The sequence below is a fragment of the Sus scrofa genome, chromosome 5 (genome assembly GCF_000003025.6).
Source record: "Sus scrofa isolate TJ Tabasco breed Duroc chromosome 5, Sscrofa11.1, whole genome shotgun sequence".
Classification (NCBI taxonomy): domain Eukaryota; kingdom Metazoa; phylum Chordata; class Mammalia; order Artiodactyla; family Suidae; genus Sus; species Sus scrofa.
The window spans coordinates 9,712,205-9,851,337 of record NC_010447.5 but is presented as its reverse complement, the minus strand read 5'-3'; the positions used below and the strand labels follow the sequence as shown (position 1 = coordinate 9,851,337).

Genomic DNA, 139,133 nt, shown 5'->3' with positions numbered 1-139,133 from the left:
CAGCATATGGAAGTTCCCAGGCTAGGAGTTGAATTGGAGCTGCAGCTGCTGGCCTACACCACAGCCACAGCCACAGCCACGTGGGATCTGAGCCGCGTCTGTGACCTACACCACAGCTCACGGCAACACCGGATCCTCAACCCACTGAGTGAGGCCAGGATCAAACCCACATCCTCATGGATACTAGTCAGGTTTGCTACTGCTGGGCCATGCTGGGAACTCTTGCATTGGGCTTTGAAGGCTGAAGAGGAGTTCAAAAAGCTGAACAGGGAATGAGGGAATTAGTTCCCAGGTAACCTGGGTGGTTTAAGTTGAGTCCTGCTTTTGCCACCTGTGAGGGCTACGGCCAGTCCCTCCTCCATAACACCCGGGTCCCTTGGAGGCACAAACAGGCTGGAGATGGCAGGAGGATTTGGCTGTGTTTCTGTCTGAGGCAGGGGGCTGGATTCAGGCTCAGCCAGGACTCCAGTTCAGTCTTGGTTGCAGAGGCTTCAATTCAACCCCTTTCTAGTCAGTCGAAGAATATTTATTGAACACCAATTATGAATAAATCCTACAGAGTAGGGAGATTTCAAGAGGCAGAGATGAGGGAAGGACATTCCGAGAGAAGGGAACAGCAGGAGCAAAGGCCTATTCAGCAAGTGTCACCTGGTTTTGGGGGTAACTGGAGCACAGGGTCAGGAAGGGAGCAGTTCAAGATGCAGCAGGAAAGATGGGCTGATGCTGGGACTGGACAGCCCAGGGGAGGGGTTTGGGCTTTAATCTGTGGCAAGCATGAGATGCTAATGGATTTAGCTCAAGAGCAATGCCCCCAAGTGCCCAAGACTGAGCTGGGAACTTGACGGAATCCAGAAACCTCCAGGGGAGCCGGGGGGGGTGGGGCTCCTGGACAGTGGTGTGTGCGGCTAGGTGCTTAGTAACCAGCTCTGTCAGGGAGAGGTGGCCATAGACGGATGGATTCTGTTGTTCACGATGGAAAAATTCCCAGCGGGGCCCATTTCAAGCTTCCAAGGTGACATCAACAGGCTTGGAAAATTCCAGAAAATGTAGCAGCTGGCTCTCACAAGCTGGTTTGAGCTGACATGAGCGGGCTACGGCACCCTGAGTTGTAAGCCGTAGTTCTGCTGCTCTGCCTTCCTTCTCTCCTGGGTCACTCCCAGGGTGACCGCAGATGGGAGGCCAAGGATGAAGTGCGGAGGGGGACTGCCCTGTGCTTTGTCCAAGCTCAGAGGGCTCTGCCATGGTCTGAGACCCCAGTGCCCGTGGGCTGGAGCCTTAGCTCAGCTGCTCCCGGGCTGGGTGACTCAGGCCAACTCCTCCCTCCGGGAATGAGAAGATGGCTCAGTGGGGAAGAGGGGGTGGGGCAGGACTGGGCTGTGAAGGCCTCGGGAGCATGGGCAAAGGTTCCCCGGGGAGAGGGGACAGCCCCCACCCCCCAGCCCCAGCTCACTGGCCTGATAAATCCATCAGATCACCACCTAGGGCGGGTGGGGTCCTGTGAAGTGAGGGGCTTGTGGACAGGTTGGGGGGCAGGGTAGGAGCCCTGGGCAGGTGGTACGAAGGTGGGCTATAGACTAACACCTCCAGTCTTGCCAGGGGAAGTGTGGGCTTCTGGGCCTTGATACATGTGAGTCCCTCTGCCTGATGCCACCCTCCCTGTCACTTGGGAAACTCCCAGTCATCCACCAGGCCTCAGTTCCAGCACATCTCATCTCTTCCAGAAGTGGAGCTTCAAAACACGAGCCTAGGCATCACCAGACCGGGGAGGCCTGGCCAGTCTGCGTAGTTTTTCTCCGCCTCATCTGTAACGCGGGGGCAACGATGCCACGGAGTTTGTAGGGTGTTTGCAAGGATTCCCTGAGAGGCACTTGGCACGGGGCCCCCTCTTGTGATACCTGTGATATTATTATTCTTTGGTTCCCCCCCTTCCCCCATGTTCCCCTAAGGTAGGCTTGGTCCTCTGCGTCCCCACATAGCCTTGCGGGGACCACTTTGATCAGGTTGTGATTCTGGCCATGTCTGTCTCTCCCACGGAACAGTGAACCCCTGAGGGCGGGGACTGGGGCTGATCTGCCTCCGGCACTGACTCTGGCCAGGTCCCCCGCCTTGGCCGTGACACCGACCCACGCGGTATCCCGGCCAAGCGGCTGCTCATGCCGGAGCCTCTGTCTCCTCACATGTGACCTGGATGATCTCTGAGGCTGCTTCCAGCCCCAACTGCTGCGAGTCTGTGTCCCAAACCCGAGTCACCATCCTGCCCCCAAACCAGCCCCCACCCCACTTCTCCGCCCCATCAATGGCTCCACTGTTCTCCAGCGACCCGGGCGTGAAACTTCAGAGTCATTTTTGACTCATCCGCCCCTTTATCCCCCTGCAGCTAATCATCAGCCACGACAGTTTTTCCTTCAAAACGCTGCTCACATCCGTTGTCCCCTCCCTGGTAGTCTAGTCCCCTCTGTCTGAAGCCTGGATGCTTTTGTCCACTTTCTAACTGGCCAGTGTCCCCTCACCTCCCACCACGCCCAGCTGAGCTCCTGCCATTCCACCAGTATGCTCCTCCTGTTACCTGGCAGGACATCAGCTGCCCGTGACTGTTGGCAAGGAGCCAAACTGCTCCCTCGAGCTGAGCAGGCCTGGGGAGGTGGGGGGCTTGGTCTTGGGGTAAGAGGGGGGCCCTGAGTGGAGGAGTCACACAGTAAACTTTGACCCTTCCCGTCATCTCCCGAGCAGGCCACCTCCCCAGCCACCGCTCCTGGCGCTCACGTGCTCGTCCACGCCCACGTCCACCCCTGGTGACCCTGCTCTCTGTCTGGCCCAGTGCTAGGCATGGGGGAGGGCCTCCAGGATGGGTAAGACACGGGCTCCGCCCCCTCGGAGCTCACACACTTGCTGGGGACACCAAGATGCAAAGGCCACACATGGCACCCTTATCCTGTAGGACGTACCAGGGGCAGTGGGTGCTGCTGGTTCCCAGGAATCAGGATGCTTCCAAGAGGGGGGACTGTTGAGATGGGTCTTGGAGGACGAGGGGTTCCGTGGAGGAAGGATGCTTCAGGCGGGGCAAGCGGCCTGTCCATGGAGCTGGTGGAGGGGCGGGGAAGTACTTGGAGTGGCCGGTGCAGAGAGGGAGCGGGTGGGCCAGGGAAGAGGTGAGCAGTGGCAGGGACCGCTTATCACCATCTGTAATTCCTGACCCCTGGAGGGGGCGGACTCCCCCAGCCCGGGAGGCAATGCCTCTCTGTGAAAATTCAAAGTGACAAGCTGCGGTCCGGCCCGTTTCAGTTTACATAGTGCCATGCTTCCCTAGGTCCCTGTCTTTTTTTCTAGCCTGTGAGGTGGGACCGGGCGGGGCTTGTTGCTCCCATTTTACAGGTGAGGAAGCTGAGGCCCATGGAGGGGAAGGGGCTCTCCCAGGGGGGCCAGCGGGTCCCAGGCAGAGCCAGGCCTGGAATCTCCCCCACCCTGGATCCCAGAGTCTAAGGTGGCTGTGAGGAGAGAGAGGGAAGGGGAAGGGGCTCAGGCTCGGGTGCCCCAGGTCCTTTGGGGGAGGGGCTGGCTCTGTGGGACTAGATGGGGCGACAGGCCTGGCTGCTGGGAGCTGGGATTGAGGATCGCGCCCCCCCGGGGTCTTGCCAAGGCACACCGTGCTGGGCCTGCGTGGCCTCTGCGGCTGAGCCCCCTCCCGAGGGGCGCTGGGGGCCGGGGTCTGGCCTGAGGGAACTGGAGGGACTGGGTGGCGGATTTGTGTTTCCACTTGATTTCCTCTGTTTTCCAAGAGCGGTGGCAGGATCCCCAGGGGCGGGGCGGAGGCAGGGAGGCCACCGGAAGGCGCCACGGCCCCGCCACCCACCACCCATGTGACTCCCCCGACTGACGACAGTGCCGCGTGGAAGGGCCTCGAGGCTTCCGTCCTGGCGAGGGTGTGACGTGGGCCAGGGCACCGGGCCCGTGCTGGGTGACTACCCGCGTGACCTGCACCCTCTCCAGGGCTCTTTCCACTGGGCCCAGCCTTTCGACTGCAAGTGCCCGTGACCACCACCCGACCCCACTTCCAGCACCACCCCAGTGCCAGGCACCTAGGACCCTGGTTCTTCCAGTTCTGCTCCGACCTCTCCAGCTGCCCCTCTTAGTGCCCTGGCCAGCTTCCCGTCCCCCTGCTGCTCTGCCAGGGGCCATCCGTCCCCACCTGCCCCAGCCTGGCCACACCGAGCTCATGTCCCCACTGATTGTCATTCCTGCTTTCCAGGGCTGCCCGCTCTCCAGCCACTGGTTGCAGGCCTGGCCTCTCCCCTTTCACTCACTCCTGCGTCCTGGGCCTGTTTGTAACTTCTCAGACCGGTGTGGGACCTGGCTTCAGGATCTGTTCCGCCACCTCCTGGCTCTGGGGCAGCAGTTGAATTTCAGCCGTTCTCTGGGCTTCCGTGCTGGATCGAAGGGGAAAGAGGTGCTGGGCATTGGGTGCGGTGGGGGCAGTGACATAAGCGCTCAAAGGAGCCAGGCCTCTCTCAGAGTTAGAATCCCAGCTCTGATGCCAGCTGTGCACGCCTGGACGATGACGATGTCTCTCCGAGCCTCAGTTTCCTCCTCTGTAAAATGGGTATAACTAACGATAGTTCCTTCCCATTGGGATGGAATAAACTACTCCCAGGGGAGGGAGTCTCAACCTGGCTTGGGGCTCAGGGAAGTCTTCCTAGAGGGCACCGTGCCTTATAACCCTGAACGGTAGGTCAGAATCCCCCAGGGAGACACACAGGGACAGTCCTCCCCAGGGAGGGCGGGGCTTGAGCAGAGGCTGCAGGTGGAAGCCGGGGGCTTTAAGTCCGAGGCTGGTAGGAGTGGAGGTGAGACTCGGAGCTCTGGCCTAGGAGGAGCTGGGGCTTTCAGGGATCCCACCTCGCCAGCCAGGGTGCTGCTGCCATCGTTCCTGCTCTCCCTCCTCCGCGCCTTTACTTGTGCTGGTTCTTCTGCCTACACGCCCTCGTGCGCCTCTCCAGCTCACTTCCTCCAGGCAGCCTTCCCGGGGGGCCTACCGTGGCCATCCCCCTCTCCCCCCTACCCCCTCTTTCCTGCTGTGGTTTTTCTCTCCCCTGCAGCCCTGCCTGTGGCCCCATCCATCGTGTTAGATCATCTCATGAGTGGCGCACAGGCCTGGGGCCCAGCCGGAGCCCCAAGACCGTTCACCACCACCAATGTGCCGACTTGGACTCACCTCATCTGGTGCTCACCACCACCCCCTGGGGCCCATTTGACAAATGAAGAAGCAGAGGCTCGAGAGGCCGAGGCTCCAGCCTACAGCAAGTCGGTCGGGGCAGAGGAATCACGATGGTCTCTTACCCGCCCCCCAGCGTGAAGCCCAGGGCTGGAGTCCAGTAGGGGCACTGTTCCTTTCTGCTCAGTTAGAACCCCCCAGTCTGTCCTGCTTTGTCTCTCGAGGCCTTGTAGTCTCCCCCTCCTGCCCACTGTCCCTTCTGCTGTCTGATATGCCACTGATTCTGTCCCCACGTTCTGTGGCAACTGCCGCCCCCCCCCCTTATAGCTCGGGGCACTTGAGCTGAGGCCCCCGCAGGTGCCTAGGGAACACGCAGAAGTGCAAGGCAGGCCCCACCCGGCTGGTACCCAGAAGCCATTATCACCTCTCAGAGCCTCTGTTTCCACCTCCCCGAGGATTAAGCTGGACCCTCCAAACCTCCACGTGCACCTGCTGTTAGAGATGAGGAAACGGAGGCTCTGGGAGGCCAGGGGCCCGCCTGAGATGGGAGGCCTGGCGCTGATCCCTGCTGATGTCATAGCCCCATGGGGCCGCAGGGGGAGGGCTGTCCTGAGAACCTTTTGTGAAGCTTTAAAAGTTACACAAAGAGGCTTCGTGGTGCCTCGGGTAAAGGATCGGGTGTTGTCGTTGCAGCAGCTGGAGTCACTGCGGTGGTGCAGGTTCAGTCCCCGGCCTGGGAATTTCCACATGGCATGGTGCGCCTTCCCCCACCTCCAAGAAAAAGAAGAGACTTTGTCCTTCGATCAGGGTGACCGAAGGCAAGGCTCGTCCTCCAGTGGGTCCCCTTTGGGTGCCTGGGACCCCACCGTCCATGAACTGTCCCCAGGGGCAGTCTTGCTCTCTTTAGGGTCCTGCCTGGCCCAAGGACTGAGGGCCCCATTCTTAGCAACTGGAAGGTGCTGAGCCTTCTACTCAGAGAATGGCTGTACCTATGACTGGAGGGGGGCAAGCTGAGGAGGAGGGGCATGAAGGATGGGAGCGCCCTGGACACCTGCAGTTCATTTCCCACATGGCGGCCAGAGAGTCTTTGCTGAAATGGAACTCAGACCACAAGGGCTCTGCCTGCTCTGGGCTCTCGGGGGGGCCCCTCGCGCCTGGGCTCCTCTAGGCTTTCCCTTGATCTGACTGCCTTTCTTGAGCTGGTGGTCCAGCCACTCTGGCCTCCCGGCTGTTCCGAGACTCCCCGGCATGATCCCTCTCAGGGCTTTTGCATGTGCCATGCCCACTGTCTGGAATATTCTCCATCCAGATCCTCTCCCCACTCAGATCTTACAGGGGCTTCCCCGCTCCCCATTGCTAGTGTCACCTTCCTGTCACTCTGTCCCTTTACCTTGCTTTGGCACCGTCAAGCGTATGACCATCGGCTTGTGTGTTTATTCGTTTACTGTCTGCTACCTGAGGGCAGGGGTTCCATTTGGTCCACGGCTGAGCCCCCAGAGACAGGTCCGTGGGGGGCATACGGCTCCGCCCAAATTTGTGGAAAGAGGAAGGAAGGACCTGTTTCTTCTGCTCGTTCATGGGGTGCCTCCCATGTGTGGCCCTGTGTTAGATGATTTTAGAACAAGAGGGGACTGCAGCCAGGCTGGCCCGAGGGGAGTACACGGGAACTGCTCAACACAGTGGCTTCTTCTGGAATCCTTTGCCTTCCTACCTGATGTGGTCTCTAGGAGCCCGAGAACCAGGGCTGGGGGGCAGAGGTGGGAAGGGGAGAAAACTGAGAGGGGCTCAAAGAGATTGCATTAAATTTTAGGAAAAAAGGCACAACCAGGCAAAGATGGAAGGGCGGATGTCCTCAGGAGGCCGTCCGCTCCCTCTTTGCAAAGGGAGGCTCTGGAGGGTGGGAGGTCCTGGACCTGCAACTAGAGCGTCAGGACTCGGGGTGGGCCCGGCCCTGGAGCTGGGGGCTGACAGGGGTCGCAGGTCTGGCCAGGCCCAGGCAGCAGAAGCCAGGCCTCCAGTCCCCCCTCCAAAGCGCCATGTTGGTGCTCTGGTCCCTCGGCCGCAGCGCAGGCCTGGGAGACAGGAAAGCGCGGGCTCAGGGCCCAAAGGCCCCCCGGAGCGGTGCCCTGGCTCCCTCCGGCCTCCCACAGTGGCCTCGGGCCCCTGCGCCCCGCGCCCATGGGGTTAAGTCTCTCCCGGCCTCTCTTTGCTCCAAGTTGTTTTCCAAGCGAGGCAGAGAATGGTTCTCTTGTTACCAACATGGCTTCTGGGCATTGGGTAATGCGCTCCTCTTCTCCCGCGCGCCACAAAGGGACCTTTTGTTCCCCTCCCTGCCCCTCGCGCTGGCTCTTCCCCGGGCCCCCCACCCACCGACTCCCTCCTGCCCGCGCCTCCCGCCCCGCGCGGCACCCCCGGGGCCGCCAGGACGGACCGAGGCCTGGCCGAGGCGCCCTCCCGGCGCCCTGCCAGCCGGCGCGGGGCCTGGGGACCCGGCGGCCATGTTGCGGGCGGCCAGGTGGCCTTGGGGAGGCCACGCGGGGCGGCGGGGGGCGCAGTGTGAGGGCCCATGGCGCCCCCCTGGTCTCCAGGGAGGGGGACCCGCCACCCCGCAGCCCCGGGCCTCCTTCCTGCGCCGAAACAAGCCGCCTTCCCCGTCCACCATGCCGTTGCATCCGCACAGCGGCCTGCGGGGGCAGAAGGGACGGCCCCATCTTCCGGAGGTGGAGACTGAGGCTCGGCGGGTGAGTGTCCCAACCAGGTGCTGCAGCTGGACCCAGCCCTGCGCCTCTTCCCCCCAAAACCTCCCGGAGGAAGAGCCCTCAGGGTGCAGCCGGATCCATGGGAGACACCGAGCTGGGTCTGGGCCTCCAGAGAAAGCCTAAAATCAAGTTTCCTGGAATTTTTTTTTTGGAAAATGAAACAGAATGTGTTTGAGATGGGAGTGTCAGGAAGCCAGTTGGGAATTGAAGTGTCCGCTCTCAGGGAAGACAGTCTCTGCCCACCTGCCCCCTCCCCCGCACCCTCCTGACAGCCCTGCAAGGCAGGCAAGGGTGGGCTGTTCCCAGGCTAGGGGTTGAATCAGGACCTGTAGCCGCCGGCCTACACCACAGCAGTGCCAGATCCGAGCATGTCTGTGACCTACACCATCGCTCATGGCAACGCCAGATCCTTAGCCCACTGAGCGAGGCCAGGGATCAAGTCTGCATCCTCATGGATGCTGATCAGATTCACTTCCACTGAGCCATGATGGGAACTCCTGACAATGCTGTTTTTTAGGGGAGGAAACTGAGGCGGAGAGAGGCCCCAGAGCCAGGACTTGGGACTCACCCAGGTGACTCCAGCCTTGGTCCCCTCTCTCCAGGGCCACTGCCCACTCACCCACTTGAGAGGCCTGGGGGCTAAGCAGATCCCAGCAAACTCAGTCGCCTAGTCTGGGATCACAGAAGTTAGAGCCTCAAGGAGGTTGTGCTCAGCCGCTCTAAACATTCACCAATTCCTCCATCTCACGCTCTCCCCTCATTTACAGTGACGTGACACAGAACGGTGACCGCTCAGGAGCACCCCCACGTGCCAGCAGTGCACACTCACCTGCAACCACAGTGCCGGGGTAGGGGTGGGGGCTTAGAGCTGTGGAGGGAAGAGGTAAAGTCAGCTGATCTGCGGAGGATGGGATGGGGGCGGGGAAGAGTGAGGGGCAGGAAAGCCCCCCCGGGCTTGCCCTCAAGGAGCCGCGGTCCAGGAAGAGACACAGCAGTAAAGAGGCAGCGTGTTGCAAGACAGGCAGCTTGGAGGCCTGGAGTTCTCTTGCAGCTCAGCATGTTAAGGATCTGGCGTTGTCACTATAGCAGTTTGGGTTGTTGCTCTGGTGTAGGTTCAATCGCTTCCATACGTCCCAGGTGTGGCAAAAAGAAAAGGAAAAAAAAGGCAGGCAGCCTGGGAGCTCATCTCCTGGCTGGGAGGTTGGAGAAGGAAGGCTTCCTGGAGGAGGTGACTGAGGATGGAGCCCCAAAAGAGGAATAAAAGCCCACCAGGCAGAAGCACACTGAGAGGGAAGGTAGGAAAGGAGCTGGCACTGGGGGTGAGGCTGGGATGAAGGTAAGTGATGAGTGTCGGTGTGGGGAGGCTGGAGCCCTGGAGCCAAGTGGAGGCAGTGAAGGTTCGAGAGCTGGGCCGAGGAGGGGAGCGATGTGGGCTGCCGAGGACAGAGAGGGAGGGCTCCTGAGACCCAGGGTGCCTTGAAAAGGCATACGGACTGGGTCCTGAGGGCAAGGGGTGGTCACTGAAGTATTTTAGAGGAGTCAGATTCACATTCTAGAAAGACCATGGGGGCCAGATCTATGCCAGTCTGGTTTACGACTGTTTGCCCAGCATCCAGCTCAGTGACGGGTACACAGTAGGGGCTCCACAAATATCTTCAATCAGGAATTCCCGTCATGGTGCGGCGGAAACGAATCCGACTAGGAACCATGAGGTTGAGGGTTCGAACCCTGGCCTCACTCTACATGAGCTGTGCTGTAGAACACAGACGTGGCTCGGATCCTGTGTTGCTGTGGCTGTGGTGTAGGCCAGCAGCAACAGCTCCAAATGGACCCCTAACCTGGGAACCTCCATATGCTGCAGGTGTGGCCCTAAAAGGATAAAAGACAAAAGACAAAAAAAAAAAAAATTCAATCAATATACAAACACCAACCATATACCTGGAGGCAGTGGTCACTGCAGCTGTGGGACCTTGGGCCTCAGTTTCCTTGTGTGTAACGAGGGCAACGACATTGGCCTCTTGGGAGTGTTGCGAAGGTTAAAGGGAGTAGCAGGTGCAAGGCTTCCCCGGGCCTCCTGCGTGGCTCAGCAGAGAGGTATCAATGACAGAGTCATGTTTACCAAGGCCTTAAGCTCTTCAGTTATTTTATTCACATGATCCTCAAAATAAGCTGATGGAGAAGGCACTGTTTTGTTGGTCACCCCTATTTTATGGCCCAGGAAGCTGAGGCTCAGAGAAGTGAGATGACTTGCCCAAGGCCTCGAGGCCGGTGCGTGGTGGACAGAACGGCGCTGGACACCAGAGCCCGGCTCGTGACCATTGATCGGGAGATGGAGACAAGTCAGGGATGCCACCAGAGGAGGGAGAGGGGAGGGAACACGGTCAGACTGATGGACCAGATGGTGGGGGTGGACATGGGGGAGGGTGCCCCTAGCTTCTAGCCTGGTGACCAAGTGGAAGGTCATTGCATTTCCTGAGTGAGGGACACAGTGGGACAGGCAGGCTTGGGGAGGAAGGACGTGCTGTCGGGGTGTCTGGGTCAGGGAGGCCAGGAGGTCTGGAGTCTAGGCTGGGGATCTGTCTGGAAAGGGCGGACTGAGCTCATGGGGTGAGTGGAGGGCATGTGGGCGGGTGCAGGAGCCCCAGCCCTGAGATGAGGTCGATAGCAGGCACTGTGCTTCCTTTACTCTGTGCCAGACACGATCCGAAGCCCTCGTTTTATTTAAATTCTCCCAACGAACCCTATGAGGCAGCACCATTACCATCCATCCCCATTTTATGGATGGGGAAATTGAGGCCAGAGAAGTTCAGGCAGGTCCAGAATAGGCGCATCTGTAGGACAGAAGGTAGACTGGTGGTTGCCCAGGGCTGGGGGGATGGGGATGATGGCTAAAGGGTTTGATTTGGGGGGCGATGGTTGCACAACTCTATAAATATCCTAAAGACATTGAATTGTGCACTTTATTGTTATTATTTCTGGCTTTGCCCTTAGCATGTGGAAGTTCCTGGCCCAGGGATCGAACCCTTGCCATAGTAGTGATCTGAGCTGCAGCAGTGACAATGTCCGGTCCTTTACCTGCTGAGCCACAGAGGATCTCCTGAACTGTGTACTTTTTAAAGAATTTTAGGGGAGTTCCTGTTGTGGCACAGTGGAAACAAATCCACCTAGTATCCATGAGGATGCGGGTTCAATCCCTGGCCTCGCTCAGTGGGTTAAGGATCTGGCATTATCATGGCTGTGGTGTAGATCACATATGCAGCTTGGATCCTGCGTTGCTCTGGCTGTGGTGTAGGCCAGCAGCCGTAGCTCTGATTCAACCCCTAGCCTGGGAACCTCCATATGCTGCAGGTTTGGCCCTAAAAAAAAGCACAGACTTTTTTTTATTATTATTTTTGACCGCCCTGAGGCATATGGAGTTCCCAGGCCAGGGTTCAGATCTAAGCCGCAGTTGTGACCTGCGCTGCAGCTGCTGCAACTCCAGATCTTTAACCCACTGTGCTGGGCCAGGGATCGAACCTGCATCCCAGTGTTCCCACCCACCAGAAACACCACTGATCCTATTGTGCCACAGCAGGAACTCCCCGAATCGCATACTTTACTTTTAAATTTTTAAAAAATTGTTCGTCTTTTTGTCCTTTTTTTTTTTTTTTTTTTTTTAGGGCTGCACTCACGGCATATGGAGGTTCCCAGGCTAGGGGTATAATCAGAGCTGTAGCTGCTGGCCTATGCCACAGCCACAGAAACGTCAGATCCAAGCCAAGTCTTCAGCCTATACCACAGCTCACGCCAACGCCGGATCCTTAACCCACTGAGCAAGGACAGGGATTGAACCTTCAACCTCATGGTTCCTAGTCGGATTTGTTTCCGCTGCGCCACAACAGGAACTCCGCGAATTGCATACTTTAAATGTGTCGATTGTATAAAATGTGAAATACACGTTAATAAAGCTGAGAGAGGAGTTCCTTAGTGTCTCAGCAGGTTAAGAACCCGACATAGTGTCCCTGAGGATGCAGACTCGACCCTGGCCCCACTTAGTGGGTTAAGGATCCAGCGTTGCCACAAGCTGTGGTGTAGGTCACAGATGGGGCGCGGATCTGGCATTGCTGTGGCTGTGGCATAGGCTGGCAGCCGAAGCTCTGATTCAACCCCTAGCCTGGGAAGCTCCAGATGCTGCGGGTGTGGCCCTAAAAAGAAAAAAAGAAAGCTGAGAGAGAGCGAGAGCCGCCCAGCCAGCAGGGCTTGGAGAGAAGGGGCCTCGGGGGCAGGGAGGAGGGCAGAGGTACAGGGAAGCCCGGGCGGGTCGGGTGTGGGGCAGAGGCAGTTTGGGGGAGAAGCTGGGGGAGGATGTGTTTGCAGCGTCAGCTGCTCCCAACTGGCCCAGGGAGCGAGACCTTGGGGTTTGTCAGGCCAGGTCCCCCGGTGACCTGGCCCACAGTGGTGGGGGGCCCGGCCCTGCGGCGGAGGGGCCCTTCTGGGGGTGGAGGTGTTCAAGGAGCACGTCATCCTTTCGGATGCAGACATCCTTGCCCCTGGGTGGAGGTTTCTCCCCCTTGGGAAGCAGGAACCCCCCTCCCCCAACCCCAGCACTTGGAGGCTTTTGCTGCATGTGACTTGAGGGGTGGAGGTTGGGGGCGAACCCCTCAGCGGTTCTTCCTGAAGGAGCAAGACCCCCGGTCAACCGCTCACCCAGAAGCTTCGTACCGCAGCCTCTTCCACGAGAGGGTCCCCGGGCTGCTGGGAGGGCACTAAGTGAAGCCCGGGGACAGCGGTGCCACTCCCACCCGACAGAGAGGGCGGTCGCCATCGGGATGGCAGCCAGGCTTCCCAACTGAGAATGGGAGGCCAAGCTGCCCTGGTGTCCAGGTCAGGGATGCGGACACATGGAGAGGCTCCAGGGGCCCCTTGGCAGCTGTGGGCAGCAGCCTCCTCTCCAGGCCTTCCGTGGCCACCACTGCCACAGCCCTGCTGCCGGTCGTTTATTCAGTAGCTGTCCCCCCCATGCCTCCAGCCTTGGGTCTGCGATGCAGGAGGGAGACTAGCCCAGGGCCAGGCTCCCGCGAGGGGGTGGAGCACATGTAATTCTCTCGGGAGGGGTCTTGCTGGAGTCCCCCCATCCCCATCAGGCACTTCTCCCCCAGGGAACCCCTCACAGGCCCACTTAGAGCCCGCTTCTCCTTTTTGACACAGTCATGATACCTTGGTGCTCTGATTTCCTAGACCAGAGCGGCGTAAAAGATCATTAGAAACGTGCACGGAGAGAAGGAAGGTCCAAAAAGAGGGAAACAGTTGCTAAAACTCAAATATTTGTTAAAGAGTTCTGTCTTATATTAAGTGTTCTTCTCCTAAAACAAGACCCACAATTGGCCTTATTGGAAACAACCTTTGCAGCCCACTCTAACTGAGCACCTAGAGCCACTGTGTAACCAGGGCCACCTGTGGGCACTGCCACTCATCACAGGACCTGTGGGTGCTGTCCTGGCTGTTACTGCAGAATGCCTTGGTACAAGGGACAAGAATGCATTTGCAGGACACTTTGTTAAACCAACTAGGTGTGAAAGACAGGCCTGGGGGTCCCCGCTGTGGCACGGCGGAAAGGAATCCAACAAGTATCCATGAGGATTCGGGTTCAATCCCTGGCCTTGCTCAGTGGGTCAGGGAGCTGGTATGGCTGTGAGCTGTGGTGTAGGTTGCAGGAGTAGCTTGGATCCTGTATTGCTGTGGTTGTGGTGTAGGCCAGCAGCTGCAGCTCGGATTCAACCCCTAGCCTGGGACCTTCCATATGCTGCCGGTGTGGCCCCAAACAGCCAGGAGAAAAAAAAAAAAAAAAAAAAAAAAAAAAAAAAGAAAGAAAGACAGATCCAAAGACGTCTATTGCAACTTTCAGAATAGTGAATAGTGAGAACCTGGCCACTGCCTCGGTGCTCAGTGGTGGGGGATGGTGGAACTAATCACGGCACCTTCCTATGACAGAATATGCTGCAGACACTAGAAATGATATTATGAAAAACTTTATGACATTGGAAATGTTATTGGCATAATCTTAAACAAAAATCACGATATAAAATATGTGCACATGTATTACTCCAAAAAAAGGGAAAAGGAAAAATTAAATGCTGTGAGCTTGATTTAATTTAAAAACATATAAGGAAAACACTGGAAAACACACACACACACAACAACATTAATCTTATTTATTTCTAGGTGGTGGCGGGATTTTGAGTGATTTTTAAATTTTAGTGCTTTGTCTTTTAGTGTATTTCCAAATATTTACAATAAACACGTTCAAGTTTTAGAATTATCTGTTGTGGTACAAATGAACCTGTCTACGGAGCAGAAACAGGCTCACAAACATCGAGAATAGACTTGTGGTTGCCGGGGGTGGGGGGGTGGGGAGGGAGGGAGTGAGGTGGACTGGGAGTTTGGGCTTAGTAGATGCAAACTATTACATTTAGAATGGGTAAGCTGTATACCCAGGGAGGTCCTGCTGTATACACAGGGAACTATATCCAATCTCTAGGGATAGAACATGATGGAAGATAATATCAGAAAAAGAATGTGTCTATATGTATGACCTGGTCGCCTTGCTGTAGAGCGGAAATTGACAAAACATTGTAGATGTTAATTTAAAAATTTTCTTAAAATTATTTGAAATAAAGGCAAGGAATGTATCCTGTGCTTAAAAAAAGTCTCATTTCTCTAGAACATCTTCTTATGTGGACATGTAAGATCTTGGAGTGTATTTAATACTCTGATTTTCAGCTTGAGGTAAGGAGCTGGAATCAGTTAGGAATGCAAGTAACAGCAAATCCCACCAACATAGAGGGGGTTGCTTTTTGCCTGTAACAGGGAGTCTCCGTTAGGCCAGTCAGGGCTGCTGTGGATGAAGAAGACCTCCTGGGATCCACCCTGAAACCATCTCTTTTAAGTGTCTGTCCCCCACGCCATTTTTTTTTTTTTTTTCAGTATTCTGGGACTGAGAAGCGCATGCACTGCCCCGCCCCAGCCTGGTGATGATGGGTTGTTGGAGAACCGCATATGGAGGTGTGTCCACTAAGGGCAGGGACCAGGCAGCCAGGGCAAGGTGCGCTTGTGGGAGGCTGTTCCTGAGGAAGTGACCTGCCCAAGGTCACATTGCTATTCAGTGAGCTGATTGCCTAAAGGATGGATGGTGGCATGGAGGTGGGATTAGAACCTGGCTCTTAACTCTTCCCCAAACTGCCAAGTCTCATCATCTGACATGGCACGTGAAGCCCTGGAGAACCTGGCCCTGCCAGTTGGCACTGAACTGCTGTGGCTCACAAGTACCACACCAGTTTTACTCTGTACCTTTGCTTATGCTGTTCCTTCTGCCCAGAATGCCTATCCCTCCTTGGCCTAACTTCTACTCACCTATTTTATTTTTATTTTTTCCTTTTTAGGGCCACACCCGTAGTATATGGAGGTTCCCAGGCTAGGGGCCGAATTAGAGCTGCAGCTGCTGGCCTATGCCACAGCCACAGAAATACTGGATCTGAGACATGTCTGTGACCTACACCACAGCTCACGGTAATGCCAGATCCCTGACCCAGGCGAGGCCGGGGATTGAACCCACATCCTCATGGATACCAGTCAGATTCATTTCTGCTGCACTGCAACAGGAACTGCTTCTCGCCTTTTTATTTTTATTTGTCTTTTTTTGCCTTTTCTAGGGCCACACTTGCAGCATATGGAGTTTCTCAAGCTAGGGGTCTAATCAGAGCTGTAGCCACCGGCCTATGCCAGAGCCACAGCAATGTGGGATGCAAGCCGTGTCTTCGACCTACACCACAGCTCACGGCAACTCAGATCATTAACCCACTGAGCGAGGCCAGGGATCGAACCCGCAACTTCATGGTTCCTAGTCGGATTCGTTAACCAGTGAGCCACGATGGGAACGCCTCACATTTTTAAAATCAGCCCAGCATCATTTCCTCCTGGAAACCTTCCTGACTCCTGGCTCGGCTAGCGGTCCCTCTTCTGACAGCATAGTCCTCTCTGCTTGCTGAACTCACCACACTGAGTGAGGTTTTCTGCTCACGTGCTGACTCCCTGTCCCCCGATCCTCGGAGCCCCTTGAGGGAGGACAGTGTCTGATTCATCTCAGCATTGGCCACTGGCCCCAGTCTGGGCACACTGGAGCAGGAAGTCATGGGCCTGACTGGCTGTTCCCCTATTCCTGCAGGACAAGTTACAGTCCCCTTTCCCTGTCCCAAATGTGGCAGAGTTGGGCTTCACCACATTCCTTCTGAGACCCAGTGGTCCTCAAGACAGGCCAGGGCTGGCGTGCGACGGTCTGTGTTGGGTGCCCCTGAGATCCTCTTGTCCCTGATGGGACAAGGGGCCCTCGGTCAGGACACCCACTGCGGCCACCTGCAGCTCCTGGTGGTAGGGGCGGGGTGGGGGTGGAGGGTTGCCTTCTGGGCCTCAGAGGACCAGACCCCAACAAAGAAGCTGGCTCAGCGTCTCCCCGGGGGAGGGTGGCCCCCAGTGGTTATCAAAGGCCAGCGGGCCCCTGCTGCAGAGGATGACTGAGTGGGGGTGGGGGTGGGGGTTGTCCCTGGGGCTGCTAAGGCTGGGCCACTGCCACTGACAAGCCGGCCATCCGTCAGCCCTGAGCACAATGCGGCCATTAACCCCTGCCCCCTGCCCCTTTTAGCTGCTTCCTCTGGAGGGTTCCCCTCCCGCCGGAGAGGGGAGGGGAGACCTCGGCTAAGCTTCCCTCTTCAGTGAGGGGCCCAGGAGGGACAGTCCTTTGGCTAGACTAGGGAGTCACAGCTCCGGGTCCCTCCCAAGGCGTGAGAAGGCGTGAGGTCCCAGCGTTCTCCAGCTCCATCTTCTGAGGCTGCCTTGAGGATCAGATGGTGCCTCAGGTCTCTGCCACTCGCAGGAGCATCCCTCGAGCCAAAGCAACGAGTATGGGGAGGGTCAGAGTGGGACCCTGAGAGAGAGAGAGACAGGGATGGGACAGAGAGATTCTGAGAAAGGCACTTAAGACTCAGGAATATCTCCTCTCCTTATGCAGAATATTCAAAGAGACATTACAGCCCAGTCCCACTTGTGAAATTCAATGCAAGAACCCTAAATAAGGTAGCAGACAAAAACACCTAGCAATGAATAAAAAGGATATATATATATTTCAGGAGGGACCTGGATTTATCCTAGAAAAGAGAGGCTCGTTTCACATTCGAAAATCTGTGATGCCATTTATCATGTTAATAAATTAAGGGAGGAAAGTCATATGATCATCTTAGCACCTACAATACATCTCAACATCTACTTCTGATTGAAATGGTTTAGCAAACTTGGAGTTCCCGTCGTGGTGCAGTGGTTAATGAATCAGACTAGGAACCATGAGGTTGAGGGTTCGGTCCCTGGCCTTGCTCAGTGGGTTGATGATCCGGTGTTGCCGTGAGCTGTGGTGTAGGTTGCAGACGCGGCTCAGATCTGATGTTGCTGTGGCTGTGGTGTAGGCCGGTGGCTACGGCTCCAATTAGACCCTTAGCCTGGGAATCTCCATATGCCGTGGGAGGGGCCCTAGAAAAGTCAAAAAGACAAAAAAAAAAAAAAAGAAATGTTTTAGCAAACTTGGAATACAAAGAAACTCCCTTAAAAACTGATAAAGATAGGAGTTCCCGTCGTGGCCCAGTGGTTAACGAATCCGACTAGAAACCATGAGGTTGCGGGTTCAGTCCCTGCCCTTGCTCAGTGGGTTGACGATCCGGCGTTGCCGTGAGCTGTGGGGTAGGTTGCAGACACGGCTCGGGTCCCAAGTTGCTGTGGCTCTGGCGTAGGCTGGCAGCTACAGCTCCAATTTGACCCCTAGCCTGGGAACCTCCATATGTCATGGGAGCGGCCCAAAAATAGCAAAAAGACAAAAAAAAAAAAAAAAAAAAAAAAAAAAAAACTGATAAAGATTATCTATGAGGAGTCCGGTTGTGGCACAGAGGAAATGAACCCCACTAGATTCCAAGAGGAGTCAGGTTCGATCCCTGGCCTCACTCAGTGGGTTAAGGATCCAGTGCTGCTGTGAGCTGCGGTGTAGGTCGCAGATGCAGCTCGGATCTGGCGTTGCTGTGGCTGTGATGTAGGCCAGCAACTACAGCTCTGATCAGACCTCTAGCCTGGGAACTTCTATATGCTGTGGGCGCGGCCCTAAAAAGACGAAAAAGAAAAGAAGGGAAAAATAACCTAATTTTAAAAATAAAACAAAACAAAAAACAACCAAGAAAAGTTGGAAACCACGGAAACGCCTTTCAGAGAGTGAATGGTTAAACCAGCTGGTACCTCCAGGCCACAGACTACTACCGGGGGATAAAAAGGTATTAACTATTGGTCCATGTGATTGGCCGGATGGAGCTCCAGGGAATTATGCTGGGTGAAAAGAGCCTATTGGAAAGGTTGCCTTAATGTGACATTCTCACAATGACAACACTGTAGAGATGGGCACAGGTTAAGCGGCTGCAGGAGTTGGGGAGGGGAGGGGGCACATGGGTGCTGCTTTAAATGGGAAGCACTGGCCCGGGCCGGGGCAGGGGTGGGCCTCTTGTGGGACAGCTTTGCCCCCTGATTGTGATGGTGATTATAGGGGTCCACACAGGTGATGCAATTGCATGGACCCCCCCCCCCCCCGCCTTCCAACACACACACACACCCGTGTACACATGTAAAACTAGTGAAATCGGAACAAGGTCTGCGGATTGTCGATTTCCCGGTGTTGGTAAAGTGCTACGGTTATGTAAGATGTCACTGCTGGGGAAAACTGTTCTATTTTTGCAACTTCCTGTCAATCTAAAATTATTTGAAAACAAAAGTAAGACGGGAACCATCACTGGAAGACATTCACGAGGACCCCAAAGACTGGCTTGAACGCAGTGAATGCTGGGGCTGGGCAGACGGGACCATGGCTGAAGATGCAGCGGCCACGAGGGGTCGTCCGTAAAGCTTGGTGCTGGGTTAAAAAAAGGACTTCGTTATCCTCTTTTCTCTAATCTCGTACATTTGAAATTTTAATCAAAAGAAAAAGACTGAAATGAATGCAGAGACACAGCCATTAACTTGCACCAGGAGATTCAGTATCATAAAAATGTCAGCTCTTCCCAAACGAACGTCTGGATTCAATTCAGTCCTGATCAAACCCCCACAGGGCTTTGGTGGAGCTTGTCAAGCTGATTCTTTTTTTTTTCTTTCAATTTTTATTTTAAAAAGCTGATTCTGAAAGCCGTCAGAAAGGGCAAAGAACTAAGAATAGCTGAGATCCTCCTGAAGACTAAGGTAGGGGCTTCTGTCAACCAGCAAGCTTTATTCCAAAGTCTAGCCATTTGGCCAGCATGGTATTTATTGGTGCAAGATGAACAGCTAGGCTGATGGATAGAACAGAGAGCCTGACACAGACCTGACGCGTAGGATATTGTGGACAGGGGGCGGGTGGGTGCAGGTCAGAGGGGACAGGAGGGAGAAGACAGAGTCACAGCTGTGTCACATGCCATCCCCACAGCTTCCCATGGGGCTGGCTTAGCTCTGAGCATCCCCAGATGCACCTCACACTTGGAGCTCAAAGATCCAGTGAGGCCCCAGGTCTCCAGGCTCCAGTCCCAGGCTCTTTTCCAAAGTGGGGTCCTGCCGGGCCTCTGCACCCCGTGGCCGAACCATGGGTTCCTGTGCCTGGCCTGCTGATTCCCAGGCTCTGGGGGGTGTCCCAGGGTCAGCGTGGGTGTTAACGTCCCACCAATTTTCCATCAAGACTCAAGGTCTGAGAATCCGTGACCTGGAGAAGAGAAAAAGAGAATGACAGCGAGAAAGAGAAGGGGAGAGAAAGAGCGAGTGAGCAGAAGTCAGTCCCCCGCAGCCAGCAGCCAGTGTGGCCGTGCTGCCAGGGGTGGGAACAATCAGGCACTGTCCGCCTGCCTCCACCCCCCCCAGGCTCCCACCGGCTTTCATCACTGACCTAACCCGGGGGGCAGAGCACTAGGCGGGGGAGTGGGGGAAGGTCAGGGGTCAGCCCATTACATGCCAAGCAGAGCCAGGAATAGAGCTGCTTTGCGGGTGGCTGGGGGAGTCTGAGAAAGGCCACATCCCACCTCTGGCCAGAGGCGGCTGCCTAGAGGAGGCAGTTGAGACAAGAGGAGAGTGCTGCCCATGTAACGGGGGCTGTGGCTCCATCAAAGCTAGGAAGGGGCTTCTGGAAGGATGCAAATGCCTTGGAGCCATGCTAACACTCCCCCTCTCTCCTCCGCCACACTGCTGCCCTAGTGGGAGAGGCTTCCCTGTGCCCAAGGGGATCTGGCTCCCACCAGACCAGGGCTCCCTTCTGCTTCCCCAGCCTGGCAGCCCCTGCTCCCCATTTCCCCACCTCGCTTAGGACTCGGGGGAGGGGGAGGCAACGCCCCCCACCTCTCTGGCTCCCTCACTCTCTTCTAGTCTCCTGAGCTTTCCAGCGCCAGGATGGTCGACTCTGGCCTCCTGCTTCTGAAATCAGAGGCCTCCACTGACTCTGACCACTGCCTGGTCTCTGGGCTTCTGCTCTCAGAGTCAGTTATTCATTCCCTCATCAGGTTATGTGTTGAAGGTACCATGTGCCAGGCGATGTGCTAGGTATTGGTGATAGAGATTCCACCTGAACAGGCCAGGTTTCTGCTCTCAGGGAACTTGCAGTTTACAGAGACAAGCAAACAAATGTGTAACCGAAACTGTGCCGCGTGTCAGGCTGGAGATGAGCAAATGTCCTGAAATCGACCATCCAAGCACTGTGCTTTAGCTGGCAATCACGGAGGGCTTCCTGGAGAAGGTAACAGGGCAGAAGAGATGTGGATGACGTAAGGGAGTGGGCATACCTGGGGGAAGAATGTTCCAGACAGAGGGAACTACAAGAGCGAAGGCCCTGAGATGGAAAACTTCCAGCCCATTCCAGGAACAGCAAGCCGCCAGAGGCCCTGGAACAGGATGTGAACAGGAGGAAGGGTGGGCCCTGGGCTGGAGGAGCAGCCAGTCCCAGATCTCTGGGTCAGAGAGGAGTTATTCTGCATGTGACAGGAGATGTCGGGTGGCTTTGGGCAGAGAGTGTCACGGTCTGACTTAAATTAAATCCCAGCACTCAGGGGAGTTCCCATTGTGGCGCAGTGGTAACAAGACCAATTGGTATCCATGAGGATTCGGGTTCGATTGCTGGCTCTGCTCAGCTCACGGTGTTGCCGTGGGCTGTGGAACTTCCATATGTAGCTGGTACGATCCTAAAAAGCAAATAAAATTGTAAAAATAAAACCAACACTCAGGCTCTTTTAATACCGATTTTTTCCATGGAGTCTAAGGCTCAGAGAGGTCAAGGTACGTTTCCAGAGTCACACAACTGCCATGAAACCAATGCTCTGTCCAGCTCACCCCCCCAGCTCCCACCTGCCATATCCCTTCCCACTGGGCTCCCCCCGCCTTTTTTTTAGTGCCACACCCTCGGCCTATGGAAGTTTCCAGGCTAGGGGTTGAATCAGAGCTGCAGCTGCCAGCCTATGCCTCAGCCACAGGCACGCGGGATCCAAGCCTTGTCTGTGACCTACACCACAGCTCACTGCAAGTCCAGATCCTTAACCCACTGAGCAAGGCCAGGGATCGAACTCGAGGCCTCATAGATACTAGTCGGGTTCATTACCACTGAGCCATGACAGGAAATCCTGGGCTCCCCTTCTGCTGTGGGGCCTTGCTCAGCGCTCCGAGATGGGAGATATTACCTGGGTGGATGGCTGCCCTTCCCTCTCGTGTGAGCTCTGGCAGGGCAGGACCTTGCTTTTCTTGTTCCCTGACCAGAGAGGCCCAATACCTGTTAGCTGCTAGTATTACTGCTCCTATCTGTTCGCTTTTAGAACCTATGCTTTTAGTCTCCATGCTGCTGACGAATCGAACTGAATTCCACCCACCCACCCCTGGTTCCCTGACTTTCATAGGGGCCTGTGATGCTAGTGGTGAGTCAGTGAGGAGTCAGGCCTTATGCCGGGGCCATGACAGCACTGAGGGATGGGCAGGTCAGGCTCAGCTCTCCATGTACGTAAGCAGCCTCACCCATCACCCACAGACCACAAAGACTTGTGGTTGCTCTAGCCAGCCATGACCTGGGGAGGGGCAGTGACTGATGGGAAGAGAAAGATTGGGGGAGCTCTGGTGCCCCAGTAGGTTTTTCTCCCAATGGCCACTGGATGGCAGCACTTCCCCAGAAATATGGCGTTGTAGGGGGCAAGCTTCTCCTGATGGAATCAGGCTCAGAACCTGAGGGTTGGAATCTTGAAGGAGACCTAGGCCCAGAAAGGGGTTGGGACTTGGCCTGGGCTCACACAGCCTTCAGTGGCCAGGCTGAGCCAGAGGTCATCTGCCTGCCTGGATGGACTCTGGAGCAGTAGGAGATGGGGGTGGGGGATGCAATTCTCCCTGTGGACTGGTTAGGACTTGGTGGTGGCCTTTCACCGCCCTCACTGTCTGTCTCCTGCCACACTGTGATTCTCTGTGGAGAGGGGACTATGCCTTGTATGCACCATCGCCTACACCAGCTATATCCCCTGCCTGGGTCACCATGCCCCTCTTCTAGGCCGGAGACCCACCAGCACCTCCTTCAGGACCCAGCTGAGATGTTGCTTCCTCCAGGAAGCCTTCCCTGGCCTTTGGTCTGGGCAGAAGCCCCTCCTCGGGGCTCACAAAACATGCTGGTTTCCTCCTGGATGGTGAGGCCCCCGGGGCAGGGATGGTTGGTGTAGCCGAACAGGCCCACCCTGAGGATGCTCAGATACTGTACCTTCCGAGCCTGCGACGCAGTGGTCCTCAAACTGCAGGAGGCCCTGAAGTCACCCACAGAGCTTCGGGGAAATGCAGCCTCCAAGATCTCCCCTTCCCGGACTCTGACCGATAGGTCTGAGACAGAGCCAGGAGCCTGCGTGTGAGGTACTTCCCAGGCGAGTCGGATGCAGGGGCCGAAGCAGCCTAAGGCCTTTGAAGTGTGCCACTGGCCCTGCCCTCTGAATTGGCCAAATGGTTATAGTGAGAAGTGACAACAGAAACCTCTGATGTCTCTGCCAAGTGAATCACTCTCAAGCCACTTTCACCCTCGTTTCTCTCTTTTATCTTCATCGTTACAGCTTCTATCTTGGGAGGGATCACCATGCCTGGTCCACAGCCACCAACCTCGGAGGCAAAGGCTGATGTGCCCAAGAACCCCCCCAGCTCTGAAACAGCAGAGCTTGGGTTTGAGCTGGGGCCATCCTGTGTTTAACAGTCTGTGTTAAAGCCTCTAGGTTTGGAGATCACTGTTTGTTGAAAAAGCAAATTTCAAATTCAGGACCTAAACGCGTCTGGTGATTCCAGCCTAGTGGAGGAAAGCTGGGCCACGGCCACTGTTCAGGTCCCCACCCTCAGCAGCTCTTTCCGTCTCTTCCCATCCTAGTTCCCTCCTCCGGGGCCCAGAACATCTCATCCTGTACAAAAACCACAGCTATTATTATGGCACTTCAGCCACAGCCAGGTCCTGTGCCAGGCTCTGTGGCAGATATAGAAAAGGACAAGACCTGCCCCCAGGGGCTTCCAGTCCAGCTGGAAAGACAAGTGCTTAGTGGTGGTAGAACGATGCACTCGAACTTTCGTTCCCTTCAAATGAATTCATGGTCCCAACCCAACCCCCTGAATTGTCTGGAACAGGTTGCCATGCTGTGTGGGCTGACCCAGGAGAACCGTCCACTGACAAACATAAAGTGAGTCACAGTATTTTATCACTAACACACATCTGGCACCTGGATTTTCTTTTTCTTGTTGGTCACAGTGATGCCTGTTGATGGATTCCTTGCATCTTATGGTAGGGGTTATAGAGTCAGTACAGAAAGGGAACCCAGGAAGAGGAGAAACAGGAAGAAGCTGTTTATGGTTTGTGGAGACATAAGCCCTAAGCCCCAATTAATTTTATGTATTTATTTAGGGCCGTGCCCAAGGCATGTGGAAATTCCTTGGCTAGGGATTGAACCTGCATCATAGCAGCAAGCCTGGTTGCTGCAGTGAGAATGTCGGATCCTTAACCCATTGCACCATGAGAGAACTTCCCTGAGCCCCAATTTTAGAGCAGGGAAACTTTCCCAGACAAAAAAAGTGATCCACTAGCTCAGGGAAGCCATGAAGGAGTTTCACAAGACAATACATAAATAATTGCCAGATGTCATGATCCAAATAACAACTGTTTCAGGAACTCAGAAAAAGAGGCAAGATCTGGGAACCAGGATGGTCTGGTAGGGCTGCATGTGAGAGGTGGATCCAAGCTGGGCCTGGAAGATGAGGACGACAAGGAAGAGGAGTCTGGGCATCTCACCCTCACCTGGGAAGAGGGACTGAAGTGGGTTGGGGGGTCAGGGGGCTTGAGTGACATCTGCGTCATGCAAATGGTTTGTTTACACCTGTTGTTCCTTTTTATCTTGACCTTCACAAGTATCTTTGGGAGAATCGCTGTGCACAGGCTACGTTTACCTGATGCTCAGAGTCAGGTAGTGACTTGCCCAAGATCCCCCAGCTACGCAATGGCAGAGTCTGGGCTTGAGTTGGGGCTACTGTGAGGTGAAAAAACTATAGTCCCTGTTAAATTATCTGGGTTTGGAGACCACTGATTTTTAAAATTGAAAATCTGGCCTGCAAACAGCCCTAGTTCTGTGCTGACCCCCTGGGAGACAAGCGGAAGTGCCTCTCTGAATCTCAGTTCCCTCACCTGCACAATGGGACTGACAGTACTTGTTCTTCTCTCACAGGGCCAAGGTGAACTCTGAAATCCTGTGAAAGTGATCTGAACCACAGAGAAGTGGGTACATGAGAAAGTCATTGCTGTGCATGCTATGTGGCATTCTGCACAGCTGCTGAGACTCAGATGAGCTCTCCAAGGAGGGGGTGGGATGGGATTCCCATCAGGCCATCGGATATGCGGATAAGCATCCTTCTGCATCTCTTCTTCCTCCGCCGCTCCTGGGAGGAAGCTGGACAGGCCTGAGCCCACGCTGTCTGGATGAGGTGGATGCTAGGGCTGGGGCCCTGGAAGCACTAACCCCAACCAGGGAACCTACTTTACACAATACCTATGGCAGCAAAGGTTGGTGGGGAGATGGGATTTGGACTTCTTGGAGGGGAGCACTGATGGCGTTTCCTAAACTTCAGATACACAGGGCTGTGACCTAAGTGGGACCCCACGGGAGCTGCTTCTCAGGACTAAGGAAGGAGATGGGGGTGAGGAGGCTTTCACTAAATGCCACAGAAAGCATCTGCCCCAGTGCTCTTAGTTTGTGTTTGGGGAAAGAAGGCATGTAAAGGGAAGGGAAGGGAGTCCAATCTGTCATCAACGGCATAGCTGCGGAACACAGGTGTGCAGGTGTTAGAAGTGCACTAGACTAGATGGTAGGACTCTCAGGGTCGAAATCTGTATATTATACCCACTTTGGGCGGCTCTGGACAAAATCTCTTCCCTCTCCTGCACTTAGTTTCCTGGACTGCAAAACTCCGATTAGGCTGGCATCTCCAAGGATCCTTCCAGCTCGGACACTGTCATTCTAGTAGAGGAGTCACAGCACCCTAGGTCTGAAAATGTGAAAGGGAAAGTGCTGCAGTTTGTAGTCCACTAAATTTCGCCGGAGGTCTCCCCACCTAAGGATGCTTCCGTTGCCACGGCAACCAGCCAGGCGGCTCGGTCCCCTGTGGTCCCGCTGAGGAAGCTGGGAAGAATCCTGCCCTTACCAAGATGGCGGCGGCCAGAGGGCAAGGGGCGGGGTTGAGCGCCGTCGGCCTGTCCAGACCTTTCCTCTGTTTCCGCTTTTTCATGCTAACGGGGAGCTTCCGTCAATACTTGTTCTCTTTCCTGGTTCTGGGAGCCCTAGGAACCAGGGACGGAAGGGTTGCCTGTAGAGCTCGGGGCAAACACCCAGGGCAGGAAGGCGGGATTTCCGCGTCCCACCGGAAGTGACGCGACAGTCGCGGCCGCCGACAGGTGGAACGGCAGGTGGGTTCAGGTGCCAGCCTGGCCCGGCCCCAGCTGTGGGACCGACGCTTCCGGTGAGCGACAGAGGCAGCTCCCAAGGGCCTGGAGACCCGTGGGGCGGGCTCTGGGATCTGAGCACCCCGCCGTGGCCTGGAGTCCCCGTCTGTACCTAGTAAGAGCCACCTAACCACCCCCAACCCCGGGGACTACCCCCGTCATCCGGAGGTGGGGGGCGCCCAGCCCTCCTAGATCGCCTGGGTTGGGATCGGCATTTAGGTACTTTGGTTCCCTAAACTATGCGCTCTTTTCTCTCCAGTTCCCCATTCCCCCTGCCCTGCCGAGCTGGGCAGTTAGCCAGCCTACTGAAACTCTCGGAACCATGTTTGCAGACTTGGATTATGACATCGAAGAGGATAAACTGTGAGTATTTTGTTATCCCAAGTCCCACCATTGCTGGAGGCCCTGTTCTTACGGTCCTGGACTTCCTAGTTCCTCAGACCCTTGCTTTTCAGTGGGGCTTGTACTGTGGCAGAAATGAATCCTGCCTTCCAGGAGCTCATCCTCCGTAGAGGGCTGTGGACCCATGGACGGATACTACACTTCAGGGCCATAAGGGCGCTAATGGAGAATGACTTGGTTACCAGGAGAGCAGAGCAGTGCCTCCTCTGGGGTGTTCAGGGAAGGCTTCGTGCAGGAGGTGGCAATTGAACCAGGTTTTGAAGGGTGAATAGGATATCATAAACATAGCTTCCTTCCTAGCATAGATGTGCAGTGGGCAAATTTTCACAAATTAAGTTAGTTTCCTAATTTGAATATGCCCTCCCTCAGAGCAAGGAATGGATCCAGTCCCTTTCTGTGTCCTCAGCACTTTGCATGGTGCTCAGCATCAGGAGGTTGTTAGTAAATGTTTGTTGAATGAATAAGAGAATAAAAGAGTATTTACTACAAAAACATAAAGAAGTGCTAATTTATAGTGAAAACTGAGAGGTAATTGAGTACAGCAATTGAGAGGTGGGTGATGGATTGTTTAGTAGGAGAAGGCTTCCTGGAGGAGGCGGCCGTAATAGTCCATAAGTGCCTGAGAAGGTGATGAGGACAGAGTCCAAGTGAAAATCTCAAAGGGAGAATGAAGGAGAAGGAAGGAACCTATTTTTGTGGAGTGGCTTCTCTGGCTTGGGTGGGTGTTAAGTGCCTATGGAAGGTTCTTTCTTACAGGAACTTTGACAATGTGGCCGGTTTTTATCGATACTGTTTTGTGGGTGAGGAAACTGAGATGCAGAGAGGGTGACTTACCTACCCAAGTTCCACAGCTGATAGGTGGCAGGATTGGGATTTGATGCCCCATCGACATGACTCCAAGAGCGCTACAACGTTCCAACAACAAAATGCTGTCAGTTGGCCAATTGAGAAAGAGAAAAGGCTGACTCGGGGGGGTTTTGGAGGGCCTGGCCCTGGCCCCATCCCCTCCAGTCATCCTTCTTCTAGGAGACTCAGCCTCACGTGCTTTTCTCTAGCGGAATCCCTACTGTGCCTGGGAAGGTGACCTTGCAGAAGGATGCTCAGAACCTGATTGGGATCAGCATTGGAGGAGGAGCCCAGTACTGTCCCTGCCTGTATATAGTCCAGGTATTGGAGTGCTTTGGAGGCGGGAGGGAGATGCTGGAGAGGGCGAGCCGCCGCCCCATGTGGCATGACAAAGTTTCGTTTCTCCACTCTGCACAGCTGGCTCCTTCTTATTCTGGAGGTCTGACCTCTTCAGAGAGGCCTCCCTGACCACCCCTCTTTCAGTAGGTCCACCCATGTTTTTCTCTGTCATTTCAGTCTTCTCTTTTCCTTCTCAGCACTCGTCACCATCTGTACTTGTGGATTTGCTTATCAATTCTGTACCTACCTGCTTTTCCAGATTCTTTGCACCACGAGGGCAGGATCCCAGTTTGCTCTTTCACTGCAGTCAGCACCTAGTACAATGCCTGGCACATAGTGGACCTTCAGTAAAAACATCTTCAATGAATCAACAAAACCCTCAGCCTTCGGTATTAGCACAAGCGAAGTGTAGTAGAAAGACTAAAACGCTCTGAAATAATAATGGCCTGAGTTCAAGTGCCTGCTTCCTTGCTCATTAACATGTTACTTAACCTCTCTGGGCCTCAGTTTCCTCACCTGGAAAGTGGGGATATAAAAATATGTAGATCTGAGTTTCTTTGGGTTGTTACGAAGATTAAACAAAATGACATAACACCATGTCTGGCCCTTAAGCAGCGCTCCCTCAATAGCAGGTGCTGTTATTTTTACGGCAGTTCACTTTCCCAAGTGATCTGCCTGTGGTCCTGAACAATTTTGTGGTCCTTCCTTGCAGAGGACGCTGCCCTGGTGATAGCTGTGACTCAGGAGTGGAGACAGGCCTCCTGCTGTGTGGCTGGTGGTTGGTCAGAGTCAGTGACCTTTCTGTAGCCTTGGAAGGAAGTTTGCCACCTCAGACATAAACTGGACCGGGACTCTACCTTGTTCTAACCTTCCCAGCTAAGTAGCCATTGGTGGCAAGTGGGAAGCTGCAGTCTCTCCGAGGAGCTTATAAAAGAGTCACTCTCAAGGCCTCAGAGACAGAGATTCCCCAGCTCTGGTCTTGCCCGCTTTGAGTGTGGCCTTTAGGAGGGCTTTGACCTCCTCTGGTCCAGGAAGTGGTAAAGGAGGCCTCCCCCAGGCCTGGCCTCCTTGCCACCTGCCTCCCAGCCTCTCTGGCCACCTCCCCCTTGCCACCTGCTGGGGGCCAGGTTTGCTCTTGATAAGAACAATTATAAAGTAATAGAATTGATTTTTTAAAATTCAGTTCTGCTTTTATCAAAGGCTGTCTGACTTGCTTTGCACAAGTCAAGAGGTCTAAAAGGCCAGGGTCAAATAAGCAACCCTTGCTCTACCCCTTCACACCACCCTCCCCCCACCCCATCCCACCCCCACCCCACGCCCAGCGGCAACACCCCTTCCCACCCTTTTAGCTGTTGATGCTCATCCAGTTGTTTCTTGATCTGTCACTTGTAAACCATCTGTCAGTTTCCCGTAGTCCGGCAGATGAGAATTTAGCTTTCTTCCAAAACCTCTTTGCTTCCTCTGACTGCATCTTCCCAACACAGTTATCTTGTAAATTTTGGTTAAATCAGTAACACTGTTGCAGGTATTATGTTTGGGAAGTATTTCCTGAGAGCCTGGCTAGGCTTCTTTTGTAGCCACTAGGGACAGGAAGGCGAGAAAACAGAGACCCCCACCCTCAAAGAGCTGGGAGAACGGGAATGTGCTGTTTATATCCTCAGCTTACCAGTCTTCCGTGGTTGTGCTTGAAAAAAACTACTTTGGAATTCCCATCATGGCTCAGCAGAAACAAATCTGACTAGTATCCATGAGGATGCAGGTTTGATCCCTGGCCTTGCTCAGTGGGTTAAGGATCCGACGTTGCTGCGAGCAGTGGTGTAGGTCGCAGATGCAGCTCAGATCCCGCGTGGCTGGGGCTGAGGCTGTGGCGTAGGCTGGCAGCGACAGCTCCAATTGGACCCCTAGCCTGGGAATGTCCATACACTGTGGGTTCAGCCCTAAAAAGACAAAAAAAATTTTTTTTTGATTGTGGTGACACTCACACGACCTACAATTAATGGTCATAAAGAATGCAGTCCGGTGGCATCTAGTGCCTTCACTACATGCAGCCTCCGCCTCTCCAGTTTCAGAACCTTCTCATCAAACCCGGCAAGAAGCCTCTGCCCTCAGAGTAATCATTCCTCCTCAAGGTTCATTCACGCCGTAGCCTGTTTCCGTGCTTCCTTCTTTTTATGGCTGAAGGAGCATCTCACTGTATGGCTAGACCCCCGTTTGTTTATCTGCTCGTCTGCTGTAGACGTAGGGTGGTTTGCACCTTTCGGCTGTTATGAATTAAACTGCCATCAGCATTCGCGTCCAGTTCCTGTGTGGACAGAGGCTTTCATTTCTTGGGGATATAAATCGAGTAGAATTGTTGGGTGCTCTGGTAACTCTGTGTTTTATTTTTTGAGGAACCTGTGTTTCTTTTCTTAACTCAGTCTTTTCTTCCTCTCTTTTTTAAAAAACATAATTTCTTTTTTTTTCCCCCCTTTGCACCCTCCCTTATATTCAGTACATTTTCCTCGGTCAAACATTTCCTATCATCCCCCCACCAGTCTTTCCTCTTTGCCACCCCCGCTCTGTTGGATTGGATCCCCCTCCAGGATCCCTTTTTCTTAGCTCACTTCTGCTTCTTGGTGGAGCACGTCTCCTGTATTTCTGAGGAAGGCTGCATGGGAGGTAAATTTTTTGAGACTTCGTGCCTCTGAAAATGCATTATTCTGTCTCTTTTGGTTGTTGTTATTCTCATATTTCTTTCGGTTGACACTTGCATGGATCAGATTCAAGAACGAATGTCAAGTTTGAAAATTATTTTTACTTAGAAATTCAGTGATCATTTCATTGTCTTGTGCCATCTGTGTTGTTGCCATGTCTCCCGACGCCAATCGTGTTGGTGATTCCTTATTTGTAATGTGTTTTATTTGTGGTCTGTCAAGACTCTTAGGCACTTCTTTTGTCCCTGGCATTCTGAAGTGTCGTGGTGATGGCTCTTGACACAGGCCGTTCTGTGACTGCTGTGCTGGAGCCTCCAGGGGCAGGTTCATCCGGGAGCCCCATGTCTTTCTCTTCTGGGAATGAATGAACCTTAAGGTTCATTCACGTCTAATCTCCGATGACCTCCTGCTGTCCGGGTTTTGTGTCTCCTCTTTGGAACTCCCCTCGGTTAAACGCTGCACTTCCTCAATTGACCTTCTAATACTCTTTTCCCTTTTTTCTGATTGTCCGCCTTTTGTTCACTTTCCTCCGCTTGATTTCCAAAGTTCCTTTTTAAAAAAAATTTTTTTTTTCTTTTTATGCGCCACACCTTCGGCATATGGAGGTTCCCAGGCTAGGGGTCAAATGGGAGCTGCAGCTGCTGGACGACACCACAGTTCATGGCAATGCTGGATTGTCGACCCCCTGAGCGAGGCCAGGGATTGAACCCGCATCCTCGCGGATACTAAGTGGATTCGTTATCGCTGCGCCACAACGGGAACTCCCAATAATTGCTATATTTTAAGTGTGATCCTGGAAGGCAGCAAAAAGAAACATCTTCAGTATTTCATTACTCCCCTCACAAAATTACATACATGAAACATTATAAAATATTCTTTCTACAGGCATTGCACAGAAAATTTAGAAACTAGGGAGTCCCCTTTGCAGCTCAGCAGTAACAAACCCAACTCGTATTCATGAGGACTCAGGTTTGATCCCTGGCCTCGCTCAGTGGGTTAAGGATCCACTGTTGCTGTGGCTGCGGTGGAGGCTGGCAGCTGTAGCTCCTATTGGACCCCTAGCCTGGGAACCTGCATATGCTGCAGGTGCAGCCCTAAGAAGAGGGGAAAAGAAGGGGAGAGGGAGGAGGGTGGCGACAGGACAGAGCCGGGTGCTGGTTGGGGTGGAGGGAATGACTATCTCCCCCGCCCCAGGTTTCTTCTCAGTTTTCCTTTTCTCCCCCCCCCCTGCCCCCCACCCACCTGCCCCCCCCCAGGTGTTTGACAACACCCCGGCCGCGCTGGACGGCACCGTGGCAGCCGGCGATGAGATCACTGGGGTCAATGGCAGGTCCATCAAAGGAAAAACGAAGGTGGAGGTGGCCAAGATGATTCAGGAGGTGAAGGTAAGGGCTGCTGCGGGCGGGGGGACCCAGAGGTGCCCTGGAGATGAGTAGAGGTGGGGGTGCGGGGGCTCCAGAAGGGGCACACGCAGCCCAGTTCTGTGCCAGAATGAAACACAGCCCCCAACTTCCACGATGCCCCACAGGGAACCTCCACCCGCCGACCAGAGGCGCCGGCAGCTGCCCCGCACGTCGGTCTGGGTTACAGCCCAGCCTCCCTCGTGTCTCCCCTTTCATTCAGTAAATACTGACGGGGCTGCAGGTCTGGTGCTGGGCCTTGACGAGGGAGTGGGCGCCGAGACTGAACGGTCCCTGTCCTTGAGCTCTCAGGACCACGCCTCAGGGCGAGCTAGCGGGTCCCCATTCAGCCAAAGCTAGGAGTGCATGGTGAAGCCACCTGGGTGGTCAGGGGACACCCAGTAAATGTCCACCCAGTCAATGTCCAGTGTAAGGGGAAAGAGGGTCCCCATCCTGTCCTGTAGGGTCTTGCAGTCCCGTGGGTCCTCCTGGGCTCACACCCGCCCAGGGTGCCTTCTGGACCCCAGGGCAGCTCCCGGTCCAACTGCTGGTTTCAGTTGCGCAGACCGCACTGCACGCTGCCTGTTCCCTGCTTCCAGCCAAGGCCGCCCCCCCCAGGGCCACGCTCCCCCTGGACGGCAGGCAGCATCCCGGCCACTCCCGGCAGCGTGCAGCCCTCTGCCGTCTCCTAGAGATTTTGCTGCTCATCACTCTTGAGAAACCAAAACACTGAAGGGGGCGCAGACCGCAGGCTGATTGAGTCTCCAAGTCAGGAGTCCCCGCCACACGTCGAGCTTGGCCGAGTGCTTTAGCTCCCCCACGCCGCCCGCCCTCTCCTCTCCTCCCACCCGGCCGCTGTCTTAAGGGCCTGGGACCGGCTTCCTGGACAGTCCCTCTTACCTCAGCCCAAGGCCAGCGGCTTCCACCTTCTCCCCTTTATTCGCCTCTTCTGCTCCACCGGCTCTGGCGTTACTGTCTCAGCCATTCCCTGTGGGGCATCGTGGAAGTTGGGGGCTGTGTTTCATTCTGGCACAGAACTGGGCTGCGTGTGCCCCTTCTGGAGCCCCTGCACCGCCCCCTCTACTCATCGGAGCCCTTCTCGTCCTCCGAGACCCGTCTCGTTGCGGCCCCTCACGTTGCCCATGAGAACCAGAGCCTTCAGGTGCACGGGCAGCCTTGCTGTTACGCAGAGGTCCCCCCAGCTCCCACATGTGGGTGCCGGGCAGGGATTACTGCCCTGCCCCCATTTTACCAGTGCCTGGAGTTGGGGGGGGTTTGCTTGTGGTCACACAGCTGGACCAGAGCCCAGCCGACCCCACATCTCTTTACCCCTGTGGCTCTGTGCCTTGGCCCGAACGCACTTGCTGCAGCCCGCAAGCCTTTAGTGTCTGACTCACTGCACTGGGTCACTTTGGCCTCCCTTTGGGCCTCCATCTGAAATACTGTTTGGTATTTGAGTGGATTCGGTCCCCAGTTCAAGGGTCTTAGGATTTCAAGAACGAGAGTGACCGTGGCGGCCTCACGTGGTCGGGGAGTTACCCCTCTTCCAGTCACCCGTCTGCAGTGTGTAGTTCCCTCGGCCTCCCTGCTGGCTGGGGCTGCCCCTGCACCAGGCACAGAGCAAGCGCTGGGACACGTCCGTGGGGTGAATGGGGGCCTCCGGGGGCTGGAGATGGTTTAGTGCACAGGAGAAGGTACTCTGTGGGGCAGGAAGAGTGACGCAGCAGAGGCGTGGAGCGTGGTCGTGGCGTGGGGAGAAGGCAGGGGCACAGGACATTGGAGGCCACCGGTCTGTGAGCTCGGTGACAGCGGGGACCATGTCTGCCCTTGTCTCTGTTGATCCCCCAGGGCCTGACGTTCAGTGAGAGGAGGGACCAGGGAGCAGCCCAGTCACCAGGCAGGGCCCTGTGCCGGCAGGGCTGACTCCAAGGCTGCTCTGGCCCTTTTCCGAGTTCGGGATGCTCGTGACCACAGACTCCAGGGCAGACAGGCCTCCCCAGGGAAGGGGCTTGGGGTCCAGAGGGCGCCGTCACAACTCTGCTTGTCCTGCTCTTCCAGGGGGAGGTGACCATCCACTACAACAAGCTGCAGGCGGACCCCAAGCAGGGCATGTCCCTGGACATCGGTAAGCTGGGCCGGGGCAGGGAGCCCCTGTCCTGCCTCCTGATGCCAGTGCCTCGGTAGTCACATGGCCGTGCTCGCCGACTCTTCGGACCAAGCTGACCCAAAGGGCCTGGGAAGCCCCGTGGGTGCTCCTCAGCAGCTGGTCCCAGGAACCTCTCCTTGGTTTCTCCCTGCCCCGTGTTTCACCCCCTCCCCTGGTCACCTCCTCTGGGACCTGGCTGCCCTAGGGTTGTCCTTTGTAGGCCAGCCCTCCAGCTCCCCGGGCCCAGTCCCTTACCCTTCTAAAAGGGAGGGCAGCCTGGCCCTGGCCTGGTACCTCATGTCCACCCACACACTCCCACTGAGCCCTGGCCTCTTCCTCTTACCTGCTGCCAGGAAGCCTCCGGGTCTGACCTGGACCTCACGTTTTGGGCAGAGGGTCACAGATCAGCCCTTCTGCCCACAGCCTGCCCTGGGCCATGGTGCCTCTGGCTAGGGAGGCTGGGCCTTGGTTCTCTAGAAGCTTCGAGACTCAAGAGCTGGATGGTAGCGTCGAGGTCCTCTGGACCAGCCGCTTCATTCCAGATCAAGGCCTGAGGCCCAGGGAAGCTCTGTGTCCCCCGGGTGAAGGCACCCCCACATCTCCTGGCTCTGGGGTCCAGCATCCTTTTCCTCTGCCCTTGGGCCAGAGCCTCCTCCTGGTTTTTACGGGAGGAGGCTGAGGGCAGATGAGTCTGTCCTAGAGGTTCTTCCTTTAAGACCCTTTGGTCCCATCCTCGTCCCCCTCCAGGGGCTGAGTATGCGACCACGTGTGCCGGAGCCGAGTCCGGAGCCAAGGCCAGTTGTCACTGATGATGCCTCTGCTCGGGGATGTGGAAGAGAGACAGGGGATTCTTCCTGGTTGGCCTGCCAGCCGCCATCAGCCCTGGGCAGCTCTGGGCTCTCGGTGGTAGCCAGTAGCCACTTTGAGTGCCGGGCCCTGGTTAAGCGCTTCCGGGTTCCCAACGCCTCCCTCAAGTAGAGTGAACAGGGCAGGGGGCGCCCAGAAACCCACCCGGGACACTCCCCACTTCATAGCCACCCCCACACCAAACCCCAGCTCAGCCCCTTCTGCCCCTGGCGTGGCTCCCAGGGAGTTGCGGTGGGGCGGGGACGGCCTGGGGGCCCAGACCGCACCTCCCTGAGTCCTTTCTCACCCGGTCCCAGTGTTGAAGAAGGTGAAGCATCGGCTGGTGGAGAACATGAGTTCGGGGACCGCCGATGCCCTGGGCCTGAGCCGGGCCATCCTGTGCAATGGTGAGTCCCCCGCTTCCTCCCACCCACCTCTGGCCCTGAGGGGACTCAGACCCAGGCCCGAGGGGGAGGGGCACCATGGCTGCCCAGCAAGCCGACCGGGGTCCTGCCGGCCTGGGCCTGGCCTCTGCTTGTGGGGCTGACATTTACCATCTCTTTGCATCCTTGGAGGCCTCTCCAGCTCCCAGAGAGCGTCCACCACGGTCAGGTCAGAGGAGGCATCTTCCAGCCAGTGTCCCTCACTCCCGAGCAAGGGTCCACAGGTCACAGATGAGGAGACAGACTCACCGTGGGGCTGGGCCTCCTTCCGGCTCCCTGAGCTGGGCTCTCACCCCCGCCCCCAGCTGCTCGCCCACAGCCAGGCCTCAGCCCTCACCCGTGCCCCAGCATGCTGCCTCCACACTGCCCACTCGGCCCCGCCTCTCTCCAGGAGGTGGCGCTGCTGCCCTTGTCCCAGCAGTCCCTGCCCAGGGCTGGAGGTGGCTGTCTGCCTGGGACAGAGGGAAAAGTGCGTCCACGCATATTCACACCCATGCCTGCCTGTGCACACACGCGCTCTCCCTGGGGCGGGGGCAGCGAAACAGTCCTGCTCCTGCCGTCACCAGCCTGGGTTTATAAATAGCAGCAGCTCTGCTGTGGACGTGTGGGGACAGATATAAATACCTATATAAATTGTAGGCTCAGCTGGGCACACTGGGCTTTATTGGCCGGGACGTGGGGGTGGGGTCTGAGCTTGTTCCAAATGGTGCACAAAAGTGGCGGCTGCTATTTCCAGCTCCTCAGTGTCTATAAATCCCTGTTACTGTAGTTACCATGCGTTGCGATGAAATTAGAACTGGTTGTTGTGTTTTTTCCCCCCAAACCTTGCAATTTCCCCAGCCTTAAATAGGGTTTCTAAAATTGAAGCTGTCATGATGTCCCATGACCCAGCTAAAAACAACAGCACGGCGCTTACGTGGCTCCTTCCCTGCCAGGCTGGCCAGGTGCCAAGGCTCTGGGGAGCCAGGGCCTGGAGGCCAGCCGGGTGGCCGAAGCCTCCTGAAGACCTCCAAGGGGCTCCCGTCCAGCCCCTAGCCCCAGCCTTCCTCCCTGACAGCCCGACCGACACACAGAGCCGCCTCTGCCCAGATCCGGCTCCTGTTATTGCCCCCTCTCCCCCCACAGAAAACCCTGGCCCAGGTCAGCACAGGAGACCGGCGGGGGGCGGGAGCAGAGGGCACCCTGGCCTGGTTAGCCCTTGCTGTGTGCCTTTGGACAAGTTGCTTTGCCTCTCTGTCCCTGGTTTTCTCTCTAAGTTGAGGGAAGTAGTCTCTGCCCCAAAGGCTCGTATGGAGGGAGGACCGAGCTGTGTGAGGGCACTCAGTAAGGCCAGGCCCTGCCCTAGGAGGTGCCAGGCCAGGAAGCACCAACATGGGCCTGCCGCGCAGTTGCTGCCGGTGTTCCTGGTGGGGGCGGTGTGGACCTCAGCCCCCTGGGAATGGAGGAGGGCGGGGCTCACTGCAGGTGGGAGCCCCGCCCCATCCTGACAGGAACGCTGGCCCTTCCCTGGCAGTCTGCCTGCCCCCTGTTTGGAGCCCTTGAGGGGAGGCAGCTGCCCCCGCCCCTCACCTTGCAGCCCTTATTGTCCTGGTCCTGGCCTGGCCACTGTCACTGCTGGACTGTGAGCCTTGAAGGCACAGCTGAGACTTCATTCAGCACAGCCCTTCCTGGGCCTCATACGGGGGCTGGCACCCAGTGGGAGCTTGCTAAACGCTGTTAGGCAGATCCCCAAGGCCCGCTCCAGTGCAGGCCCCTCCTGGATTCCTCCCTACCCAGATTGTTCTCCCTTCTGAGCTGGCGGGTGGTGACGGGCGCTGCCTTGAGCCTGCCTTAGAGTCATTGTTGATGCATCCTGTCTCTTGCTCATCTCTGCCTTGCTCCTTGGTGTTGGCAGGGAGGGAGTTAGAAGCACAGGGGCCTTGATGGCTAGGCCTAGGCCTGCCTTCTGCTGGCCGTGGGGAGCCGGCCGTGGGTTTGGCCTTAGGGGAGGCCCAGCGGGTTTCCACCCATGACTTTTGGAAGTACCTGCACCCTCATTGCCTTCCTGCCCCTTTGGTGTGCCCCAGCCTGCCAGGGTGGCGCTTCACTCGGGCGTCCTGAGGGCAGCCCTGCCACCCCAACGTGTCTGGATGTGCTGGGCTCTCTGCAAAACACCAGTGAGCCCGGCTGACCCCGAGGCGCCCAATCCTCTCCCTGGGACCCTGTTCTGTGCCATTCCTGGTCCTCCACCAGGACCACCTTGCCCCTCACAAGCCTGGCGCAGGTGACCCCGGAGCTCTCCCCTCACCCTGGCTCTCTGACCCCTACAGATGGGCTTGTCAAGAGGCTCGAGGAGCTGGAACGGACGGCAGAGCTGTATAAAGGTGGGCAGGCGCAGCCCCGCCGTGGGTGGGGTGTCCCCGTCCAGGAAGCGCCCGGTACTGGCTCTGCCCCGGGTTGGGGGGAGCTCCAGAACCCTGCTCTAAAGATGATGGCAGTGGGGCGGGCATGCCAGCCTAGACGATTCCAGGGCCATGGCTATTAAAAACTCTTAAGGAGGGAGTTCCCGTCGTGGCGCAGCAGAAACAAGTCTGACTAGGAGCGGTGAGGTTGCGGGTTCGATCCGTGGCCTCGCTCAGTGGGTTAAGGATCTGGCGTTGCCGTGAGTGGTGGTGTAGGTCACAGATGCGGCTTGGATCTGGCGTTGCTGTGGCTCTGGCATAGGCTGGCAGCAGCAGCTCCAGTTGGACCCCTAGCTTGGGAACCTCCATATGGCACGGGTGTGGCCCTAAAAAGACAAAAGACAAAAAAAACAAAAACCCTCTTAAGGAAAAAAAATCTTAAGATATACTTTTTCTGATTATAAAAGTAACACGCGTTCATTAAAATCAAATAATGGCACAATAGAAACATAGAAAAATCTGAACATCAGGAACAGTGAGGGGTTTGGAGGCTGTGTCCTGGGCCGTTGCGGTTCCCGCCATGTGTCCCTGTCCCTCTTGGCTGGGTCTCTCGCACAGGGATGACGGAACACACCAAGAACCTCCTACGGGCCTTCTATGAGCTGTCACAGACGCACCGGGGTAAGGGCCCCGCACCTGCTCCGTGACCCCAGAGGAACCCCTGTCCCCGTCTGGGTTCAGCATTTCTCCCACCCCTGTACATGAGGGGGCAGCCAAGCTCCTGGCTGGGAACTTTCTCCTGACACCACAGCCTGTGACCTCAGGCCGGGCTTGGGCTGGGCATCGTCTAGGTGCTGGGATGTAGCAGTGGTGGGCACAGTTGCTCACCCTGGGCCCGGTCCTGTCTCTGTCCGAGGCCTTGCTAGTCCCGGTCTTGTTTCCTCCAAGTCAGTTAGCCAGCAGGGCTGCTGCAGTTACAGTTTTACTCTCGGGAAAACTGAAAAAGCGGTCTCGCAGCTCCTTAGGGCAGCGTTGGCCTCAGGACCAGGTTCCCCGACCAGTGCTCTGTCCTCAGACAGACTCACCTCCTCCAGCCTTGACCCAGCCTCCTCCCGTGGTCTGGTCCCTGGAGAGTGGGGCCAGCTCCTTTGGGTGTAGACTTAGCTTCCTTGGGGCTGCAGGTTCAACTCTTAGAGGTACAGGCCCACTTTCTCAAGGTGTAGACCCCCCTCCCTTGGGGTGTAGACCTAGGACGGCCCTGGGCCTCCAGCCCGCCGTGCCCCCCGCCTTGCTTCTCCCCAACAAATCCCTGGCTTCTCCATTAAGGGGTCAAATAGGGGCAGCCTTCAGGACAAACTTGTCACGCAGCCTTTGGGGACGTATTCTCCGTGATCGGGGTGCGGGAGCCCCAGCCAGCTGCGAGTGAGGCTTTTGTGAAGTTCGCCGACGCCCACCGCAGCATTGAGAAGTTTGGCATCCGGCTGCTGAAAACCATCAAGCCGGTAGGTTGTGGGGAGAGTGTGTGTGTGTCGCACGTGAGGGTAGAGAGGGGACAGTGTCGCGGGCAGAAAGGGTTCTCGTACCAGAGGTGGAGCACCTAGGGGCAGGGTCTGGTTTGGTCACCTGTACAGCGGGCCGTGGGTAAGTCACTGCCTCCTTGGCCTCCGCATCGACCCCTCCAGGTTGGTTTCTGGCCCTGGCTCCCCCGGAGCCACAGCCTGCCCTCGGCCTGGCCTGTCTTCTTGTCCCTGAAACACACAAGGCCGTCAGGGTGTGCTCTCTGGCTCCGGCACCAGGTCCACTAGAAGGATGGACACGGGGCCATTCCTTGTCGCCCCGGCCAGCCTGACACCACCCCCCCCCCCCACCCACGGAGGCCCAGGCACCTGCCACATCCTTCCCTTCCAGATGCTGACGGACCTGAACACGTACCTCAACAAAGCCATCCCGGACACGCGCCTCACCATCAAGAAGTACCTGGACGTGAAGTTTGAATACCTGGTGAGTGGTCTGCAGCCTGTGGTGGGGTCAGAGCCCCCCTGGAGATTTGCCCCTCCTCAGTCAGCCACAGGATGGTCAGCAGAACAGGGCCAGAACCTCGGTCCCATCAGACTGAGGATGTGGGACCAGGGGCCGGGGAGGTGCTGGGGAATCAGGCAGCAGCCCGCCGCGACGCTTCAGAGGAGCCCCTGGGAGCCCGGGAGCCGGGGGTGGGTGGAGCCCTCACTGGGGACGCTCTGACCCCACGGGGATTTTCTGGTCACTTTCAACAATGGGCAGGGTCTGGGTGAGTGGTTATAAAGTGGGTGCCAGGAGATGTTCCTAAGGTGTGTGTTCAAAGGACAGTTCTGTGGTCAAAAGGGTTGAGGAACAGAGTTCCCATCGTGTGGCTCAGTGGTTAACGAATCCGACTAGGAACCATGAGCTTGCGGGTTTGATCCCTGGCCCTGCTCAGTGGGTTAAGGATCCGGCGTTGCCGTGAGCTGTGGTGTAGGTCGCAGACGTGGCTGGGGTCCCTCGTTGCTGTGGCTGTGGTGTAGGTCGGCGGCTACAGCTCCGATTCGACCCCTAGCCTGGGAACCTCCATATGCCGCGGGAGCGGCCCTAGAAATGGCAAAAAGACAAAAAAAAAAAAAAAAAAAAAAAAAAAAAAAAAAAAAAAGTTGAGGAAAAATATCCCACCGAGCGAGCCAAGGTCTTTTTCCTCAGGACTTGTCAGAGCCTTTGATAGGCCTGTGAGCAACACGGGTCTTGAAGGGCCTTCCCGACTCCTTGGACCACAGAACCTTTCTTTCCTAGAGCATCTCTTGGGACTTGTTTGTGGTAAATGCTGGAGCGTCTCTTAGGCCCTTTCCAGGCCCCTAGAGGAGTGCCCTTGGGGCCGCCCCGCCGCCCTGAGCTTCCTGAACAAGGGCCAGTCTGAGTGAGGGGCCAGCCTCTCCCTGATGCGTCACAGTGTGCCCCAGCTGAGGGTACACAGGCCTGGCACAGCTGTTCCTCTGGGTGGCCGAGGGGCACAGTGAGAGCTGGGAGGCACTGGGGACGTCAGGGTGGGCACCCGGGCGGTGTGGCCCCTCTGACAGCCTGGCCTCCCCCGTCCCACAGTCGTACTGCCTGAAGGTGAAGGAGATGGATGACGAGGAATACAGCTGCATCGTGAGTGCCGCGGGGAGGGCCCGGCCCTGCTCCTGGGAAGGCTGGGGGCACAGGCCTTCCCCCGCCTGCTGCAGAGCCCCAAGAACAGCCTGGGTCTGCCAGGGACACCGGGCACGTCAGGCCAACCCGGGAGAGGCCTGGTTGGGGGGTGGCCAGGCTCCTGTTTCTAGAGAAGCGGGGCCGACCGCCCCCACCCCAGCCCCTCCAGGCCTTGGCGCGCTGGCCAGCTCGCAGTGGGACTCCTCCCAGTGACAGCTCCGACGGCTCCCAGGCCAGCTGCCCCCGCAGACTGTGTGAGGCTCTTGTGGGGAAAAATGGACTTTTCAGATTCCTCAGAGGCCTTTTTTTACTTTTTAGTGTCTTTCTTTTCTTTTTTTCCCCCTTTTTTGGCTGCTCTGTGGCATATGAAGTTCCTGGGCCAGGGATCAGATCTGAGCTGTGGTTGCAACTTATGCAGCTGCAGTGATGCCAGATCCTTTAAGCCACCGTGCCAGGCCGGGGATCGAACCTGTGTCCTGGTGCTGCCGTCGCCGCCAGTCCTGTTGCAGATGCTGCCAATTCTGTTGCACCACAACGGGGACTGCCTTTTTAGTGTTTTTGATTTCAAGGTCCCTCTATGACTAAATGTTCATTTATTTAATGTGGCAAGGGTGCGGGTTTGGGGTTTTTTTTCCCCCATGAAGCTATCTCTGAGTGCTAGCAATTGCTGGCATCTCAGAACAGGGAACTGTCGTAGCTTTGAAAAGTGCCACGCAGTACAGGGGTGCAAGCTGGTGGGCAGCTCTGCAGCCGTTCTGCCCCCCGCCCCGCTCTGTCCCAGAGCAGCTTCCCTGATGCGCCCCTCCCCGCCCCAGGCCCTAGGGGAGCCCCTGTACCGCGTGAGCACAGGCAACTACGAGTACCGGCTGATCCTGCGCTGCCGCCAGGAGGCCCGCGCCCGCTTCTCCCAGATGCGCAAGGACGTGCTGGAGAAGATGGAGCTGCTGGACCAGAAGCACGGTGAGGCGCGTGGGTGGGCGCCAGCGTCTGCAGGCCACACCCTGCCTCAGGCAGGCAGGCCTTGGTATCACCCAGGAGGTACCACCTTCTCCCCACTTCAGAGCTGGGGAAACTGTGGCCCAGAGGTACAGTATTTCCCTGCGGCCCCAGGGCCAGCGCATGGCAGAGCTTTGGGTCAGAGCCAAGATGGAAAGTCTGGCCCGGGTGGGCTTGGCCACGACCCCTGTGCTCCTGGGGGCGCAGCGTCCCCCAACCCTGGCGGGGCTCCTCCGTCCCTGGACTAGGAGCTGGGAGGCCTGGGGTCTGTGTAGGGCGGGGCAGGACGGGTCAGTGAGGCGCATGACGGGAAGGCCCACTGGCGCCTGTCTGCCCGCCCTCCTGCCCCCAGTCCAGGACATCGTGTTCCAGCTGCAACGCTTCGTGTCCACCATGTCCAAGTACTACAACGACTGCTACGCGGTGCTGCGGGACGCCGACGTCTTCCCCATCGAGGTGGACCTGGCCCACACCACGCTGGCCTACGGCCCCGGCCAGGACGAGTTCACCGACGGGGAGGACGAGGAGGAGGAGGACGAGGAGGACACGGCCGCCGGGGAGCCGTCCAGGGACGCGCAAGGGGCGGCGGGGCCTCTGGACAAGGGCGGAAGCTGGTGTGACTCCTGAGTGCCCCCTCGGGGTGCGGATCCGGGGGGTAGGGTGAGTGGGCGGTCGGCAGCATGGGAGCGGGGCGGGGGCCGCCGCACAGCAGGGTGGCGCATAAAGGCCTGCTGGCTTGGGGCGCCTGCGTCCCTGCTCCTCTGTCCTAGCACAGTGCACCCGGGCTCCCGCGCAGGAAAGGCCCCAGAGCTGCGGCCTGGGACCTGGACACTGGCCCCCTCCCCCTTCCCTCCCCACCTCCCCAGCCAGCTGGAGAGCCTGGTCTCTGGAGCTGCCGCAGGAAGGAGAAAGAGGGCAGAAAGGAAGAGGGGTGGAGGTGGCGGGAAGTCCAGGACCTGCTCCTCGTGGGCACCTCACTGGCCCCCTGGAGCCTGCCGGGTGGGGGGCCGCAGGCGGACAGCCGAGGTGGGGGCCCGTGTTTTACGTGCGCCCTCGCCTCGCCCGGGCCGGCCCCTCCCCAGTGCACACTCACCTCGGCGGCCTTTATTTATTCTGTTCCCCTCGCTCAGCCACTTCCAGGGGAGGGCTGGGTGCTGGGCCTGTACCGAATAAACGCAAACCCAGATGGAGCCGGGCTCTTTGCGGTGGCCTCAGACCCTCTCTCCCCTCGGCGCCTCCTCTTCTGCCTCCCTGAGCAGGGGAGGGGGCAGCAAGGCTTCCGACGTTTCCTGTGATAGCACTGACGCCTCGCAGCAGCTCTGGATTCACCCCGCGGTCCCCACGTACAGGTGGGAAGCTGAGGCGCAGAAGGGCCTCGCTCAAGGCCACGTGGTGTAGGAGCGGGATTTGGACTCTGACCCGTCCAGTCTGGAAGACTCCACTCTGCCCCGGCCTCCCAGGCTCTGCTCAGTGGGGCCTCTCCCCCACCTCCCTCGTCTTCCATCCTCCAGTGCTTCTGGCCACAAACCAAGCCTTTATCTGGGGAAGGGCAGGACAGATTCTGGGTCGGGAGGACTCGAGGCCCCAAACTGGGGAGAGAGTGCAAAGGGTGTCGCGGCCACTGCAGGCCGCCTGTTCTGCCAGGGCCGAGGGGAGGAGCCCGGTGGACGGTGTGACGGTAAGATTCCGTGTCTTTGCAAGTGGTAGAGACGGGGCGGCCGTGAGTCTGGCTTCGCCTGGACAGTCCCAGTCCACACCTGTGGCCTAGGGCAATTAGCAACAGTGGCTCTTTTCCCTCTGAGTGTCCCTGTTTGGACAGTACGTGGTCATCCTGAGAACAGGAGGCATGCAAGAGGGTGTGAGGTGGGGGGCAGGGTCCAGGTTGGAGGGGGCTAGTTTCCTGCTTAGCAGCTTTGAGTGTGCAGGTCCCAGGCAGGACCGGGAGCCTGGAGAGAGGGATGGGCTGTCACCACGAGGGTCCCTTAGAGCAGTTAGCCTGCACCTCCTCTCTGAAGTGACAGCCGGGGTGGAGGCCAAGGGCACAGACAGCCTGGGTTCCAATCACAGCCTCTGTGACCCTGCGCTGCTTCCTCACGGCCTGTGCCTCAGTCTCTCTTTCTGTGAAGGTGGCGAATAGGAGAACCTACCTCATTAGGTCGCCAGGAAGCCTGGGTGAATTCACATTTGTGAAGGGCTCGGAATGGTGCCTGCATAGTCAGTGCTCCAGGAGCACTTGTTAAATAAGATGCAGTCATTGCTCTGGTGGCTCAGGGGCAGGTGTAGACGTGGTGCGAACTGGCCAGGCCTCTGCAGGGCTCCCACACCTTCCTGGGGCACGGAAGGAAAAGGAGACCAGCGGGGCCAGGGGGCTGCCATGGGCCGGCTCTCCTGAGGAGTGGGGATGAATGGAGTCGGGGTCTGCGGTGCGAAGGCCACGTCCCCCACTGGGCCCTGGTCACCATGTTCATGATTGAAAGAAAGGGGTGTCCAGTTTGTGGGGAGAGAATAAATAGACCAGATTGCCCCCCCCCCCCGGCTTCCCAGCCAGGGTGAGCCCTGGAGCTCCCTGCACTTGGTGCAAAGTGCCACTGAGGCAATAGCCCGGGGCGCCCCTCGAGGGCGTGGAAGCAGATGTCAAGGACAGTGGTGGCGTCCACAGGGACACATGTCCAGAGCAAAGCCCAGGACACCCCCGTGTGTTCTCTGGGGAGAGGAGACCCAGTACTCCGCTGGGAAAGGCTCCCTCTCAGGATGGTGACTGCCACCCCCCTGCTCTCCCAGGGCCGCAGGATGGAGTCATGGAGCCATTTGCTCTCAACCAAAGGAGCCTGGGGATTCAGCGCCAGCCCAAGACTCTGGGACCTGTGCGCTCCCTGCTCTGGGTCCCTCCAGAAGCAGGTGCTGGCAGCGGGGCTTCAGTGCTTGGCTCTGAGCGCATGGCTGGAACCGGGACACCCCCTGCCCGCCCCCCGCCTTCCTTCTCCATCTCTGCCACTTCCCCCCCGCAACACCCGCTGCGTCAGGGCCTCAGACTCCCTCCTGACCGCCACCCAGGTGGCAGCCAGAGCCAGAGCTGCAGGGACGGAACCTGTCTTTCAGCTCAGCTTTATGAACTTTGGATTCACACCCAGACCCTGCCGTGTACAGCAGCTTCACCGGCAGGACCAGGGCCTGGCCACCGCCCGCTGGGCAGATGAGGGAAGCAGCTCCCCACGTGGGCCCCGGGGAGTGTGCCAGGCCCTCTCGGGGCAGCCGGGACTCTCAGAAGGAACTGCCAGATCCCGAAGCCCCTGGTCTCGCCCACGTGGTGCCTCCGAGCTACACAGACTCCGAGTCCAGCCCTGGCTCTGCCTCCCCCTCGAGTTCCGAGGGCGCAGTCCCCGGGCTCAGCACCTCCAGGGCCTCGAGGTCACCAGGCTTCTCAGTGCTGGTGGGCAGGGGCTCAGAGTCCACTTCGGCCTCAGCGTCCTCTGTGTCGCTGGCCCCGCCCTCGGCGCCTGGGCTGGCTGGGGCATCCTGAGAGCAACGCTGGCAACACTTGGTGGCGACAGCCATGAAGACACCAGCCAGGGCCACCTCAGAGCCCGCCAGGTAGAAGATGATCTCATAGTTCTTCAGCGCATCCACCAGGCGGCCTGGGGAGGGCAGAGGGGCGGTAAGGGCCTGCGGGGACCCCATCCTCCACGCACACACCCCGCACCCTCAGATAAAGGGCAGTGCTCTTGCTGGGGCTCACTGGGGACACACCTAGTCATTAATCCCATTTTACAGATCAAAACCCTTGAGGGCTGAACCTTAACACCCTCACTTCACCTCAGTTAAATGACACAGGGCCCTTGGTGGGGCAGCACTTCACAGTTTACAAGGGACCTCCTGTCCCCCGGATTCAAACCCCACATGTACCCTGTGACTCGCCCTGGGGGAGATATTTGACCTGGGAGTAGCGAGAGGGCTCTGGACTCGGCCCTGCGCTCCTGGGAGCCCCAAACCCTTGCTCTTTCTGCTAAATTTCCCTGGGGGCTGGCCAAGTCTCCCCCCACCCAGGAGACCCCAGACTGAACTACCATTAGCACGGGCTGGGGGCAGGCCTTGCGGGTTGGTGACTCCTATTCCCTTCTCTCCATTTTCCAAGTTTTCTATCACAGGTACATGGTACTTTCATACTCGGGACAATCTTTTCATTGCAAATATTTCCCCCAAAGTGTGGTTCCTCTGTGGGCTCCTCCCTCTCTCGAGGGCACCCTTGTGCAGTCCACACCCGGCTGTGACCCTTCAGTCTGCATCTCCGTGTCCTCGGGGAGGTGCCCCAGTGTCCCCTTGGCCAGCTGCCTGCCCGAGTCCCTCTAAGCAGGACCCCAGACCTGCCTTCCTGGCCAGGCCCCTGCCCAGCCAGCCAGACCCATCCCCATCCACCACCCCCCCCCAAACACACACAGCCTGGTAGAGTCCTTCACCTTCTCACCCTGCGTCTTCTCTGCCTATTAGACCCACCCTAGGGTCACATAATAGAAGATGGGAAGATGGGTCCCTGAGCCTCTGGCTGGTTTGGGAGCTTTAGGGGGTGGGCTTGAGGGCCACCCATACAGGGGTTCAGGGTCTTTGTGGTTCCCACTGGGCCAGGTGAGATGACAGAGCTTGGTGAGGGTGCTCAGCGAGCCTAGCCCTGGAAGGATGGGCCACTCATCCCATCTCAGGTGCCGCCTGGGCCCCAGCAAAGGTGGCCCCTGTCACCACTCCTCCTGCAGCCTGGCCTCAGCTCTCTCCTGCTCACAGGCAGGTTCCTGCCATTTCAGGGATAACCTGAGAGCCCAGGAAGACCCTAACGTCCCCCACCCCTGCTTTACTTGTTTAGGAACAGGATCCCCCAAATGCCCCCACCCCATGCTGTCTCCTGTGGGGTCTACCCCGCCCTGTGAGGCTGCAGCCTGTGCTGGAGCCTCCCCTTCCACTTTCCCCAGGAGGACTTCTAAGACGTGATGAGTACAGAGTGCCCACCAGGCAGTGCGCGCGGTGGAAGACCCCAGCGCCTCTCCTCCCTGTGAGCGCAATGAGCACCCTCTCTGCTCCTGATTCCCTAAAGGCACAGTCCCTATCTCGGTCACCCTCAGGGCCACTCAGTTTAGTGTTTCAAAGATATGGGCACTGAGCACAGTGCAGGGCTTGGCTCTGATTCTGGGGCTGCACCTCGCCCTGGGCCTCTCTGCCTCAGCTGCCCACCGGCAAAAGGAAAATAAGCATCTATCTGCACATCCCAAGGCCTTCATGCCATCTGCTGGAGATGAGCCAGCAGGCCAGCTGCTCTCCACTGGCACATTTCTGGCACATTTCCTGGCTTTTCCATCCCCACCCAGAACTGGTGGTATCGCTTGGAGAAGAGGCTAACTGGCCATGGGAAGCGGCGTCCACCCCACCGGGCTGTCTCCCCGGATGGGTCCCTTCCTCTCATCTCTGGATGTTCCATCTGGGCCAGGAAGGGGGCTTCCCTCGAACTTAGGGGCACGAGGCCGCGCCACCCCCTCCTCCTGCGGAGCGCACCGGCAGAGGGCGGTCCGATGAGCACAGCCACGGCCTCGAGGAGTAGCACCAGGCCCAGGGCACTGGGGAATCGGGGCGCACCCACGGCCGCCATGAGCACCTCGAACTGCAGCGCACCCACCATGCCGTAGGAGAGGCCGAAGGCGATGCAGAATGCGACAAGGGCGCTGTAGGACCGCGCGCGCGCGCTGCTCAAGTCCGTGAGCCCGTTGGCCATCAAGGCCAGGCTGAAGAGGTAGGCGACGTGCGGTCGCAGGCGCGCCAGGCCGGCCAGAGCGCCGCACGCCGGCCGCGCCACGATGTCTACGAAGCCCACGATGGAGAGCAGGAAGGCAGCCTCGGAGTCAGGCACGCCCGCGTCCTTGGCGTAGTTCACCAGCAGGATGGCGGGCACGAAGAGCCCGAGCGCCATCAGGAACTTGGTGACGGCGTACACCGCGAAGGCGCGGTCGGTGCACACGGCCACGTCCAGCAGGCGCCGGCGGGCCCGGCCGCCAGAGGGCGCCTCTTCGCGCAGGCGCAGTCCCTCGCAGTCCGCCTCCGCCTCCCCGGGAGCGTCGCCCGCGCTGTCCCTGCGCGGTCGCGGGTCGGACCCTGGCGGCGGCCGCATGACAGCCCCGCACGCGCAGCAGTGCAGCAGGAGGCCGCCGAGCAACAGGAAGCCGCCGCGCCAGCCGAAGCGCTCGAGCAGCAGCTGGCCGAGCGGCGACAGCGCGGACAGGAACACCGGGCTGCCCGCCGCCGCCAGCCCGTTGGCCAGAGGCCGCCGCCGCTCGAAGTACAGCCCCAGCATGATGAGCGACGGCTGGAAGTTGAGGGCCAGGCCCAAGCCTGCGGGCGAGGAGGCGCTGTGCTGGGCTCCCTGAGGGCGCCCCACCCCAGTCCCCAGCGTGAGGGAAGGACGAGGCCCCGACAGGCCGGCAGACCCAGGACAACTGAGCCGAGGGACGAGGACAGCCTCTCGTGGGGAAACTGAGGATGGAGGTCTTGCAACAAGAACTCCGGACCCCCACCTGCACCCCCACCCCCGCCCCCAAAAGGGAGGAGGGCAGTGGGTGCCCTCACCTGTGAGCACCCCAGCCGTGAGATATAGCTCCAGGAGGCGCGTGGCGAAGGATGCTAGGATCATGCCTGCCGAGGCCAACAGCCCACCCACCAGCATCACCGGCCGACACCCAAAGCGGGTCACGAGGATGCTGGACACTGGACCTGTGGGCAGGGCAGGGTCACCACTCAGGCTGGAAACAATCTCCTCTCTGGTGGACATTCCAGGTGTTTTGTACCTCCCAGCCTTGAGACAGCTCAAAGGGATAAAGCCACCCCTGGTTCAGAGAGCGCTTGCTTGTCTGGCCAAGGTCACATAGCGTGACTGGGACCCACTGAAGGACACCCTAGGGGGAATGCAGGGGAGGGACCTGTACTGGTCCCCAGCCCTCCTAAGAATATGGAAACCAAAACAGAAGGGGCGGACCCACTTTTTTTTTTTTTTTTTTTTTTTTTTTTGCTTTTTTTTAGGGCCTCACTCAGGGCATAAGGGTAGGTTCCCAGGCTTGGGGTTGAGTGGGAGCTGCAGCCACTGGCCTACACCACAGCTCACAGCAACGCCGGATCCTTAACCCACTGAGCAAGGCCAGGGTTCAAACCCGCAACCTCATGGTTCCTAGTTGGATTCGTTTCCGCTGTGCCTTGAAGGGAACTCCCAGAGGGAACTTCCCAGAGGGAACCGCAGCCTGAGCTGCCTTCCTCCCCAGGCTTCCCCACCCCTCACCTCCAGCCCTTCCCCCTGCTTGGCCAGGATAACTCCAGCATCTCCCCCACCCCACGATGGTTAGGGCTTCTGGGATGGGAAATCTTAGTTTCTCCACCTGTAACATAGGCAGATGTGGGTCTTTTGACGGAAATGGAGGGCCCCTTCCAGCTGGCTAAGCTTGCCAGGTCAGCCACTTGGCTGCTGTCCCCATGCCCTCTCCTCCATCTCCCGTGCCAAGGTTTACACAGGAAGCAAGGGGTTTCCATGCCCGTCCCGAGGGGCCTGGGGGATGCTCAAAGGGTCAGTGTCTCCTGGTCCCTGATCCTGACCCTCAGTTCTGGGCCTGGGGGGAGCGAGAAGGGACCCGCGAGGGGGCGCTGACCGGTGCCGTAGAGCATGGCCAGCATGATGGAGGACACCCAGGCTGTGTCACTGTAGCCCGCGCCGAAGTCGCGCATAAGCGCCCGGAAGAAAACGCTCACTGCCTTGGGGAAGCCATAGGCGAAACCGGTGATCACGAAGCAGGCGCCCAGCACCGCCCAGCCCCAGCCGCCGTCTGGGGGGCCGGGGCCCCGCCGGGGGACGCTAGCGCCCATCGCCGCCGCCTCTGCTGGGGGAGAGGGGACAAGAGGGAGCAGCGAGGGTCTGTAGCCCAGATGAGAAAGGGGGATGGGGAGCCAGCGTGGGGAAACTGAGGCAGGGAGCTACCCACGAGAGCCCTGCTTGGAAAGGAGCCAGCAGGAGGAACCGAGTATCTCTGAAAATCTCACCCAAAAGCCCCCTCCTCTAACGGGACGTGAAGCTGAGGGGAGGAGAATAGAGCCGTTCCCACCTGATTCGCGACTTTAGGAAGACGCCCTTGGAGGACACGCCTTGCCCCTCAGGATCTAGTAGCGGCAGGAGAGGGGGTCTGGGTGAGGGGGAGAACCCTGCAGCCAGGGTGTCCCTGGAAGTGTGTGTGAGGACCGACAAGTCCCCAGTGCGCACACGTGAGGGTCTCAGGACAAACGACCAGCACGGGTGTGGGGTGGGGGATGGGTGGGAGACAAACAACTGCTGCAACATGGGTGACTGTTCATTTTCCTCCTTGGCCCTGGGCTATGTTCCTAATTTTTCTGTGCTCAGGAATATCTATTGTCGTTTAGAACATTATGGAAGAAGAAAACCAAACACGTGGTAACAGCATTAGCCGTGTCTCAGGCCAAGGGAGCCGAGTTCCGCTTCACCCCAGCTTAGCCACGGATTTACTCTGACTTGGGCAGCTCCCCTCCCCTGACTGAGCCTCAGTTTTCCCACCTGTAAGATGGGTGACTGATCACCCCAGGCCAGCTGGGAATCTTGGGGGTTGGGGTAGTTAGAACCTCGGGTTCCACTGGACAGATGGGGACCTTTGAGGGGGCGCTGAGAGACCCTCTGCCCTTCAGACCCTTAGCAGCCCCCCAACCCCTTCACACTCCCAGAGCTCCACCCAGGGGTTCATGCAGCCACCCCAAGTGTCCCATAACAGACCGAGGTTGGGGGGGCTCCCTCACAGGCAAGATGGACCACGGGCAGGGCAGGAGCCTCCCTCCCTCTCACAAACCCTCTGTGCCAGGGCCTCCCGCCTGGAATTGGGCAATGCCAAGGGCCCCGTGGGTATCTGGGACTCTGCCCTTCTCCCACCAAGACCAAGTTCTGGCTTCTCCTGTGTTGCCCCTCACCACAGCTGCGTCCCTGGGCTTGAGGACCAGGGCAGTGGGTGGTCCCTGGCAGCCCTGGCCCCATGCTTACCTGAGCCGCCCTGTGGGTTGGGTGTCCAGCCTCACATCTCTTGAGGTCTGCAAGGAGAGGCCGCCTCACTGGCTCTCCCTTGAAAGCCTAGCCTGATGGGAGCGCAGCTGAAGACACCCAGGCTTCCTGCAGATCAGCTGCTGGCTCCTGCAAGCCTGGGGCTTAATGTTCCCCCACCCCCACCCCCTCTAAGAGGCTTGCACCTGGGAGGGGAGAAGGGACAGAGCAGCCACCATAGCACTGAGCCAGGTCGGGCCCCCTGGTGGGCTCCCTGTCCCAGGCCTGTCTCAGGAGAGCTGGAGATAAGGGAGGTCCCTTCACCTCCTGGAGCCTCAGGGCAGAGGACACACAAAGTCCTGCCCTGATGGGGGGGGGTGTCCTAGTGGTACAAGGGGCACAGGAGGGACCCCAGGAGCCCTGATCGGTTCAGTTCCCTGCCCGCCCCACACTCCCAGGCCACATTCCAGGAGGGGCCTCTGCAGCTTTCCTCTGGATAAGGCTAATCCAGGCCGGAGAGCCTGGGACTGAGGGGGCAGGGAGGGGACAGAACAAAGGGTGCTGTGTCCCAGGGTGCCAGAGGGTGACTTGCTGGTGGTCCCTGACCTCAGCCACTGCTACCCCTCCCCCTCTGGAGAGGCCCCTGTTTCCCGGGGAACCCAGAGAAGAAATGAGCCTGGGTCAGAGGTGGGGACGTGCGGCTTGTGGGGTTAGGGCAGACCTGAGGACTTAAAATGAGGGGCGTGAGGGGCTGGGAGAGAGTGAGGCCTCCCAGGGGACCGCCACTCTAGTGGGACCTCCTGACTCCCTTCTCCGGGGGAGGTCTCCATCCCCAGCCTGTCCCACCCTGTCCCTCAAATCAGACTCCGCCAGTCCTGCCGCCGCCGTCATATCTCACTTGCTTTATTTCTCACTGTTTACAAAAATTAAACAGGGGGACGTGTGCGGGGCAGGGGAGGGGGCGTGTAAGGGACTCCTCCCCACTGGGACACAGAAGGAGGAAAGAGGGTGGGGGACACGAGGTGGGCCCCCCAGGGAGAGTCTGGGGCTCCTTGGAGTGGGGAGAAATGGCTCTGTCCCCCAATTCCACCTGCTTTATTTGGAAGGCCCCAGACCCCAGGCCAGCGCCCTTGGAACTTCTCAGGCCGGGGCGTGGTTTGTGGAAGGGCAGCCACCTCCCGGATCGGGGCCCTGGCTTCTTGGATCCACTGCTGCTGCTTCTGCTGCCGCCAGCTCTGGGCAGCCCTTGGGCAGGTGTGCAGGAGACGACCTCAGACCCCTGGTGGAGGATGGCGCCTCAGCGGATAAGGGGCGCTGAGCGGTCGTTGGTGACAGTGGGACGCAGCTTTACGGTGGCGAAGGGGTTCGTGCCCCTGTGGGGAGAGAGGTGCGGGTGAGGAGGTCCGGGTTCACAGCTGCCTGTGGACCCAGGGAAGGCAGCTGGGCATCCGGGTCAGGTGTCCAACCCTACCTCCTGCCCCCATCGGGTCATCTCCCCTCACACCTAATTGTCCCCCCCACCCCCAGCCCTCTGTTGCCCCCTCTGACCCTCGCTGGAGGACTCACCGAGGGAAGAGCTCTGGGGGTTGCTGCTCCCAGGACGTAAGTTTCTGCAGTGAGGATGGATGGAGGGCCAGGTTTAGGGGGGAAGAAGCAAGTGAGCCCCCACCCCTCCCACTTCCCATTCCAGCGGGGCAGAGGACTGGACCAGAGGTCCCCGCAGTGGCTTCTGGGAAATGAAGTCCAGTGTTCCGAAACCCAAAATGGGTTTTGGGTTTCAGACTTGAGGAGCCTCTGGGCCAGAGAAGCATCTCCCTGTGCTAACACCGCCCCACCCCCGGGGAGGCCTTTCCCAGTGTTCCCAGCAGGGCTCCCAGGCTCCCCCAGCAGAAGGCTTTCTCTCCATCCTCCACCCCAGACTCGGAAGCCCATCCTGCCCCTCTGTGAACAGGCAGGGAAGGTTACCTGGTCTCCGGTCCCCCTGCCCACTGGACCACCCCAGGGGTGAGGGCGGGCTGGGGGAGGGGCTCACCTTGCCATCACTGGCCGCCCCCATGCTGCCCATGCTACCTCGGCGGCTGCCAGGCAGGGGTGTAGGTACGGGGCTGGGGGTGCGGCTCGGGACCCCGCTGGGGGTTCGGGAGCGGGACTGGCCATCCCAGTACTCGGAGGGTGCTGTGGAGTTACCCGGCCGGTCCAGGAGGTCATCAAGGCTTTGGCTGCCCCGGAGCGGGTAGGACCTGATTCCAGAGAAAGGAGGAAAGCAGGTCAGGGGGCAGGCCCCGCTGCATCCGACCCCATCTGCTGCCCAGAGCATCCTACATCCTTCTCCCCTGCCCCTGGGTGAAAGGAGACTGCTGGCTTGAAGGCAGTCTTGAGACTCAGAGGCAGAGGAATGGACACAGTGACCTTCACATGTAGAGAGGTGGGAGCGCCCTTTTTCCAGGGGCCTAAGGGTGCTGGGCTCACTCAGGACGGCAGCTCACAGATGCCCTCCCTGGTGGGTGGGACCACCCCCCACTGGTGTCCCCACCCCTGCCCCACCTCTGACCGCAGCGGTACCTGGAAGGCAGCGCATTCATAGGGCTCACGGGGTTCGTGGAGGCAACGGGGTTCACAGCGTTCATGGGCTTCATGGAGGTCACGGGGTTCAAAGGTTTCATGGGATTCATGGGCAGTTCTTCCAGAGGCTTCACATAGGCCTCGGGGAACCAGCCGCTCCTGGGGGGTGGAAAGAGAGGGTCCCATGAACAAGAGGCCCAACAACACTGGTGGTCAAAGTAACACCAGTAGGAGGAGGAGACGATTACTGGGCACTGCTGTGTGCCAGGCCTGCCTTGCAGGGTAACTCATTTCATCCTCTGAAGAAGGTCTTTCTCGACCTTCAAAGCCACCTGTCTAGCCTCAGGTCCCACCAGGGGCTGGGGCACCTTAGGAGGAATTGGAGATGCTGACTGTAAGGAGGTGAGCACACTCAGCCTGCAAGGTCCCGGGGCCACCTCCTTCCTGGCCATTCCCTCCAGCAGAGCTTGGCTCTTTTTTTTTTTAAGGGCTGCACCCACGGCATATGGAAGTTCCCGTGCCAGGGGGTCGAATTAGAGCTGCATCTGCAACCTACACCACAGCTGACGGCAATGCCAGATCCTTAACCACTGAGCAAAGCCAGGGATGCATCCTCATGGATCCTAGTTGGGTTCATTACCACTAAGCCACGACGGGAACTCCAGAGCTTGGCTGACTCTTTCAGGGTAGAGAGGAAGCTGCCTCCTCCCTCGGTGTAAGGCACACAGTAGGTGCTCAAGCCATAGGGTTTCTGTGATGCTCCCACTTGTGAGAGAAGCTTCCCAGTCCCCACCCTCTGCCACCCTCTCAAGGGTCCCTACCCTGAACTTAATAAACAGGCTCTTTCTGCCCTAGCTGAATGGATGAGGAAACGGGGGTGGGACGAGGAGGGGGATAGTAAAGGGGGAGAGTTGTCCGAGGCCCCAAGGGCAGCCTCCGTCCTGGGAGACTCTGTCGGAGCTGGAACCCCGGGTCTGCCCACCTTCCTTGCAACCCACCCTGCGCCCCGAGGCTCCCACTCACGTGGATGAGCCCTCCAGCTTGCCATAGAGCCAGCCGTTCTGGGCCTCCGGCACCAGCACCTCCACCACGTCTCCGGCCGAGAAGCGCAGCAGCGTGTGGTTGGCACCCTCCGAGTGGGAGACCAGGGCGCGGACCCTCCGGGCGCCGCCGCCGCCGCCCCCGCCGCCCGGGCGCTCGCCAAAAGAGTTGGAGCGCGAGCGCTGGGTGCTGCTGCCGTAGAGCGAGGCTGCCGAAGGGCGGGAGAGCGGCGCGGCACGTGGGTGGGAAGTTCTCCCTCGCGTCTACCCTCGATCCCTCCTGCTGCAGCGCAACCTCGGTTCCTCTTTCCGGCCCTGGGTCCCCAGCCTGGGTCCCGGGCCCTCCCCCTGCGCTCCGGGGGCCAAGGGTACTCACAGGCGGACGGCGTCCGCGGCAGGGACCTCGCCTCGGTGGGCTCGGGGCCGTAGGAGCCGGAGCCGTGCCGGCTGCGGGGGGAGCCGAACTCTCCCAGGGGCCGCTGGGGCTGCGGGGGGAGACGGGCAGGGGAGGGTGGGGCGGGGAGGGGCGGGGCCGCGGCGCCCTAGTCCCGCCCCCACCCCCAGTCCCAGGCGTCGGCGTAGGGGTTCTCGGGTCGCCGGCCGAGCCACCACGGGGGCGCCGAGGCCGCTCGGGGGCGGGAGGGCCGGCCGAGGGGCGCCGGGTAGCACGGGAGCCTCGGGGGGAGGAGGCTCCAGACCGAGGGCCTCAAGCCCCAGGGCCCCGCGGAGGGTCCCGGGGGCGGTGGGGGCGCGAACGGCGGCGGGGGCACGAACGGCGGCGGGGCCGCCCAGGGCCTCACCATGTCCAGGCGGGTGGGCGTCAGGCGGCCCGAGGGGTAGGGCGGCCCCAGCACGGGGCCCAGCAGGCCCGGGGAGTGGGCACGCGACGGGCTGCGGCTGGCCTCCGACTGCTCCTTCCACAGCAGCACCCGGTTCTGGAGCATCCCCCGCGCCTGGACGGATGGGGACGCAGGGGTCAGGCAGATCCGAGCAGCCCCTAGAATCCTAGATGCTCTAAAGTGGCACCCTAGACCTGGGAACTCCAGCCCTGTAAGCTGAGGATGACCGGAGTTTCTAGCTGGAAGCAACCAGTGAACGCTGTGGTCACTTTGGGTTCACCCACGGTCCAACCCTACCCCCTCTTTTGCCAAAGGCCCCTCCCTCGTTTTCCGGGAGGAGCTTCCCTGACCCCTCTCTCAGTCTGCATGCTTTGAACAGGGCTGAGGCACTGTCTGATACAGGGGCAGCAGTACAATCCAGGTCTGGCCACACTGGTTACTCCATCCTCCTGGCTACAGAGATGGAGTTAGGGATGGCTGGGCTCCTACTTGAAAACTGTGACCGAAGAACCCAACCCCAATATCTACCCTGGAATATTCTGGAATATATATATTCTTTCACCTCATGGGGTTTGCTAAGTAGAGAGAGTGAAGCCAACACTGGAAACTACAACTAAGCAACAGACAGTGACAGACTTTGGATGACATCTTGTGTGCTCCTGGATCCAACTGTACCTGAAACCCATGAACTTTCCAGTGACTAAAATAATAAATACCTTTTCTGCTTCAGCCAGTCTGAGTAGTTTTCTAAAAGAAGCACTGCAAATGGTTTTTCCAGTCTTTCCCTTTGGTCTATCTAAGCATTCCTTTTCTAGTACCCCCGTGCATGGGCATCTAACTCTGCTTGAATACTTTCAAGGTCAGGAAACACCGACCACATGATCCATAACCACTTGGAGTGGGAGGGCTTTAAGTCTTAGATCTGCTGTGTGTATTACCAAGTTTTAAATTTTTTGTATTTTATGATGCTTTGACATCCTGGGGCCTCAGTAATTCTGAAAAGACTGACCCTCTCAGGGCTAGAGGATTCCTAGAGATAGTAAACAGTTTGCCCCCAGCACACTGTTCACATGCAAACCAACCAATCCAAAACCCATATCGCCAACCTCTTCCATCTAACTCACACACCAAGCTGCTATTTCCTCTGCCCTAAATCACCCGAGCCAAGTTCAAGATGACTAGAGACAACGCCTATAGCCCAGAGTCCACTGAAAGTATTTAAACCATTCAGTCTTAGACTTGCTTAAACTTGCCTACACGGCTTTGCCAGTCCCTTCCCATGGAAACCATAAAGAAGGTTCTGGGCCGGGCTCTCCCCTGGCTCCTTCTGCCTCTTGACCAACCGCTGGTGCTACCCTCATGTGACCCTGCATGGCACGGTGTGACCGTTTCTCTTGGGACCTGTGAGATGGAATAAAACTTCTTTCAGTGTCATTGACCTCTCCGTGTTGTCACTCAGGTCATCGCAGGGACAATCAGAACACTCTGCTCTCCAACCATAAACGTCTCTCCATTCAAACATCGGCTCCGTCAAGGCCAAGTCCAGGACTTTGACTTTAGGAATAATATAAGCTTCCTTTTTTGAGCATTTACTCTGTTCCAGGCCTAGTGTTAAAGGCTTTACTTGCATTATCTCCCCAATAGTCCCAGGAAGTAGGTGCGACTATTATTTCTATTTTATAGAAGATGCTGCTGAGGGTCAGAGCAGTGAATGACTGGCTCAAGGTCTCACGTCCAGGAAGTAAGCAGCGGAGTGGCCTGTACCAGTCGATTCTGAAGAAGCCTCCTGGGATTGTACTTTTTTTTTTTTGTCTTTTTGCTATTTCTTTGGGCCGCTCCCACGGCATATGGAGGTTCCCAGGCTAGGGGTCGAAACAGAGCTGTAGCCACTGGCCTACGCCAGAGCCACAGCAACTCGGGATCCGAGCCACGTCTGCAACCTACACCACAGCTCACGGCAACGCCAGATCGTTAACCCACTGAGCAAGGGCAGGGACCGAACCCGCAACCTCATGGTTCCTAGTCGGATTCGTTAACCACTGCGCCACGACGGGAACTCCGGGATTGTACTTTTTGATGGTTTTTCCTTTCACTCTGCTGCAAATGTCATCATGCTCTCAGGCAGCGACACTGAAAGGCTCAGAGCTGCAAGTCACAAGAGCGACTCGTCCAGCTGGTCACCAGGTGGACACCTCCTCTGGTCCCGTGCATCATTAATTAGCAAAACAGAGACAAAACTCCAGAGGCAGTAAGCAAAGTGAGACCATTAGGTTTGGCTTACCATATTTTAAAAAAGAGTTTTTGTCCAGTTTGAGAGCACTGCCAGGGTGCTGGGGGTTCTCGGAGGAATGGCCTCCACACAGAGTCCCAGCCTGGGTGGCAGTCAGCTTCGCTAGCTCCCCTCAGCCCTGTATTTCGGTGGTATAGCCAGTGGTTGGGGAAAACATCAGACGGGAATTCAAAACCATGCAGGAGACTATGGGAGGATTCAGAAAAATATTTATGGAGTGAAAAGCCATTCTAAGGATGATGCAACCCCCTAAGCTATCAAAAAAGGATACATTTGACTAAACAAAAATTATTTTTGGAGTTCCTGTCATGGCTCAGTGGATACTAATCTGACTAGTATCCAGGAGGTGGCAGGTTCGATCCCTGGCATCGCTCAGTGGGTTAAGGATCTGGTGTTGCCTTGAGCTGTGGTGTAGGTCACAGATACAGCTCAGATCTGGCATTGCTGTGGTTGTGGCGTAGGCCCGCGGCTACAGCTTCAATTCGACCCATAGCCTGGGACCCTCCATATGCCACAGGTGTGGCCCTAAAAAGACAAAAAAAAAAATTATTTTTTGGCCATGTCTGTGGCATGTGCAAGTCCCTGGGTCAGCAATCAAACCCACATCACAGCTGTAACCAGAGCTACAGCATCAATGACACTGGATCCTCAACTCCCCGGGCCACGAGGGAACTCCAAAAGTAATTTTTTTTTTTAGGGCCACCCCCAAGGCACATACAGCTTCCAAGGCTAGGGGTTGAATCAGAGCTACAGCTGCCAGCCTACACCACAGCCATAGCAACTCGGGATCCGAGAGAGTCTGCAACCTAAACCACAGCTCATGGCAATGTTGGCTCCCCAACCCACTGAGCGAGGCCAGGGATTGAACCCTTATCCTCATGGATACTAGCTAGATTCATTTCCACTGCACCACAACGGGAACTCCCCAAAGAGAAAATTTTTTTAACATGTTAACACTTATGGTCAAAACACACAAGAAAAGATGTGTAGCATCACTAATAATTAGGGAATTGCAAATCAAACTATAATGAGGTATCACTTCATACCAGTCAGAATGGCCATCATCAAAAAGCCTACAAACAGTTAATGCTGGAAAGGGTGCAGAGCAAAGGGAACCCTCCTACACTCTTGGTGAGAATGTAAACTGGTACAGCTACTATGGAAAACAGTACGGAAGTGCCTTAAAAAACTAAAAACAGAACTACCATAGATCCAGCAATCCCACTCCTGGGCATCTATCTGGAGAAAACCATAATTGGAAAAGATACATGCACCCCAATGTTCAGTGCAGCACTATTTGCAGTAGTCAAGACATGGAAGCCACCTAAATGTCCATGAACAGATGAATGGATAAAGAAGATGTGGTACATATGTACAATGGAATAGTACTTAGGCATAAAAAAGAAAGAAGTAATGCTATTTGCAATGACATGGATTGACCTAGAGATTACCATACTAAGTGAAGTCAGAGAAAGACAAACATCATATGGTATCACTTATATGTGGAATCTTTTTTTTTTTTTTTTTTTTTTTTGCTTTTTAGGGCTGCACTCGCGGCATATGGAGGTTCCCAGGCGATGGGTCAAATTGGAGCTGTAGCCACCAGCCTAGGCCACAGCTGCAGCAACACTAGATCCGAACCACATCTGTGACCTACGCCACAGCTCACGGCAATGCCAGATCCTTAACCCATTGAGTGAGGCCAGGGATTGAACCTGCAACCTCATGGTTCCTAGTCGGATTCGTTTCCACTGCGCCACAACAGGAACTCCCTATATGTGGGATCTTTTAAAAAATGATACAAATGAACTCATTTACAAAACAGAAATAGACATAGACTTCAAAAGCAAACTTATGGTTACCCAAGGGGGAAGGTGGCGTGGGAGGGATGGATTGGCAGTTCAGGACTGGCATATGCACACTATTGTATGTGGAAGAGATGGTTGACAGGGACCTGCTGTCTAGCACAGAGAACTCTACTCAACATTCCCGGCCCATTATATGGGAAAAGAATCTGAAAGAGAATGGATATGCGTACGTCTAACTGAATCACTTTGCTGTACAAGAGAAATTATTACAACATTATAAATCAACTATTCTTCAAGAAAACTTTAAAAAAAATGGAAAAAATGTCAAAACTTACAATAAGCAAGATCAAATGACAAAAGCCAAACTGGGAAAATAGTCTCAACTCATCCCCAAGAAAGGGCTAATTTCAGTAACATATACAGAGGTTCTACAAATGCATAAGCAAAATGGAGGAAAAGATTCTGGAAAGGAAATTGAATGGCTCTGAAACACGAAAAGATGTCAATCTCACAAGACAAGTGTAAAAACTACACTGAGATACCATTTTTTACCTCCTCCCTCCACCCCCGCTTTTTAGGGCTGCACTCTCAGCATATGGAAGTTCCCTGGCTAGGGGTCAAATCAGAGCTATAGCTGCCAGCCTACACTGCAGCCAGAGCAATACCAGATCCGAGCCACATCTGTGACCTACACCGCAGCTCACAGCAAAGCTGGATCCTTAACCCACTGAGCGGGGCCAGGAATCGAACACTCAACCTTGCGGACATTAGTCGGGTTCATTACCACCGAGCCACAACGGGAACTCCTCTTTTTTACCTTTCTGATTAGCAAAGATGAAAAAGTTTCCTCACACACTGTTGTCAAGGAAACACGGGAATCTCTGCTATTGCCGATGGAAGTGTGCATTGCTGCAAGCAGTGCTTATCTCCCTGGACTCTCCAGTCCCATTTCTCGAGACTTATCCTAGAGATACACTTGCACAACTTGCAAAACCCAGAGAAGCTGACGGTGAGGTAGACCCCTCCATTCTCCTGTGCCCCTACATGTGCCAGCAACACTGCCTGAGCCCCTGCAATTCAACTCAACCCAGAGTGGGAACAGAACCACGAGGAGACAAAGGAAAGAAACGAGACATCCTAGAGGACCCAGTGGATACTGAGGAGAACCCAGCAAACCACCCGGACAACTGAGAGAAGGGGGTGACAAGCTTCACGGGAGTTGATAAAGGTACTTACTGCCAAAGAGCTTCTTACCCAGACAAAGCATGCTATTTTTTGGGGGGGGGGCGCTGCTGTGGTGTGCAGCAGGTTGATGTGGGATCTCAGTTCCCAGACCAGGGATTGAACCTGGGATGCAGCAGTGAATACACTGAGTCCTAACCACTAGACCACCAGGGAACTCCCCAAGCACGACTGTCAGATTTAAAATTGAAAAACGAACTAGAGAGAGGACAGTTCTCTTGCAAACAGAATCAGCAGCCTGTAGGTCAAAGGGGGAGAAATATCTCAAAATACAGAGCAAGAATAAATGAATGGTGAGGGAGAAGGTGGTTATAAATGTGAAGGTTCAAATGACTGGAGTTCCAGGAGAAAAAGAAATGATGGCAGAGAGAGAACAACTGAAGAAACAGAAGAGGAAAGAGCTCCCCGGATCTGAAGAAAGATTTGAACCCGCAAGCTGAAGGGGCATCGACCCAGAGCTCAGTTAGGTGGTTCCCGGACAAGTTCCTGAGTTCCAAGGACGCAAAGAAAATCTCCAAGCATCCACAGAGAAAGAGCCAGTTATTTCAAAGGGAAAGGAGACAGGCCAGCACCTGACTTAGCATTGACAACACACAGCACTAGAAATCAGGGGCAAATCCTCTTGAACCACAAGAGAAAAGAGCCTGAAGCTCTGGAGTCCTTCGACCGGCCACTACACCCCTCCTCACCAGTGAGGGTTAAAGTGAGACATTCGCAGAGATGCAAGGACTCAGATAGTGTATCTGCAGAAAATACTTATGCAAGTTCTCCAGCCACACCAATGAATCAAAACAGAAACGTCAAGATAGTGGGAGGTGAAAAGGATTGAAAATAGTGGTAAGCAGTGGATCTGATCATATGTGCAGTGAAATGTTCGTGGAGGATCGTGGAGCACCGGCGATGGTCATATATGTAATCTAAGCACAAATTCTTGAAATAGAAGGGCTATCCTGCCAAAAATGACTACTGAAGGTCTGGAACTAAAAAATCCCCAAGTTTCTTAGCAAAACCAAGAAGCAGGGGTTAGGAAGGATGAGAGGAGGCGTAAAGACTTTGCAAGCCTCATCTTAGAGTACCAGGGAGGGCAGGAATAGCTTCAATATTATGGAGAGACGGGAGCCATGGACCAAGGCGGGGGGCGGTATTTTTTGAAAAAGATAGTAGACAAACATATGTGATTTTGAAGGTCACAGAGTGAGGCTATCCTGAGCTGAGATGAAAAGAACAGTAGAATTTCCGAATTAATACAGTGGAGATGGATGTGGAATTAATTAAACAAATCTCAACTAAAATTGGAGCAGGGACAGGCCCCTAGGGGGAGCTCTCATGCCCTGCCAGGCATCTTTGACTATTCCAAGGAGAAAGAGACGCAAGGCTTCATTTCTTACGGGAGGGTGTTGCCTACTTTACCATCCGGCAGCCGCGGACTATTTCTCCCTCCAACCCCCATCCCTGTGAAAGCCCAGCCAATCAGACTGCCCCAGCTCAACCAATGAGAAACCTCCATATTTTGGACTTCCGGCTTCCTCCAATGGACTTTTTGGTTATTACAGCCCCTCCCCACTACCCTCTCTTCCCCATAAAAGGAAGCCCTCCAACTTTGTTCTCTGGGTTTGCCCATGGTCTGAGACGGTTAGCATATTCTGAATTGCAATTCCTTTGCCTTTTCCTGAATAAACTTGCTTTTGTTGGTAAAATTACTGGCTATTGTATTATTAAAGTTGACCGGGAAATGCACAGTTCAGCTGACAAGAACAATAATGGGAGAAAAAGAGATGATAAAGTAAATATAGTTAATCAAGTTATTCAGAAAGAATAAAGAAGGTATATTAGTTATTACGTTAAACGAGAATGGACTGAATTCTTTTACTGGTAGACGCAGATTGTCAGACGGGTCAAAAATAAAAACTGAGCTATATCTTTGTAACAAAACATTTAAAAGATACGAAAAGAGCAAGTAGGAAGCGCAATATTAATGTCAGATAATGTGGAATTAAAAATATCAGACTGCTGTAAACCAACTATAATGGAGAAGATAAAAATCATTAAAAAATCAGACTGGTTTTTGAGCGATATTAAATAAGTAAATCCAATATTTACAGAGAAGGTATAATAGTCCAGGCACAAACCCCATAGCAGCTAAAGGCAGAAAGTGAAATCCATTATAAACACGATTGTCTAGCGGACTGAACAAAGCAAGAGCATAGAAGATTTAAATAATATAAAATTAATAGACAATAATTGAGTAAACCTACGAGTTAATCATTTCGTGAATCGGGACTGTATGTAAAGAATGAAAAAGTAAATGGTTCACACTTAAATGAATAAATGCATGAGCTAGTTAATGAATGTGAGAATTAAAAAAATCATAGCTCAACAAATGAATGACTATCTGATGACACAAATAAACACAGAAACCAATTAAGAAAGAAATCGATGGAGAGAGAAAATAAATACCTACATAGTGGAAGAAGGGAAAAGGGAGGCCGGGAGGGGCGTTCCTGGGCGCAGCCCCTAGAGGGCGCCATCAGCCGCCCCCCATCCCCAGCCCCAGCTCACCCGGCCAAAAAACTGCAGGAAGGTGTTGGAAAGCAGCAGGTGCTTCTCGGCCAGGAAGCGATAGCGCCGCTTCTCTTCCAGTTCAGCTGCCCGCTGACTCTCAGACACGAAGGCCTGCATCTGCGCATGCAGCCGGTTCACGCTCTCCTGGAGGAAAAGGGATTCTGGCTGGAGGCAGAGGGTGGGTCCCTCACCCCGCCCCCCGTCAGTGCCAGCTGTCTGAAGTCTCTCTCCTTCCTGAACCAGCCGCCTCCCTCTGGAGGCCTTCCCTGAGCGCCCAGCCCCTGCACCTTCATCTCCCGTGCGTTCTTGTCTCTCTTGCGCTCCATACGCCATAGCTCTGACATGCACTTCTCCAGGTTGGCGGCTCGGTGGCGGTACTCCATCTCGTAGTGCTGGCGGCTGTCCTTGGATGGGGTGAAGAGAGGACAAAGAGCTCAAGGCACGCGGCCCATGGGCCAGAGGGCTGCATGGGGGCAGGGAGCTCAGCTGGGAATATATATAACCTGGGGCCACCTAATGCCCAGCGCTGGCATCAGTGTGCCAGTGCATCACATGGGGAGAGACGGTCCTGCTAGTGATGGGCTTGGGGGGCCAGGATGGGTGGCCACACTCACTTTGATGAACTGCATGTCCAGCTTGGTGTTCTTCTCCATGTGCTGCAGCAGGTCTCCATGGAATGTCTGCACCTGTGTGGAGTGCAGGGTGGGGGTGATCAGGGCGGTACCATCATTCCCAGGCCCCGGTGTTCCTTGCATTGCCCGCTGCAATACACTGTTCACTGCATTCCTAACACCCAGGCACCTGCCCAGTCATTAGAGAAATGGGTATAATAAGAACACCGGGTTGCAGGGAGGATTAAATAGTTAAACATACACAACACACCCTCCATAAATGTGTCGACATCTTCTGGTTCTTAATCTCAGTCTGTGCCTTGATTATACCTGGAATTTCCCACCAGTCTTTAATTACCAGCCTCCCTGCCCCCTCTGCCAGGAGGCCTTCCTGACTCCCCAGGCAGAGTCCATCGCTCTCTCATTTTGTTTCTGGAATGTGTACAATGTGGTTCTTCACTGTTCATTCCTCTGACCAAAAGACAGAATTTCTTGCCCGGCCCCCGGTCATAGCCCCTTTCTACGAGGAGGGGGCCACTGTGGGCACAAACCACATCTGCCCCACCTCTGTGTCCCGGGAACCGTGGGCAGGGCCTGTTGAGGCCTTCGCTGGGGTGGCAGGTCCCTGTGACAGATGAGAAGGGGGTGGCTGACCACCTGGGTGACCAGGAGGTCCAGGGAGGCTGCTGAGCCCAGGCTTGGAAGAGCTCTGTTCTACTAGCTCTGGTTCTGCCTTCAATTTGCCCTGTAACTTTGGACGAGTTGCTGCCCCTCTCTGAGCCTCAGTTTCCCCATCTGTAAAAGTATGACTACATGCTAAGGTCCAGCCTTAGACCCCAAGGAGCTTTGATTCCAAGGGTCTCGGTGGTCAGCTGGCACGTTCCCCTATGTCCCCTGTCAGTATTCCCCGGCTCACTCCGCATCGTTGGGGTCTTAGACCTAAATCTTCCAGCTGCCCTCTTTGCTTTCAGGTTCAGGCTGCACAGGAGCAAAGAGGAGCTCTCATTCCACTGCCACCCCTGGGGACCCTCCCACCTCTGCTCAGCTTCTCTGTCTGCACAGCCTTGGCAGCCCCTGCTCAAGGACCCTCAGTGGATCCTGCATCCTGCCTCAGGGGTCCCCATGCTATGCTGTGGGAGCTCCATCCCTCAGGAAAAGGAATGCTAGTCATCAGGAAAGAGCACTAAATGGCAAAAGTTCAGAGTTTCCATTGCAGCGCAGTGGGTTAAAAATCTGACTGCAGTGGCTCGGATCACTGTGGAGATGTGGGTTCGATTCCCAGCCTGGTCCAATGGGTTAAAAGGATCCAGGGTTGCCACAGGTGCAGTGCAGGTCTCAGCTGTGGCTTGAATTCAATCCCTGGCCCCGGAATTTCCATGTGCCATGGGTGTGGCCATAAAAAATATTATAAAAGTTTTAAATTGTAACTTTTTCTTGCACAGACGTTTCTGAAACCTTGCTAACTGCTGGTCTATAAGGGAGCTTGTGTGTGGCCTCCTCAAGACTGACCTGGCCTTAAAACCCTGAGTGTGGCTGCCAATGTGTGTGTGAGGGGAGGAGGGGGCGTGCAGGGCAGGGGGGACTGGTGATAGGAGCCACTCGGAGTCCCTAATTCTGCCCAGGGGGGGCCCATTTCTGCTGGATCCAGGCAGTAAGGAAGTGAGCCTTCCAGACCTGCACCAGTGGGACGCCCAGTTGAGAATTTCTGCTTGAACACAAAACGTCTATCCCTGAAAATCCCCACATCCTGCAACATTGCCCAATATAAACAGCAGGGCTTATGTGAGATGTGGGGTTGGGGCTGACCCTCAAAATCCAGGCTTGGCAACCAGAGCGCTAGTAGAAACAGTGGGTGGTGGAGTTCCCGTCGTGGCTCAGTGGTTAACAAATCCGACTAGGAACCATGAGGTTGTGGGTTCAATCCCTGGCCTTGCTCAGTGGGTTAAGGATCCGGTTTTGCCATGGTGTAGGTTGCAGACGTGGCTCGGATCCCGCATTTCTGTGGCTCTGGCGTAGGCCAGTAGCTATAGCTCTGATTAAACCCCTAGTCTGGGAAGCTCCATACGCCGTGGGAGCGGCCTTAGAAAAGGCAAAAAAAAAAAAAAAAAAAGGAAAGAAAAAGAAAGGGGCGGAGGGGAATCAGTGGATTAAGAGAATCAAAGACATATTTAAAAAGAGAGAGACAGAGCAAGAGAAACTCTAGTGTCTAGGGACATATGATGGGGTGATCATTTATGAAGAAACACAAGGCAGCGTTGGACCAGTGGTCACTTTTGGAGGATGAGAGGGTCTATGGTTTTTTTTTTTTGTTGTTGTTGTTGTTGCTATTTCTTGGGCCGCTCCCTCGGCATATGGAGGTTCCCACGCTAGGGGTTGAATCGGAGCTGTAGCCACCGGCCTACGCCAGAGCCACAGCAACGCGGGATCCGAGCCGCATCTGCAACCTACACCACAGCTCATGGCAACGCCGGATCGTTAACCCACTGAGCAAGGGCAGGGACCGAACCCGCAACCTCATGGTTCCTAGTCGGATTCGTTAACCACTGCGCCACGACGGGAACTCCGGGTCTATGGTTTGATGCGGGCACGTGGCAAGGCTTCAGGGAGGCTGGCAAAGCTCTTAACCTGGGTGGGAGTTTCAAAGGTGGTTTGCCTTGGAGTTCCCGCTGTGGCACGGTGGGTTAAGAACCTGACTGCTGTGGCTGGGGTCGCTTGGAGGTGCGGGTTCCATCCCTGGTCAGGTGCAGTGGGTTAAAGGATCCGGCATTGCTGCAGCTGTGGCGTGTGTCACAGCTGCAGCTCAGATTCAATCCCTGGCCAGGGATCTTCCATATGCCTCGGCTGCAGCCATAAAAAACAACAGCCACCACAGAGGTGGTTGGCTTATAATGATTCATCAGCAATTCACTAATATGGTGTTAGTTCACAATGAAAAAAGGTTTGGTTTTTAAAAATCAAACCCGAGTCAGATCCTGTCATTTCTTTTTGTTTGTTTTTTGTCTTTTCCAGGGCCACACCCGCAGCATATGGAGGTTCCCAGGCTAGGGGTCGAATCGAAGCTGTTGCTGTCGGCCTACGCCAGAGCCACAGCAACACGGGATCCGAGCCGGTCTGCGACCTACACCACAGCTCACAGCAACACTGGATCCTCAACCCACTGAGCAAGGCCAGGGATTGAACCCACAACCTCATGGTTCCTAGTCGGATTCGTTAACCACTGAGCCACGACGGGAACTCCAAGATCCTATCGTTTCTTTATTCAACACACTGAGGCATGGCCGGCATCACCTCGGTGGCCGCAGGATCCAGGCCCTGTTAGCAGCTGGTCATCGCTGTGCTGGTCCTCGCTGCCTCCGCTCCGGCCACACGGGGCCTCAAGCCTTCCCACGTGCCGATCCCTCTGCCCAGAACACTCCTCCCGCAGATGTCTCCCTAGGAACTCCAAGGCAAACCACCTTTGAAACTCCCACCCGGGTTAAGAGCTTTGCCAGCCTCCCTGAAGGCTTTCCGTGTGCCCCCATCAAATCATAGACCGTCTCCCCACCCCACCTCCTTCAGGCCTCTTTGTCACCTTTTGGGACTATTTATCTGTTAAAAATTCCATCCCTGCAACACTTTCTCCCCCCAGCCCCGCCCGGCCGGCCCTTCCCCATTCTATTTTTCTCCTTAGCATATTTTGCATCTAACCTGTCATATATACACTCACATATCTGTCCTGGCTTTTCTTTTTCTTTTCTTTCTTTTTTTTTTTTTTTTAGGGCTGCACCTGCAGCTACCGGCCTATACCACATCAATACTGAATCTGAGCCACATTTGCGACCTATGCCAGCCGTTCAGGGCAACGCTGGATCCTTAACCCACTGAGTGAGCCCAGGGATCGAACCCACACCCTCATGGATACTAAACTGCAGATGCAACAGAAACTCCCATTTGTCTTGGTTTTTGTCTGACTCCCTCTTGGGGGTTGGGGCTACAGGGTTTTGCCTTCTGCAGCCCCAGTGCCCTCAGCAGTGCCTGGCACCTGGCAGCCTCTGGTGTGTTCAGCCCAGCATGGCTCTGGCCAAGGGCCTTGCCCTGTTGTCACAGCCAAGACACCAGTATCCAAAGAGGGCGGCTCTCCTTACAGAGCAGGCCTGGGTGACATTCCCCCGTCCAGCCCAGGTGTGCCACAAATGACGTGGCGAGCCATCAAACACAAGGAGAGGAAGTCACAGGCTGCCAGTGTGACCTGAGCCCCAAAACTCTCCACCCAAGCCCCAGGAGATGGCATGGGCTTAACACTATGACTTAAGGTGTCTTGGAGATGGGCCCAGGGCCATGGTTTTACCGAGTGGAGGTGGAGGTATCTTTTTTTCCTGATGAAACTGTTCCCCGTTTCAACATGGTAACTAAACTGATGAGTATTTTACGGTGTCTCCAAAGAGCACCCGGACCTGCAGAGTTTTCTCATATAACGCATTTGAGAAGCACACACTGTCATGATTAGTTGAAATTTCCTTGCGAACTTTCTAAGGCCCCTCACACCTGGCAGCACCCACCTCTCCCTATCTGCCCAGCTCCGGGTCTCCAGCTCCCGTCTGCAATGCCCACTTCTCTCTCTCTTTTTTTTGTCTTTTTGCCATTTCTTGGGCCGCTCCCGCGGCATATGGAGGTTCCCAGGCTAGGGGTCCAATCAGAGCTGTAGCCGACGGCCTACACCAGAGCCACAGCAACTCGGGATCCGAGCCGCGTCTGCAACCTACACCACAGCTCACGGCAACGCCGGATGGTTAACCCACTGAGCAAGGGCAGGGACCGAACCTGCAACCTCATGGTTCCTAGTCGGATTCGTTAACCACTTCGCCACGACGGGAACTCCTGCAATGCCCACTTCTGTGCATGCTCAGCCACAGCACCCTCTCCTCTCCTTCTGGCTCAGCTTTTCAAAGCTCCCTTTTCAAAGCTTAATTTTTCCTTCCATAGACAGTGAAGCCTTAATTGGTGCCAGGTCCCCGTCCCAGGTCTGGGAGCTACAGAAAGAAGACCACGTCCCAGCCTTGGCATGGCCCCCAGTCTGGGCAGGGATAGAGACAGGGGTAAATTCTACTTCTATTTATCATAGCTGAGGAATGCAGAGGGCTGCTGGCCCTTATTAACTCACTGAATCCTCATGAGAATCTTACATGGCAGTTATTACAATTCTCTCCACTTCACAGACAGATAAACTGAGGCACAGAGAGGTTAAGTAGCTTGTCCAAGGTCACAAAGCCAGTAACTGGTGCATCCGAGCTTTGAACCCAGGTGCTCTGGTTTTCTTCACCACCGCTTGCTAAGGACAGACAGAAACATCTGCTGGGGTCCTGAGGCGGGAGAGACCGAATTCGCCCAGGAGTCAGGGGAGGCTTCCTGGAGGAGGTGGCCAGCAGGGGTGGGGGTGGGGCGTCCTCTGCTGAGAGAACAGTGTGACAGCAGCCCTCAGTGACATCAGACTGTGTCTGCAGAGGGCAGCTCTTCAGGGAGGCTGGGCTGTGATTGGGGCATCAGGGAGGCTGCTGGCTCAGCAGGGCCTGGAATCCCTTAGTACGCAGCAGGGTTGGGTTCTGTGGGTGGAAGGGCTTTCTCCTGGGCATGACAAGGTCAGATGACTGGCTGCTCCCCAGGACAGTGGAGGGAGGGGTGGGAGAGGAAGGTTGGGGACAGGGGCCTGGGCCTGATGCACCTGGGCGACATCCTTTCTCTTTCTGGCTCCTCCGCTTACCCTGGAATCTTGGGCGAGTGGCTACAGCCCTGAGACTCAGCTTCCTCCTCTGTCAAAGGGCCATAGACATGGCACCTGCCTCCCAGGGTGCTGGAGCTTAACAAGATGGGCAGGTGACTGTACCCAGCAGAACCTGGCCCTGGCAGGGGCCCCAAAGGACAGCTGCTGTTGCCATCTCCCCAAAGCCCTCTCTGAGAAAGGGTGTGGAGGTGGGGTCCCCGTCCTCCGTGAAATGCAGCCCGCTCTCCCGAGTGACCCCTCCAGGCTGAGACTCACCACCACCTCCAGGTCAGAGTTCAGGTGCCGCTGCGTGTCCGACATCTGCACCAGGATCTCACCTGGAGGCACCAAGAGCAGCGGCCTTAGTGGGGGGCGGGGGAGGGATCTGCCAGAAGCTGCCAGAAGGGCTTGCCTCAAGCTGGACTTGGGGACCAAAGTCCAGAGGTTTCCCGTCTGGCCCTGGGACTCTGGCTGGCAGCAGCTGTCACAGCTCTGGAGATGTCCTGCGGGGGACTGGGGGGAGGGGCACAGGCTCCCGAATGACACCGCAAGGCCTGTGCCTCTGGGGAGGGCTTCCTGGAAGAGGAAGCCTCTCTGGGACCTGAGAAGGGGGGAGGGCAGGCCCTGGGCCCAGACAACACGGGGAGGCCTGGGGCGGAGGCGGGGCTCGAGGGCTGTCCCGCAGGCCCAGGAGGGTGGCCGAGAGGCAAGAGAAGGGGTGCCTCACCCAGAATCTGCGAGGTGGAACTCTGCAGGGCCTGCTCCCCGATCTTCTGGATGGCGTTGAAGTACACCTCGGCCGCCTCGGACAGAGCTGCAGGGAGAGCGGGACGCGTCCGGCCCAGCCCCCTCCTCCGGGTGTCCCCCACCCGCAAGGCTGCTGCTTCCCATGAGAAGAGCGTGTGCAGGGGACACGGTGGGCTCTGGCACAGGCGTGTGTGAGAGGAAGGGGGCAGAGGCGGGAGGCGGGGACGGGGAGGGAGGAGAGGGAGGGGAGGGGAGGGGGCTCTCCCTGTGGGGGCGGGGCCTGGGGCAGCTGCACCCAGCACCCTGGCGCGGCTGTGTCTGTCGTGGGCGGGTCTGTGTGGCCCTCAGGAGGGCGTGGCCAGGTGTGTCGTGCGGCCAGGTATGTCCTACACCTGAGGCACAGGTGTAGAGACACGCGACGTGGGGGTGGGGATGGCGTGGGCTCAGATCGGTGGTGCGAGGACTTTGAAGTCCTAAAAGGGGAGGGGTTGGGTGACAGCTCAGGGTGCCTGGCTTGTCCATCCCGCAGAGGGCTGACTGTCCTCGGCTGATTGGAGCTGGTGGCCGGGGATGGATGGAGGAGGAAGTTGGGAAGAGGGGGAGCGGGTGGCTGTCGGCAGAGAGAGGGAGCCAGGGGCTCAGCTGGAGGTGTGTGGATGGCAGGGGGGTGCGGGGGTCAGGGTGAAGCTGGCGGTGCAGGGGTGGGCCTGGGTGTGGCAATGGGCTCACCGTGCAGCATCGGGGGGACACATCAAAGTGTGTGTAGCTGGGGTCCCGTGGGCCTGCAGGGCCTGGCCCTGGGTCTCTGGGAGCGCCTGGGGTTCTCAGCCTCAGCATGAGGGTGAGTGAGGGGGGTGGGAGTGTGTGGGGGTGAGAGCGTCTGGTGCGGGGTGCCAAGACTATGGGTGGGGGCGGGGCACTCACCGTGGAATGCCCGCAGGTAGTTGTTTCCCAGGTACACCAGGTTCTCCAGGGCGGGGTTGAACTGCTCCATGATACTCTGGAGTCCGAGCGGGGGTGGGGGGGCAGGAGAGGAAGAAGGGATGACGGGCAGAGGCAAGTCACGGGGCCTCAGGATCAGGGTGCCCCCCCCGCCCCGTGAGACACCTGACTCAGGGGGAGCCCACCCAGCCTCCCAGAATCACCCAGAATCCTGGCTCGGCTACAAGGGCCTCAGAGGCCAGGATCCAGGCCAGGGTCCCCTTGGCTCCCCACCTGCCCAGCGGGAACTTGCACTTGGAAGGTTCTCCTGCTCCCACTGGCTCAAGCCTGTGGTCTGTCACCGTGCCCACCTGAGCATGGCTCAGCTTTGCCCCAGGTCCAGGCCTTGCTGCCATGCTGGACTGGGCTGCCAACAGCCACCTCAAGGGCAAGGGCAGAGCTTGGCCTCCTCAAAGAAGGGCCCACTGGGGGCAAGGCTGTGGCTGGGTCACTTGGGCCACCCTGGGCCTTGGCCAGCTGGAGAGAACCTTGGGTGGTGGGCTTAGACTTGGGTCTCTCTTCCTTTTTTGGCCGTGCCCGTGGCATGCAGAAGTTGCCGGACCAGTGATCAAACCTGCTCCATAGCAGTGACCTGAACTGCTGCAGTGACAACCGGATCCTTAACCCACTGAGCCACAAGGGAACTCCAGACAGCTTAATTAATTATTTACCTAAGTAATTTTGGGCAGACTTGGGTCTTGATTCAAATCCCAGCAGCCCCACTTCCTCCCTGGGTGACTTTGAACAAGCTATTTAACCTCACTGGCCTCAGTTTTCTCATCTATCAAATGGGGTGAATATGTTCTACCCGATAGGTGGGGTGTTCTGAGGTCCCAGGGGAAAGGTCCTGCACACAGGAGGTGCTCAATAAATGTCTCTGGAGATTGCAGCCCCCCCTCTGAAGTGAGGGACCCAGAAACCAGAGAGAGAGAGAGAGACAAGGAGAGAGAGAGAGGAACTCCCCACTTCCGGCCCAGGTGGCTTTTCTGCCCCTGCCCCCAGCTAAGGCCACTCTGGGCCCGGCCCTGCTCTGTCCAGTGAGTGGGAGTTGGGGGCTTATGCTGCGTGTTATCTCAGCAGGCCTGTCACTCACTGGATGAACTTCTGTTCTGGGAGCCTTTGGCTGGGGCGGGGGCGGCCAACTTCTCCCCGGGATCCCCACCTCCACGCCCACCACGGCTCAGCCCAGCCTGGTTCTGAGCCTTCCTTCCTGTCCTCCAGAGCCAGCCGGCCTTCGAGCCCCGGGAGGTGGTACTCCGGTGCCCTGGGCCCGGGCCACACGCACACTCACCTTGTAGATGGCCATGGTGGACCTGTAGAACTGGTCCATCTCGGGGGCCATGGATGGATGCGCCTGGACGCAGAGCAGGAGGCTGGTGGTGCTGGCAGGGCTGGGAGCGCTGGGGTCTGTACTCTCCAATGCCCACGGCTCGGCGGGCAGTGGAGGAGGCTGCAGAGTGGGACCCGGAGATGGAGGGCCGGTCGAGGAGGAGGTGGCAGCTTAATTATTCACCAGCCAGGGATGTCAGAATGTGATCTGGGGCGTAACCAGACCCGGCAAGGAAGGCATCTTGTGACGCGGGCGGGTTCGTGTGACCTGCCCTTCAATTATTTACCCCTCTGAGCCTTGGACCCATGGGCATGTGTGGATGGCCACTCTCCTAGGCCATCTCCTCAAGGACAAGTCTTTCCCAGGCCGGCAGGGACCTCTGCCATCCCCCCTGCCTACATAGGGCAGTGCCCGCCCTATTGGACGCAAGCTGTGCCCTCCTGCAGCCCCCAGCCTCGGCACGGGGAACGCCCCCACAGCCCATTGCTGTTTTCAGGCTCCCTCCAACCTGAGCCCCTCAGACCTGCATCCCCAGGCTGAGGCTCCCACATCCGCTGCTGCCCTCCCAGTGCTGCTGCACGCTGGAGACGGGGCAGCACAAATGCTAGAGTTGCACAGAGCCAGGGGCACGCCTCGGCCCTGCTTACCTGCTGTGTGATGGTGCCCGAGCCTCCTGCCCTCTCTGGGTCTCACCCACTCCTCTGGCAAGTGGGGCTCTCCCTGGCTGCCTCCTCTGAACACCCTTGGGGACCTGACTTGGGGAGGCCTAAAGAAGAGAAGGGGTGTCCTTGCCCTGGGGAGCCTGGGAAACAAAGCTTCTGTCCGTGTGGGCAAAGGACGATGACGGTCAAGGCTGAGGGAGCTGGCGGGTCGGGGAATGGAGGGACTCACACAACAGTGCACACAACACAGGCACGCTGAAATTAACCGTTTATTTCACAGTTTGAGGCGGTCCCCGCCTCACTTTATAAACCACTTCCTGTCGGGAAGAATAACTGGTCCCGGGAGTGACTTTTGAGAGCTGAGCGCTCACAGGGTGGGGCGGCTCTGGGGGGTGCAGCTGGCTGGGTGTGTGTCGGGGGACAAAGTCGAATGGGACTCCTGGCCCACTCCTGGAGCCCGGGTTTCCCCAGATGGGGTGAGATGGCCCGTTTCTCTAGCCCCACCCCCAGGGAAGGGGCAGAGGGTGGAAGGGGTTGCAGCTCCCACCAGGGACCGGGAAGAGCCTAGGACCCTCTGGGAGGCCGGGCTGGGCCCACGCCCGGGCGCCCGTAGTGTTTGAGCCAGTCATCCTTGGTGGTCGGGGGTGGGCCGAGAGGGGCTCAAGGCTTTCCAAGCCTGGAATGGCAGATTGCCAGAAGGCGGGGACAGAGGGGAAGAGAGGCCTTAGGACCAGCCTCAAGCAGGAAGCCCAGCAGCCTCCTAAGCCCGGTGTGTGGACACAGAGCTGCTGGGGCCCGGCTCTGCCCTGTGGTGTGGTGGGTGGGCTTTGCCCGGCCTCCCCAGCCCAGGCACCCTTAGTGTTTGATCTGGGTGGGTGGGGGGTTGGGGTTGGGGGTGCCTGGGGGCCTGGCGGCCTCACGGCGAGAGCAGCAGCTGAATGAGCTTCTGGAACTCCTCCCGGTGCTCGTAGATGTAGACCTCGGTCTCCCAGAGGGCGTTGACCAGCACCGTGTCATTGACCTCATCCAGCATGATGTCTGTCCCCAGCTGGGGGTTCAGTCTGTCCGGGCCAAGAAGAAGGGGTCACTGCAGGACACTTGCGGGACAAGAGCTAGGAATGGGGTGGGCTTGGGACCCAGAGCGGCCCCATGGGGGAAAGGGACAGCCCAGGGCAAGGGCTGTGGTGGGGAAGGTCCTGGCCAGGCCAGGCCATGGGGCTGGGGGCAGGGGCCGGCCGAGCCCTCACCTGAAGTACTGGATGCCGACCATCTCGCACCAGGCTCGGGCCCGGTCCACGGCCCGCCCATCTGGATCCGTGCACTGGTGAGAGGTAGCCTATGAGTGTCCAGCCCACACTGTACCCACGGCCCCCGCTCAGGGTCCCCAGGTTCCGGGATGGCTTAGCCCCCAATCAGCTTCCAGAGTAACTTTGGGCAAATGCCCTTTTCGGTGCTGCCGTGACTGTCCCAGCTACGCCATCAGAGGGGCCCAGTCTATGGTGTTGACGGGTGGCTGGGCAGCATCCGCTCAGGGTCAGCAAGCGTGGAGGGGCTGAGTGGCCAGCCCTCCACGTCCCTGCCCATCTGACCCTCTGGGCTTCCACGGGGCTGGGGGTGAAGGAAGGGATCTTCAGTAACAGGTGCTTGAAAACGCACTGCAAGTGGGCACCCAAGCTCTTGCCAGCACTGAGACTCTGCACTGTGACGCCCCCTCACCTGAGCTGGCAAGGAGGGTCAGCAGAGCCCTGCCACCCAGGGTCTCATGGGAAGAGGCTGAAGTCATTATCCTGGGGCAGAGACCTCGAGGGAAGGGGGCCGGGGGAGGGGCCCCTACTCACACAGTCCACCACCATCTTGCCCAGTTCCTTGGCCCCAAAAACAGTCTTGGCCAGTTCCCAGGGGTTGCTGGGACGGAAGACGTCCACACAGGTCACAGGCACCTGCGGGGACCTCCCTGTCCCCAGGGAGACGACAATGGAGAGTTTCTTCACCTTGTGGCCCTGACCCTGTTGGGACAAGACAGGTCAGCGGAGACCTTCCCCTCGGTGGCCCTTTCCACGGGTCGGGGGGCACCCCGGGGCAGGGGGAAGAGAGAGGCCCATGGCTGGGGACCGGGGGCAGCATGGGGAGGGGGGACAGGCCTCCTGTAGCAGGAGCACAGTCCGTGCCGCCTCTCCTTTGCTTTGGAACAAGTTCTGCTGCCAATTTTCTGGGCGACCCACCAAACCCAGGCTCCTCATCCACTTGGGTGATGTTTGAAGACCCTTCCCCATCCCACAGCCTCTGATTCCCTCCTCCTCTAGGAAGCCTGCCCTTCCTCATCTGGCCCCCAGAGGGCGCTCGCCTCTCTGCCGCCCGGGGCTGGCGTCGGGAGCCTGGGGAGGACCGCAGTGCTAACCACCACCGCACGGATACAGCATACTTGGGGTCAGGCACGGTCCTAAACTTTACAGATAAGCCTCGCGACAGTCCCCAGGCAGGTACTATCAGCAGCCTAATGCAGTGGTTGAACTGAAGCAGCGGCAGAGCCAGGCCCCACACCCAGAGGCCAGCTGGCTCCAGGGCCTGAGCTCCCACCCGCGGCACCACACTGCCTCTCCTAGCACGCGTGGGCCCCGCCCGCCTCGGCGCTAAGCTCGGGGCTGAAGGCCGCCTCTCTTCCTCCGGTTCACCGGCTCTGCCCTGCCGTCTCCTCAGAGGCCTGGGGATGGGGTTCCTTTCTCCGTGAGCCCTGTCTGAGCCCCCGGATCTCTCAGCAGAGGTGATGGTCCCGGGCTGCCCCCGCAGCCCTCGGTCACAGCACCTCCGACACCTGGATGCGTGTGTCCTTGTTTATGGACCATCTCCCCTAAATGTGAGCTCCCCAAGGGCAAGCGGGTGTCTCCAGGCCGGGCAACAGGGCCGCGTCTGGTCCCTGTGCTGCCCTCCCCGTGACCAGCAGATGCTTGTAACTGCCCATAACGCCCTTCACCACCTAGTCCGGATTGAGCCTAGCATCCCTCTTAGGACAGTGCTTTGGGCAGACTCCACTAAACAAGTAGGTTTGAGTGTGAGATAAAACCGCTGTTGAAGAGTTCCCCTTGCGGCTCAGCGGTCATGAACCTGACTAGTATCCATGAGGTCATGGGTTTGATTCCAGGCCTCACACAGTGGGTTAAGGATCTGGCGTTGCCGTGAGCTGTGGCGTAGGTCGCAGAAATTTGCTCAGCTCAGATGCTGCGTGGCTGTGGCTGTGGTGTAGGCCGGCAGCTACAGCTCCAATTCAACCCCTAGCCTGGGAACCTCCATGTGCTGAGGGTGCGGCCCTAAAAATAAAATGACATAAAATAACATATAAAATAAAATAAAAATTTTAAAAAATAAAATAAATAAAATAAAATAAATAAAATAAAATAAATAAAATAAAATAAATAAAATAAAATAAATAAAATAAAATAAATAAAATAAAATAAAAAGATAAACTGCTGTTGAGTGCACAAATGAAGGCATGAATAAAAACCATTTGCCCGCCTAGGAGCCTGTCCTTAGTAAGCTTTGCTAAAACAGCAGTGGCTGCAGGGGGGCGGTCACGTCCAGCGCCCCCTACCGGAGGGGCTCTCACCTTCCGGATCAGGTCCTGGTTGTACTCATGGATCTCGGTCATGGCGTCCAGCGTGGGGTTGTTGGCCAGCAGCCCGCCATCCAGGAAGCGCCCATTGGGCCGGAAGTAGGTGGGGGCTGCCCCACTGCTCCGGGCCGCCCGCCATACCAGCTGCTCTGCGGGTGGGGGAGGAGGGGACCCAGTGACCTCCTCAGTGTGCACCTCAGAGCTCAGGGGGTGTGTGTGTGTGTGTGTGTGTGTGTGTGTGTGTGTGTGTGTGTGTGTGTGTGTGTGTGTGTGTGTGTGTGTGTGTGTGTGTGTGTGTGTGTGTGTGTGTGTGTGTGTGTGTGTGTGTGTGTGTGTGTGTGTGTGTGTGTGTGTGTGTGTGTGTGTGTGTTGCAGGAACAGGGAGAGGCTGGGGACGCCTCAGGAGCAGGATGCACGGATCACGCCGTCTGGCCCTGCCATCCTGGTGGAAGGCAGGGTGCAGCCTGCCCGAGGCCTGCCGGCTCCCCGGCTCTGCCTGCCCTCAGCTCCCTCAGAGAGATCAGGGTAGGGGGTGGGACAGCCGTGGGCTGAGGGGGTCCCTGGTGGCCAGCCTGCGACTCCCGCCCACCACCCCGCAGGCCCTTGGGGCCAATTGCTTCCCACAGAGGCATCAAACATGGTTTTAACCTGAGGGCTGAGTTGGAGGCTTCAGGTTAATGTTCTGGCTGAATCGAGCCTCCCGTACACAATCTGGAGCATCGTAATTCCGGAAGAGGTGGAGTTCGGCCGGCTGCCGGTCAGACAGGGTCCCTGTCAGCATCACCCTGGAGAGAGACAAGGAGCAGGACACTGAAGCCACTGACCCGTCCGCCCTTGGCAATTTTTGTGCCAACTGCTAATGTGCTCATCCTTAAACTCAGCGATCCTACTTCTGGGAACCCATCCTCAGACGCTCCCACACGTGTGGGGTGATGGGGGAGCACTAGGCTATTAACAGCGTGGGCTGTAAAAGCAAACGATTGGAAACTGAAGCGTCCATCAGCAGGTTCAGTGTCCCGTGGTTTCCCTGCACGTGGGGGTCTGGAGGAAGTGCTGCATGTAATGAGGGGCGGTGAGCACCAAGACCACCCATTCAGGGGAAAAAGCAAGGTTCAGGACGGTGTGTGGAGTACAGCACCATTTTGGAGTACAAAACCAGGAGTTCCCGTCGTGGGTCAGTGGAAACGAATCTGACTGGTATCCATGAGGACGCAGGTTTGATTCCTGGCCTCGATCAGTGGGTTAAGGCTCTGGCATTGCCGTGAGCCACGGTGTAAGTCACAGACATGGCTCAGATCTGGCATTGCTGTGGCTGTGGTGTAGGCCAGTGACTACAGTTCTGATTCGACCCCAAGCCTGGGAGCCTCCATATGCCGTGGGTGTGGCTCTAAAATAAGACCCCCCCCAAATCCAAAGAACCCTATTTACCTGTGTGCTTGGTCAGAAGGTAACTCTGGAAGGACCCACGTGCGGAAGGACCCGGTAACAGTGAGCTACCTTGGGGCAAGGGGCTGCTTGGTGGCTGCAGCTCTGGGCCAGGAGTCAGGGGAGACTTTTCAGTGTGTCATCTTTGATATCTCATCGATGTTCTACCACGGGAGTCTACAACCTACTAAAGAAGACTCCCATCTATCTTGAGAGATGCAGACATCCTTAAATACCCTGGCGAGTGTAGACTGGCACAGCCTCCACTGGAAACTAACATGTATCTGGAGCCTTGCGAATGTCCTGGCTCTTTGATCTGGGCATTCCATTTTGGAAACTCTGTCCTAAAGGAATAATCTGAGTAAAAACGAAAGGTTTTTGTTTAAGGCTATTCATGCAGTGTAATGTATTTGAGGGGAAAATGAACCATCTACACGGAAACAACAGAAGGGAGTGTCTAAACAATGGACTGTTTAGCAGCCATTCCAAGTAATGCTCGCAAGGAGTTCAGCCTAACAGAAGTGTGTTTGTGACACTGAAAACTATACAAGAGGACAAAAAACTCTGCACAGGAAAAAGAAAGATTAGTTTCCCACATTTAAGAATACTGTGGAGGAGTTCCCGTCGTGGCGCAGTGGTTAACGAATCCGACTAGGAACCATGAGGTTGCGGGTTCGGTCCCAGCCCTTGCTCAGTGGGTTAAGGATCCGGCGTTGCCGTGAGCTGTGGTGTAGGTTGCAGACACGGCTCGGATCCCGCGCTGCTGTGGCTCTGGCGTAGGCCGGTTGCTACAGCTCCGATTGGACCCCTAGCCTGGGAACCTCCATATGCCGCAGAAGCGGCCCAAGAAATAGCAAAAAGACAAAAAAAAAAACTTAAAAAAAAAAAAAAAAGAATACTGTGGAAAGGTTATTTGAATAAAACCTCCCACCAAACAAAAAATTAAATGCTCGAACAAAATTTTTTTAATCTTAAAAGCAGAGGAGATATAATAAGACAGAAAGGAGAGACCAGGGTCAACTGTGAGGATAAGCACAGAGAGGTAAATGGAGCATGGATCCAGCTTTGCTATGAAGGCAGATACCAAATGGTATCAATTGGAACTTCAATGATGGTGGACTTGAGGAGCCAGAGAGAAAGAAGCCAAAGCCCAGGGTCCATTAATGGCTAGGGATCCAATGGGAGACCCTCCTCACATTAGGTTGTAACCCCAAAGGGCTACCCCCTTGGATAAGGGTAAACCAGAGATAACCTTGCTCCTTTCCCACCCCTGGAGGCTACGAGGAAAGTTGCCTGGCATTGGACAAAGGAGGGAGAAAAAAAAATCCTGGAAAAAGTATAACCACAAACTCACCCTCTTGCAGATTTGTAGTCTAAATTCACATTACCTGGCAGAAAGCTCTAAAACCTTCATGCCAAGAATTTAGTTATAGTGGCCCTAGATGGCAGTGTATGTGGGTACCTGGAAGACACAGCATAAGACACTCTGCAGAAGATCCCCATTCTAGGCCTCACAGAATCTGCACATATTCTCTCTCCTTAGTGTATCTCTAAGGAACACTACGACACAGTGCCAAAAAAGTTGGAGGGAGGGCACATAATGAAATAAAACGGCATGGATGAGAATCAGCATAAACCAACACAAACAGGAAAATATACCTATACAGACTGCAGTTATTTGAATCCTCAAACAAAGCTTATAAAACAGCTATGCTTACGATATTTAAAGACATCAAAGGCAAGCTTGATAATATGTTCAGGGAAGAGAAAACTATAAATAGTGACCCAGGAGATTTAAAAAAAACCCAGAGTACTTCTAGACATTAAAAAAAAAGAAGAAGAATAAAAAACTCAATGACAAAGTTAAATGGAAAATCAGATAAAACTAAAGAGAGAATTAGTGAATTGGAAAACAGCCAAGAAGAAATTATCCAAAATGTAACTAAGAGAGAAAAACTGATAGAATATACAGGAGAAGGTAAAAGGCATGAAAGAGAGAAAAGCTGTAACATTTTCTTTTTCTTTCTTTCTTTCTTTCCTTTCTTTTCTTTTGCTTTTTAGGGCCATGCCTGTGGCATATGGAAGTTTCCAGGCTAGGGGTCAAATTGTAGCTGTAGCAGACAGTCTACACCACAGCCACAGAAACGTGGGATCCTTAACGCACCGAGCCAGGCCAGGGATTGAACTTGCATCCTCATGGATGCTAGTCAGATTTGTTTCTGCTGAGCCACAATGGGAACTCCGTGTAACATTTTCAATTGGAGTCCCAGAAGAAGAGGAAAGAGAAAAACAGGCAGTGGCAAGGTTGAAGAGACAATGACTCAGGCTTCTAGAAATGAAAAAAGACACCAATCCAAAGATTCAAGAAGGCCAACAAATCCCATGCAAGATAAATGACAAGGAATTCATATTCAAATATATCACAGTGCAACTGTATAGCACCAAAAACAAACTAAGAAATAAAAGCATCCAGAGGAAAAAAAGACCACTTACTTTCAAAGGAGTAAGAGTTAAACTGAAATTGACTTTGCAAATGCAACAATGAATGCTAAAAATACGGGATAATGACTTTCACGTGCCATGAGAAAATCATCAGTCTAGAATTCCATACGCAACAAGAATAAGAGAGAAATAAATGAATGTTCAACTGATGAGTGTGAAATAAAACTAGTTGCAAATGATGAGAGTAAAATAAACCTATTTTCAAACAACTCTGCTAGTGCACAATTCACTATCAGCAGACCATAGCTATGGGAAAGTCAAAAGAAGGTACTTCAGGCAGAAAGAAGGTGGTCAAACATAGAAGTCTGAGATGCAGGAAAGACCGCAAAGCAGAGAAATGATACACACACACACATATACACACAAATGCATACGCATAGGCATACACACATATATACCCAAAGGTGTGCTGCAGTCAATTCATATTGGCTTGTGAGAAACTACTGCTAAATCTCATGAGCTGGTTGTTAAAGTGTCCATAACCTGAAATCAGCCATGGTGAGAGTATTTATGCCATGGGAATTGACAAACACTATAAATCAGGGCTTTTCTCCCTTATAGATCTGCTTTACCAGCACACCACTAGAAAAATATAAATAAACATTGAGTTTAAAAAACAAATAATAATGTCTCATGAGGTTTGAAAAAACAAGATAGATTTAAGATACAGAAAATTATAAATAAGAAGGGAGTACAGTGGAAATGGATACAACACCATAAAACAACCATAATAAAATTTTTTTAATAAATAAGAAAGGGGAAGGAATATAGAATTAAAGCATTTAAAAAGCCTTGGTTATCTGAAGGGATCTGAGTATCAATTAAATTTAGATTTTGACAATATACACCCATAAAATCCCCTCCAGAAATGAGTGCATAAATTTCAAACTCCTGGGGTTGGGGGCAGGATGTAATGGTTAAAACTATTCAGTAAATTCAAAAGAAGGCAAAAATGAGAAAAAGAAACACAGAACAGAAAAGGATAGCATATATCATCCCAAATATACCAGTAATTATGTAAATATAAATGGATCAGCCATATAAACTCTTAGATTAACAGTATGAAGGTTCTGATATTCAAACCAATCCACTAAATCAGACTTAACTGGATAACTTAATTAAATATACTGCTATGCATTAAAAATCTATAAATGGGGAGTTCCTATTGTGGCTCGGCGGTAATGAATCCGACTGTCATTCATGAGGATGTGGGTTCTATCCCTGGCCTCGCTCAGTGGGTTAAGGATCGGTCATTGCTGTGAGCTGCGGTATAGGTCACACAGCTCGAATCCAGAGTTGCTGTGGCTGTGGCAGAGGCTGGTGGCTGCAGCTCCGATATGACCCCTAGCCTGGGAACTTCTATATGCCACAGGTGCGGCCTTAGAAAGACAAAAAAAAAAAAAAAAAAAAAAAAAAAAATCTACAAATGGACTAAATGCACAGATTAAAGAACAAATCCAACTATAGGTTATTTATAAGAGAGATATCTAAAACATAAGGATTCAAGAAGGCTGAATTAAAGCATGAGCCCAGACATACCACGCACATATAACCAGGGAAAGCTAGTATAACTCTATTAAGATCAGACAAAATAGGCATGAAGGCAAAATGTATCCTTAGAGATAAAGAGGGTTGCTTCATAATAATAAAAGATTCAGTCAACAGAAAAATTCCTAAGAGCCTACATTTATAGATACTTCATTTCTTTTCTTTTCTTTTTTTTTTTGTCTTTTCTAGGGCCCATCCCACAGCATATGGAGGTTCCCAGGCTAGGGGTCCAATCGGGAGCTGTAGCCATCGGCCTACGCCAGAGCCACAGCAAGGCAGGATCCAAGCCGTGTCTGCAACCTACACCACAGCTCACGGCAACGCCGGATCCTTAACCCACTGAGCAGGGCCAGGGATCGAACCCACAACCTCATGGCTCCTAGTTGGATTCGTTAACCACTGAGCCACGACGGGAACTTCTATAGATACTTCATTTCATAATGTCAAAGTATTAATGTAAAAATTGACAGAAGGGTGAAAAGACAAATCCCCAAAGTCTCCTTCAAAGTCTCCTTCTCAGTAATTGACAGAAGTAGTGGACAAAAAATTAGTGAAAATACAGAAGACTTGGAAATTTTAAAAACATTCCTAGTCAATATGACTTCACCGACATGTAGAGATGCTGGCACTCAATAAGTGAAGAGTCCATATTCTTTTAAATCTGGGACATCTATAAAAACTGTAGAAGTCACAACAAATTTTCTTTCTTTCTTTTTTTTTGCTTTTTAGGGCCGCACCCACAACATATGGAGGTTCCCAGGCCAGCAGTCCAATCAGAGCTACAGCTGCCGGCCTCCACCACAGCCACAGCAACATCAGATCCAAGCCACAGCTCATGGCAACGCCAGATCCTTAACCCACTGAGGGATGCCAGGGATCAAACCCGAAACCTCATGATTCCTAGTCGGATTCATTTCCACCGCGCCAGGATGAGAACGCCTCAACAAATTTTAAAGGATCAAAATAAAAAGGAGTATGTCCCCTGGCTACAAAGCAACGAATAACGAAAACATAACTAGAAAATCCCAAGTGTAGAAATTGAGAAATGCCAATTATAATAACCTATGGTTAAAAAATTATAGTAAAAATTAGAAAATATTCTGAACAATCATAAGCGAGTTTATGGGATATATTAAAGCAGTACTTGGAGGAATATGCTCAGATTTACATACACACACACCCATATATAGACACACATATAATATATACACATATACAGAACAGAAGGCAAAAAAAAAAAATCAATGCGCAAAACATTTATTTCAAGAAGTTTAAAAAAAGAACAACCATATAAACCCCAAGAAAGTATAAGAAGGAATAAATATATAAGAGCAGAAATGAATGAAACAGAAAATGTACACACAATAGAGCCAATAAATAACCTAAAATTCATTTTCTGAAAGACTAATCCAATTTAAGAACTTGTAGTAGCAAGACTGATAAAGATGAAAAGAGGAGGAATAAATAATCCTGAAAAGAGGCCACCAGACCTAGAATTACCACACTAAGTGAAGGAAGTCAGAGAAAGACAAGCAGGGTTTGTATCACTTATATGTGGAATCTAAAAAAAAAGGATACAAGTGAACGTCATTGCGGAACAGAAACAGACTCGCAGACTCTGAAAAACTTAGGGTTCCCAAAGGGGACAGGCGTAGGCGGGGAGGGAGGGACCGGGGGTGTGGGACTGGCATGCAGGCACACTGAGGTAGGTGGAATGACTGGCTAACAGGGACCTGCTTACAGCACAGGGAACTCTACCAGGTGCTCTGGGATCATCTATGCGGGAAAAGAATCTGAAAAAGACTGGATGTGTGTCTCTGCGCAACTGAATCCCTTTGTTGTACAGCAGAAATGGTCACAGCCTTATAAATCAACTAGACTGCGATCAAACTTTTTTTGTTTTTGTCTTCTGTCCTTTTAGGGCCACACCCGCAGAATATGGAGGTTCCCAGGCTAGGGGTCTAGTCGGAGCTGAAGCCGATGGCCTACACCACAGCCACAGCAACGCCAATTCGTTTCTGCTGTGCTGTGATGGGAACTCCGTATACTTCAATAAAACGAAATGAAAAAAAGAGAAGAGGGCCATTACAACAGATGCTGCAGATATGAAAGATAAGAAGAGCATTTTGAACAACTCCATGCCAATTAATTTGAAGATTTATATGAAATACACATGTTCCTAGAAAAACATAACTTAATGGAAACTAACTAAAAAAATTTTATTTATTTATTTATTTATTTTGTCTTTTTGCCTTTTCATGGAGGTTCCCAGGCTAAGGGTCCAATCGGAGCTGTAGCTGCCAACCTACACCACAGCCACAGCAACACTGGATCCTTAATCCACTGAGCAAGGCCAGAGATCGAACCCACAACCTCATGGTTCCTAGTCGGATTTGTCAACCACTGAGCCACGACGGGAATTCCAAAAATTTATCTATTTATTATTTATTTTTTTTGTCTTTTTGTCTTTTAGGGCCGCACTGGCGGCATATGGAGGTTCCCAGGCTAGGGGTCAAATCAGAGCTGCAGCTGCCAACCTGCGCCACAGCCGAAGCAATGCAGGAACTGAGCCATGTCTTCAACCTTCATCACAGCTCATGGCAATGCCAGATCCTTAACCCACTGAGTGAGGCCAGGGATTGAACTCATGTCCTCATGGATGCTAGTCGGGTTCACCAACCACTGAGCCACGATGGGAACTCCCAAAAAAACATTTAGAGGAGTTCCCTGGTGGCCTAGTGGTTAAGGATTCAGCATTGTCACTGCTATGGCTTGGGTTCAATCCTTGGCCCCAGAACTTCCACATGCCATGTTGGTGGCAAAAAAAAAAAAAAAAAAAAAAAAGACATTTAGCAACCCTGAATAGTCTTCTAATCATTAAAGAAATCCATTCCATCATTAAGAATTTTCCCACCAACCAAACTCCAGGCGTAGATGACGTCACTGGCAAGTTCTACCAAATATTCATGGAAGAAATAAAAATCACTATTATACTAAGTCTTCTGCAAAACAGAAAAAGAAGAAATACTTCCTCAAAACCAAAACCCTGCCACCTAAAAATGGGAATAAACAAGCCAGTCTCACTCATGAGCAGATTAGCTGCCCAACAATGTGAATATACTTTTTTTTTTTTTTTTTTTGTCTTTTTGCTATTTCTTGGGCTGCTCCCTCGGCATATGGAGGCTCCCAGGCTAGGGGTCCAATCGGAGCTGTAGCCACCAGCCTACACCAGAGCCACAGCAACGCGGGATCCGAGCTGCGTCTTCGACCTACACCACAGCTCACGGCAACGCCGGATCGTTAACCCACTGAGCAAGGGCAGGGACCGAACCCGCAACCTCATGGTTCCTAGTCGGATTCGTTAACCACTGCGCCATGACGGGAACTCCTGAATATACTTAACATCACTGAACTGTACATTTAAAAATGGTTAAGGAGTTCCCACTGTAGCTCAGCAGAAATGAATCTGACTAGGAACCATGAGGTTTTGGGTTCAGTCCCTAGCCTTGATCAGTGGGTTAAGGATCTGGCACTGCTGTGAGCTGTGGGGTAGGTCACAGACTCGGCTCAGATCCTGCGTTGCTGTGGCTGTGGCGGAGGCCGGCAGCTGTAGCTCCAGTTCGACCCCTAGCATGCAAACTTCCATATGCCGCGGGTGTGGCCCTAAAAAGCAAAAATAAAATAAAAATAAAAATGGTTTAAGATGAAGGAGTTCCCATCATGGCTCAGCAGAAACAAATTTGACTGGTATCCATGAGGACGCAGGTTCAATCCCTGGCCTTGCTCAGTAGGTTGATGATCCAGCGTTGCCATGAGCCGTGGTGTAGGTCACAGACATGGCTTTGATCCTGTGTGGCTGTGGCTGTGGTGTAGGCTGGCAGCTACAGCTCTAATTCAACCCCTAGCCTGGGAACCTCCATATGCTTCAGGTGTGGCCCTAAAAAGACAAAAAGAAAAAAGGTTGAGATGAAAAAAAGTGATTAAGATAGTAAATTTTATGTCTTATGCATATTTTACCACAATTAAAATAGGAAAGATAAATAAACAAATGGTATTTCTAAATACCAGCTACAATTAGAAAATGAAGTGTTTAAAAATGTGTAATTTACAGTAGCACAAGACATATGCAGAACCTAAGAATAAAAATAACAGATGTGTAAGACTGTTACAGGTAAAATTATAAAACTCTACTGAGAAACTTTAAACAATTGGAATGTTTTACTACATTTTCTTTTTTTTTTTTTGGCTTTTTGCCATTTCTTGGGCCGCTCCAGTGGCATATGGAGGTTCCCAGGCTAGGGGTCCAATCGGAGCTGTAGCCACCAGCCTACGCCAGAGCCACAGCAACGCAAGATCCGAGCCGAGTCTGCAACCTATACCACAGCTCACAGCAACGCCGGATCGTTAACCCACTGAGCAAGGGCAGGGACCGAACCCGCAACCTCATGGTTCCTAGTCGGATTCGTTAACCACTGCGCCACAACGGGAACTCCTGTTTTACTACATTTTCTAATTGGGAAACCTGATGTTTTAAGATGTTCATTCTTGGAGTTCCCATTGTGGTGCATCGGAAACAAACCTGACTAGGAACCATGAGGTTTTGGGTTCGATCCTTGGCCTCGCTCAGTGGGTTAAGGTTCTGGTGTTGCCGTGAGCTATGGTGTAGGTCGCAGATGAAGTTTGGATCCGGTGTTGCCGCGGCTGTGGCGTAGGCCGGCGGCTACAGCTCCAATTAGACCCCTAGCCTGGAAACCTCCATATGCTGCAGGTGCATCCCTAAAAGGACAAAAGACAAAAAAAAAAAAAAAAAAGTCCATTTTCCCCTATATAAGCTTATAGCAAACTATTATGTATAAGATAGATAGGAGTTCCCATTGTGGTTCAGTGGTAATGAACCTGACTAGTATCCATGAGCACGTGGGTTGGATCTCTGGCCATGCTCAGTGGGTTAAGGATCTGGCATTGCTGTGGCTGTGGTGTAGGCCAGCAGCTGCAGCTCTGATTCGACCCCCAGCCTGAGAACTTCCATATGCCATGGGTACAGCCCTAATAAAGCGCAAAAAATAATAATAGTAATAAAATAAAATAGAGAGGGAAAAATTGGGAGGTTGGGATCAGCATATCCACACTACTACACACAAAATTGATGATTAACAAGGACCTGCTGTATAGCACAGGGGAATCCGGTCAACAATTTGTGACAGTCTATATGGGGAAAGAATCTGAGAAAGAATGTCTATATATGACTGATTCACTTTTTTGTACACCTGAAACTAACACGACATTGCAAGTCAACCATATTCCAACAAAATTTACTTTAAAAAAAGATCAACAAAGGAACTATATTCAATACTCTGTATAAACCATAATGGAAAATAATATGAAAAAGTATATATATATATATATATATTCAGTTATATACATTAAACTGAAGCACTTTGCTGTACACCGGAAACTAAACAACATTAAAAATACAGATATATATTTTAAAAATTATTTTTACCTGTTTCCATAGCTCTTTATTGGTTTGCATTTATTGGTTGCATTACATTTCTTGAATCTTTTCGGCCATGCCCATAACATGCAGAAATTCCCAGGCCAGGGATCTAACTCAAGCTACAACAGTGACAACACTGGATCCTTCAACTCCTGAGCCACCAGAGGAATCCACAGATCGAGTATATTTAAACTAAAAAAATAAGCTGACAGCTTCACTGCAATTGCAGGCAAAATCCCAACAAGATTTTCTTTTCTACAGAATGTGATCGTCCGATTCTACAACTTCTACGGATGCACAAGCAGCGACGAGAAACCTGCATCCTTGTTCTATGTTCTACGTGCTTTTTAAGTGTTTTGTACATGCAACTTTTTTACTCCTCATGAAAACCCAGGAAGCAGGTGGTATATTATTCCCATTTTCAAGAAGAGGAAACTGTAGGTTACGTGGTCCTAATCACTTCTCTAAAGGGCTTCCAAGAACAGCGATGGAGGACAAGGTGGGAGGCCCTGCTGTACAGTTGCTCTACATGCGGTAGAACTGGGCTCTGTGGTCGAAAACAGGCCCAAGAGGAGCTCCCAATGTGGCACAATGGGATTAGCAGCGTCTCTGCAGCAGCAGAATGCAGGCTCGATTCCTGGCCCTGCACAGGGGGTTAAAGGATCCAGCATTGCTGCAGATGCAGCGTAGGCTGCAGCTGTGGCTCAGATCTGATCCCTGGCCTGGGAACTCCACATACTGTGGAGCGGCCAACAAAGGAAAAAACAAACAAAAGTGGAAACGAATCCAACTAGGAACCTTGAGGTTGCAGGTTCCATCCGTGGCCTCAATCAGTGGATTAAGGCTCTGGTGTTGCTGTGGCTCTGGCGTAGGCTGGCAGCTGCAGCTCTGATTGGACCCTTAGCCTGGGAACCTCCATGTGCCACGGGGGCAGCCCTAAAAAAAAAAAAAAAGACCAAAAACAAAAAACAAAACAAAACAAAACAAAAACAGACCCAAGAAGGATGCTGGACTCACTACTGAGGAAGGGAGGCCTAAGATGCGGAGGGAAAGACAGACTTCTTCACAGATGAGGCTGGGGAATCAGGCTGGGAAAACATGAAGTTGGGTCTCTCCTGAGACAAAAACCAACTCCGGGTTAATGAAAGACCTACATGGGACCGGCAGATCTAAAGGGCTTCCCGACCAGACACAGGAAAATCGCTTCCTGCCTCGGGTTAAAGATGGGTTCGTGGATGGACATAAAAAACACAAACCATAAAAAGGAAAACATTTATAAATTTACTGCATGAAGAATATCTGTTCATCAACAAAACACCATAAAGAGAGTGAAGAGACAAGACGAGGGTGGGAGATGAGATTCCAAATCCATGCATCCATCAAAGGACTAGTGTCCCCAAAATATAAAAAAGATCATTAAGAAGTTCCCGCTGTGGTGCAACTGGATCAGAGCACTGGGATGCAAGTTCGATCCCTGGCCCAGCACAGTGGGTTAAAGGATCCAGTGTTGCCGCAGCTGCGGCAAGATCCGATCCTTGACCTGGGAACTCCATATGCTGTGGGGCAGCCAGAAAAAAAAAAAGATCATTAGGAAGCCTCATGGAGCTCCTGTCTTGTCTCAGCAGAAATGAATCTGACTAGCATCCATGAGGACGCAGGTTGGATCCCTGGCCTTGCTCAGTGGGTTAAAGAGCTGTGGTGTAGGTCACAGACGTGGCTCAGATCCCACGTTGCTCTGACTGTGGTGTAGGCCAGCAGTTACAGCTCCAATTCGACCCCTAGCCTGGGAACCTCCATATGCCTCCAGTGTGGCCCTAAAAAGACCAGAAAAAAGAAGAAGAAGAAGAAGCCTCATAACCCCACAAATCACACAACTCAATTTTGCCAAAAAGGTACACCAGTTGGACAGGAACTTGACAAAAGAGGAAATCCAAACAGGCTTTAAACACATGAAAGGTGTTTAAGCTCACTAGTAACCACAAAACTGATTATTCAAACCGAGACAGCAGCTTACCCCCTACCTAGATTTATAAAAACAGAAACGCTTGACAATAACCACTGTAAGCAAGAATGCAGAGCAGGGGGAACTCTCCAACACGGCTGATGGGAGAGAAAATAGAAACCTCCACTTTGGAGAATCCAAGAGCTGAGGCCATGCATTCTCCGAGACACAGCAGCCCCAGGAGTCAGAAAACAAGTCCCAAAGGATTCACTGCAGGCTCAAGAGGTCCAATCAGGAGACAACCCCAGCGCCTGTGGAAGGTGTTTGGAGAACTAAACTGTGGGGCGTGGTCACGTGAGCAACGGGAACAAATGAAGTACAGCTTCAACCAATGGCAGCGACCACACTGACAAACGTGGCGTGGATGGAAAGAAAGATGACATCCGAAATGTTTCCGTCCAAGCCCAGAGACAGGCAGGACCGAGACTTTGCTCAGGGATGCATTCAGGTGGTGAAACTAGACAAAACCCAGGATCCGGTTCACACCAGTCAGGAGAAGAGTTATCCCTGTGGGGTGGGGGTCGGGGGTCAGGGGGGTGGGCAGGTCAGGGGGCTGAGCACACACTCGAAGGGCTTTTGGACTTCACTGGTGGCCAGTATGTGCTGTGTCTGCTTTAGGATTATTCATGGAACTGTTTTAAGTACTTTTCTAAATGTATATTCTATTTCACCATAAAAAAGAAAAAAAATGTCTAGGATAAAATACACAAAAATGGTTTTTAAACATTCTGGTTTTGGTTAATAAATCACGGATGATATTTTCCTCTTCTTTCAACTTTCTATAGGTTCTTAAAAGATTACGTATTATTTTTAAATAGGGGGAAACTCCTAACCCTCAGGGCTCACTCATGCTTCGCTTCCTCCAGGAAGCCCTCCCTGACCACCTCCATCCACAGTCCTTTCTCCCTCCTGCTCCCAGGGACAATCAGTTTCAGGGGCCTGTTCTGTCCCACTGTGCCAGATGCCAGGGCTACAGAAAGAGCAAAGCAGTCACGTTCCTGCTTCAGGGAGCTCACAGGCTGGCAGATGAGCCAGGCATGAGAGGGACAATGAAAGTAATTAATTCTAGGAAGGGAAATAAATACTTCCAAAAAGTGGTGGTGCAGAGGATTCTTCTGGAACCTCTTAAGCACATGCTGCCTGGCATGGCTGCCCTTTTTTCAAGTCACTTGTCTCCCAACCAGATCCTGCGCCTTCCCACATGATGGCTGCAGCGCCCACAACGTGCGCAGACACGCGCACGCACACACACAGCTGGGGGGGGGGGGCAGAGCAAAGAGGTCTGGGTGTGTGTGCGTGTGTGCATGGACAAGAACTGACCCCTCTGACTCAAGGAAGTGCCGTCTGGGTGGAAAAACACCCCGCATGGCTTGAGGGTGTCCTGCCCCTGTGCTTCGCAGCCCTCCACCCCCCCACGTCAGCTTTAATTGGATCAGGAACAGCCAGGCGGTGCCTGGCCGCGGCCGGGCCGCCTTGCTCCCACCCGGGGGGCTCACTTGGGTTTCTTGACGTCCGTCATCTTGGTGTGCTCTCCGAACTCCCGCTTGAGGAACTCCTCCAGGGGCCCCGACTCGTAGGGCCGAGAGCCGCGGAACACCTCGTCCTTCATGCGGAAGTAGACGCCACGCATGTAGGCCATGGACTTGCCTAGGATCAAGGGGGTCGGAGGTGGGGAGAGACACGAGGGCCACCCCTGATGGGGGGCCTGGGCCCAGGGCGGCTGCGGGCCACGGGGGGTGGGCGACTTGCCAAGGGACTGAGCGGGGCTGGGCTCCTGGGACCCCCCCCCCTTTGCAACTTCCCATAAAGGCAGAAATCCCCTTTGCTAGCCCCAAGGCTTGGTACTCATTTTTGTATTCCTGATTTGTATTTTTTTTTTTTTTTTAACAAAAAAAGGGTCCTGAGGGTGTAAAAGCTCGTAACTCTAGATTCACCCCCACGACCCAACCCAGCCACCTGTCCCACGACCCAACCCAGCCACCTGCCCCGGAGTAGAAGAACCAGCCCTGGCCTTCCGCCTGGGCTGGGCGGAACCTGCTTCTGCGAGGCACCCCCCGCCAGCCCCCGCCACAGGCAGTACCATGCAGCCCAGACAGCACCAAAGTTGAGACGAAGCCTACCCAGAAGTCTGTCCACTAAGCAACTGCCCCTATCACCCCTGTGAAGCAGCAGTGACAGCAGACTGCCTGGGTGGCCTGTGGCCTTGGGAAGTGCTGGGCTGGGAGTCTCGGGGACTCCAGCGACTCCATGGGTGGGCCATGTGACTTTGGGTCATCTCTCCCCCTGGGGGTAAAAGGAAGTATGCAGACGAGGGCTCTGGCGCCTGTGACTCGGTGGCTCCTCCGTTCCTGAGACCACCCACCCCATCCGCCCTCAGAATGGTTTTTTCCTTATTTCCAGCAGTTCTGAGGCCCTTTTCAGTGTCTGCCTTGCAGGGGCACTGAGAAAAATGCTCGAGGCAACAGAGAGAGAAATGTTTCTGACACTGAAAGTAAGTGAAACCAGTTCTGTCCTCCTTGGCTGAGTGGGCATCGCCTAGCCCACCCCCCAAGCCTTTTCCTTCTCCCCTCCCCCATCACCCTCTCTGCGAAGCTCTGAAAACAAACTCAGCCCAATGTGAGGGCCACCCCGTCCTGCCCCCGCGGCCCAGGGGCTGTCCTCACTGTGCAGAATGGCCAGGGCCAGGATGCCCCCTGTGCTGGTCCCTGCCACCCAGTCAAAGAGGTCCTTGGTGGCGATGCCCGAGGCCTTCTCGATGGCGATGAGGAGCTGGATGATGACAAGGCCTTTCACGCCCCCTCCATCCAGGCAGAGCAGGTGGTCATGGCTGTGGAGGGGGCAGCAGTGGGAGAGAAGAGGGTCCTGTTACAGCAGGCACTGCCTGCCGTGTCCCTGCACCATGGCGGCCACTTGAGCACGTGGAGACCAAGCCCTGCAGAGCTACTGGGGCTTGGGGGGGGGGGGGCAGCCAAGTCAGTACAGGGATGATCACGGTATTTCGGGAGGTGAAAAGTGCAATAAAGACGCAGGCAGGTAAAGGCAGCCCGGGGCAGGGAGGCCCTCACTGGCCAGGGGCTACGGCAGCTGACACCTGGGTCTGTCTCCCCCACTCTGGATGGTGGGGGGGGGTGTTCCTAAGGCCACTTGTTTTGCTCAGACCCAGATCCCCAGACCCAGGCCTGACCCAAAGCAGGTGCCAGATAGGAGTCAGTTTGAATTAAACAACGGTGGGGGGGAAGGGCCGGTCTCCTGTGGCCACCAGGAGTGGGTGTCGAGGAAGGAAGGTCAGGCCCCCCCACCCCGGTGGGAGAAGCAGGGGAGCTGGGGGGCACAGAAGAAGGCCCGTCTATGAGCTTCCACCAGCAGGAAGTCACTTCTACGTCCCCAACCCCTTCCAGACGGACACGCCCTGTTACTCCGTGCGGGTCTGTGAGGGCTGGAAGGTTCAGTGGCTGCTAAGAGTCACACAGATGGACCGGGACCCAGGTCTGCTGTCTCCTGGGTCACGGGCTCTCCAATTCATCCCCACAAGCCTCCCACAGCCCCCGCCCCAGGGGGAGAAGCCTCCACAGTTGGTGCTCAGACCTGGAACCTTCCTTGTCTCCTCTTCTCTCCATCTCGGCTTAAACGACCCGGCTGAGAGAAGCCTGCCTGATGCCACCCGGACCCTCCTACTCCGCCCGCTCCTGCTCCACCCGCTTCCTTGGTGCAGAGCCCTCCTGGCTTCCATTAGCAGTGGCTTTTGGTCACTTGTTTGTGGCCTTTCTCCCGACTGTGGGCAGGAACCGGCTCTGCTCTGTGCGGCGCTGTGTCCCAGAGACACACAGCTGCTGAGAGCAGGAGCCTGTGCTGCCCGCGTCCGGGGCCCCGCATCTTCTCTGGGACAAGCTGCTCAGCTCTGCAGCAGGCCCAGAGGGTAGCAGAGGAGGCGGTGCTGTCGCTGGAGGCCTGCAGGACCCCTGACCGGAGAGGCCACAGCAAACGGAGGGATTGATCCAGAGGGAGCAGCACTGAGCTGTGTGGCTCACAGACCCGCGTGGGGCGGTCCCCACAGGACAGGGCTGTCCTCTCGCCGCAGCCCCACCTTTGGGAGGGCGCTCGGGCCTGTGCAGACCCCCATGGTCCCGCAGGAGAATCTGCCTCCAACCTCCTCTTACTGGCCGGGACCTGTCAGTCCTCTCTCTGGTACCCTCCTGGGCCCCTGCACAGGTGTGTGTGTGTGTGTGTGTGTGTGTGTGTGTGTGTGTCGGGGGCGTGTCGGGGGCGTGTGAAGTGGAGGGAGGGGTGAGAAGGCTCATAGGACACATGCACCCCCAGGGCATACATTCCAGACCCTTCATGGAAGGAGAGGCAGAGCCCCTCCATGCGGCTCCCGGGCCCTGGGAGCCGGGGCTGCATCTGCTTCAGGGAGAAGACAGCTTCCCCGTGGGGGTGGGCACTAGGGGAGCAGCCAGGAGAGCCTGCAGTAGCAGACAGGGCGTGGACTGGCTGTGGGCCTGGTGACACTCACTGTGTGTGACCTTGAGCAAGTCGCTTAACCTCTGGGTGGGGGGTGGGGTGGGATACGAGTTCCGCATTTGCAAAGCAGGGTTACCAAGGACAGCTGTTTGGGACACAGGACGGTAATAAAGAGAGAACAAATAAACCGCCTCTGTTATTAAAGGGAGGGGTGGGCTGAGCACAGCCAACAGGAAGGGCGTCTGGCCTGGGAACTCGCCATGCCGCTGGGCACCGATTCTAGGCACCAGGCCCTGTCCTCAAGGACAGGGCCTGGGCATCTTCTCGTGCCCATCACCCAGGCCTCCTCGGAGAATGGGCCTGGGGATACAGCAGGGGCTGGGGACATCAGCCCACCGACTATCCCTTGAAGGCTAGTGGATGTAGTCAGAGGGAAGTGGGCTCAGCATCACGGCCGCTGAGGGCTCCCTCCGGAGGTCTGGACCATCTCCCGACAATCCACGACGGGGGCGGGGAGAGAAGGCACAGGGTTGCAGCCAGCTGCATCAAGTGACTCAGAGCCTGCGTGGTGATTGATGGAGGAGCAGAGCCAGGCTCTCTAAAGACTCAGTCTCTGCGCTGTGAACTACAGGAGGCAAGAGCTACCTCGCAGAGCTGGGTGCCGACTAGACGCAAACCCTGAGCCCGCCGCAGGGCACCCAGCGGCGGCCTCTTGCATGTGCCCGCCACCCTCCCCCCATTCCCTGCTCCACTTACGTTCGCTTCTCGTCCCTCATGGAGCTCAGGATGAAGGCCGGCTTCCGGGCCCGAGAGATTTGCATGAGGTCCTGCAGTTCTGCGAGGAACAGGGCAGGGTGGACTAGGGCGGGGGCCGGGCTCCTGATTGAAGCCAGGCCCCCCGCCTCCCCCTAGGTCCCAAGGGTAAAGCTGGAGCTGTGCCCTCACCCCACTGTCCCTAGCAGGAGCACCTGTCTCCAGCCCCCTGGAAGGGTTCTCTGTCCCAGGATACAACTGAGCTGGAGGCCACAGGCCCCTCAGGAGAAACAGGCTGGAACGCAGAAGGGAGCCCACTGTTCTGGGAACGACGCCCACCCTGCCCGGCCAGCTCCCGATTCCCCTCAGCGTTTTTCACCCAAAGCCCCGAAGCACAAGCAGCGCTGACGGGTCCTGTATTTGCAGCCCCTAAAGCCTTTCTTCATGCACGGGCCTGTGCAGCCGACACCATCAGAATCATTACCCCCAAGTTACAGATGAGGATCAGAGGTCATTCAAGGTCATCCAGCCAAAAGGGCTGAGCCAGGGTGTTTCACTGGGTTAAACTCCATGAAGGAATGAAGACATCCGGACCACTCTCCAGATGCCTCTTCTCCCAATCCCAGATCTGGAAACCCTCAGCAGCCTCAGATCCCACATACCCACCCATAGCATCCACGTTGCCCCCTGTGGCCAAGGCCCACTCTGTGCCACCCTGTGGGTTAGCTGCCCTCCTGACAAGCAGCCTGGCCGCAGGGGCCTGGCCCAGCAGGGCTGTGTCATCTGGATTCTGATGGACCCTCCCCACCGCCGTGCACAGCCTCTAGAAGCAGCAAAGCAGGAAGGCAGGCTGCCAGGCAGTGTGTCTCCCCCTCACCAGGGCAGGTGGCCAGAGAATGGGCAAGATAAGCAGGAGGCTGGCCAGGAGAGGTGGTGGACAGAGCGCCAGGGGCGTGCAGCTGAGAGAAACAAGAAGAAGGGACTAGAGCTAATTCGGCACAGGGGCTCCACAGCCCCTCGAGGCCCAGGGCATTACCCATCAGGTGTTGCGCCCCAGGCCCACCATCCAGCCTGGCATGGGTGGCTGACTGCCTGTAAAATTGAGAGATAACGATGGGGGGAAGCAGGTGGAGAGCAGGTCCTGGGTGGGGAGGAGCAGGGGGAGGAGAGAGACGGAGCCAGAAGGATTGACTGGCTGTCGGCTCTGCCTGCCTTGAGCTCTAGACTGGGCCGGGCTATCCTGGCTGGACTGCTGGGGTCTGATTGCCCAAGAAATTAAAAACGAGGGCAGGAGAGTTCCTGCTGTAGCTCAGCTGCAATGAACCTGACGAGGATCCATGACAACGTGGGTTTGATCCCTGGCCTTGCTCAGTGGGTTAAGGATCTGGAGCTGTTGTGGCTGTGGTGTAGGCTGGTAGCTACAGCTCCAATCTGACCCTTAGCCTGGGAATTTCCAAATGCCGCAGGTGCGGCCCTAAACAGCAACAAAACAAAACAAAACAAAAAAACAAGGGCTGGCTCCCTAACTGCCCTGTTCAGGAAACTCCACTTCCAAAGAATCCAGGGCGCGGGGTGGGCCAGCCCACAGAAAACCCAGGGGCAGGGGGTGTCTCCACAGACAAGGATGCACGGGGGGCAGGTGCTGGCCAGTAGGTGACTGAAGGGGCCAGCAGAGGCGCACAGAGGCCCTGTGTCTGGCAGACTCAGCAGCGTGGCAGAAATACTCCTGATTGAAGCCAGAGGGCCAGGGGCTCTGAGTCCCCAGCAGCATCCTCACCACCCATCCGAGCCCCCAGGGCACAGAGAGGCCAAGAAAGCGCCCACCTCGTGATGTCCAGGGCACCCCCTGAGGGGGAACGGGCTGTATTAGCCAGGGACCCCGCTGGCCTCTGGGTTGCCTGCTCCAGAGGCTGACAAACCCTGCCCTTCCTCTATTGCTTCCTTCCACGGCTTCTGCCCTGGGGCCCCGTTCCTTCCCCCTCAGGACTGCTCCGACCCGGGGGCCTGGGAGCCAGGGGGAGAAGAGCGGATGGAGGGGGAGGCCTACCTAGGTTGTTTAAGCTGATTGGTGGGGGCTGAGATCTTTCCAGGGAGAAGAAGGAATGCGTTGCTGCGGAGCACTGCTCCGCCGAGCTGCCTTGGACGAGTGGGAAGCGGTAGTCGGCCCCTATGGTTCTCAGCAGAGTTAAGATCGCCTTCCTGGTGACAACTTGTCCCGGTGTAGGGAGGGGGAGATCGCACAGGATCAGAAACTGTCCCCGTGTGCACGAGAGGGCCCTCCCTTCCACACACAGCTCCCGCTCCCAGGCCACCTCGGTATGGGGCTGGGGGGCTCAGGGGTGCCCCAGAGGCCGGTCCTACCCTGACAGGGCAGCAGACTCTCTAGTCTGTGACATCTAAAGCAGCTTCCTGGGGCCGGGGAGGGCCCTGGAGGTCGACCATGGTATATGGAAGGAGAAGGGTGAGGCTTCTGGCCCGAATATTTGAGGACCCCCCCCCACTTCTAAAACCAGTCACGAAAGCAGGACTCCCAGCCCATCTTCAGCAATTCTCAAAGCTTTCAGGGCTCCAAAGGGACGAACCAGCCATCGGGCATTGACTCTCATCTAACAGATGGGGTAACTGAAAATGCACACGTACACACACACACACACACACACACACACACACACACACTTACTTGCGCATGCTCTAAGGTACACACCCAGGGCAAGGTCCACAGCTCCCTGGAACCCTTTAGAGAGGGCTCCAGGCTCCTGGTGGGGAGAATCTGCTCTCTCCAGCCCCTCAGCCAAGGCTCACTGTACGAGCATGCAGGGTAAGCACTGTGCCCGTGTGCACAAGGGGGCCCACGTGTCATGCAGCACATGCACCAGCCCACGGCTGTTCTTACATGTCATTCTGTCAGTGAACCCCCCAAGAGAGGGGAGAGGGCTGCTGTCACCCTGAGGCGTGATGGGCGCCACACAGAAGAGGACACTGGCGCGGCAAGCCCCCTGGGGCGCCATCTAGCCATCAGGGCCCCTGTTCTTGGGAAAAGGAAGCGTCCCCTCCTGGGCCTCCCAGGTGCTCCCAGCCAGTCCAGGCGGGTACAGACAGGACGCTGGCACCTGATGGCTGGGGCTTCCCGCCTCCCTAGTGCCCACACCGCCACCCCCGCCCAACTCTGGTCCCAGAGGGTAGAGCACCTACGTTTGCTGATCTTGGAGGCTATGAAGGCAGGAGTTTCCCCGAAGTCATTGGGGGTGTCCACCTCTGCCCCAAACACAATGAGGGCCTTGATCATCTCCACGTTGTCTTTCTGTTGGGGACGGAGTGAGGGGAAAACATGCAAAAGCTCAGAGAAAAGAAGAGAAAAAGGACCCCGGCCACTTCCTCCGTACCCAGCAACTCGGGAGGGGTCTCACCAGCACGAGGAGACACACTGAAACACTGAGCCCCACATGCAGTCGATCCCATATTGCAAAGTCTAGGGTTTGAAGGCTTACAATCTGCCAGGTTGACAAGGACCCCCAGGTGAGGGTTTAATAACCCAGGCAGAAACCGCAAGTGCCCCCCCAACTCCCAGCCCCGCCAGCTCCTTCTCAAAGGAAGCAATGTATCTGTGACCCTTGACCCAGGAGCCGTGAGGACACCAAAGAACCAGCTGCTGATCACTTGCAGGGGTAGCAAGAGGGGGGAGCCAGGAAAGGAAAGGCCGTCTTGACCATGGAGTCCAGGGGGCGGTTCTGAGGGGGAAACTGAGTGCGCGTGCTCCCTGATGGCCGTGCCCTTTGTACAGTGCACGCAGTGAACGTCTGGAGACTGGGCAGCAGGATGGGCCGGGGGCAGGATTTCCTAGGACAAACCATCAGACTAGCTGCCAGCAGACCTGAGTGCTGGGCTTATCACCTCCCCTTCTTCAGGCCCGATTTCCTTGCCTAGAGAATGAGGATGTGCGTCTAGAATGCTGTTTTCCAAAATTATTTATGCACCGTTAGGAGGTATACTGGCACAGGAAAACATGTATGTTTTTGTTTTTTTTGTTTGTTTGTTTTTGTACGGCCACGCCTGTGGCACATGGAAGTTCCCAGGCTAGGGGTCAAATCGGAGCTGCAGCTGCTAGCCTACACCACAGCCATGGATGGCAACACCAAATCCGAGCTGCATCTGTGACCTACACCAGGGTTGGCGGCAATGCCGGATCCTTAACCCATTAAGTGAGGCCAGGGATCGAACCAATATCCTCACAGAGACAATGTTGGGTCCTTAACCTACTGAGCCACAACAGGAACTCCAAGATGAGTGTGTGTGTGTTTTATTTAAAAAAAAATTTTTTTTTGTCTTTTAGGGCTACACCTCTGGCATATGGAGGTTCCCAGGCTAGGGGTCCAGTTGGAGCAGTAGCCGCCAGCCTATGCCACAGCAACGCATGATCCGAGATGCCTCTGTGACCTACACCACAGCTCACTGGCAACGCCGGATCTTTAACCCACTGAGCAAGGCCAGGGATGGAACCCATGTCCTTATGGATGCTAGTTGGGTTTGTTAACCGCTGAGCCATGACAGGAACTCCCACGTGTGTGTTTTAATCCCTAGTTATGGATTTCTTTTTTGCCCTACCTTTTATTCGTGGCATTGGTTTACCACCTATGGTAGCAACATGACCGTTCCTTCAAAATAAATTTAAGTAAGTTTAAAAGTAAGCCAGCTTATAATAAAAGTGGTTCACGAATGTGCCCAAAACTGAGCAGATGGCATGCAGGTGGCTGAATGGAAACGCTGGCCTACATCAGCAGCTCTCCAAGTAAGATCTGCGGACCCCGGTGAGTACAGAGACCCCCTTAGAGGGTTCAAGAGGTTAGAACCGTTCTCATAAAGATATCAAGAGGTTGTTTGCCCTTGCATGATGCTGGCCTTTGCACTGATGGTGGAAAAACCGCTGCGCATAAAACTGCTGGTGCCTTAGCAAGAAGTGAAGGCAGGGGCCCCAAACTAACTGTCCTCAGGACTTTCTTCTCTGCCACGTGCTCACCGTGAAAAGTAAATTCATTCACTGCAAAGCCAGCTTCGCTTAAGAAGGCCCTTGAAGAAGCAGAAAGATACGTTCATCATACAAATTTCGACACTGGCGTCGTCGGTGGCATGAAATGGAGAGTATGCACAAGGCGTTTCTGTGGCTTAAGTACAATGTTCGTCTCTCGGGAAAAATCACCATGTGGTTGTTTTGAGGTATGAGCCAAATCGGCTGCTGTTTTTTCACGAAACACTGTTTTTACTTGAGAAACGACTGGCAGACAAACGACGATTGCTCAGCCTTCCGTATCTGGGAGACGTTTTCTCAGAAGTGAAGGCAGGGAGCCTGTCACTTCAGAAAAACAGCTGGCTGTATGTTGTGCCAATGATAAAAACGCAAGCGTTCAGCTGAAAACTGGAATATGCCATGATGGGCTTGGCGGCTTCCCCCCATTTAAAGGCTTTTCTCATTTATTTACAAATGGGGGGTTTTGAGACTATAGAACGAAATGGGTCCACATGTGGAAGCTAAACATACTCTGCTAACCATTATTTTCCAAGGAAGACACGAAATCGTGCAAGGGTGAAAGATCCATGCGACACGCAAGAGATGCCAATGGATTTTACTGTATGAAGAGTGAGGAGTTCCCGTCGTGGCGCAGTGGTTAACGAATCCGACTAGGAACCATGAGGTTGCGGGTTCGATCCCTGCCCTTGCTCAATGGGTTAACGATCCGGCGTTGCCGTGAGCTGTGGTGTAGGTTGCAGATGCGGCTCGGATCCTGCGTTGCTGTGGCTCTGGCATAGGCTGGTGGCTACAGCTCCGATTAGACCCCTAGCCTGGGAACCTCCATATGCCGTGGGAGTGGCCCAAGACATAGCAAAAAAAGACAAAAAAAGACAAAAAAAAAAAAAAAGAGTGAAAAGCCCGAGGAGATGGTTTCAGAGCATCCACTGCAACCAATTTGTCAGAAACTAGCCCTTGTCAAATTCTGGTGCAGTATGAAAGAATATCACATTAATCTAAAAAGGTATGACAATGTATCTTTTCCAACTACGTACTATCTATGGGGGGGCCAGATTTTCTTCATATTTTTAACATGTTCAACAACATACTGCATTAGAGTAAACGCGCAAAAGATAGGAAAATCAATGCCTTCTCTGAAGCCAGACATTAAAAAGATTTGCAGAGTTCCCACTGTGGCTCAGTGGGTTAAGAACCTGACTAGCATCCATGAGGATGCAGGTTTGATCCCTGGCCTCACTCAGTGGGTTAGGGATCCAACTTTCACTGTAAGTGGCTTGGATCTGCCTTGCTGTGGTTGTGGTGTAGGCCGGTGGCTGCAGCTCCAACTCCACTCCTAGCCTGGGAACTTCCATATGCCACAGGTGCAGCCCTAAAAAAAAAAAAATTTGGCACAAATTTAAAACACTGCCCATTCTTTTCCTTTTTGGAAAATAAAGTTGTTTTTCTTAAAAATGTGACTTACGTTAGCATGGACTTGGTAAATTATTGTTATTTTTAAATGAATTAAGTATCTCGAGGGAGTTCCCTGGGTCTAGTGGTCAGGACTCAGTGCTTTCACCACTGAGGCCCGGGTTCAAACCCTGGTCTGGGAACTGAGATCCTACATCAAGCTGCTGCTTGCTGAAGCCGCACACACACACAAGATCTTGAAAATGCCTCACTTTTAATTTCTAATATGATAAATATAGATAGATAAAATTCACATAGGAGGTCCCATTGTGGCACAGCAGAAACAAATCCGACTAGGAACCATGAGGTTGCGGGTTTGATCCCTGGCCTTGTTCAGTGGGTTAAGGATCTGGTGTGGCTGTGGCTGTGGTGGAGGCCGGCAGCTGTAGCTCCAATTCCGTGGCTCCTAGCCTGGGAAATCTCCATATGCCTCGGGTGTGGCCCTAAAAAGCAAAAATAAATAAATAAAATAAAATTCATATAAACAAAGCCTTTGGGTCCGCAATAATTTCTAAGAGTAGAAAGGGACCAAACAGACCAAAAAAAAAAAAAAAAAAAAAAGAGAACTGTTGAACTACATGATTCAAAGGGCCCTTTCAGGGCTAAAAACGTCCATGGCTTTATTTATAGTTTCAGCCTCTTGGGCAACAGCATCGCCTCTACAATTATGACCTTTGGTATAAAACAGGATGGCTCTGAATGTGTCCTCAATCTCCGTCTCTCAGAGTCCCAGTGGTGTCCCCATCCCCGCACTCTGGGACACGGTGAAGACATGTCCATAAGCTTTGCTACGGTTGTACCTGTAACACACACCTGCAACAGGCCACAGTCCCTCCTCTTCAGACTGTGGTTGTCTAACTCGACTGTAGGGTCTTTCAAGGCAGGAACTGTGCTCTGTGACAAACCAGCAAAGGTAACCAGCCCCTACCATGGGCCACCAAGGTGTGTAAGCAGGCCCTGCCTTCCAGGGGCGTGGAGTCTACCAGGAGGATGAGGGCAACGTGCAGAAGGATGCAGGAGAAGAGAACTAACAACTCGGGGATGCTTGCTCCGGGCCAGGCCGCGCATGGGCTGCTTAGACATTCCTCAGAGTTACTGAGCATCTACCACTGAATCCGCTCAACAGCCCTGCTGGGTGGGTCCTGACACCTCCGTTCTCCCGCTAGGAAACCAAGGCTGGCAGAGGTCACGTGAGCTGCCCAAGGCCACGGTCCGTAGCCAAAGTTGTAGTTTCCCCGCTCGCAGCATCCAGGTGTCACACGGGACCCGGGAGTGAAAGGTCCCAGAATGCAGGGGAAGGGGCTGTTATTCTGGGCCCAGAGGGGGGCACGACCCACCCTGCCAGCCACCTGCACCCCCAGCGTGTGGGCCGCGAGCCCAGGGCTCACCGACATGGCCAGGTGCAGCGGGGTGTTGCCGTGCTCGCCGCGGGCATCGGCGCTGGCCCCGTGGGTCAGCAGCGCCATGACGCAGTCAAAGCGGTTGCGCATGACGGCCACGTGCAGGGCTGTGTTGCCCGCGGAGCTGATGCTGTTCACGTCGCAGCCCCGTTTCAGCAGCAGGCGGGCCATCTGTGGAGACAGGGTCCCGGCCCGAGTCAGCGGGGCACTCGGAGCAACTGTGGCCTGCCGTACCCAGTGGCACCCGGTGGCACCTGGGCACAGCCACTTCCTCCCCCAGAGGCCTTCTTGAGCAAAAGGAGGAGCCCAGGGGCAGGTGCCAGTTCTGAGGGTGGCTCAGACCTTACCTTCCTCATCAGCAGCACCCCAGGAGCTGGGGAACAGAAGGATGTGGCAACTTTTTTAAGGGGCTTCTGGGTCCTTTCCCGAAGCTCACAGGACCCCATCCCTCCCTGCAAAGGTTCCTCCAGGCCCTGTCCCAGAACGGCCCCATTCCCCATAAGCCTGGCCAGAACCTGCAAAGGTATGACCTCATCTGGGCCCTGGCAACACGCACCCCTGCTCACCCAACAGCCCTGGAGAGGCTTTGGGATCCAACAGACCTGAGCCCCACTTTGTCCCAGTTGTCTGAGCTGGGAAGGGTCACTGCACCCCCTGCACCTCTGTTTTCTCTGCTGTGAAATGGCCATGCAAGTCCCCACTGCACAGAGCGTGCTGACAATGAACGAGAAAACAGACAGAGGGGCCTGGCTTGGTTGTCTAGCTCCTGGCGGGAAGATGCCCACAGCGGCCGGCAGTCTCCACCCTCCTGGCCCGTCACGGTCACGAGCAGGCCATCGTCTTTGAGGGCACCCCGTGCGCTGCCAAACTGTGGTTCCTGGAGATGGGGGTCAGAGCCCTCCATCCTCCCAGGGGGTCAAAGCTTGGCTTGGGGAGAGGCCTCCGAGGAGATGCCCAGCCAAGGCCTCCGTAGAAGAGGCTAGAGCCTCCATCATCACCGTCATCACCAGCCCCTACCTTCTATTCACGAGGCGCCTGACAATTCACAAAGAATTTTCTCTCCTTGGAGTTCCCGTTGTGGCACAGTGGAAATGAATCTGACTAGGAACCATGAGGTAGTGGGTTCGATCCCTGGCCTCGCTCAGTGGGTTAAGGATCTGGCGTTGCCGTGAGCTGTGGTGTCGGCCACAGACGTGGCTCAGATCCTGCATTGCTGTGGCTGTGGCTGTGGCTGTGGTGGAGGCCGGCAGCTGTAGCTCCAATTTGACCCCTAGCCTGGGAACCTCCATACGCCGCAGGTGTGGCCCTAAAAAAAAAAAAAAAAAGCCAAAAAAGCCAAGGATTTTCTCTCCTCCAGTACAGCACAGGGAACTATATCTGACCTCTTGTGATAGAACATAATGGAAGAGAACATGAGAAAAAGAGTGTATATGGGGAGTTCCCATCATGGCTCAGTGGTTAACGAATCTGACTAGGAACCATGAGATTGCAGGTTCCATCCCTGCTCTTACTCAGTGGGTTAAGGATCTGGCGTTGCCGTGAGCTGTGGTGTAGGTTGCAGACGTGGCTCGGATCCCACGTTGCTGTGGCTCTGGTGTAGGCTGGTGGCTATGGCTCCAATTGGACCCCTAGCCTGGGAACCTCCATATGCTGCGGGAGCAGCCCTAGAAAAGGCAAAAAGACAAAAAAAAAAAAAAAAAAAAAAGTGTATATGTAAGACTGGGTCGATATGCTGTACAGAAAAATTAGCACAACATTGTTCATTAACTATACTTTAATCTTAAAAAATTAAAAAAAAAAAAGAATTTTCTCCTGCATGGCTTCACTGACTTCATGACACCACCAAAGGCAAAGGCCACCCCCGACTCACACCTGAGGAAACAGCAGAGGGCACAGCATCACCATGTGATGCCAGGGTGTCCTCTCTCCCTGGGCCCATCTGCCTGGGGGCCGAGCACCAGATCGACCCCAAGTGCCACCGTCAGAGTGCTCTCAGGAGCCTCCGCACAGACAGCGGAGGAGGGAAGGGCTCTGGGGCCCGCCCCCTGCCCACCCACCCAGGGTCCCTCAGACCCTGCCTACCTCTGCGTTCTTGGCCCAGTGGAGGGGGCTGGCTCCGTAGCGAGGGTCTTTGCTGTGAATCTGGCTGCTGTCCATGCTGACAATCATCTCGGCGCACCTGGCGAAGGAGAGGCCACATGGGAGTGGGGAAGGCCCGTGGGGACCCCCTGACCCCGGAAGAGGCCAGGACTCAAGGCTTCATCTACTGGCGAGCGAGAGTTCTTGCAAACACATGTGCAACAAAACCAACCAGCATGCATACCGGTGGCACATCCACAGTATCCTGAGCCCATCAGGGCACATCTCAAGCCCCCTCTTCCAGGAAGCCTTCCCTGATGACTTCAGGCAGCAATGGTCACTCTCATGGGCGCTGTCTGTAGAGTCAGACAGGCTTGAGGTGACCCCTGGAAAGGGGCAGGGCCTGTCTGCAACATGGGGGTGGTCCCAACAGGACGGGGCAAGGAACAAAGGAGGGTTAAAAGATAAAAGATACTTCAGCACCTGGTCCGGTGCCTGGCACACAGCCATCCCCCATCCTCCCTGCCCCCAAACTGCAGGTGTTTCGAGCAGTGACTTCGTCCTGAAGGAGGCAGTAGGCAGGGCAGTTAGTTAAGAGCGTGGCTGCTTTTCCCTCCTAGATTGATACCCAAAGGCACTGAAAGTACGAGCTCCCACAGACATCTCTATGCCAGTGCCGACTGCAGCCTCACACCACAGTGGAAACAAGTTAAGTGTCCACTGGCAGATGAATGCAGGAGCAGGATGTGGCATATACAAAGGAGTATTATTCTGCCTGACAAAGGAAGGGAGCTTTGATATGTTCTATGACACTCGTGAACCTTAAAGTGAAACTGGAGTCCCGAGCCCAGCCCAGCTCTCACTGAAGGTTGGCTGAGTTGGCGCCCACAGCAGAGGGACCCCCAGATTGGGGTGGGGATGGGACCAGTTACCCTAGCACTTGTGGCTGCGTGGCCTGCCACGTGGTGGCAGAGGGATGTCCCCCCCTCGGGGGCCTGAGAGGAGCATGGCTCTGTGCAGCAGCAGGGCACACCCAAGGCAAGAGATGACTCGTGTGTCTTACGTGCAGTGATGCACACGGAGGCCTGGACGTGGCTGCGGGTGTCTGAGGAGGGAGCGACCTGGGTAATAGCCGGGTCTTGGAAGTAACCTGGACCAAGAGCCTGGAGCCAAGCTGGAATGGGGCCACGGCGCCAGCCCTTGGGGGTGGGAGAGCATCGCCGTCACGAGAGTCCATTCAGGTGGCAACGGGCAACTTGGTAACCAGGTGACGGGGGTGGGAGCACTGGGATGGTCTCCAACCATCTGGGCAAACCTTTCTGGAAGCTCTACTTGGGGAGTGCCCACTGTGGCTCAGCAGGTTAAGAACCTGACTATTATCCACGAGGATGTGGGTTCGATCCCTGGCCTTGCTCCGTGGGTGAAGAGTCCAGTGTTGCCACAAGCTGTGGCATAAGTCGCAGATGCGGCTCGGATGTGGCCTTGCTGTGGCTGTGGTGTTGGCTGGGAGCTGTAGCTCTGACTTGACCCCTAGCCTGGGAACTTCCATATGCTGTGGGTATGGCCCTAAAGAGACAAAAAAAAAAAAAAGTTCTAGTTTGTCTTGGCTGCGCATGGCAGGGTCAAGGAAAGAAAGGAGGGTTTGTTCAGCTTGGAGGGACAGCCATGACCTCTAGGGGTCAGCAAGGTGGTGCGGACCTCAAGGAGAGGAAAACACAGAGGGGGGAGCGTGCCTGCCCCCACGCCCCGACCTGACGGCGACCCGTCTAGCACACAGCTCTGGAGGGTACTGGGTGCCCCTGCGTCTCCTGTGCTGGGCTCTCCCTCATCCATCCATGTAAGGACCACCTGACACCTCCACTCATTTGTTCATTCTCGATACAGAATCTGCGCGTCATAGTTTGAGATCGTCATCCCTTTACCCCATCCTCCTGCATCTAACATGCGCCAGCGCACAAGCGAGCGCACGCGCGCGCGCACACACACACACACACACACACACAGAGAAGAAGTTTTCTGAGACTATGGTTTCCCAGGGCTGGGGAGAAAGGAAGAAATGAGTCGTCCAGGAGTTCCTGTCAAGGCGCGCTGGTTGACGAATCCGACTAGGAACCACGAGGTTGCGGGTTTGATCTCTGGCCTTGCTCAGTGGGCTAAGGATCCGACGTTGCCCTGAGCTGTGGTGTAGGTTGCAGACGCGACTCGGATCCCAAGTTGCTGTGGCTCTGGTGTAGGCTGGCGGCTACAGCTCCTATTCGACCCTTAGCCTGGGAACCTCCATATGCCTCGGGAGCGGCCCTAGAAAAGGCAAAAAGACAAAAAAAAAAAAAAAAAAAAAAAAGAAAGAAAGTAACAAGTCGTCCAGAGCTCCCCTGAGACATGGAACTGGCACCTGCGTCCCAGCAGTGCCACCAGTCAGCAAGGATGGACACATGAGGCAGATGGGGCCCGGGGCCGCCTCACCAACCTTCCTGGGCTCTGAGTTGGGCACAGAAGCCACACAGCACCGCAGCTGTGACAGGGCCGTTCAGATCAGACCGGTGGGCTTAGATGGAAGAGGATCCAGGACGGGTGGGCGCCTCCAAGCCTTGGGGACATCACCCATGGACGTGGAGAAAGGGGAGCCCCAGGGGAGTTTAAGGCTGTTCTTCTCCAGTTTGGTGGAGGGTTGATGGTCAGAAACTGAGGTGCCTAACAGAGCAACTTTCAAAGTTCTAGACTTTGCACGATGAAGTTCGTGAACTGAGAGTCACACCCCCAACAAGTCTATCAGACACTTCTTTTGCGCCAGGCCAGCCCTGGGCAACCAGGAGCCGACGTGCATCTCATGAGCCTGTGGGGGCCCCTGCTCGCCTCAGTGGGAGAACCAGCCGCGCTGAGTGGGAGGCCCGGCGGACGGCGTGGGGCCGGGCAGGGTCTTACCCCTTCTGGGAGAACTTCATGGCCGTGTGGATGGGGTAGCCGTTGGGCCCCATGATGTTGCACCGAGCATTGCACAGCAGCAGCACGCGGACCATCTCCTGCTTCCCTAGCTGGCAGGCCAGGTGCAGCGGGGTCAGGCCTTGGTGATTCACCTGGTTCAGGCCAGCCGAGGCGTTCTTCCCTAGGAGCTGACGGCGAGACCGCAAGGTGGGTCCGAGCCGGGCACTGCCAGGCCCCCGGACAGCCCCTCCCCCCAGAGCCACCACTGGGCAGTCCCCCTCTGGGGCCTCAGGGGAAGGGAAGCTGGACTCCACGAGAACACTGGGAAGAACTTCAAGAAGGGCAACCGGGAAAGGAGGCTTTGTGGGGGGCAAGAAGCCAACCATGCCAGTGTGGGCCGGGGTGTTGGTCTGACAGGACGGGCGTGTGTGAAACATTTCTCCATCAGGAAACTTAAAAGGAGATTGTATCTAGGGTGGGGCTTGGGGGCCTGGGTGGGAGTGAGACCTGATTGTTTTTGGTTGCTCCTGCAGCATGCTGAGGTTACTGGGCCAGGGATCAAACTCAAGCCACAGCAGTGACAATGCCAGACCCGTGGCCTGCTGAGCCACCAGGAAACTCAGACTTGCTTTTAATTGCACACCTTTCTGTCCTGCCTGAATTTTGTTTTGCTACACGTGGGTGTTATTTCTTTAATTAAAAACACAAAACATGAGTTCCCTGGTGGCTCAGTGGGTTAAGAACCTGCCATTGTCACTGCTGTGGCATAGGTTTGATCCTTGGCCCGGGAACTTCCTCATGCCCCAGGTGTAGCCAAAATTGAAAACAAACAAACAAAAAACCTTACCACTATTAATAAAACAGCCATGAGGCTTTTACTTCCTAGGTTGTGGCTGAAAGCTGTCTCCTTGAGGTTAATCATGACCCCTCTGTACTGGTGTGATGGGGCTGGGTCTGCTGGCAGGCTGAGGACACAGCAGGGAAGCCGAGGTGCTGGCATCCAGGCCCCATTCAAGGGCCGGCCCCATTGCCCACAGCTCTCTGGCCCTCCCCTGGCACATGTCTTAACTTCACTGAACCTCAGTTTCTGCGGGGAGGAGAGGAGGATAACGGCCCCGCCCACACTGAGTATGAGGTCAGGCAGTAAGGACAGCTATTGATAAGGGTGTGTGCCCGCCCTCTGCATCGAGGCAGGTTTGTGCTTTTGGGTTTTTTTTTAAGGGCCATACCTGCGGCATAGGGAAGTTCTCAGGCTAGAGGTTGAACTGGAGCTGCAGCTGCCAGCCTATGCCATAGCCACAGCCACACAGGATCCAAGCCACATCTGCAACTTATGCTGCACCTTGCAGCCACGCCAGATCCAGGGATCAAACCCGCATCCTCATGGATGCCAGCTGGGTTCTTAACCAAATGAGCCACAACAGGAACTCCTCCAGGCAGGTTTTATGTGGCACTGGGCACACAGGGGGGTCTCAGTAAGTTCAATGGTGGGGGTAGAATTCCCTTCCTTGAGAGCACTAATCACAAAATAGGAACCCACATTTTCTGGAATAAGGTAGTTCCATCCTGATGCCAAGGCAGAAGAATCTTTTAGAACGAGCAATAAAATGTCTGTTCAGTCTTCTGTCTTTTCTGTCTGATCTATAAGGTAGCCTTTTCATGACATCCCTTGATCGACTTGCCCACAGATTTTTACAAAATTTTCTGCCCAGCTAATCAAAAATTTAGCAGGACTGTCTCTGGCACAAATGCCTGTAGGAGCCAGAAGGAGTTTTGTTTGTTTGGAGTTCCTATAAAAGGTTTAACTCAGGTCCTGCTGGACCCCAAGTACCTGCAGGCAGGGGCTGAAATGAATTCACTCGACCCAGGGGTCTGGCCTACAGTGGGTGCTCTGGAAAAGCTGAATTAAGCGGATTCATGGGCCTGAGGCTTGAGCTTAGTTTGCTGGGTTGGAGAGTTTTCCCAGGGTTGTCAGAGCAAGGCAGCCAAGGATGTGTCTCCTTGACAAGCCTGGGGAGGGAGGAGCGGGCTGGAAGGAGCTCAGGCCTTGAGGATCAAGGTGGGGCCAGCGAGAGGCCTGGAATAACATTTGAGCCCAAGAGCCCAAAGACAGCTGCTGGGCACGGTAAGGTGTGGCCAGCACCTGTGGCCCTGCCCCCACCCCTGCTCACCTGCAGCACCTGGGAATTGTCACTCTGGACAGCATAATGGAAGGGCGTCTCTCCGTTGTTGTCGGTGACGTCCATCTGGGCGTGGCAGTACTGCACCAGCTCCACCAGGATCTCGCCGTCGCCCTTGCGGCAGGCCAGGTGCAGGGGGGTGCAGCCCTCTTCATTCTCCGTGCTGTTGGCGCAGCTGTGGGGGGCAGGGAGGGAGGGGCATGGCATGAGGTGGGCGGGCGGGGCACTGAGAATGTCAAGTGCAAAGGCAGGGAGGTCGGTGACCAGCCCGAGAGCCTCTGCACCCTGCTCCAGCCGGCTGGTTCCAACTCAGGTCTGAGTCACAATTTCTTTGTATGTGATGTGAGTTGCATCAGTTTTCAGTTCGGTTTGCACACCGGTGTGACGGATGTGCCCTCGAGCCCCACCAGCTCGCAGTGGGCAGTGGGGTGGCAGAGAAAGAATCGCCGAAGGCAGAAATCTCACCCATCTTAGCAATTCACTTGACCTTTCTAGGCTTCAATATCTTTATCTACAAAATAATGATAATGATAATAATAATACCTGCTGTAGGAAGTGGACAGAACTGTTGTGAGATAAAAACCACGATGTTGGAGTTCCCTCTGTGGCTCAGCAGTGATGACCCCAACTAGTGTCCATGAGGACTCGGGTTCAGTTCCTGGCCCCGCTCAGTGGGTTAAGCATCTGGTGTTGCCATGAGCTGTGGTGTAGGCTGCAAATGGGACTGGGATCTGGTGTTGCTGTGGCCATGGTGTAGGCCAGCAGCTGTAGCTTCGATTTGACCCCTAGCCTGGGAACTACCATATGCTACAGGAGCGGCCCTAAAAAGCAAAAAACAAACAGACAAACAAAAAGCCCAGCGATGTCCAAGAACATGCTGGTAAACTGTAAGGAGCAGTGAAGATTTCTGAGCTTTGGGCCTGGGAGCTGAAGCAAGGTGTCTGAGGTGGAGAACCAGAGATGCGGGCAAGACACCCACAAGCAAGGCAAGATGGAGAGCTGGATGCGTTGGCTGAACGGACGCACAAAAGTAAGTGTTCTAGCTTCCAAGACGGCAATCAGCCCTTCAGAAGGAGACATGGCGATCGGAAGCCTCTTCAGCCCGCTCCAGCTGGGGGACCTTGCACAGGTCACATGACCTCTCACCGGGATGACCACACTTCATGAGCGTGTTGGGAGGATTCAAGTTCATGATGGGTATAAAATGGCTATCACGGGCTGCTCCTTCTGACTTTGGTCAGCATTCCTAGGCTCGAAGCCAGAGGCAATGCTGCCCCTGTTTAAGTCAAGTACTCTGGGCAACTTTCTGGACTTTACGGAGGGGAACTGAGGCAGGACTGAGACTCCTCATCCACACACACAAAGGTCCCGTCCTCCTGCCGCACCTGGCCAGGTCTCCCGCCCACCTGATGATGCGACTGTGATGGAAGCACTCTCGGATCCCCAACTCCACTGCCAGGTGGGCCACCGACCAGCTGGGGTGGTTGCGGATGAGGTCGGTCAGCTGCTGCAGGACCTCGACGTGCAGGATGTGGTTGGAGCTCTCGTAGAAGGGCGGCAACTGGGAGGAATACTGCTGGAAGTTCACCAGGGCATCGGCCTCCGTCTCCAGCTGGAAGAGTCTGAGGAGTGAGGGCAGAGGAGGAAAACACAGAAATGAGCCAAGAAGGACTCAGCCCATATACTTTATGGAATCAGATGACCTGGATCCCCACAATCAGGTCACTGCCTGCTTGCAGCTGTGCACTGACTCCCTCCAGCTGGACGCTCCTCTGCTTCATGCAAAGACATACATAGACCTAAATGGAGTTGGTGCTGTCTTTTTATTTGCAAAGATGTCCTTTCCTTTCTTAAAAAAAAAAAAAAAAATATATATATATATATATGTATGTATATATACACACACACACATACATATATATATAATCACATATATTTCCACAAGCATTGTTGCAAACTGATGATCCAGCATGTAATCAAAACTCACCAGGTACATGAGAAGATAAGAAAACATGAAAGAAAACCAACAGAAACAATATACAATAGAAACAGATCTGTAAGTGGAGGGCTGCAAATACGGAAGTTACCTAACACAGACTTCAAAAATAACTGGCAGTATTCAAGAGGATAAAAATAGAAGATTTACGATTGTGGTAAATCATATTAAACTATAAAAAAAGAACCAAGTGGAAATTTCAGAATTAAAAAGTATAATTGCCAAAATTAAGAGCTCAATGACTAGGTGTGTTAACAGACTGAACGATGCTGAGTAGAAAATTGGTGAAAAGATAGGTCATAAAAGAGTAAACAGAATAGAGCATGGAGAGACAAAAGCTTGCAAAGTGCAGGAAACTAGATAAAAGACAGACTATGTAATGAAAAGATCTAACATGCGTATAAGTGGAGCTACAAAAACAACAGAAACAGAATTGGACAGAGGCCATAACTGAAGAGTTAATGAGTGAGAACTCACCCAAATAGATGGAAAACATTGTTCCATTAATTTAAAATATCCCGTAAGTCCTCCTCTACCTCCTCCCCATCAAAAATCACACTTATACTCTTCCCACTGAGCAGTGGGAACTTATGTCTCTTTACCCTTTAATCTGGCTTTGTAACTGCTTTACTAAGAGAATGCGGCAGAAGTGATGCCACCCTAGTTTCTGGACCAAGGCTTTTAAGAGACTAGAACCTTCTATGTCTTGGGACCCAGCCATCATACCGTAGGGAAGCTAAAACACCGATGAGATGACTCTTGGCCCTGGACTCTTAGCACTGGATGGACCCCCCCAGTCAATGGCCAGCACCAACTTGCCAGTTGTGAGTCATCTTAGAAGTGGATCCTGCAGTCAAGGCACCCCAGCTAACGTTATGTAGAACTAAACTAAGCCGTTCCCACTGAGCTCTGCTCAAACTGCAGACTGGAGGGCCAAATAATTGATATAGTTTTAAGTTTTGGGGTAGTTTGTTGCATAGCAAAGACTGAGAATGAAACACACTGGTCAACATATGATAACGTAGCAACAACTGACATGTGCCATGCTACAACTGCTGAAGATGAAATGTGAAGAGAAAATATTAAAAACAGCAAAGGGAAAAAAGTTACCCTCAAAGGGCAACCATTAGACTCAACAATGAAGTTCAACGCACCCTCGATAACAGAAGCCAGAGACAATGAAATGACATCCTAAAAAGCTAACAGAAAATAAATGCCAGAATTCCCTAGGGGCCTGGTGGCTAAGGACCCCACATTGTCACTGCTGTGGCTTGGGTTTTACCCCTTGCCCTGGAACTTCTGCATGTCATGGGTGCAGCCAAAAGAAAAGAAAAGATAAGGAAAAGATGCCAATAAGAATTCTACAACCAGAAAACAAACACACAAACAACACTTCAAGTATGAGGTTGAAATTAAAATATTTCACCAGTTAAAACAGAAAGAGAAAGAGAGACTGACTGTGTCATTAGCAGACCCCCAAAAAAGGAAATTTAAAAGAATTTTCTTTAAGTAGAAGAAACTTGATCCTAGAGAGACGGTCAAAGATACACGGAAAAAAAAAAAGGCAACAAAAAGATGGTAAATATGTGAGTGAATCTAAATAAACAGACAATCACTAATATTTAATATATGGCACAAATGCACCTACCTACAGAAAAGAAGCAAACTCATGGACACGGAGATCAGTCACAAGGGGGAGGGGGAGGGACTGGGATGGACTGAGGGTTTGGGGTCAGTAGCTGCAAACTGCTGCATGCGGAGTAGATAAGCAATGAGGTCCTGCTGCAGAGCACAAGGAATTCTACCCAGTCACCTGTGATGGAACATGATGGACGATAATGTGGGAAAAAGACTGTATGTATATGTGCGACTAGTCACTTTGCTGTACAGCAGAAATTGACAGAACATTCTACATCAACCATAATAAAATGTTTAAAATAATAAACAGGAGTTCCCGTAGTGGTGCAGTGGAAACAAATCCGACTAGGAACCATGAGGTTGTGGGTTCGGTCCCTGGCCTTGCTCAGTGGGTGAAGGATCTGGTGTTGCCGTGAGCTGTGGTGTAGGTTGCAGACACGGCTCGGATCCCGCGTGGCTGTGGCTGTGGTGTAGGCCGGCGGCTACAGCTCCGATTCAACCCCTAGCCTGGGAACCTCCATATGCTGCGGGTGCGGCCCTAGAAAAGGCAAAAAGACAGAAGAAGAAGAAGAGGAGGAGGAGGAGGAGGAGGAAGAGGAAGAGGAAGAAGAGTAATAACAAACACTGACAGTATAATGTCTTGTTGGGTTTTAAATTGAAATATTAATTAGCAAAACAACACATGGCATAGACGTCTGGAGGGGAGAAATGCAGTTAAAGGATTCTAAGACCCTTTTATTGTTCTGAAAGAGGCCAAAGTACCCATTATAGTTTACCAAGGCCAAGGATGTGTGTTACAATCTCTAGGGTTCTAGTAAGAGCTATGAAGGGTTTCAGATTTTACCCTACTTGCAAACTAACCAGTTAGCCTGCCACAGTTTCATGGACGCTGGCAGAAGACACAAGATTCCTGGATCAAAGACAAAGGGCAATTTATTACTCACGGCAAGAGCAGTAGCCAGAGTATCAGCATTTGCGCCAATTCCCAGGGATCCAGTTCCCACAGGGTGACATGAAGAAGGTCAGGTGACACCTATTCATGTTACATTAGAAGACAGAAACCCTGAATGTGGGGAACTTGAATCTGTTACAATTATCAATGAGCAAATTGGTCTAAGCCTCGCTCTGGGAGAAAACAGTATCTTTATTATACAAGAGCAAAGCAAACTTACCCTCTGCTCCAGACAGAGTCCCTACCTCTATCTTCCAAAGCTGTTCATGATATAAACATCCTTGTAAAGACTGCAGAGAACAAAGGTGATCAGTGCCTCTGCTCGTAAGATGTACAGAAACATAAGAGACCCATGGAAAACTACCTCCCAAAAACTATCACTAAGAGATAATAGCAGAGTACAAATTCCCAAGCTAATAGAGGTAGAAAAATAGAAAACATTCAATTAGGAGTTCCCATCATGGCTCAGTGGAAAACAATCTGACTAGTATCCATGAGGACGCAGGTTCGACCCCCGGCCTTGCTCCGTGGGTTAAGGATCCTGCGTTGCTGTGGCTATGGCTGGCAGCGACATCTCTGATTCGACCCCTAACCTGGGAACTTGGGTGCAACTATAGGTGCAGCCCTAAAAATGATAAAGAAGAAAAGAAAGAAAACATTCAATCATGAATTGCAAAAGCATTATGCTAAGTGAAAAAACGTCAGATTTAGGAGTTCCCATTGCAGTGGCTCAGTGGGAAAGAACCTGACTAGTAACCATGAGGTTGCAGGCTCGATCCCTGGCCTCACTCAGTGGGTTAGGGATTCGGTATTGCCATGAGCTATGGTGTAAGTCTCAGATGTGGCTTGGATCCCGAGTTGCTGTGGCTGTGGTGTAGGCTGGCGGCTGCAGCTCCAATTTGACCCCTAGCCTGGGAACTTCCATATGCTGTGGGTACAGACCTCAAAAAAAAAAAAAAGTCAGACTCATAAGACTACATGCTGTGTGATTAAAAAGTAAAACCGGGCATTCCCGTCATGGCGCAGTGGTTAACGAATCTGACTAGTTGTGGGTTCGATCCCTGGCCTTGCTCAGTGGGTTAAGGATCCGGCATTGTCATGAGCTGTGGTGTAGGTCGCAGACGCGGCTCGGATCCTGCATTGCTGTGGCTCTGGCGTAGGCCAGTGGCTACAGCTCTGATTCGACCCCTAGCCTGGGAACCTCCATATGCTGTGGGAAGCAGCCCTAGAAAAAGACAAAAAAAAAAAAGAAAAAAAATTACCGGGCATGCCTAAACTAGGACCAAATGACCAAAGAGGTCCAGGAGGAAAAAACAGACTATAGAAACAGAAACCTCAGGCAACCCAGATATCAGAGTTATTAAATTGGAATTTTAAAAAATCTGATTGATTTGTTCAAGAAAATAAATAATAAAATAGATTTTACAAGAGTTCATTGGACATTGTAGAACTGGAAACTATACTAATTCAAATTAAGAATTCAACATATTGGGGAGTTCCCATCATGCCTCAGCAGAAATGAATCCAACTGGTAACCATGACGATGCGGGTTCAATCCCTGGCCTCGCCCAGTGGGTTAAGGATTGGCGTTGCCATGAGCTGTGGGTTAGGTCACTGATATGGCTTGAATCCCACAGGACTGTGGCTGTGGTGTAGGCCGACAGCTGCAGCTCCAATTCTACCCCTAGCCTGGGAACTTCCATACGCTGCAGGTGAGGTCCTAAAAAGACAATCAATCAATCAATCAATCAATCAATCAATGTAAAGCATAGTCATTTTCAGAGATACAAAAACAGAGAATTCAGGAGTTCCCACTATGGCACAGTGGGTTAAGAATCTGACGGCAGTGGCTTGGGTCACTGTGGAAGTGCAGGTTCAATCCCCGGCCCACTGCAGTGGGTTAAAGGATCTGGCATTGCCGCAGCTATGGCACAGGTGGCAGCTGCAGCTCAAATTCAATCCCGGGCCTGAGAACTTCTGTATACCAGAGGCGCAGCTGTGAAGAAAAGAATGAAAAGGAAACAGAGAATTCATTGTCAGCAGAACTGCACTAAGAATGAAGCAGAAAGAAAACTATCTCAGGTGGAAACAAGATGATGCAGGAAAGAATAAAGAACAATTAAGAACAATGGAAAGAGTAACCTTGTGGGCAAATCATTGTTGGTTTTATTTAGTTTTTTTCTTTTTAGGGCCGAACCTGTGGCCTATGAGAGTTCCCAGGCTAGGGGTGGAATCGGAGCTGCAGCTGCCAGCCTACCCCACAGCCACAGCAACTTGAGCTAGCCGAGTCTGAGACCTACACCACAGCTCACGGCAACGCGGAATCCCTAACCCACTGAGAAAGGCCAGGGATCGAACCTGCATCCTCATGGATGCTAGTTGGATTCATTACTGCTGAGCCATGACTGGAACTCTCACATATGGGCAAATCTAAATTGACTGTTTATAAGAATAAGAATAATGTTTGGGGGCTATATAGATAGACATGTTTACATATACTTCATTAAAATACATCACGAAAAACTGATGAGATGGCTAAATGGAACTGCACTGTCAGGGAAGTGGTATTTAAGATAGACTTTAATACGTCAAGGGTGCATATTGTAATCTTTATGGCAACTACTAAAACACTCATAAAAGAGAACAGACAGGGCAAAGGGCATTAGCTTAGGTACAGCGGCATCCGGCTTAAACAAAGCCAGAAGGTGGTTCTATGAAGACTTTAAAAAAATCAATAAACCCCTAACAAAACTGAATCGGGAGGAGAGAAAACACAAAGTACCACCTTTTCTGATCTTTCAAATATTAAATAGAAAAAAAAGAGGACATTATGAACAACTTTATGTCAATGAATTTTTAATTTTTATTTTTATTTTTCGGCCACGCCCGTGGCATATGGAAGTTCCTGGGCCAGGGATCAAGTCTGAGCCACAGCTGTGACCAACGCTACAGCTGCAGCAATGCCAGATCCTCAACCCACTGGGCCAGGCTGGGGATCAAACCTGCACTGCCTCAGAGACAATGCTGGATCCTTCACCCACTGCACCAAGGGGGGCACACCTACGCCAATGAATTTGACAACATAAAAGTGGACGAATTCCTTGAAAACACAACATACCAACATGAACACAAGAAGGAGAAAATCTGGTGGTGCTACACCTGTTAAAGATACGGAATACATATTTTTTTTTTTATTTTTTGTCTTTTGTCCTTTTTGTTGTTGTTATTGTTGCTATCTCTTGGTTCTTGGGCCGCTCCCGTGGCACATGGAGGTTCCCAGGCTAGGGGTTGAATCGGAGCTGTAGCCACTGGCCTACGCCAGAGCCACAGCAACGCAGGATCCGAGCCGCGTCTGCGACCTACACCACAGCTCACGGCAACGCCGGATCGGTAACCCACTGAGCAAGGGCAGGGACCGAACCCGCAACCTCATGGTTCCTAGTCGGATTCGTTAACCACTGCGCCACGACGGGAACTCCCGGAATACATATTTTTAAAGCTTCCCACAGAGAGAGCCCCCAGCTCAGATGGCCATCTGAAATAATATCAATCTTAAACAATTTCCAGAAAATAGGAAGATTACTTCTCAGCTCCTTTTCCGAAGCCAGCTAAAGCGGACAGCAAAACCTGATGAGAATATTTTTTTTAAAAAAAGAAAATCTGGAGTTCCCATCATGGCTTCAGCGGAAACGAATCTGACTCGTATCCATGAGGACGCAGGTTTGATCCCTGGCCTCGCTCAGTGGGTTAAGGATCCAGCGTTGCCATGAGCTGTGGTGTGGGTCGCAGATGCGGCTCAGATCTTGTGTTGCTGTAGCTGTGGCGTGGGCGCCAGTGGCTACAGCTCCAATTCAGCCCCTAGCCTGGGAACCTCCATATGCCATGGGTGCAGCCCTAAAAAGACCAAAAAGAAAAAAAAGAAAAAAAGAAAAGAAAATTATAGGACAATATTTCTCATAAACATAGATGCTAAAAATCATAAACAAATATTTGATTTAATCTAGGAATATTCAAAAAGGATAAAGGATATTAGGAGTTCCTGCCATGGTGCAGTGGGTTAAGAATCGACTGCAGTGGCTCAGGTCACTGCAGAGGTATGGGTTCACAGCTGTGGCTCGGATTCAATCCCCAGCCCAGGAACTCCACATGCTGCCAGCGCAGCCAAAAAAGAAAGACAGCATTGTATTGGTGCAAAAAAGGAAAAATAGAGCAGTGACTAGAAACCAGTCCCTTCATGGAAGAACACCTGCTTTACGATCGACATGGCTTCTAGAGCAGTGGAAGAGAGCAGTTTGTGATAAAAAAGGCCCAGGAAAACTGAATCTCTGACCAAAACAAGAAGAAGAAACTTGAGTCCTATTTCACACTGCACATTAAAAAGAAAAAAAGAAAACAAAAAAAATCTCCAGGAGCTCCCTGGCGGTCTAGTGGTTAAAGGACCTGGTGCTGTCACTGCTGTGGCTCAGGTTTGCTCTCTGACCCAGGAACTGCCACATGTTGGAGGCATGGCCAAGCACAACGAAAATAACCCTCCAGGTAGATTATCAATCTAGTTCTCAAAGGCAGAGCAATAAAGTTTCTAGAAGATAATACAGGAGACTATCCTGATGACCTCACAGTAGAGAAGGAAGTTCTTAAATAGTACACAGAACGCGTCATAAAGAAGATGAGTGAGCTTGACTTCCGAAAGGCTGAGAACTCTTGTTTATCAACAGACACCATCAGGAAAGTAAAAAGGCAAACCAGAGAGTGGCAACCACAACACACATAATCAGCAAAGGTGTGTATTTAGAATATGGATACACAAAATACACCTGCCAAAACTCTGCGAGGAAAAGAACTTTATGTTTGAAATGTTCAAAACACCTGAGCAGGTAGGTCATCCGAGAGGACTGCCGAACGGTCAGTCTGTATCAGAGGGGCTCCCCTGCATATGTCGTCAGGCAAACACAAATTAAGGCCATAATAGGAGTTCCTGTTGTGGTGCAGCGGAAATGAATCTGACCAGAAACCATGAGGTTGAGGGTTTGATCCCTGGCCTCGCTCAGTAGGTTAAGGATCCGGCGTTGCTGTGAGCTGTGGTGGACGCCGGCAGCTGTAGCTCTGATTAGACCCCCTAGCCTGGGAACCTCCATATGCTGCGGGTGTGGGCCAAAAAGGACAAAAGACAAAAAAAAAAAAAAAAAAAAAGCCATAATAACACACAACTACACACACTGTAATATGCACACACAGTGGAATGTTACTCAGCCATAAAAAAGAATGAAATTCTGACATTTGCAACAATGAAGATGGACCTAGAGAGGGACTGTGCTTAGGGAGAAAAGTCAGACATAGAAAGACAAATATTCAATATCATCACTTACATGCTGAATCTAAAACACAAAACAAACGATATACGTAACAAAACAGATACAGATATAGAGATATAGAGAACAAACTAGTGGTTATCAGTGGGGTTTAGAACTACGAGATGCAAATACTATGTATAAAATAGATAAGGAATTCCCTGGTGGCCTAGCGGGGTAAGGATCTGGCATTGTTATTACTGTGGCTTGGGTTCAATCCCTGGCCTGGGAACTCTGGCATGCCAGAGGCGTCGCCAAAATAAATAAAATAAACAAATAAAATAAAATATAGAGGGAATAAAAACATATTACACAACAAATGGCAAAATAGAGCCATTGTTTTATAAGAACTTTAAATGGAGTATAATCTATAAATCATTGAATCACTGGGTCATGTACCTGAAACTAACACTGTAAATCAACTGTACTTCAACCAGGAATAAAAAATTTAAAAATAAAAAATAGGAGGAGAGGAATTAAAGACCGCTGAAAACAGGCAGTGTCTAAGGGGACAGTGGAGTTGAGAGATTTTTTTTGAAAGCATGTTTGTATAATGATGGAAAATACCCAGTAAAGGGGGGATTATGTAGGAGAGAGGGGCAAGAGTTGCCGAAATGATGTCCTGAGGTGTGGATGAGGACCCTGAGGGGGAAGGGCTTGGGCTGGATGCAGGGCTGCTGCATCTCTGGGGGCAGCAGGGAAGGCCCCGGATGCAGGTTCGGGGGACAGGGTGGAGGGAGCTCTCGGGAGTTCTCATCTCTTGCAGTGGTTTCTGCTTTCTCAGGAAGACAGAAGTCAGGCCGTCAGCTGAGAGTGAGCACGGAGAGGTGGGGCCTTAGGTGGAGGAGAGAGGGCCAGGCAAGGCTTCCAGAGAAATGTAGGCTTGCCGAACGCACAGGCTCCCTTAGCAGCCCGGCCGCGCTGTGCTGAGCAGGTAGGGGCAGTGGTCACGAAGGCTATTCCTCCAGCCACGGTGGAGAACGGGGATTGACTAGGGCTGGGGTTTTGCAAGCAAAGCTGATGAAGAGAGAGACAGACACACAAGCAGAGAGTGTGCGGGCTGTGATGACAATGGAATTTAAGCTGCGTGAGAAGGGAAAGCCAGGAGAGGGATGAGGCCTGTGAAGAGGCCACCATCCAGAGGTGGGGAACCTGGCACTCACAGGACCACAGAGAAGGAGCTGGAAAGACAGAAGGCAGAGATCGGAAAGTGCGGTGCTTGAAATTTGTGTTTATGGAAGAGCTGCTGTTACTGGTGGTGACTGGGTCCAGGCAATGGCCGTGTGGACCAGGAGAGGTCAGGCACCAAGAGCCCAGGGTGCGAGGAGAGGCACCAGTCACCAGAGTCAAGGCAGGAGCGGCGATGGTGAGAGGAGCCCTGAGCCAGGGCGGGTGTCTTTGAGGATGTGGGGTGGCCCCAGGGCGGCAGGTGTCTGCTGCCAGGAGGGAGAGTGCGTGGCCGCCTAGGATGAGGAGCAAGGAGGACCTCGCACCCTCGGGGCCCGTGGGAGGGGGACGGGGGAGACAACTCTGGAGAGGCCTGCAGGGGAAGCAGAGCCAGATCCGGGTTAGAACACGGAAGTGAAAGACAGATTCAGAGAAAAGGGAAGGATCCGGAGGACACCTGGGGCTGTGTCTCCTCTCTCTTCCACAACTGAGCCCGCAGACTCAAGGCCCCGGCAGCCGCATGGGAAACCCCTGCCTGTGCATAAGCCTCAGTGGGGGACCCAGAGGCGGTGGGTGGGTGGGGGTGAACCTCAGGAGATGACAGGCCAATGTGTGGAGGTGCGTTTAGGGGGAGGAGAGGGTCCCTTAGGACTTGCAAGGAGGTTCTGGACTGAAAAATGGCCAAGAGCCATCAGGCTGGAGGGGTTTCTAGTCTCTAGTTTGAAAGCTGAGCACAAGCCTGTCTCGGCTGACCCTCCGAGGGGCTCCTCCCGCCTCTCCCCGCCTTTGCTGTGTCCCCTCTCTCACAGACCTTCTCCGCCTGAAATCTTCCTGACCCTTTAAGGTCCATCTCTAACCCAGCTACCCCAGAGGAGCTTTCCCCACCCTCCCATCAAGCACACTTGTGTCTTCAGTGGATTCATCCATCTATTCAACAAAAATGTCCCATGCCCCTGCGAGCGCTGGGCACGAGCTGGGCATTAGGAGGAATGATGCAAACCCAGGCCCTGACCTTCTGGAAGCTCTGCGGCCTGGTGGGGGACAGAGATGCACAGACGCGTGGCAATCCAAGGCAGGAGGAGCCCAGGACAGGACTGAGGGAGAAGGTGGGGGTGGGGACAGGCTCACACAGCGGGGACCCGTGAGTTTGGCCAAGGAGGGTGGGAGGCGCACTCTTAGCGGCAGGGAGAAAAGGGCAAAGAAAAAGTGGAAAGGGGTGAGGTTTGTCCAGGGTCTGACACGAGCCCATTACAACACCTTCCACACAGCATGCTGGGTCCTGAGCCACCGTTTCTGGCTACCGCCTGAGCCCCTGGAGAGCAGAGACCTGCCCTTGCTAAAGGGGGCCGTGGGCTGGATAAACAGTGAACCCGCAAACCCCGGGTGTCCGGGCAACGCCCCAGTGCAGAGGGGCTCAAAAGCCCGTCTCTCTTTGAGAAGCAAAGGTCGCATGTCACACACACTTTGCTCACCCCTCCCAGGATTCCTGGGAAGTGCAGCCCTGCTTCTGCTTGAGATACCAGCGAGGGCCTGGCCGGGCTCATCAAATATCATATGCCACCAGCAAATGCCAGCAGGAAATGATTAATTCCTCCCAGGAAGAGGACGGACGCTACCCAGCGGTGCCACAAGTGACGGGCGTGGGGCTCACCCCAGAGGAGTCGGGCCCCTGGGCCATAGCTCTGCTGTGGAGCAGCGGTGTGACCTTGGGAAAGTTACTTACATTCTCTGAACCTGTGTCTCCTCATCGTCAAGGGGATGGATAACAGCCCCGCCTCCGGGGACTGTGGCCCGGATGTTCTAACACAGACCGGCGGCTCACAGACACGGACAACGCAGAGATGCTCTCACTGTGGCTGGTGTTGGCCGGCATCCAATTCTCCACCCACGGGGGTGCTGGGGGCCTCCCAGTCCCGAGGGAAGAAAACCTGAGGCTTCAGAAGACCCCGATCCCCTCCTCCATCCTGACGCTCAGGGGCGACAGAACGACAGGTGCCCCTCTACCTGGAGGCGGGGAGGAGGGCCTGACCTCCGCCTCCGACACGCCTAAGTACTCTGGGGACAGTTCCAAGCCCTCCAGGCGAGTAAAGCAGGAGACTTAAGAGGAACCTCGGCCCCCTGAAGCGGACGTCGAGTGCCACGCAGCCTTCATGCCACAAAGAGCAAAGTGCCCCCTGACCCCTGCCGCAGCCCTCACTCCCAGTTACACCTCAGGCCTTGGAAGCACCACGTCTGCGGCTCTTCAGAACCTCAGCTCGTTGGGAAGTCGGGGTGAGCAGGTGTAAGCTGTTACACATGGCGGGGAGCAAGAGCAAGGCCCCGCTGCACAGCACAGAGAACTCTACTCAGTGCCCTACCGTGAACCGTAATGGACAAGAACATAAAAAGGAATGTATGGGGAGTTCCCGTCGTGGCGCAGCAGAAACGAATCTGACTAGGAATCACGAGGTTGCAGGTTCGATTCCTGGCCTCACTCAGTGGGTTGAGGATCCGGGGTTGCTGTGCGCTCTGGTGTAGGTCACAGACACGGCTTAGATCCTCCGTGGCTGTGGCTCTGGTGGAGGCCGGCAGCTGTAGCTCCGATTTGACACCTAACCTGGGAACTTCCATATGCTGCGAGTGTGGCCCCAAAAAGACAAAAAAAAAAAAAAAAAAAAAAAGAGAAAAGAATGTATACATATGTATACCTGAATCACCTTGGTCTTACAGCAGAAATTAACACATTGTCAATCAACTCTACATCACTTTTAAAAATGTTATGAATGCTTTAAAAAAAAAATGTTAAAATGCTATTTTAAAAAATCTTCAGCTCCAGCATCCCACCCTCTAACCTCTACCCCTGCTTCCCAGCTCACTCCCTCAACCCCCTGAATCCAAAAGTCTCTTAGCCTCGACAGGATAATGACAATGACAATCGACCAAGGACAACGACGACGACAATGATGGCAGACAGCCTGGCACACAGTGGCCCTCGGTAAATGCATCACATTCATCTCACCCCCGACATGTGCCAGGCAAGCTGGTGCTGGGGAATCACTCCAGGGAGAACAGGACAAGCCCCAGCCCTGCCCTCACGGGATCTGTAGTCTCCCAGGGAGGCCCTCTACCAAGCACAGGGCCGGGGTGCCTGGGGACACACAGCAGAAGCACACCCTCTAGCCTGAAGGGCAGGGGAGGCCGAATGGAAGTGAGGCAGGCAAAGAAGAAGACAGTGTTCTGGGCCGGGGTGAGAGTCCAGGCCAAGGCCAGGAGCACAGGGTGGCGAGAGCTGAGGCCAGAGGCAGAGGGAAGCCCCACCCTGGCCCTGTGGAGCCATGCTATGCACCTGCCGTGCTAAGGAAACAGGGAGCCCTTGAGGAGTCCAACAGGGGACTATGCGGTCAGACCTGCCCTCTGGAAAGACCATTCTGATGCAGTCTGGAAGAGGATAGGAGGAGAACAAGACAGCAGGCAGAGCAATGGGCTGGGAGGTGGGGTGCGGCAGGAGTCCCCGTGTGCAAGGACCACGGCCTCTAGAGAGCTGGCAGCTAGGTGGACTGACACCCGGCTGGAATACAGGCACACTTCCCAGCCTCCCTTGCAGTTAGCTGTGGTTATGGAACCAAGCCCAGGCCAGTAGGATCTAGGTGGAAGGCATGTATCTAGCTTCTGAGAAGAGTCCCTAAAGGGAAAGACAGAGCCCTTCTTCACCCCGCCCTTCCGCCTTTCTGCTGGCTGGAAAGGTGGCTGTGATGGCTGGATCTGGCGTGGCCATCTGGGACCATGTGACCTAGAGAATGGAGACCATACATGGCAGAGCAACAAGACAAAAGGAGCCTGGGTCCCTGAGGAGGCACTGCCACACCAGCCCCAACTGCCTTGGCTATCACTTAAAAGGAAACTAAAATTTTATCCTGCTTAGCAAGTCTTATGCAGGGCTTTCTATCATTCAAGTTGAACCTAAGCCTAATTGATCCCAGAGAAGCAAATTCAAGATGTGCTCGGGAGGAGAACCCAAGAGAACTCAAAAATGACCTGGATCTAGGGGTGAGTGAGCTCAAGGAATGAAAGGTCCCTCTAGGGTATCTGGACTATGCAGCCACACAGATGGATGGTGACGCCATTTGCTGAAACAGAAATGCTTGGATGGGAGCAAGTTAGAGAGAAGAAGCAGCCTCTGGAGCCAAAGGAGGGATGTCAGGAGTTCCAAGTAGAGCGACTTGGGCTTAGCTTGAACCCCCACCCAACGATGCTCCCTGTCCCGTCTAAATACATGGAAACAACAGAGCAGCACAGAAAGAGAAATGCATTAGGAACCAGAAGACACTGATTATTCTGCTTCTCCACTGCTTCCTGTGCAACCCTGGATGAATCGTTTCCCATCCCAAGCCTCAGTTTTCTCACCCATAAAATGGGTACTGCCTTCCTTGCTTATCTCGTATAATGAGCTGTCAGAGGATGTGTGAATGTACCACACGTGAAAAGACCGTAAACCATAACATGCCACGCGATCTGGGGTGGTAACAGCAGAAGTGCAGTTAATAAACTGTTGGCAAAGGGTTTAACGCCCTGGTGGCAGAAGTCTGCCCTCAGTGGGGCTCAAGAAGACAGACAGAGCATCCTGACAGGACTCGGGATGAGTCGCACTTGGAGGGTGGTGGAGCCACCAGGGCCGGGCACCTCCAACGAGAGGCTCGGTGGCCCTCCCGCGAGTGCATTCAGGCCTGGGAAGGAACTCTGAAGCTCCAGGGCCAGCCAGAGGGCATCAGCTCAGGCCCATCTGTACCCAGAGTCTAGACTAGTCCTGCTGTGTGAAAACTGGCGTCTATACTGGCCCCTGAGCCACGTTCTCAGTCCAGTCACCCACTGTGGAGCCTGGTCCTGAATTCTCACCCGATGGGCCAGGACACTGACATCCTGCCTCACTCTCATCTCGGTGGCTGGAACCTAACCTCCAGCTTGCCACATCCCGAGCCTCCTCCCGCCAGGCCACCTCAGTCAGAGGGATCCCCGGGAGTCCCCTCCAGCCCCACCTGTCACCAAAGCCCTGGGTGCACCCAGCATCAGCCAGGCCATCTGCCCGCGGTTCCCTCCCCTATGCCTCTGCAGGTCTGGAAGGCCCTTGTCCAAATGAGTCTACGGAACACAATCCTACTTCTTCCAGGGCAGCCCCCCAGGAAGCGATCACCTCCTCGTGTCGCCACTGTCCGCTCCGGTGCTGCCCCTCTTCACTCCCCACCCCCACCCACGTTATGGCAAGTCCCGGGCTGCCTGCAGCCACCCCCACAGACTGCACATTCCTGAAAGGCCCACCGCATGTTTTGTCATCTCGCTGAGCCCGCTGGGCCTGGCCCAGAGCCCGGGACTCTGGAGACACTGGCGGTGCTCGAAGCATGTTGAGCAGTTGGGTGACAGGACAGCCAGATGGGCGAGCCAGTGAGGAAGGGCCATCAGCACTAGCCGGCTCCATGCCAGTCGCCGAGCTCCTATGGACCCGCGTTTCAGGTCCTTGGCCACTCCTCTTCCCTTTCCCCAACCAGCCCTGCAGCTCCTCAGTTCCCTCGGCCCTGTCCTGGGATCCCACCCTTTCCTCTAGCCCCCGGGGGGCCCAGCGCGCCCTGAGCCACGCAGTCGACTCCTCCTAACCCCGGTCAGACCCCAGCCAACCAGCCCCGACCAGGACCGTCAGGCCTTAGAGACCCAGGGCTTCAGATGATCCCTGGGCCTTGACCTTCTCGGCTTCCCCATCCTTCCTCCCCTCCTCCCTCCGCATGCGTCGCGCAGGAACCAGTCTTCCACCCCCAGCCCCTGCTGCCAGGGCCCTGATGGGCCAGAAGGTGCGGAGTCCAGGAAGCCCCTCCCTCTGTTCTAAGGGCAGGGCTCCCCCGCCCGCTCCCCAGGCCCCTGAGATGTGGACCCGGAAGAAGGTGCTCTTGGCCAAGGGACCCCCAGGCGGGGGGGCTGGGAGGAATCAAAGGGCCGGGGCGCGGGACCCACCATCACCCACCGGAATCCACTCTGGGGGTTCCTGGGGTTGACCAGGATGCAGTCCCATGTGCGACTGGAAACATTCTGTAACAGAATCAGCTGCCCTTCCTCCCGGACCCGGGCGCTTGAGACGTAGTCCACCACGGCCACCTCCTTCACCCGGAACGGGTTGGAGAACAGGGTAGTGACGCTGCTGAGGGTATTGACCAGGCGGCCGAAGAACTGCATCCTCCGTGGGGCCGGCGGGGAGGCCCCGCCGCCTTCCCCCTCAGGCTGGAAGAAAACGGGGTCTCTGGTCAGCCGGGCTCCGTCTCCCATGCCCGCCTCCCCACGCGCAGCGGCCTCCTGCACAGGCGCCCAGACGGTCCCCACCGGCGCTGCTCCCTGGATTCTGGGCCTGGAGGGACCTGAAAAGGAGGGGAAAGAAAGAGAAACGGCACTGAGTGGGTGGGAAGAAGGGGCGATGGGAAGTCACAGAGCTACCACTGCGCCCAGGGGACCAGGACTGTCCTGCCCCTTCCCCCCACCCCCCGCCCCCCGACCCAGCTTCCCCGGCAGAGACTCAGTTTCCTCCTCTGCAGTATGGGGGTGTCGTGATCAAAGAAGATGGCTGATGTGACCACAGGGGCTGGGTGACACTGCCCTGTGCCACCAGGGGGTCTGCACTCTGTCAAGGATGGAGTCAACTTTTTGAGACTCAGAGAGCTTGGCGTGGGTCACTTCAGCTCCACAAACAAAACCAGTGTCCCCTCTCTCCTGGGTGCCACAAGGGGACCAAGATCGTGTCACACTCCATCGATGGCAGGGGCACTCTAACACTTGTCTAAAACCTTGGGGGCTGCTACGCTGCTGCACAAGAGGCCCTGAGAGAACGCAGAAAGCCCCTCAGAAATGAGTATGAACGGCAAGACTTGGGAACAGGAGTTCCCATTGTGGCTCAGCAGGTTAAGGACTCGACGTTGTCTCTGTGAGGATGTGAGTTTGATCCCCGGCCTCGCTCAGTGGGTTAAGGATTCAGCACTGCCGTGAGCTGCGGTGTAGGCGGTAGATGCAGCTCAGATCTACATATGCTGCCGGTGTGGCCAAAAAAAAAAGAGAAAGACTTAGAAACAGCTACATATGTTTGGGTGGAAATTGCTTCATAGTCACAGGGTCTGCTATGGAAACTGTCCCCAGTTTGGATGACAGAAGGAGATGTCTTATTTCCTGGGTTCCCAGAAAGCACACCATCCTAAGGCAGTGCCACCAAAGCTGGGTGACAATCGGCTGGAGGTCACCCTATGCCTCTGTGCGAGGATGTCACCTGCCAAAGGAGTGGGTCAGACCCTGAGGACAGAGCCGGGGAGTGTGGGCACCCTGCGGGGAGTGGCCACATGAAAGACACTAGCCATATCCTGGCCTCTGAGTGGAGGGAGGATTAGCCCCGGATAAAAGGAAGGGCAAAAAGCCTACAAAGAACCATCTACTAAGGGAATAAAGGGGGTCCCCGGTGGCGGCGCAGTGGGTTCAGGATTCGGCATTGTCACTGCGGCGGCTGGATCTGCTGCAGTGCAGATTCAATCCCTGGCCCGGTCTCGAGCCTTGGGCACGCCCCTCCCTCCAAAAGGGGGTAAAGGTCAAGCAGAATCATTGCACCAGGAAACACTCACTGCTCACTGCGCTCTTCCTGGAGAGTCGGCCCTAAGCGAAGCACTGCCTGTGCCGGTGTCATTTAATTCTCGCCACCTGGGTGAGGCCGAAGGCCCGAGCACACACCACACCGTGCAGCTCTGGAGCCGAGCTGCATTCAAATCCCAGCCTCCCCACTGAGCAGCTCGGCACCTCGGGCAAGTTACTTAACCTCCCCGGTAACAGGGGGTTCCTAACAGGCCCTGACAACAAGCCCTGGAAGGGAGTTAATACTCAACAAACACCAACCCCTCTGGAGTTTGATCAACTCCCTGTTGCAGGTGAGGAGCCTGAGGCTTGGAGCACTTGAGTGAAGCGCTCTGACCGTCTGTCCTCCGAAGATGCGGTACAAACAGACCCTGGGAGGCGGTTTCTCCGCCTTTAAAATGCAGACAAATGCTCACTTCTCGAGGGTTGTGAGGAGTAAATGAGAACATCCGTGAGGATGCTTAGACCTACGTCACGTTCCTTCTTTATTCCGTACTTAGGAGGGTAAAGGACAGAGGCGCTGGGGTACCTGCATCCCTCCCTCCACAGCCAGGGGCGACGGGAGAGCCCCCAAGTGAAGGCATGGGACTTGGTCCTGGGAGAAGAACCTCCCCAAACAGAAGACACAGCAAGCACACCAAGAGGCATTATCACAATTTTGGTTTGGGCACAGAAACGGAAGCATCGCCAACATCACTAGGGAAACTGTATGACACGACAACCCCAGAGACACCCCGTGGTCATTCAAAGCCGCTATTGTAAAGGTTATAACAATTCAGGGAGGACACGTGGCACCGTCGCAGGCTCAGTGGCACTGGGTCCACGACGCTCTCGGGGCTGCTCTAGGCTGCAGGTTGGGCCTGCGAAGCCCCTGGCTCCCAGTGCAGCCTCTCCCATCAGTCCCACCTGGTCGGCTCCAAACCACGCATGAATCCAGAAGGAAAGCTGCTTCACACCTCCTTGCCTGTCTGTACCGATCCATCCACCCAGATTTTCTTTCCTCTCCTTGTCTATTTGGAAAAGCCCTGATCCTCCTGCCAGACCGTACAGGTCATAACACACACCAAACACTCACGTGCCCCTGAGCTCTGGCCTCGCTCCAAAGGCTTTATACATACAGGTCATTTCACCCACATGGTCACCCTAAGAAAGGGGTACCATCTTTATCCTCAATCTACGTACGAGACAATCAAGAAACAGAGAGGTGAACTGCCAAAGCAATCCTGAGGAACAAAAAGCCAAGCAGGAGGCATAGCTCTCCCAGACTTCAGGCAATATTACAAAACCACAGTCATCAGGACGGTGTGGTACTGGTACCAAAACCGACATACAGACCAATGGAACAGAACAGAGAACCCAGAAATAATCCGAGACACCTACGGTCAGTTAATCTTTGACAAAGGAGGCAAGAATATAAAATGAAAAAAAGATAGTCTTTTCAGCAAGTGTTGCTGGGAAAACTGGACAGCTGCATGCAAATCAATGAAACTGGAACACACCCTCACACCATGCACAAAAATTAACTCAAAATGGCTTAAAGACTTAAATGTAAGATAAGACACTGTTAAACTCCTAGAAGAGAACATGGGCAAAACAGTCTCTGATATCAACCTTGCAAATGTTTTCTTGGGAGTTCCCATCGTGGCTCAGCGGTTAATGAGCCTGACTAGTGTCTATGAGGACGCGGGTTTGAACCCTGGCCTCGCTCAGTGGGTTAAGGATCTGGTGTTGCCATGAGCTGTGGTGTAGGTCACAGACAAGGCTTGGATCCCGTGTTGCTCTGGCTGTGGTGTAGGCTGGCAGCTGCAGCTCCAAATTGACCCCAAGCCTGGGAACCTCCATATGCTCTGGGTACAGCCCTTAAAAAAGACAAAACAAAACAAACAAACAAAGTTCTCTCAGGTAAGTCTCCCAAAGCAACAGAAATAAAAGCAAAAATAAACCCATGGGACCTCATCAAACTGAAAAGCTTTTGCACAGCAAAGGAAACCAGAAAAAAAACCCCAAAAGACAACTTACAGAATGGGAGAAAACAGTTTCAAACGATGCAACAGACAAGGACTTAATCTCTGAAATATACAAACAACTTATACAACTCAACAACTTTCTTTAAAAAAGACACATGTACCTGCATGTTCATTGCAGCACTATTCACTATAGCCAAGACATGAAAACAACCTAAATGTCCATCCACAGATGACTGGATTAAGAAGATAAGCTATATATACACAAGGGAATACTACTCAGCCATAAAAAAGAACAAAATAATACCATTTGCAGCAACATGGATGGAACTAGAGACTCTCATACTAAGTGAAGTAAGTCAGAAAGAGAAAGACAAGTACCGTGATATCACTTATATCTGGAATCTAATATATGGCACAAATGAACCTTTCCACAGAAAAGAAACTCATGGACTTGGAGAACAGACTTGTGGTTGCCAAGGGGGAGGGGGAGGGGAGGGATGGACTGGGAATTTGGGGTTAATAGATGCAAACTATTGCATTTGGAATGGATAAGCAATGGGATCCTGCTGTGCAGCACTGGGAACTGTGTCTAGTCACTGATGATGGAGCATGATCATGTGAGAAAAAAGAATGTATACATGTATGTGTGACTGGGTCACCTTGCTGTACAGGAGAAAATTGACAGAACACTGTAAACCAGCTATAATGGAAAAAATGAAAATCATTAAAAGTGGAAAAAAAAAAAAAAAAAAGAGAGACAGAGAGAGAAAGAAATGGGCCCAAGGTCACACAGCTAATAGGTGGAGGAGTAAGAACTACAAAGAGCCAAGATTGGGTTGGCTCTAGAGTCAGAGCTTTTTTTTAAAGGGCTGTACCTGAGACATGGAAATTCCCAGGTTAGGGGTTGAATCTGAGCTGCAGCTAAAGGCTATGCCACAGCCACAGCAATGCAGGATCCAAGCCACATCTACAACCTGCCTGACAGCTTGCAGCAATGCTGGATCCTTAACCCACTGAGCGAGCCCAGGGATTGAATTCGCATCCTCATGGATACTAGCCTGGTTCTTTTTTGTGTGTGTGTCTTTTGTCCTTTTAGGGCTGCACCCAAGGCATATGGAGGTTCCTAGGCTAGGGGTTGAATCGGAGCTGTAGCCACCGGCCTATGCCAGAGCCACAGCAACTCGGGATCTGAGCCGCGTCTGCGACCTACACCACAGCTCACGGCAATACTGGATCCCTAACCCACTGATCGAGGCAAGGGATGGAACCCACGTCCTCATGGTTCCTAGTCGGATTCGTTTGCGCTGCACCACAACGGGAACTCCTAGTCAGGTTCTTAACCCACTGAGCCACAACAGGAACTCCTGGATTCAGAGCTTCTTAAGAGCAAAAGCTCTTTTTTTTTTTTTTGTCTTTTTTGCTATTTCTTTGGGCCGCTCCCGAGGCATATGGAGGTTCCCAGGCTAGGGGTCGAATCGGAGCTGCAGCCCCCGGCCTACGCCAGAGCCACAGCAACGTGGGATCCGAGCCGTGTCTGCAACCTACACCACAGCTCATGGCAATGCCAGATCCTTAACCCACTGAGCAAGGGCAGGGATCGAACCTGCGACCTCATGGTTCCTAGTCGGATTCGTTAACCACTGTGCCACGACGGGAACTCCTAGGGCAAAAGCTCTTAAGAAGCTTCACTTCTGCACACTCAACCCTAAGACAAGACTTGGCCCAGAGAAAGCCTCTTAAAACATGAGTGAAAATTATGCACAGCAAAAAACCAAACCAACAAACCAAAAACTGATAGAAAACATACCAAAATGCGAAGGCTGGATGAGGGTATTAGGTTTATAAGCAATTTTTTTTTTCCTTTCCCTTATTTTCCAAATGGTATAGAAAATGATCACATATCTTTTAAAGAAGGCAGAACTGTAGGCTGAGCCCGTGGGCCTGTATCTGGAGAGTGGGGGTGGGGGTGGGGTGGGGGGAATCAGGGCCGGCTCACAAGAGCAGCACAGAGGCTTCCCAAAGGGCAGGCCTCAGCATCAGGAGAGGCACTCAGAGGAGGTGGGGGTCGGGAGCGCCCAGCTCCAAGGGCCCACCTGGGTTAAGGAGGAGAGTCACAGCGGGAGTCCAGCAGGGTGGAAGGAAGACCCCCTTCCTCAGGGCCCCAGGGGTGGCAGCCAGCACCCCCCCCCCCAGCCCCCGGAACTCCCCTTGACAGCAGCCTGGCCCCAGAAAGGACAGGCCTGGCTCTCCTCCAGCCTTCCAGGGTGGGCACGAGAATGAAATGACACAATGGAGAGAAAGTGGGATGCTGGCCACTGTAGCCACTGCTGTCACGAGGTGGAAGAAAGGAAATGAAAACCCAGGGCCACATCCTGCACCGATCACAACAGACCGGCCTTATTTCTGTCCCCTTCCTCCCAACCCACCACCTCTGACGCTGGAGCCCCCGGTCTTGCTGGCACAGCTGCAGGGATGGGCACTGGGCTGGGGAGCAGGGTCTGGGCACACACAACCCCGCCCCCACCACTGCCCCCTCTGGGCTATCCCTGCCATTGTCACCTGTCCCAGAGCCCGCAGTCAAATAAGTGAATAAATCTCTTCTTGTCCTTCCAGACTCATCATGCGCCTCTGCCTCCAAGAATCACACCCTGTCTCTTCTCGGCCTCGGTGCACCTGCTTCTTCCTCTGGGCCCCACCCGCCCAGTGTAACCCCACTAAGCACCTACCCAGTGACGACGCTCTACATATTGGCAGGGGGTGTCCCCTTCCCCCATTTATGGGTTTATCCAAGCACTGAGCACACTGTTCCTGCCTCACAGTGGGTGTTTCATAAATGGCTGGTGAATGAATGAGAACAAATGAATGAACCAACCAAAGGTCCCAGGAGCCAACAACTTGGAGGGGCCCCTCCCTCCTCTCTTCTTCGCGGGGAGGGTGGTAACAGACCACACCCCGCTCCCCACCCACTCTGCCCACAACAGCAACCTCGGGGGAGCTCACTCCTGCAGTGAGCTCTGCTCTGGAAAATTCAGTGCTTGAAGGTGAGCTCCTTTGCCCTCCAGGCAGGGAAACGCTTCAAGCTCTCTGTTTAATGAAGCCTGGCTGGGGGTGGGGGCGAGGGGTGACAGGACCCCACGGGCAGCAGGGCAGGAAGCTGGCCACCTGGGGGATACTGGGAGCACACGCAGCTCTGCTGGAGTTGGAAATCAGGCTTCACCAGCCCCGGCAGCTCATGATAGGATGTCCCGTGACTGGAACGCTTGGCACAGGATGGCCTCCGGTGCAGCCGCAGTCCCCCCCATGCGCCGCGCTGGCAAGACAGGCTGAGAACACGGGGTCCAGTCAAGCACCCCGCCTGCCCTGTCCCCTGCGGGCTTCCTTCCTGGAGCCCTCGCCATCTGCGCCCAGCACGCGAGCCCAAGGTACATCCTCTCACGAGGCCACCTTGCTTTCTGGCTGGCAGAGAGCCTTCATGGCTGCTAGCTGCCTGGAAGCTCACAAATATCCATGAGATGTTTATCCCTGTTTGGCATATGAGGCAACGAGAGAGAGAGGAAATGGGAGGCGTGGCCTGGCGGCTGGACCTGTACTTTCTTCCATAGACTCCAGACAACACTAGGCAGAGGGCCTGCGCGGAGCACAAGGGCGCTCAATTAGTGCACAAGGAGAGACTGGATGAGTGCAGGGATCAGGTCACATGTCATTTCCAACTTCCATCTGAGCCTCTGCGCCTCCAAGGCTGCCTCCAGACCAAACATCCCTCCACCTGCTCACCTGGACCCCAGCTCGTCCCAGACTCTTCCCTAAGCCAGAGAGGAATGGGGGGGGCGGCCCTCCTGCCCCTACACACCCAACACCACCTGCTTAGCGCCAGATGCCCCACCAAGTTTTGGGGTAATTATCATATTTATTTCTCAAAACACACATAAGAGAAGCTATCCTTTTCCCCAAGTTACACACAGTTAACTGAGGGGCAAGAGGTGATGTCATCTGCCAGGATCTGAACCCAACGAGTCGTAATCCTCAAGCTGCCTTTGGGGAAAATCCTGAATGGAAAGTGGCTGAGTGAAGCTTGGTGTGTAGTCCCCTGTTCCCCGAAAGCCAAGGCCCTCACTGTCACTGATGTGAGTCAGGGCAAAATGGCCTTTCTGAAATGGAAAAGGCGTCTCTTTCATTCACTCTGCTCAGCGGGACCACGGATGGAGAGCAAACTGCCCAGAACTACTGCTGAAGTTCCCGAGCACAGGGGACCTTGATGGCTTTAGGAGATCTTTGGGCTGGTGGCATGGTACATACTGGGTGGCCCGTTTTATGATTCCCTCTACAAATATTGATCAGTGATCTATTCTGTGGCAGGCAACATTACCACTGCTGAGAACACACTGGCGAACAGACAAGATCCCTGCCCTCCTAGAACTTCACTTTAGAGAGGGCTGTAATAAAGAGGATAAACAGGCAAAATATATATACAGGTTCTGAATACTGATAGGTGTTCAGGAGTAAAATGAACCAGAAATGGGTGATAGGAAGTGTCCAGGTGGAGACAAATTTTTGATAGGGTGACTAGTCCTCACCAAGAACTTAACTTTGAATAAAGACAAAGTAAATGAAGGCAAAAGTCATATGGATACGCAGATGAAGCGGTTTCCAGGCAAAGGGAAGAGCCTGTGCAAAGGCCCTGGGGCTGGAGTATCCCCTCACTACAACCCCCCACCCCTTCCACACACACCCAGTACAAATGTGCAAACACACACACACACACACACACACACACACACACACACACACGGCATTTAAATTCCTCCTTCCTCTATGTCTTGCGGATGTCATTGTGCTGAGTGAGAAGGAAACTCCCTCTGAGAACACTGTCATCTAACAAGAAAGTAACCCCTGAAAAGGAGAAAAAAGTACCCTGAGCCCTGAGACAAGCCAGAGACCCTCCCAGAGCTTCACTCCCAGAGCAGAGTGATTACACAGGCTCTGGAGTTAGAAAGTACAAAATTCAGATTCCAGCTCCAACCCCTCAGGCAACTCAAGTGCCCTCTCTGCCTTCTGTTACATGGGAAGAGCACTGGCTCTGAGGGTAGCCTAGCACAGAGTAAACACCTCACCAATATTTGTTAAATAAATGAGAAAGGAATGAATAAATGGCAAGGAGAGTATATAAAAGAGGCTGACTCATAGCAGAGAGACAATAAATTTGCCAAATGCTAAATGAGAGACTGGTTTTTCCCTCCTTGATTTCTCATTCTATTCCTTTCCCTTTTCTGCCTATGGCACAATAGCAAACCCACGCATTTGTACAGGACCACGCTGGTTACAAAGTTTGGCTTTCCACTTTTTCACAAGTTTTAAATCTCATAGCAGCCCTAGGAAGGCAGGAAATACAATCCCCCTGTCACAGATGAGAAAACTGAGACTCGGATAGAACACAGCCTACAAACGCCAGGAAAATTTTAAAGCAGAGACAATAACAAAAACACTGCACTCAGCCCAAGGGTGGAGCATGTGCAATGCTAAACCGAACCTGCCTGACATCCTGTTGGGTGGGTAAGAGGGCAGGTAAGGGAAAGATCCAGAAGCTTAGGGGAAGGGAAGGTATTTGTTTGGGGTCACATGCGTAGTCCATTAAAAAAACTGGCACAGATCCCTGAGCCCTGTGCCCTCCCTGTCCCACACCCACAGGTCTGCTGGTTCCAGTCACATGGTCACACGGGCCACGCGCTTCCTGTCACCAGCTTCCAGGTCATCAGTGGGAGCAGGAGGTGGACACAGGATTAACAGATAGGGAGACTCCAGGGTGACTAGGATAGGGAAAGGAGGGAGCATGGGGGTTGGGGGTAGGCACAGGAGAGACAATAAGCACGGAGAAGCAGGCAGTTAGAAACAGGGGGAAAGGGGTTCCAGTTGTGGCTCACCAGGTTATGAACCCCACCAGTATCCATCAGGACTCGGGTTCGATTCCTGGCCCCTCTCAGTGGGTTAAGGACCGAAATTTAAAAAAAAAAAAAAAGGATCCAGGCTTGCCCTGAGCTGTAGTGTAGGTCCCAGACTCAACTCAGATCCCATGTGGCCGCAGCTGGGCTTAGGCCAGTAGCTACAGCTCTTATTTGATCCCTAGCCTGGAAACTTCCATATGCCTCGGATGCAGGCCTAAAAAGACAAAAAAAAAAAAAAAAAAAAAATGGGGGGAGTGATGGAGAACAGGGGAGACAGATGAGAGGAACGCAGAAGACAGAGGTGAAGTGGGTGATCAAGGAACACACTGAGGTGAAGTCGGGAGCACTTAGAAAGGCACAGGAAGGAAGGAAGCTGGGGACAATGAATGGGAACCAGAGTGAAAGCTGGGAGCACGAAGGGGCACTGAGAGTTGGGAGACGACTGGAAGAGGTTGACTCAGGAAGTGAGGGATAGACGAGAGGCACTCAAGAAAGAAAGAGGTACTGAGAAGGGTCCCCGGGTCCCCGAGGGAACGCAAGTTAGAGATGAGACAAGAGCCATCACCAGATGGGAGCTGGGAACGATGGAGGATCAAAGGGTGGAAGCTGGGGGGCACTCAGAGGTCAAACAAAGGTTAATGGAGGACATGCCTCAGAATCGGGGAACAAGAGTATGGGCCGAAACAGGGTCCCGGTGGAGGCCAAAGAATCTAGGGTGCCGGGGAGATTTGGGAAAGGGCCCCCTGGCCCCGCCTCCCCTGCATCGTCACTCACCTCGGCTTACTCAGCACTTCTACTTCCTTCTACTTCCGCAAACAGACGAGCCCCGGGCCACGTGACGTCTCGGCCCTGCTCTCCGCCAATCACCGAAGCCTGTGCTTCGCGAGAGGCGTGCTTGGGCGGGGCCCCGCCATCTTTTATAACTGCCCAATGGAAGGGGCTCCCACGACCGAGGGAGGCCGGGCTTTGGGCTGGAGCCAATCCTCGGCGGCGGGGCGCGGCCATGTCTGTGCGGGGCGGAAGGTGCACGTGACCATTCTTGGGCAGACATGTTAATAGGAAGTCGGAGTCTCACAGTTCTCCGCCTTCCGCCTCCGAAAAAAAACGGTTGGAGGCATGAGGTCTGATCCTAACCTAATGACAGCTCGTAAAGATAAAAATAAAACCGACAGAGCTGTAGGGCATAACAAGCAGTAACCTGTTTTGATTTTGCCGGTACCCCCCAAGCCAGGGTTGCCAGATGTAGCAAATAAAAATACAGGACACCCAGTGAAATCTGTTTTCAGCTGGACAGCCAATAATTTCTTTTCTTTTTTCTTTTCTTTTTTTTTTTTTTTTTTGTCTTTTGTCTTTTTATTGTTGTTGTTGCTATTTCTTGGGCCGCTCCCGCGGCATATGGAGGTTCCCAGGCTAGGGGTCTAATCGGAGCTGTAGCCCCCGGCCTACGCCAGAGCCACAGCAACACGGGATCCGAGCCGCGTCTGCAACCTACACCACAGCTCACGGCAAAGCCGGATCGTTAACCCACTGAGCAAGGGCAGGGACCGAACCCGCAACCTCATGGTTCCTAGTCGGATTCGCTAACCACTGCGCCACGACGGGAACTCCCAATAATTTCTTAGTAGAGGCAAAAAATGCTAAGTATAGTTAAGCTAAAAAATTATTCCTTGTTAGCTGGCAGCCCTATCCCAAGCCGATCTCAGGAAATATCTTAGCATCTTTAGCAGAAACTTGAGCAAATGACATGGTCTCTTTGAACGCCTCATCTGAGAATTGGGCACAGTAATATCTCATAGTGTTGTCATGACTGGAGGTAAATTAGTCCCCCTACGGGCACACAGTGGGATTTGGATAAATGACAGTTGTTAGGATTAGTAATGCCGAGAATGAGGTGCGTTAAAGAGAAGGGAGGAGGCTGGGTTTTAGTCATAGATCCGCTTCTGACTGAAAAGATCGTGTCCCCTCTCCAGCCTGCCAGGCTTGGTTGGACAACTTTTCTTCCCCTAACGATTCCCCAAACCTAGATCTAGATAAATTCTTATGGGAAGGGTAATTGCCTTTTGCCATTCCTGTGAATAGAAGAATATGTCTACCTGTCTGTCCTAGATATCAGTGCCCAGACCAGGCAGCCAATGCAACTGAAGCAGGATTTAATTAAGAAGCTAAACAGGTTGTAAAACTAACCACAGTAGCTACTATTTGTACCAAGCTTTGCCAGTTACAAAGTAACTTGACTTCACACCCATCATCTCAGGATAGTAGTTACTCTTACTCATATTTTACAGGTGAAGAAACAGCCTTGAAACAGATTAAAATTTTGTTCAGGAGTTTCAGCTTACAGGTGAGAGAATGTGAAGAAGACTCAGAATTCGCAATGAAAACATCTTGCCCTCCACACCCCAAACAATTGAAGTTAGGGCGATGGTTATCAGGGAGTTTGCAAAAGGGCAGGCATTCCACCCACTGCTGAGCAATCTGACTTGAGAAACCTCAGAGG

At 54.3% G+C, this 139,133-nt stretch overlaps 4 protein-coding genes and 1 long non-coding RNA gene across 14 annotated transcripts; 1 reads left to right on the top strand and 4 right to left on the bottom strand.

Annotated features, from left to right (window-relative positions):
- PICK1 (protein interacting with PRKCA 1) lies at nt 21,661-42,894 on the top strand. 3 transcript variants are annotated; one of them, XM_003355340.4, is made up of 13 exons: nt 21,661-25,975; nt 26,271-26,374; nt 27,469-27,580; nt 31,548-31,676; nt 33,750-33,816; nt 35,001-35,090; nt 37,436-37,489; nt 38,126-38,188; nt 38,876-39,009; nt 39,416-39,508; nt 40,613-40,663; nt 41,518-41,662; nt 42,051-42,894. In XM_003355340.4, the coding sequence occupies exons 2-13, from the start codon at nt 26,334-26,336 to the stop codon at nt 42,323-42,325; spliced, it is 1,254 nt and encodes a 417-aa protein (XP_003355388.1). In that variant the 5' UTR covers nt 21,661-25,975; nt 26,271-26,333; the 3' UTR covers nt 42,326-42,894. The 3 variants fall into 3 exon arrangements, with proteins under 3 accessions (XP_003355388.1, XP_005663842.1, XP_003355387.1); XM_005663785.3 differs by having other exon boundaries at nt 24,341-26,028; XM_003355339.4 differs by having other exon boundaries at nt 24,341-26,126.
- On the bottom strand, nt 26,381-35,871 carry LOC106510270. Of its 2 annotated transcripts, XR_002343903.1 has the most exons (5): nt 35,238-35,871; nt 32,592-32,679; nt 27,846-31,084; nt 27,248-27,318; nt 26,381-27,032 (listed from the first exon to the last, which is right to left on the bottom strand). It is a non-coding gene; the product is annotated as an uncharacterized LOC106510270 (long non-coding RNA). The 2 variants fall into 2 exon arrangements; XR_001308658.2 differs by having other exon boundaries at nt 26,381-27,318.
- Nucleotides 44,788-51,508, bottom strand: SLC16A8 (solute carrier family 16 member 8). The gene is made up of 3 exons (XM_021091500.1): nt 49,366-51,508; nt 47,234-48,442; nt 44,788-45,333 (listed from the first exon to the last, which is right to left on the bottom strand). Exons 1-3 carry the CDS (start codon nt 49,577-49,579, stop codon nt 45,017-45,019), a joined length of 1,740 nt encoding a protein of 579 aa, XP_020947159.1. The 5' UTR covers nt 49,580-51,508; the 3' UTR covers nt 44,788-45,016.
- On the bottom strand, nt 51,633-72,695 carry BAIAP2L2 (BAI1 associated protein 2 like 2). The gene is made up of 14 exons (XM_003126055.6): nt 72,461-72,695; nt 71,113-71,188; nt 70,169-70,255; nt 69,718-69,779; nt 63,708-63,779; nt 63,381-63,497; nt 63,091-63,237; nt 55,153-55,305; nt 54,729-54,837; nt 54,336-54,561; nt 53,313-53,471; nt 52,783-52,990; nt 52,317-52,360; nt 51,633-52,123 (listed from the first exon to the last, which is right to left on the bottom strand). Exons 1-14 carry the CDS (start codon nt 72,509-72,511, stop codon nt 52,048-52,050), a joined length of 1,587 nt encoding a protein of 528 aa, XP_003126103.5. The 5' UTR covers nt 72,512-72,695; the 3' UTR covers nt 51,633-52,047.
- On the bottom strand, nt 73,417-137,529 carry PLA2G6 (phospholipase A2 group VI). Of its 7 annotated transcripts, XM_003126052.5 has the most exons (18): nt 137,411-137,478; nt 127,447-127,481; nt 127,094-127,347; nt 111,413-111,628; nt 109,998-110,181; nt 107,827-108,014; nt 104,908-105,004; nt 102,814-102,996; nt 98,146-98,254; nt 97,001-97,162; nt 94,957-95,035; nt 92,406-92,569; nt 91,239-91,389; nt 77,417-77,553; nt 76,763-76,917; nt 75,000-75,167; nt 74,409-74,482; nt 73,417-74,222 (listed from the first exon to the last, which is right to left on the bottom strand). In XM_003126052.5, exons 3-18 carry the CDS (start codon nt 127,300-127,302, stop codon nt 74,078-74,080), a joined length of 2,421 nt encoding a protein of 806 aa, XP_003126100.2. In that variant the 5' UTR covers nt 127,303-127,347; nt 127,447-127,481; nt 137,411-137,478; the 3' UTR covers nt 73,417-74,077. The 7 variants fall into 7 exon arrangements, with proteins under 7 accessions (XP_003126100.2, XP_005655570.1, XP_013843658.2 ...); XM_005655513.3 differs by lacking the exon at nt 127,447-127,481 and having other exon boundaries at nt 137,411-137,497; XM_013988204.2 differs by having other exon boundaries at nt 127,094-127,481; nt 137,411-137,484.

Bases quoted from the DNA above. Each gene is read 5' to 3' on its own strand.
- PICK1 (XM_003355340.4), top strand. From the start codon at position 26,334: ATGTTTGCAGACTTGGATTATGACATCGAAGAGGATAAACT. The intron at 31,677-33,749 runs GTAAGGGCTGCT...CTGCTCTTCCAG, and splicing joins AGATGATTCAGGAGGTGAAG to GGGGAGGTGACCATCCACTA. The intron at 33,817-35,000 runs GTAAGCTGGGCC...ACCCGGTCCCAG, and splicing joins GGGCATGTCCCTGGACATCG to TGTTGAAGAAGGTGAAGCAT.
- SLC16A8 (XM_021091500.1), bottom strand. From the start codon at position 49,579: ATGGGCGCTAGCGTCCCCCGGCGGGGCCCCGGCCCCCCAGACGGCGGC. The intron at 48,443-49,365 runs GTCAGCGCCCCC...CCCTGCCCACAG, and splicing joins GGCCATGCTCTACGGCACCG to GTCCAGTGTCCAGCATCCTC. The intron at 45,334-47,233 runs GTGCGCTCCGCA...TGCCCTCCCCAG, and splicing joins CATCGGACCGCCCTCTGCCG to GCCGCCTGGTGGATGCGCTG.
- BAIAP2L2 (XM_003126055.6), bottom strand. From the start codon at position 72,511: ATGGCCCCCGAGATGGACCAGTTCTACAGGTCCACCATGGCCATCTAC. The intron at 71,189-72,460 runs GTGAGTGTGCGT...CTCGGACTCCAG, and splicing joins CCACCATGGCCATCTACAAG to AGTATCATGGAGCAGTTCAA. The intron at 54,562-54,728 runs GTGAGTACCCTT...GCCCTTCGGCAG, and splicing joins GCCGCGGACGCCGTCCGCCT to CCTCGCTCTACGGCAGCAGC.
- PLA2G6 (XM_013988204.2), bottom strand. From the start codon at position 127,392: ATGGGAGACGGAGCCCGGCTGACCAGAGACCCCGTTTTCTTCCAGCCT. The intron at 111,629-127,093 runs GTGGGTGATGGT...CTCACTCCTCAG, and splicing joins AACCCCCAGAGTGGATTCCG to ACTCTTCCAGCTGGAGACGG. The intron at 77,554-91,238 runs GTGAGCCCCCCG...GTCTCTCTCCAG, and splicing joins ACGGACGTCAAGAAACCCAA to GGTGATGCTGACAGGGACCC.